Source organism: Equus asinus, chromosome 2 (assembly GCF_041296235.1).
Source record: "Equus asinus isolate D_3611 breed Donkey chromosome 2, EquAss-T2T_v2, whole genome shotgun sequence".
Taxonomy (NCBI): Eukaryota; Metazoa; Chordata; class Mammalia; order Perissodactyla; family Equidae; genus Equus; species Equus asinus.
The window spans coordinates 75,522,546-75,656,894 of record NC_091791.1 but is presented as its reverse complement, the minus strand read 5'-3'; the positions used below and the strand labels follow the sequence as shown (position 1 = coordinate 75,656,894).

The 134,349-nt window shown below is 67.9% G+C and overlaps 33 non-coding genes across 33 annotated transcripts; all 33 read right to left on the bottom strand.

The window, feature by feature from the left end:
- Positions 1-2,095: 2,095 nt before the first annotated feature.
- LOC139044609 (5S ribosomal RNA) lies at positions 2,096-2,214 on the bottom strand. The gene has a single exon (XR_011501676.1). It is a non-coding gene; the product is annotated as a 5S ribosomal RNA (ribosomal RNA).
- Positions 2,215-6,139: 3,925 nt separating this feature from the next.
- On the bottom strand, positions 6,140-6,258 carry LOC139044608 (5S ribosomal RNA). The gene has a single exon (XR_011501675.1). It is a non-coding gene; the product is annotated as a 5S ribosomal RNA (ribosomal RNA).
- A 3,914-nt stretch (positions 6,259-10,172) lies between these two features.
- Positions 10,173-10,291, bottom strand: LOC139044607 (5S ribosomal RNA). Its single transcript, XR_011501674.1, has one exon. It is a non-coding gene; the product is annotated as a 5S ribosomal RNA (ribosomal RNA).
- Positions 10,292-14,218: 3,927 nt separating this feature from the next.
- On the bottom strand, positions 14,219-14,337 carry LOC139044606 (5S ribosomal RNA). The gene has a single exon (XR_011501673.1). It is a non-coding gene; the product is annotated as a 5S ribosomal RNA (ribosomal RNA).
- Positions 14,338-18,262: 3,925 nt separating this feature from the next.
- Positions 18,263-18,381, bottom strand: LOC139044605 (5S ribosomal RNA). The gene has a single exon (XR_011501672.1). It is a non-coding gene; the product is annotated as a 5S ribosomal RNA (ribosomal RNA).
- Positions 18,382-22,294: 3,913 nt separating this feature from the next.
- LOC139044639 (5S ribosomal RNA) lies at positions 22,295-22,413 on the bottom strand. The gene has a single exon (XR_011501707.1). It is a non-coding gene; the product is annotated as a 5S ribosomal RNA (ribosomal RNA).
- Positions 22,414-26,340: 3,927 nt separating this feature from the next.
- Positions 26,341-26,459, bottom strand: LOC139044604 (5S ribosomal RNA). The gene has a single exon (XR_011501671.1). It is a non-coding gene; the product is annotated as a 5S ribosomal RNA (ribosomal RNA).
- Positions 26,460-30,375: 3,916 nt separating this feature from the next.
- Positions 30,376-30,494, bottom strand: LOC139044603 (5S ribosomal RNA). Its single transcript, XR_011501670.1, has one exon. It is a non-coding gene; the product is annotated as a 5S ribosomal RNA (ribosomal RNA).
- Positions 30,495-34,421: 3,927 nt separating this feature from the next.
- LOC139044601 (5S ribosomal RNA) lies at positions 34,422-34,540 on the bottom strand. The gene has a single exon (XR_011501668.1). It is a non-coding gene; the product is annotated as a 5S ribosomal RNA (ribosomal RNA).
- A 3,926-nt stretch (positions 34,541-38,466) lies between these two features.
- On the bottom strand, positions 38,467-38,585 carry LOC139044600 (5S ribosomal RNA). The gene has a single exon (XR_011501667.1). It is a non-coding gene; the product is annotated as a 5S ribosomal RNA (ribosomal RNA).
- A 3,922-nt stretch (positions 38,586-42,507) lies between these two features.
- On the bottom strand, positions 42,508-42,626 carry LOC139044599 (5S ribosomal RNA). Its single transcript, XR_011501666.1, has one exon. It is a non-coding gene; the product is annotated as a 5S ribosomal RNA (ribosomal RNA).
- A 3,927-nt stretch (positions 42,627-46,553) lies between these two features.
- On the bottom strand, positions 46,554-46,672 carry LOC139044598 (5S ribosomal RNA). Its single transcript, XR_011501665.1, has one exon. It is a non-coding gene; the product is annotated as a 5S ribosomal RNA (ribosomal RNA).
- A 3,916-nt stretch (positions 46,673-50,588) lies between these two features.
- LOC139044597 (5S ribosomal RNA) lies at positions 50,589-50,707 on the bottom strand. The gene has a single exon (XR_011501664.1). It is a non-coding gene; the product is annotated as a 5S ribosomal RNA (ribosomal RNA).
- Positions 50,708-54,633: 3,926 nt separating this feature from the next.
- On the bottom strand, positions 54,634-54,752 carry LOC139044733 (5S ribosomal RNA). The gene has a single exon (XR_011501805.1). It is a non-coding gene; the product is annotated as a 5S ribosomal RNA (ribosomal RNA).
- Positions 54,753-58,672: 3,920 nt separating this feature from the next.
- On the bottom strand, positions 58,673-58,791 carry LOC139044732 (5S ribosomal RNA). Its single transcript, XR_011501804.1, has one exon. It is a non-coding gene; the product is annotated as a 5S ribosomal RNA (ribosomal RNA).
- Positions 58,792-62,719: 3,928 nt separating this feature from the next.
- Positions 62,720-62,838, bottom strand: LOC139044731 (5S ribosomal RNA). The gene has a single exon (XR_011501803.1). It is a non-coding gene; the product is annotated as a 5S ribosomal RNA (ribosomal RNA).
- Positions 62,839-66,761: 3,923 nt separating this feature from the next.
- On the bottom strand, positions 66,762-66,880 carry LOC139044730 (5S ribosomal RNA). Its single transcript, XR_011501802.1, has one exon. It is a non-coding gene; the product is annotated as a 5S ribosomal RNA (ribosomal RNA).
- A 3,925-nt stretch (positions 66,881-70,805) lies between these two features.
- On the bottom strand, positions 70,806-70,924 carry LOC139044729 (5S ribosomal RNA). Its single transcript, XR_011501801.1, has one exon. It is a non-coding gene; the product is annotated as a 5S ribosomal RNA (ribosomal RNA).
- A 3,915-nt stretch (positions 70,925-74,839) lies between these two features.
- Positions 74,840-74,958, bottom strand: LOC139044727 (5S ribosomal RNA). The gene has a single exon (XR_011501799.1). It is a non-coding gene; the product is annotated as a 5S ribosomal RNA (ribosomal RNA).
- A 3,925-nt stretch (positions 74,959-78,883) lies between these two features.
- On the bottom strand, positions 78,884-79,002 carry LOC139044726 (5S ribosomal RNA). The gene has a single exon (XR_011501798.1). It is a non-coding gene; the product is annotated as a 5S ribosomal RNA (ribosomal RNA).
- A 3,919-nt stretch (positions 79,003-82,921) lies between these two features.
- Positions 82,922-83,040, bottom strand: LOC139044725 (5S ribosomal RNA). Its single transcript, XR_011501797.1, has one exon. It is a non-coding gene; the product is annotated as a 5S ribosomal RNA (ribosomal RNA).
- A 3,924-nt stretch (positions 83,041-86,964) lies between these two features.
- On the bottom strand, positions 86,965-87,083 carry LOC139044724 (5S ribosomal RNA). Its single transcript, XR_011501796.1, has one exon. It is a non-coding gene; the product is annotated as a 5S ribosomal RNA (ribosomal RNA).
- Positions 87,084-91,007: 3,924 nt separating this feature from the next.
- On the bottom strand, positions 91,008-91,126 carry LOC139044723 (5S ribosomal RNA). Its single transcript, XR_011501795.1, has one exon. It is a non-coding gene; the product is annotated as a 5S ribosomal RNA (ribosomal RNA).
- Positions 91,127-95,052: 3,926 nt separating this feature from the next.
- Positions 95,053-95,171, bottom strand: LOC139044722 (5S ribosomal RNA). The gene has a single exon (XR_011501794.1). It is a non-coding gene; the product is annotated as a 5S ribosomal RNA (ribosomal RNA).
- A 3,922-nt stretch (positions 95,172-99,093) lies between these two features.
- On the bottom strand, positions 99,094-99,212 carry LOC139044721 (5S ribosomal RNA). The gene has a single exon (XR_011501793.1). It is a non-coding gene; the product is annotated as a 5S ribosomal RNA (ribosomal RNA).
- Positions 99,213-103,139: 3,927 nt separating this feature from the next.
- LOC139044720 (5S ribosomal RNA) lies at positions 103,140-103,258 on the bottom strand. The gene has a single exon (XR_011501792.1). It is a non-coding gene; the product is annotated as a 5S ribosomal RNA (ribosomal RNA).
- Positions 103,259-107,183: 3,925 nt separating this feature from the next.
- LOC139044719 (5S ribosomal RNA) lies at positions 107,184-107,302 on the bottom strand. Its single transcript, XR_011501791.1, has one exon. It is a non-coding gene; the product is annotated as a 5S ribosomal RNA (ribosomal RNA).
- Positions 107,303-111,225: 3,923 nt separating this feature from the next.
- Positions 111,226-111,344, bottom strand: LOC139044718 (5S ribosomal RNA). Its single transcript, XR_011501790.1, has one exon. It is a non-coding gene; the product is annotated as a 5S ribosomal RNA (ribosomal RNA).
- Positions 111,345-115,269: 3,925 nt separating this feature from the next.
- On the bottom strand, positions 115,270-115,388 carry LOC139044716 (5S ribosomal RNA). The gene has a single exon (XR_011501788.1). It is a non-coding gene; the product is annotated as a 5S ribosomal RNA (ribosomal RNA).
- A 3,923-nt stretch (positions 115,389-119,311) lies between these two features.
- LOC139044715 (5S ribosomal RNA) lies at positions 119,312-119,430 on the bottom strand. The gene has a single exon (XR_011501787.1). It is a non-coding gene; the product is annotated as a 5S ribosomal RNA (ribosomal RNA).
- A 3,925-nt stretch (positions 119,431-123,355) lies between these two features.
- On the bottom strand, positions 123,356-123,474 carry LOC139044714 (5S ribosomal RNA). The gene has a single exon (XR_011501786.1). It is a non-coding gene; the product is annotated as a 5S ribosomal RNA (ribosomal RNA).
- A 3,923-nt stretch (positions 123,475-127,397) lies between these two features.
- Positions 127,398-127,516, bottom strand: LOC139044713 (5S ribosomal RNA). Its single transcript, XR_011501785.1, has one exon. It is a non-coding gene; the product is annotated as a 5S ribosomal RNA (ribosomal RNA).
- A 3,923-nt stretch (positions 127,517-131,439) lies between these two features.
- Positions 131,440-131,558, bottom strand: LOC139044712 (5S ribosomal RNA). Its single transcript, XR_011501784.1, has one exon. It is a non-coding gene; the product is annotated as a 5S ribosomal RNA (ribosomal RNA).
- Between the last annotated feature and the right edge of the window lie 2,791 nt (positions 131,559-134,349).

Genomic DNA, 134,349 nt, shown 5'->3' with positions numbered 1-134,349 from the left:
CTGAAGAAAATTACTAACACAAATAAATGAAGTGAATCTCATGTTAATGAACGGGAAGATTTAACATTGTTACAATTCCAGTACTGCCCAAAACACTGTGCAGATTCAATACAATTCCTATAAAAGTTTAAATGCTGTTTTTGAAGAAATTGAAAGTCCATCCTAAAATTTATTTGGAACGGCAATAGACCTTGAACAGCCAAATAATCTTGAAGAAGACAAAGATGGAAGTATCATACTTCCTGATTTTAAAACTTAGTACAAAGCTACAGCAATTAAAACAGTGTGGTATTGAAAAAAGACAGATATATAAACCAATGGAATAAAATAGAGAGCAGAGAAGTAAACTGTGACATACATGGTCAGATGATCAACAAGGGTGCCAAGACAACTCAATGGATAAAGTAGTTTTTTCAACAAATGGTGCTGGGGAAACTGGATATCTACACACAAAAGAATGAAGTTGGACACCTACCATACCCCACATACAAAAATACACTCAGAGTGGACAAAAGACCAAAACTCAAGATCAAGACTATAAACCTCTTTTAAGAAGACAGGGGAAAATCTTCATGGCATGGAGTTTGAAAATGATTTCTTGAATATGACACCAAAAACAGAAGCAAAAACGAGAAAATATAAATGAGACTTCATCAAATTTAAAAACTTTTATGCATCAAAAGTACAGTCAACACAGTGAAAAGACAAGCCATGGAATAGGAGAAAATATTAACAAACCATATGTATGATAAGGGATTAACATCCAGATTATATGAAGAACTCCAACAACATGACAACAAAACAATTAAAAACACAATTCAAAATTATGCAAGACTTTAATATAAATTTCTACGAAGAAGATATACAGAGCCAAAAACATGCTCAACAAACACATCAACAGGAAATTGCATATCAAAACCAAAATGAAACATCACCTCACACAAGATACAATGTCTATTATAAAAACAACATAAAATAACAGTGTTAGAGAGGATCTGGGAAAATCAGAACTCCTTTGCATTGCAAATGAAAATGCAAAATATTGCAGGCACTGTGGAAAACACTATGGTGATTGCACAAAAAATGAAACAGAATTATCACACGACCCTGGGCATTCATCCCCCAAAACATGAAAGCACCAACTAGATAAGGTAGCTTAGAGCAACGGTCACAGTAGAATTAGTCACAATAGCCAAATGGGGAAAACAAACAAGATGATATCATACAGAAATATGTATGAACGAAAGGTAGTATAAATTTACAACGGAATATTATTCGGGCTTAAAAGGGAATGACAAGCAAAAGATAAAAGGAAGAGCTGAGACAGAATTGGATCCCAGGCAGGAGGGCTTGAACTTAGACACTTGGGGAAGGGGACGTCTTTAAGGCAAGACAACACAAAAGGACCCGTACCAACTCCGGTGCGGAAACGAGGGTTTCTCGCGAACGACGGTATCAAGGACAGCCAGGTGCCGACTTGGAGAAGCTGACACACGGCGCAGGCATCAGAAAATCCAGAAGCCGTCCCGCTTGGGATGGATGGCCAGGCCCGGAAGGCTCCTGTCGAGCCCAGTGGGCCCCGTCCTTCTGTAGGTGCTGTTTGGAGAAGCCTGACCCGGGGTCTTTCCTAGATGGGCTCTGGAAGACGGATGGGCTGCCGGCAGCTTGCCGAAGCTGTCCGGGCCTCCGCAGCCCGGAGCGGGATCCGTTCCATCGCACACCACGACTCGACCAACTGCTTGGGGGCCGCGCCGGCCGAGTGGACCGCTAGGGTCTCTCAGGAGCCTGGCGGGTGGGAAGAGGCCGCCGAGGACAGAGGGAGCCCGCCGGACGAGGGCGGCGTCGGGGGCACGGCCACGCGGGGCCGGCCCCGGTTGGCCCTGGGTTCCCGTGGGGCCGCGAGGTGGAAGGGCTGGGCGGCGGCCGCGGCCGCGGGGCACTCGCGCGGCTGGACAGCGGTGGGGGCGTGGCGGGGCGATGGGGCGACCGGTGAGGAGGGAGGAGGGGCGGGAGGAGCATGGAGGGAGCGGCGCTGGGGGCGGGGGGCGGGGGGGGGGGGGGGGGCCAAAAGGAGAGGGAGGCGGCGGGAGGCAAAAGCCTACAGCACCCGGTATTCCCAGGCGGTCTCCCATCCAAGTACTAACCAGGCCCGACCCTGCTTAGCTTCCGAGATCAGACGAGATCGGGCGCGTTCAGGGTGGTATGGCCGTAGACGCTGGTGGCTGCCGCCGGCGCCCCTAAGAAGCCTCGCGCGCGCGCGCGCGCGCGCTGTCGCCTGGTCCCTGTGACGCGCCGTCGCCTGGCCCCTGTGACGCGCGCGCCCGAGCCCCTGTGACGCGCACCGGACGCCCGCGTCCCCTGCGCCCCGCGCTCCGCCGCCTGCCGCCTGCCTGCCACTGCCTCCCGCCACCGCCGCCGCCGCCGCCGCCGCGGCCAGCCAAACCCTGCCCTGCCCTGCCCTGCCCTGCCCTGCCCTGCCCTGCCGCCCGCCCAGGGCGCGGGAGGCCTCGGGCACCCCGGGGACTGTGGGCGGGCGGGGCGCAAGTCTAGGCGCTCTCCCAAGCCGGCCCCGGACGCTCCAGGCCTCCTGTCCGCCCGCATCCCGGCGACGGGTCGCAGGACATCCGGCTGCTCTGCTCGGGGCCAGGTGGCCCGGGGCGTCGGGCGCGTCGGCGCGTCGGCGCGTCGGCGCGTCGGGGCCCCGGGCCCGCGAGGCCCCTCCGGCCCGAGGCGCCTCCCAACGAACCCGGGCCCAACAACCCCCGGCGGCCGCCGCTCCGGCCCGGCCCCAACTTGCCCAAATCCAGCTGGAGCCACCGGCGCGACCAGAGGGCATCACCGGAAACCCCTCCGGGGCGGGCGGCGGGGCGCGGGGAGACCAGGGCGGGCCACCCTTCCCCGCCCCGCCCCGCGCCCCGCCCACGGGACCCGGACCGCGCCCTCAACCCCAGGCCCCGCGGCCACCCTGGACAGCTCCTGACTGACCGACCTGAGAGACACAGAGACAGAGACAGAGACAGAGAGATTGAGAGGATCCGAGACACGGACCCAGACAGACACCCACCGGGACAGACACACAGACGCTCACGCTGACGCAGAGAGGCCCTGCCCAAGAGGCAGCTTCCCCACAGGAGGGCGGTGGTGCTTGAGCTGGGCCCGGGCAAGGAGGCGGGGGCCCTGGGGCTGGCGATCACCCCTGGGGCCCTGGGACGTGCAGACAGGGTCTCAGGAGTGCAGCGCTCCTGGGATCCCTGTCCCGCGACCCGGACGCCCAGGAGCCACGGACTGGCAGCCGGGCTCGGGCTCGCTCTCGCTCTCGCTCTCGCTCTCGCTCTCGCTCTCGCTCTGTGTGTGTGCGTTTTTGTGTGCGCCTGCGTGTCTGTGTCTGTTTGTGTGTTTCTTTCCTTCTCTCTTCGCCTCTTCGTTCTGGCTCTTTTCCTCTTTCTGCGGGGCGCCCCCGGACTTCCTGAGTTGACAGAACGACCAGCCAGAAAAGTCAGGACACGGAGAACTTCGCCCGAGAAACCAACGCAATCTACCAGACGTACAGAACCCCCTCCCCGACGACCACAGCGTCCACAGTCTGCTCGAGTGCAGGTAGGGACATTACCCAGGGTCTCCCACAGGTTAGGTCACCCGTTGAGTCTCCTTAGTTTTACCAAGATGGCTAGCGCGCCGAGGATGGACGGATGAGCGCAACGGTGTGATTACGGGGAGGGAAACGCACGTCCGAACACCCGTTGGTGCCTCCCGACGTCACCGGTATCCCCGTCCCGAGACCTCTGGGCTTCAGGGTTCCGGGCCGCAGCCCTCTCCCGTCGTCCACCCGGGATCCAGTGCGCACGATGTCTGCACTGCCCAGCTCAAGAGTTTGGGCCCTGTGGGCGTTCTTGGATCCCGTTGGAAAGGGGACCTCGGGACGCGAGGGAGAGGAAAGGGGCGGGGGTGGGGGGTGGGGGGGGCGGGCTGGGGGAAAGAGAGCGACGACGCCATCAACGCATGTCTGACCAGGACCTGGGCTGTGCCAGGCTCTCCATTTCCGACGGCACCGCGTCCCGTCGTCGGGGACGCCGCCTCTCGTCGGGACGTGTTGGCCTGCCGTCGGTCCTCCCGTCCCAGGCACGAGGCGGCGAACTCCCCCAAAGGCAGAGATTTTGGCACCTGCGTCCTCGGCTGCTGGGTCCGGCCCCAAGCAGGCACGCGGCCCGCAGGTGCCGGGCGAATGTCGGCGGAAAGCACTATGCTCACAGGGAAGGACGGCAGACGATGAGCGCGCACCAACCAGTGCCGCGCTCCGTGCTGAGCGGTGTGCTCCGTGCTCCCGCTTCCGTGCTCGCAACAACGCCACCGACGAGGCACTAACGGGACCCCCTTTCCAACCAGATGAGGCAACTGCCGCTCAGGGAGGGCGAGTCCCTCGCAGGAACGGCGGCCCTTGCTGCCGAGCCTTCGTTTGAGACCAAGCCTCCGGGCCCGCACTCTGGGAAACTTACGGAGACACAGCCCCAGTTCTCCCAGCAGAACACGCTCACCGGAGGTCAGATTGGGGGAGCCGTCGGAACCAGAACCACCCAGGGCGCTACCCTGCAGGGAGCGACGCGCGGCCCGCCCCGCCCCGCCGCCGCCCCGCCACCCCGCCATCCCGGGCAAGCAGGAAGCAGGCCACAGGTGCCCTGGGTCTGCTCTGGCAGGGAAAGTGGGGCCCACGGGAAAAGGGAAACACGAGGATATTCGCTCCCAGGATGATTGCTGAACGGTGAGAGGATGGAGGTTGAGGTCCTCTCTTCCTGCTGTGCCCGCATGTCCCAGCTTCTCCACAGCGAGCAACTATTGCTTTCTGTCCGCGGTGGGGAAGAGACGGCTTACCTTGATGAATTCCCCCCTTGAAAATGTAAAAGTCCGTGCGATCTGAGGCAAGTCTCCCCTCTCCTCCTCCCTGTCATCCCGGCTCTCCTCCCCTGGAGCAAACTCCCCTCCCGCTTTCCCGGATCCCCTTTCCGCGATAGTCTGCGCGGACACAGGCAGGGGAAGAGCAGACTTTCAAAGCTGCCCGAGCCGCACGAAATGAAAGCTGAAGCCAAGGAGCCAGGAAGGGCTGGCCGCTGAGGACGGAAATGTCCTCTCGGGGGACTCGTCCACTCCCTCTGGCAGACAGAGGCCAGGAGGGGGGCAGGACAGAGTGAGGCACCTGAGTGAGGGGACACCAAAACCCTGGGCGAGCGCAGCCAGATTCCTAATCCTTCCATCCAGTCTGTTCAGAATCAAAACGGATGCGAGGGATCCACGAGGAGCCAGACACCGACCTTTCAAACGAAGGCAGGACCCCCCGCCCCCACCCCCCAAAAGACAAAAGCGAAGACGGAGACGGAGTTGGATCCCAGCCGGGGAGCGGGGGGAGGCGCTTGAAACTTAGACACTTGGGGAAGGGGACGTCTTTAAGGCAAGACAACACAAAAGGACCCGTACCAACTCCGGTGCGGAAACGAGGGTTTCTCGCGAACGACGGTATCAAGGACAGCCAGGTGCCGACTTGGAGAAGCTGACACACGGCGCAGGCATCAGAAAATCCAGAAGCCGTCCCGCTTGGGATGGATGGCCAGGCCCGGAAGGCTCCTGTCGAGCCCAGTGGGCCCCGTCCTTCTGTAGGTGCTGTTTGGAGAAGCCTGACCCGGGGTCTTTCCTAGATGGGCTCTGGAAGACGGATGGGCTGCCGGCAGCTTGCCGAAGCTGTCCGGGCCTCCGCAGCCCGGAGCGGGATCCGTTCCATCGCACACCACGACTCGACCAACTGCTTGGGGGCCGCGCCGGCCGAGTGGACCGCTAGGGTCTCTCAGGAGCCTGGCGGGTGGGAAGAGGCCGCCGAGGACAGAGGGAGCCCGCCGGACGAGGGCGGCGTCGGGGGCACGGCCACGCGGGGCCGGCCCCGGTTGGCCCTGGGTTCCCGTGGGGCCGCGAGGTGGAAGGGCTGGGCGGCGGCCGCGGCCGCGGGGCACTCGCGCGGCTGGACAGCGGTGGGGGCGTGGCGGGGCGATGGGGCGACCGGTGAGGAGGGAGGAGGGGCGGGAGGAGCATGGAGGGAGCGGCGCTGGGGGCGGGGGGGGGGGGGGGGCAAAAGGAGAGGGAGGCGGCGGGAGGCAAAAGCCTACAGCACCCGGTATTCCCAGGCGGTCTCCCATCCAAGTACTAACCAGGCCCGACCCTGCTTAGCTTCCGAGATCAGACGAGATCGGGCGCGTTCAGGGTGGTATGGCCGTAGACGCTGGTGGCTGCCGCCGGCGCCCCTAAGAAGCCTCGCGCGCGCGCGCGCGCGCGCTGTCGCCTGGTCCCTGTGACGCGCCGTCGCCTGGCCCCTGTGACGCGCGCGCCCGAGCCCCTGTGACGCGCACCGGACGCCCGCGTCCCCTGCGCCCCGCGCTCCGCCGCCTGCCGCCTGCCTGCCACTGCCTCCCGCCACCGCCGCCGCCGCCGCCGCCGCGGCCAGCCAAACCCTGCCCTGCCCTGCCCTGCCCTGCCCTGCCGCCCGCCCAGGGCGCGGGAGGCCTCGGGCACCCCGGGGACTGTGGGCGGGCGGGGCGCAAGTCTAGGCGCTCTCCCAAGCCGGCCCCGGACGCTCCAGGCCTCCTGTCCGCCCGCATCCCGGCGACGGGTCGCAGGACATCCGGCTGCTCTGCTCGGGGCCAGGTGGCCCGGGGCGTCGGGCGCGTCGGCGCGTCGGCGCGTCGGCGCGTCGGGGCCCCGGGCCCGCGAGGCCCCTCCGGCCCGAGGCGCCTCCCAACGAACCCGGGCCCAACAACCCCCGGCGGCCGCCGCTCCGGCCCGGCCCCAACTTGCCCAAATCCAGCTGGAGCCACCGGCGCGACCAGAGGGCATCACCGGAAACCCCTCCGGGGCGGGCGGCGGGGCGCGGGGAGACCAGGGCGGGCCACCCTTCCCCGCCCCGCCCCGCGCCCCGCCCACGGGACCCGGACCGCGCCCTCAACCCCAGGCCCCGCGGCCACCCTGGACAGCTCCTGACTGACCGACCTGAGAGACACAGAGACAGAGACAGAGACAGAGAGATTGAGAGGATCCGAGACACGGACCCAGACAGACACCCACCGGGACAGACACACAGACGCTCACGCTGACGCAGAGAGGCCCTGCCCAAGAGGCAGCTTCCCCACAGGAGGGCGGTGGTGCTTGAGCTGGGCCCGGGCAAGGAGGCGGGGGCCCTGGGGCTGGCGATCACCCCTGGGGCCCTGGGACGTGCAGACAGGGTCTCAGGAGTGCAGCGCTCCTGGGATCCCTGTCCCGCGACCCGGACGCCCAGGAGCCACGGACTGGCAGCCGGGCTCGGGCTCGCTCTCGCTCTCGCTCTCGCTCTCGCTCTCGCTCTCGCTCTGTGTGTGTGCGTTTTTGTGTGCGCCTGCGTGTCTGTGTCTGTTTGTGTGTTTCTTTCCTTCTCTCTTCGCCTCTTCGTTCTGGCTCTTTTCCTCTTTCTGCGGGGCGCCCCCGGACTTCCTGAGTTGACAGAACGACCAGCCAGAAAAGTCAGGACACGGAGAACTTCGCCCGAGAAACCAACGCAATCTACCAGACGTACAGAACCCCCTCCCCGACGACCACAGCGTCCACAGTCTGCTCGAGTGCAGGTAGGGACATTACCCAGGGTCTCCCACAGGTTAGGTCACCCGTTGAGTCTCCTTAGTTTTACCAAGATGGCTAGCGCGCCGAGGATGGACGGATGAGCGCAACGGTGTGATTACGGGGAGGGAAACGCACGTCCGAACACCCGTTGGTGCCTCCCGACGTCACCGGTATCCCCGTCCCGAGACCTCTGGGCTTCAGGGTTCTGGGCCGCAGCCCTCTCCCGTCGTCCACCCGGGATCCAGTGCGCACGATGTCTGCACTGCCCAGCTCAAGAGTTTGGGCCCTGTGGGCGTTCTTGGATCCCGTTGGAAAGGGGACCTCGGGACGCGAGGGAGAGGAAAGGGGCGGGGGTGGGGGGTGGGGGGGGCGGGCTGGGGGAAAGAGAGCGACGACGCCATCAACGCATGTCTGACCAGGACCTGGGCTGTGCCAGGCTCTCCATTTCCGACGGCACCGCGTCCCGTCGTCGGGGACGCCGCCTCTCGTCGGGACGTGTTGGCCTGCCGTCGGTCCTCCCGTCCCAGGCACGAGGCGGCGAACTCCCCCAAAGGCAGAGATTTTGGCACCTGCGTCCTCGGCTGCTGGGTCCGGCCCCAAGCAGGCACGCGGCCCGCAGGTGCCGGGCGAATGTCGGCGGAAAGCACTATGCTCACAGGGAAGGACGGCAGACGATGAGCGCGCACCAACCAGTGCCGCGCTCCGTGCTGAGCGGTGTGCTCCGTGCTCCCGCTTCCGTGCTCGCAACAACGCCACCGACGAGGCACTAACGGGACCCCCTTTCCAACCAGATGAGGCAACTGCCGCTCAGGGAGGGCGAGTCCCTCGCAGGAACGGCGGCCCTTGCTGCCGAGCCTTCGTTTGAGACCAAGCCTCCGGGCCCGCACTCTGGGAAACTTACGGAGACACAGCCCCAGTTCTCCCAGCAGAACACGCTCACCGGAGGTCAGATTGGGGGAGCCGTCGGAACCAGAACCACCCAGGGCGCTACCCTGCAGGGAGCGACGCGCGGCCCGCCCCGCCCCGCCGCCGCCCCGCCACCCCGCCATCCCGGGCAAGCAGGAAGCAGGCCACAGGTGCCCTGGGTCTGCTCTGGCAGGGAAAGTGGGGCCCACGGGAAAAGGGAAACACGAGGATATTCGCTCCCAGGATGATTGCTGAACGGTGAGAGGATGGAGGTTGAGGTCCTCTCTTCCTGCTGTGCCCGCATGTCCCAGCTTCTCCACAGCGAGCAACTATTGCTTTCTGTCCGCGGTGGGGAAGAGACGGCTTACCTTGATGAATTCCCCCCTTGAAAATGTAAAAGTCCGTGCGATCTGAGGCAAGTCTCCCCTCTCCTCCTCCCTGTCATCCCGGCTCTCCTCCCCTGGAGCAAACTCCCCTCCCGCTTTCCCGGATCCCCTTTCCGCGATAGTCTGCGCGGACACAGGCAGGGGAAGAGCAGACTTTCAAAGCTGCCCGAGCCGCACGAAATGAAAGCTGAAGCCAAGGAGCCAGGAAGGGCTGGCCGCTGAGGACGGAAATGTCCTCTCGGGGGACTCGTCCACTCCCTCTGGCAGACAGAGGCCAGGAGGGGGGCAGGACAGAGTGAGGCACCTGAGTGAGGGGACACCAAAACCCTGGGCGAGCGCAGCCAGATTCCTAATCCTTCCATCCAGTCTGTTCAGAATCAAAACGGATGCGAGGGATCCACGAGGAGCCAGACACCGACCTTTCAAACGAAGGCAGGACCCCCCGCCCCCACCCCCCAAAAGACAAAAGCGAAGACGGAGACGGAGTTGGATCCCAGCCGGGGAGCGGGGGGAGGCGCTTGAAACTTAGACACTTGGGGAAGGGGACGTCTTTAAGGCAAGACAACACAAAAGGACCCGTACCAACTCCGGTGCGGAAACGAGGGTTTCTCGCGAACGACGGTATCAAGGACAGCCAGGTGCCGACTTGGAGAAGCTGACACACGGCGCAGGCATCAGAAAATCCAGAAGCCGTCCCGCTTGGGATGGATGGCCAGGCCCGGAAGGCTCCTGTCGAGCCCAGTGGGCCCCGTCCTTCTGTAGGTGCTGTTTGGAGAAGCCTGACCCGGGGTCTTTCCTAGATGGGCTCTGGAAGACGGATGGGCTGCCGGCAGCTTGCCGAAGCTGTCCGGGCCTCCGCAGCCCGGAGCGGGATCCGTTCCATCGCACACCACGACTCGACCAACTGCTTGGGGGCCGCGCCGGCCGAGTGGACCGCTAGGGTCTCTCAGGAGCCTGGCGGGTGGGAAGAGGCCGCCGAGGACAGAGGGAGCCCGCCGGACGAGGGCGGCGTCGGGGGCACGGCCACGCGGGGCCGGCCCCGGTTGGCCCTGGGTTCCCGTGGGGCCGCGAGGTGGAAGGGCTGGGCGGCGGCCGCGGCCGCGGGGCACTCGCGCGGCTGGACAGCGGTGGGGGCGTGGCGGGGCGATGGGGCGACCGGTGAGGAGGGAGGAGGGGCGGGGGGAGCATGGAGGGAGCGGCGCTGGGGGCGGGGGGGGGGGGGGGCAAAAGGAGAGGGAGGCGGCGGGAGGCAAAAGCCTACAGCACCCGGTATTCCCAGGCGGTCTCCCATCCAAGTACTAACCAGGCCCGACCCTGCTTAGCTTCCGAGATCAGACGAGATCGGGCGCGTTCAGGGTGGTATGGCCGTAGACGCTGGTGGCTGCCGCCGGCGCCCCTAAGAAGCCTCGCGCGCGCGCGCGCGCGCGCTGTCGCCTGGTCCCTGTGACGCGCCGTCGCCTGGCCCCTGTGACGCGCGCGCCCGAGCCCCTGTGACGCGCACCGGACGCCCGCGTCCCCTGCGCCCCGCGCTCCGCCGCCTGCCGCCTGCCTGCCACTGCCTCCCGCCACCGCCGCCGCCGCCGCCGCCGCGGCCAGCCAAACCCTGCCCTGCCCTGCCCTGCCCTGCCCTGCCCTGCCCTGCCGCCCGCCCAGGGCGCGGGAGGCCTCGGGCACCCCGGGGACTGTGGGCGGGCGGGGCGCAAGTCTAGGCGCTCTCCCAAGCCGGCCCCGGACGCTCCAGGCCTCCTGTCCGCCCGCATCCCGGCGACGGGTCGCAGGACATCCGGCTGCTCTGCTCGGGGCCAGGTGGCCCGGGGCGTCGGGCGCGTCGGCGCGTCGGCGCGTCGGCGCGTCGGGGCCCCGGGCCCGCGAGGCCCCTCCGGCCCGAGGCGCCTCCCAACGAACCCGGGCCCAACAACCCCCGGCGGCCGCCGCTCCGGCCCGGCCCCAACTTGCCCAAATCCAGCTGGAGCCACCGGCGCGACCAGAGGGCATCACCGGAAACCCCTCCGGGGCGGGCGGCGGGGCGCGGGGAGACCAGGGCGGGCCACCCTTCCCCGCCCCGCCCCGCGCCCCGCCCACGGGACCCGGACCGCGCCCTCAACCCCAGGCCCCGCGGCCACCCTGGACAGCTCCTGACTGACCGACCTGAGAGACACAGAGACAGAGACAGAGACAGAGAGATTGAGAGGATCCGAGACACGGACCCAGACAGACACCCACCGGGACAGACACACAGACGCTCACGCTGACGCAGAGAGGCCCTGCCCAAGAGGCAGCTTCCCCACAGGAGGGCGGTGGTGCTTGAGCTGGGCCCGGGCAAGGAGGCGGGGGCCCTGGGGCTGGCGATCACCCCTGGGGCCCTGGGACGTGCAGACAGGGTCTCAGGAGTGCAGCGCTCCTGGGATCCCTGTCCCGCGACCCGGACGCCCAGGAGCCACGGACTGGCAGCCGGGCTCGGGCTCGCTCTCGCTCTCGCTCTCGCTCTCGCTCTCGCTCTCGCTCTGTGTGTGTGCGTTTTTGTGTGCGCCTGCGTGTCTGTGTCTGTTTGTGTGTTTCTTTCCTTCTCTCTTCGCCTCTTCGTTCTGGCTCTTTTCCTCTTTCTGCGGGGCGCCCCCGGACTTCCTGAGTTGACAGAACGACCAGCCAGAAAAGTCAGGACACGGAGAACTTCGCCCGAGAAACCAACGCAATCTACCAGACGTACAGAACCCCCTCCCCGACGACCACAGCGTCCACAGTCTGCTCGAGTGCAGGTAGGGACATTACCCAGGGTCTCCCACAGGTTAGGTCACCCGTTGAGTCTCCTTAGTTTTACCAAGATGGCTAGCGCGCCGAGGATGGACGGATGAGCGCAACGGTGTGATTACGGGGAGGGAAACGCACGTCCGAACACCCGTTGGTGCCTCCCGACGTCACCGGTATCCCCGTCCCGAGACCTCTGGGCTTCAGGGTTCTGGGCCGCAGCCCTCTCCCGTCGTCCACCCGGGATCCAGTGCGCACGATGTCTGCACTGCCCAGCTCAAGAGTTTGGGCCCTGTGGGCGTTCTTGGATCCCGTTGGAAAGGGGACCTCGGGACGCGAGGGAGAGGAAAGGGGCGGGGGTGGGGGGTGGGGGGGGCGGGCTGGGGGAAAGAGAGCGACGACGCCATCAACGCATGTCTGACCAGGACCTGGGCTGTGCCAGGCTCTCCATTTCCGACGGCACCGCGTCCCGTCGTCGGGGACGCCGCCTCTCGTCGGGACGTGTTGGCCTGCCGTCGGTCCTCCCGTCCCAGGCACGAGGCGGCGAACTCCCCCAAAGGCAGAGATTTTGGCACCTGCGTCCTCGGCTGCTGGGTCCGGCCCCAAGCAGGCACGCGGCCCGCAGGTGCCGGGCGAATGTCGGCGGAAAGCACTATGCTCACAGGGAAGGACGGCAGACGATGAGCGCGCACCAACCAGTGCCGCGCTCCGTGCTGAGCGGTGTGCTCCGTGCTCCCGCTTCCGTGCTCGCAACAACGCCACCGACGAGGCACTAACGGGACCCCCTTTCCAACCAGATGAGGCAACTGCCGCTCAGGGAGGGCGAGTCCCTCGCAGGAACGGCGGCCCTTGCTGCCGAGCCTTCGTTTGAGACCAAGCCTCCGGGCCCGCACTCTGGGAAACTTACGGAGACACAGCCCCAGTTCTCCCAGCAGAACACGCTCACCGGAGGTCAGATTGGGGGAGCCGTCGGAACCAGAACCACCCAGGGCGCTACCCTGCAGGGAGCGACGCGCGGCCCGCCCCGCCCCGCCGCCGCCCCGCCACCCCGCCATCCCGGGCAAGCAGGAAGCAGGCCACAGGTGCCCTGGGTCTGCTCTGGCAGGGAAAGTGGGGCCCACGGGAAAAGGGAAACACGAGGATATTCGCTCCCAGGATGATTGCTGAACGGTGAGAGGATGGAGGTTGAGGTCCTCTCTTCCTGCTGTGCCCGCATGTCCCAGCTTCTCCACAGCGAGCAACTATTGCTTTCTGTCCGCGGTGGGGAAGAGACGGCTTACCTTGATGAATTCCCCCCTTGAAAATGTAAAAGTCCGTGCGATCTGAGGCAAGTCTCCCCTCTCCTCCTCCCTGTCATCCCGGCTCTCCTCCCCTGGAGCAAACTCCCCTCCCGCTTTCCCGGATCCCCTTTCCGCGATAGTCTGCGCGGACACAGGCAGGGGAAGAGCAGACTTTCAAAGCTGCCCGAGCCGCACGAAATGAAAGCTGAAGCCAAGGAGCCAGGAAGGGCTGGCCGCTGAGGACGGAAATGTCCTCTCGGGGGACTCGTCCACTCCCTCTGGCAGACAGAGGCCAGGAGGGGGGCAGGACAGAGTGAGGCACCTGAGTGAGGGGACACCAAAACCCTGGGCGAGCGCAGCCAGATTCCTAATCCTTCCATCCAGTCTGTTCAGAATCAAAACGGATGCGAGGGATCCACGAGGAGCCAGACACCGACCTTTCAAACGAAGGCAGGACCCCCCGCCCCCACCCCCCAAAAGACAAAAGCGAAGACGGAGACGGAGTTGGATCCCAGCCGGGGAGCGGGGGGAGGCGCTTGAAACTTAGACACTTGGGGAAGGGGACGTCTTTAAGGCAAGACAACACAAAAGGACCCGTACCAACTCCGGTGCGGAAACGAGGGTTTCTCGCGAACGACGGTATCAAGGACAGCCAGGTGCCGACTTGGAGAAGCTGACACACGGCGCAGGCATCAGAAAATCCAGAAGCCGTCCCGCTTGGGATGGATGGCCAGGCCCGGAAGGCTCCTGTCGAGCCCAGTGGGCCCCGTCCTTCTGTAGGTGCTGTTTGGAGAAGCCTGACCCGGGGTCTTTCCTAGATGGGCTCTGGAAGACGGATGGGCTGCCGGCAGCTTGCCGAAGCTGTCCGGGCCTCCGCAGCCCGGAGCGGGATCCGTTCCATCGCACACCACGACTCGACCAACTGCTTGGGGGCCGCGCCGGCCGAGTGGACCGCTAGGGTCTCTCAGGAGCCTGGCGGGTGGGAAGAGGCCGCCGAGGACAGAGGGAGCCCGCCGGACGAGGGCGGCGTCGGGGGCACGGCCACGCGGGGCCGGCCCCGGTTGGCCCTGGGTTCCCGTGGGGCCGCGAGGTGGAAGGGCTGGGCGGCGGCCGCGGCCGCGGGGCACTCGCGCGGCTGGACAGCGGTGGGGGCGTGGCGGGGCGATGGGGCGACCGGTGAGGAGGGAGGAGGGGCGGGAGGAGCATGGAGGGAGCGGCGCTGGGGGCGGGGGGGGGGGGGGGGGGCAAAAGGAGAGGGAGGCGGCGGGAGGCAAAAGCCTACAGCACCCGGTATTCCCAGGCGGTCTCCCATCCAAGTACTAACCAGGCCCGACCCTGCTTAGCTTCCGAGATCAGACGAGATCGGGCGCGTTCAGGGTGGTATGGCCGTAGACGCTGGTGGCTGCCGCCGGCGCCCCTAAGAAGCCTCGCGCGCGCGCGCGCGCGCGCTGTCGCCTGGTCCCTGTGACGCGCCGTCGCCTGGCCCCTGTGACGCGCGCGCCCGAGCCCCTGTGACGCGCACCGGACGCCCGCGTCCCCTGCGCCCCGCGCTCCGCCGCCTGCCGCCTGCCTGCCACTGCCTCCCGCCACCGCCGCCGCCGCCGCCGCCGCGGCCAGCCAAACCCTGCCCTGCCCTGCCCTGCCCTGCCCTGCCCTGCCCTGCCGCCCGCCCAGGGCGCGGGAGGCCTCGGGCACCCCGGGGACTGTGGGCGGGCGGGGCGCAAGTCTAGGCGCTCTCCCAAGCCGGCCCCGGACGCTCCAGGCCTCCTGTCCGCCCGCATCCCGGCGACGGGTCGCAGGACATCCGGCTGCTCTGCTCGGGGCCAGGTGGCCCGGGGCGTCGGGCGCGTCGGCGCGTCGGCGCGTCGGCGCGTCGGGGCCCCGGGCCCGCGAGGCCCCTCCGGCCCGAGGCGCCTCCCAACGAACCCGGGCCCAACAACCCCCGGCGGCCGCCGCTCCGGCCCGGCCCCAACTTGCCCAAATCCAGCTGGAGCCACCGGCGCGACCAGAGGGCATCACCGGAAACCCCTCCGGGGCGGGCGGCGGGGCGCGGGGAGACCAGGGCGGGCCACCCTTCCCCGCCCCGCCCCGCGCCCCGCCCACGGGACCCGGACCGCGCCCTCAACCCCAGGCCCCGCGGCCACCCTGGACAGCTCCTGACTGACCGACCTGAGAGACACAGAGACAGAGACAGAGACAGAGAGATTGAGAGGATCCGAGACACGGACCCAGACAGACACCCACCGGGACAGACACACAGACGCTCACGCTGACGCAGAGAGGCCCTGCCCAAGAGGCAGCTTCCCCACAGGAGGGCGGTGGTGCTTGAGCTGGGCCCGGGCAAGGAGGCGGGGGCCCTGGGGCTGGCGATCACCCCTGGGGCCCTGGGACGTGCAGACAGGGTCTCAGGAGTGCAGCGCTCCTGGGATCCCTGTCCCGCGACCCGGACGCCCAGGAGCCACGGACTGGCAGCCGGGCTCGGGCTCGCTCTCGCTCTCGCTCTCGCTCTCGCTCTCGCTCTCGCTCTGTGTGTGTGCGTTTTTGTGTGCGCCTGCGTGTCTGTGTCTGTTTGTGTGTTTCTTTCCTTCTCTCTTCGCCTCTTCGTTCTGGCTCTTTTCCTCTTTCTGCGGGGCGCCCCCGGACTTCCTGAGTTGACAGAACGACCAGCCAGAAAAGTCAGGACACGGAGAACTTCGCCCGAGAAACCAACGCAATCTACCAGACGTACAGAACCCCCTCCCCGACGACCACAGCGTCCACAGTCTGCTCGAGTGCAGGTAGGGACATTACCCAGGGTCTCCCACAGGTTAGGTCACCCGTTGAGTCTCCTTAGTTTTACCAAGATGGCTAGCGCGCCGAGGATGGACGGATGAGCGCAACGGTGTGATTACGGGGAGGGAAACGCACGTCCGAACACCCGTTGGTGCCTCCCGACGTCACCGGTATCCCCGTCCCGAGACCTCTGGGCTTCAGGGTTCCGGGCCGCAGCCCTCTCCCGTCGTCCACCCGGGATCCAGTGCGCACGATGTCTGCACTGCCCAGCTCAAGAGTTTGGGCCCTGTGGGCGTTCTTGGATCCCGTTGGAAAGGGGACCTCGGGACGCGAGGGAGAGGAAAGGGGCGGGGGTGGGGGGTGGGGGGGGCGGGCTGGGGGAAAGAGAGCGACGACGCCATCAACGCATGTCTGACCAGGACCTGGGCTGTGCCAGGCTCTCCATTTCCGACGGCACCGCGTCCCGTCGTCGGGGACGCCGCCTCTCGTCGGGACGTGTTGGCCTGCCGTCGGTCCTCCCGTCCCAGGCACGAGGCGGCGAACTCCCCCAAAGGCAGAGATTTTGGCACCTGCGTCCTCGGCTGCTGGGTCCGGCCCCAAGCAGGCACGCGGCCCGCAGGTGCCGGGCGAATGTCGGCGGAAAGCACTATGCTCACAGGGAAGGACGGCAGACGATGAGCGCGCACCAACCAGTGCCGCGCTCCGTGCTGAGCGGTGTGCTCCGTGCTCCCGCTTCCGTGCTCGCAACAACGCCACCGACGAGGCACTAACGGGACCCCCTTTCCAACCAGATGAGGCAACTGCCGCTCAGGGAGGGCGAGTCCCTCGCAGGAACGGCGGCCCTTGCTGCCGAGCCTTCGTTTGAGACCAAGCCTCCGGGCCCGCACTCTGGGAAACTTACGGAGACACAGCCCCAGTTCTCCCAGCAGAACACGCTCACCGGAGGTCAGATTGGGGGAGCCGTCGGAACCAGAACCACCCAGGGCGCTACCCTGCAGGGAGCGACGCGCGGCCCGCCCCGCCCCGCCGCCGCCCCGCCACCCCGCCATCCCGGGCAAGCAGGAAGCAGGCCACAGGTGCCCTGGGTCTGCTCTGGCAGGGAAAGTGGGGCCCACGGGAAAAGGGAAACACGAGGATATTCGCTCCCAGGATGATTGCTGAACGGTGAGAGGATGGAGGTTGAGGTCCTCTCTTCCTGCTGTGCCCGCATGTCCCAGCTTCTCCACAGCGAGCAACTATTGCTTTCTGTCCGCGGTGGGGAAGAGACGGCTTACCTTGATGAATTCCCCCCTTGAAAATGTAAAAGTCCGTGCGATCTGAGGCAAGTCTCCCCTCTCCTCCTCCCTGTCATCCCGGCTCTCCTCCCCTGGAGCAAACTCCCCTCCCGCTTTCCCGGATCCCCTTTCCGCGATAGTCTGCGCGGACACAGGCAGGGGAAGAGCAGACTTTCAAAGCTGCCCGAGCCGCACGAAATGAAAGCTGAAGCCAAGGAGCCAGGAAGGGCTGGCCGCTGAGGACGGAAATGTCCTCTCGGGGGACTCGTCCACTCCCTCTGGCAGACAGAGGCCAGGAGGGGGGCAGGACAGAGTGAGGCACCTGAGTGAGGGGACACCAAAACCCTGGGCGAGCGCAGCCAGATTCCTAATCCTTCCATCCAGTCTGTTCAGAATCAAAACGGATGCGAGGGATCCACGAGGAGCCAGACACCGACCTTTCAAACGAAGGCAGGACCCCCCGCCCCCACCCCCCAAAAGACAAAAGCGAAGACGGAGACGGAGTTGGATCCCAGCCGGGGAGCGGGGGGAGGCGCTTGAAACTTAGACACTTGGGGAAGGGGACGTCTTTAAGGCAAGACAACACAAAAGGACCCGTACCAACTCCGGTGCGGAAACGAGGGTTTCTCGCGAACGACGGTATCAAGGACAGCCAGGTGCCGACTTGGAGAAGCTGACACACGGCGCAGGCATCAGAAAATCCAGAAGCCGTCCCGCTTGGGATGGATGGCCAGGCCCGGAAGGCTCCTGTCGAGCCCAGTGGGCCCCGTCCTTCTGTAGGTGCTGTTTGGAGAAGCCTGACCCGGGGTCTTTCCTAGATGGGCTCTGGAAGACGGATGGGCTGCCGGCAGCTTGCCGAAGCTGTCCGGGCCTCCGCAGCCCGGAGCGGGATCCGTTCCATCGCACACCACGACTCGACCAACTGCTTGGGGGCCGCGCCGGCCGAGTGGACCGCTAGGGTCTCTCAGGAGCCTGGCGGGTGGGAAGAGGCCGCCGAGGACAGAGGGAGCCCGCCGGACGAGGGCGGCGTCGGGGGCACGGCCACGCGGGGCCGGCCCCGGTTGGCCCTGGGTTCCCGTGGGGCCGCGAGGTGGAAGGGCTGGGCGGCGGCCGCGGCCGCGGGGCACTCGCGCGGCTGGACAGCGGTGGGGGCGTGGCGGGGCGATGGGGCGACCGGTGAGGAGGGAGGAGGGGCGGGAGGAGCATGGAGGGAGCGGCGCTGGGGGCGGGGGGGGGGGGGGGGCAAAAGGAGAGGGAGGCGGCGGGAGGCAAAAGCCTACAGCACCCGGTATTCCCAGGCGGTCTCCCATCCAAGTACTAACCAGGCCCGACCCTGCTTAGCTTCCGAGATCAGACGAGATCGGGCGCGTTCAGGGTGGTATGGCCGTAGACGCTGGTGGCTGCCGCCGGCGCCCCTAAGAAGCCTCGCGCGCGCGCGCGCGCGCGCTGTCGCCTGGTCCCTGTGACGCGCCGTCGCCTGGCCCCTGTGACGCGCGCGCCCGAGCCCCTGTGACGCGCACCGGACGCCCGCGTCCCCTGCGCCCCGCGCTCCGCCGCCTGCCGCCTGCCTGCCACTGCCTCCCGCCACCGCCGCCGCCGCCGCCGCCGCGGCCAGCCAAACCCTGCCCTGCCCTGCCCTGCCCTGCCCTGCCGCCCGCCCAGGGCGCGGGAGGCCTCGGGCACCCCGGGGACTGTGGGCGGGCGGGGCGCAAGTCTAGGCGCTCTCCCAAGCCGGCCCCGGACGCTCCAGGCCTCCTGTCCGCCCGCATCCCGGCGACGGGTCGCAGGACATCCGGCTGCTCTGCTCGGGGCCAGGTGGCCCGGGGCGTCGGGCGCGTCGGCGCGTCGGCGCGTCGGCGCGTCGGGGCCCCGGGCCCGCGAGGCCCCTCCGGCCCGAGGCGCCTCCCAACGAACCCGGGCCCAACAACCCCCGGCGGCCGCCGCTCCGGCCCGGCCCCAACTTGCCCAAATCCAGCTGGAGCCACCGGCGCGACCAGAGGGCATCACCGGAAACCCCTCCGGGGCGGGCGGCGGGGCGCGGGGAGACCAGGGCGGGCCACCCTTCCCCGCCCCGCCCCGCGCCCCGCCCACGGGACCCGGACCGCGCCCTCAACCCCAGGCCCCGCGGCCACCCTGGACAGCTCCTGACTGACCGACCTGAGAGACACAGAGACAGAGACAGAGACAGAGAGATTGAGAGGATCCGAGACACGGACCCAGACAGACACCCACCGGGACAGACACACAGACGCTCACGCTGACGCAGAGAGGCCCTGCCCAAGAGGCAGCTTCCCCACAGGAGGGCGGTGGTGCTTGAGCTGGGCCCGGGCAAGGAGGCGGGGGCCCTGGGGCTGGCGATCACCCCTGGGGCCCTGGGACGTGCAGACAGGGTCTCAGGAGTGCAGCGCTCCTGGGATCCCTGTCCCGCGACCCGGACGCCCAGGAGCCACGGACTGGCAGCCGGGCTCGGGCTCGCTCTCGCTCTCGCTCTCGCTCTCGCTCTCGCTCTCGCTCTGTGTGTGTGCGTTTTTGTGTGCGCCTGCGTGTCTGTGTCTGTTTGTGTGTTTCTTTCCTTCTCTCTTCGCCTCTTCGTTCTGGCTCTTTTCCTCTTTCTGCGGGGCGCCCCCGGACTTCCTGAGTTGACAGAACGACCAGCCAGAAAAGTCAGGACACGGAGAACTTCGCCCGAGAAACCAACGCAATCTACCAGACGTACAGAACCCCCTCCCCGACGACCACAGCGTCCACAGTCTGCTCGAGTGCAGGTAGGGACATTACCCAGGGTCTCCCACAGGTTAGGTCACCCGTTGAGTCTCCTTAGTTTTACCAAGATGGCTAGCGCGCCGAGGATGGACGGATGAGCGCAACGGTGTGATTACGGGGAGGGAAACGCACGTCCGAACACCCGTTGGTGCCTCCCGACGTCACCGGTATCCCCGTCCCGAGACCTCTGGGCTTCAGGGTTCTGGGCCGCAGCCCTCTCCCGTCGTCCACCCGGGATCCAGTGCGCACGATGTCTGCACTGCCCAGCTCAAGAGTTTGGGCCCTGTGGGCGTTCTTGGATCCCGTTGGAAAGGGGACCTCGGGACGCGAGGGAGAGGAAAGGGGCGGGGGTGGGGGGTGGGGGGGGTGGGCTGGGGGAAAGAGAGCGACGACGCCATCAACGCATGTCTGACCAGGACCTGGGCTGTGCCAGGCTCTCCATTTCCGACGGCACCGCGTCCCGTCGTCGGGGACGCCGCCTCTCGTCGGGACGTGTTGGCCTGCCGTCGGTCCTCCCGTCCCAGGCACGAGGCGGCGAACTCCCCCAAAGGCAGAGATTTTGGCACCTGCGTCCTCGGCTGCTGGGTCCGGCCCCAAGCAGGCACGCGGCCCGCAGGTGCCGGGCGAATGTCGGCGGAAAGCACTATGCTCACAGGGAAGGACGGCAGACGATGAGCGCGCACCAACCAGTGCCGCGCTCCGTGCTGAGCGGTGTGCTCCGTGCTCCCGCTTCCGTGCTCGCAACAACGCCACCGACGAGGCACTAACGGGACCCCCTTTCCAACCAGATGAGGCAACTGCCGCTCAGGGAGGGCGAGTCCCTCGCAGGAACGGCGGCCCTTGCTGCCGAGCCTTCGTTTGAGACCAAGCCTCCGGGCCCGCACTCTGGGAAACTTACGGAGACACAGCCCCAGTTCTCCCAGCAGAACACGCTCACCGGAGGTCAGATTGGGGGAGCCGTCGGAACCAGAACCACCCAGGGCGCTACCCTGCAGGGAGCGACGCGCGGCCCGCCCCGCCCCGCCGCCGCCCCGCCACCCCGCCATCCCGGGCAAGCAGGAAGCAGGCCACAGGTGCCCTGGGTCTGCTCTGGCAGGGAAAGTGGGGCCCACGGGAAAAGGGAAACACGAGGATATTCGCTCCCAGGATGATTGCTGAACGGTGAGAGGATGGAGGTTGAGGTCCTCTCTTCCTGCTGTGCCCGCATGTCCCAGCTTCTCCACAGCGAGCAACTATTGCTTTCTGTCCGCGGTGGGGAAGAGACGGCTTACCTTGATGAATTCCCCCCTTGAAAATGTAAAAGTCCGTGCGATCTGAGGCAAGTCTCCCCTCTCCTCCTCCCTGTCATCCCGGCTCTCCTCCCCTGGAGCAAACTCCCCTCCCGCTTTCCCGGATCCCCTTTCCGCGATAGTCTGCGCGGACACAGGCAGGGGAAGAGCAGACTTTCAAAGCTGCCCGAGCCGCACGAAATGAAAGCTGAAGCCAAGGAGCCAGGAAGGGCTGGCCGCTGAGGACGGAAATGTCCTCTCGGGGGACTCGTCCACTCCCTCTGGCAGACAGAGGCCAGGAGGGGGGCAGGACAGAGTGAGGCACCTGAGTGAGGGGACACCAAAACCCTGGGCGAGCGCAGCCAGATTCCTAATCCTTCCATCCAGTCTGTTCAGAATCAAAACGGATGCGAGGGATCCACGAGGAGCCAGACACCGACCTTTCAAACGAAGGCAGGACCCCCCGCCCCCACCCCCCAAAAGACAAAAGCGAAGACGGAGACGGAGTTGGATCCCAGCCGGGGAGCGGGGGGAGGCGCTTGAAACTTAGACACTTGGGGAAGGGGACGTCTTTAAGGCAAGACAACACAAAAGGACCCGTACCAACTCCGGTGCGGAAACGAGGGTTTCTCGCGAACGACGGTATCAAGGACAGCCAGGTGCCGACTTGGAGAAGCTGACACACGGCGCAGGCATCAGAAAATCCAGAAGCCGTCCCGCTTGGGATGGATGGCCAGGCCCGGAAGGCTCCTGTCGAGCCCAGTGGGCCCCGTCCTTCTGTAGGTGCTGTTTGGAGAAGCCTGACCCGGGGTCTTTCCTAGATGGGCTCTGGAAGACGGATGGGCTGCCGGCAGCTTGCCGAAGCTGTCCGGGCCTCCGCAGCCCGGAGCGGGATCCGTTCCATCGCACACCACGACTCGACCAACTGCTTGGGGGCCGCGCCGGCCGAGTGGACCGCTAGGGTCTCTCAGGAGCCTGGCGGGTGGGAAGAGGCCGCCGAGGACAGAGGGAGCCCGCCGGACGAGGGCGGCGTCGGGGGCACGGCCACGCGGGGCCGGCCCCGGTTGGCCCTGGGTTCCCGTGGGGCCGCGAGGTGGAAGGGCTGGGCGGCGGCCGCGGCCGCGGGGCACTCGCGCGGCTGGACAGCGGTGGGGGCGTGGCGGGGCGATGGGGCGACCGGTGAGGAGGGAGGAGGGGCGGGAGGAGCATGGAGGGAGCGGCGCTGGGGGCGGGGGGGGGGGGGGCAAAAGGAGAGGGAGGCGGCGGGAGGCAAAAGCCTACAGCACCCGGTATTCCCAGGCGGTCTCCCATCCAAGCACTAACCAGGCCCGACCCTGCTTAGCTTCCGAGATCAGACGAGATCGGGCGCGTTCAGGGTGGTATGGCCGTAGACGCTGGTGGCTGCCGCCGGCGCCCCTAAGAAGCCTCGCGCGCGCGCGCGCGCGCGCTGTCGCCTGGTCCCTGTGACGCGCCGTCGCCTGGCCCCTGTGACGCGCGCGCCCGAGCCCCTGTGACGCGCACCGGACGCCCGCGTCCCCTGCGCCCCGCGCTCCGCCGCCTGCCGCCTGCCTGCCACTGCCTCCCGCCACCGCCGCCGCCGCCGCCGCCGCGGCCAGCCAAACCCTGCCCTGCCCTGCCCTGCCCTGCCCTGCCCTGCCCTGCCGCCCGCCCAGGGCGCGGGAGGCCTCGGGCACCCCGGGGACTGTGGGCGGGCGGGGCGCAAGTCTAGGCGCTCTCCCAAGCCGGCCCCGGACGCTCCAGGCCTCCTGTCCGCCCGCATCCCGGCGACGGGTCGCAGGACATCCGGCTGCTCTGCTCGGGGCCAGGTGGCCCGGGGCGTCGGGCGCGTCGGCGCGTCGGCGCGTCGGCGCGTCGGGGCCCCGGGCCCGCGAGGCCCCTCCGGCCCGAGGCGCCTCCCAACGAACCCGGGCCCAACAACCCCCGGCGGCCGCCGCTCCGGCCCGGCCCCAACTTGCCCAAATCCAGCTGGAGCCACCGGCGCGACCAGAGGGCATCACCGGAAACCCCTCCGGGGCGGGCGGCGGGGCGCGGGGAGACCAGGGCGGGCCACCCTTCCCCGCCCCGCCCCGCGCCCCGCCCACGGGACCCGGACCGCGCCCTCAACCCCAGGCCCCGCGGCCACCCTGGACAGCTCCTGACTGACCGACCTGAGAGACACAGAGACAGAGACAGAGACAGAGAGATTGAGAGGATCCGAGACACGGACCCAGACAGACACCCACCGGGACAGACACACAGACGCTCACGCTGACGCAGAGAGGCCCTGCCCAAGAGGCAGCTTCCCCACAGGAGGGCGGTGGTGCTTGAGCTGGGCCCGGGCAAGGAGGCGGGGGCCCTGGGGCTGGCGATCACCCCTGGGGCCCTGGGACGTGCAGACAGGGTCTCAGGAGTGCAGCGCTCCTGGGATCCCTGTCCCGCGACCCGGACGCCCAGGAGCCACGGACTGGCAGCCGGGCTCGGGCTCGCTCTCGCTCTCGCTCTCGCTCTCGCTCTCGCTCTCGCTCTGTGTGTGTGCGTTTTTGTGTGCGCCTGCGTGTCTGTGTCTGTTTGTGTGTTTCTTTCCTTCTCTCTTCGCCTCTTCGTTCTGGCTCTTTTCCTCTTTCTGCGGGGCGCCCCCGGACTTCCTGAGTTGACAGAACGACCAGCCAGAAAAGTCAGGACACGGAGAACTTCGCCCGAGAAACCAACGCAATCTACCAGACGTACAGAACCCCCTCCCCGACGACCACAGCGTCCACAGTCTGCTCGAGTGCAGGTAGGGACATTACCCAGGGTCTCCCACAGGTTAGGTCACCCGTTGAGTCTCCTTAGTTTTACCAAGATGGCTAGCGCGCCGAGGATGGACGGATGAGCGCAACGGTGTGATTACGGGGAGGGAAACGCACGTCCGAACACCCGTTGGTGCCTCCCGACGTCACCGGTATCCCCGTCCCGAGACCTCTGGGCTTCAGGGTTCCGGGCCGCAGCCCTCTCCCGTCGTCCACCCGGGATCCAGTGCGCACGATGTCTGCACTGCCCAGCTCAAGAGTTTGGGCCCTGTGGGCGTTCTTGGATCCCGTTGGAAAGGGGACCTCGGGACGCGAGGGAGAGGAAAGGGGCGGGGGTGGGGGGTGGGGGGGGCGGGCTGGGGGAAAGAGAGCGACGACGCCATCAACGCATGTCTGACCAGGACCTGGGCTGTGCCAGGCTCTCCATTTCCGACGGCACCGCGTCCCGTCGTCGGGGACGCCGCCTCTCGTCGGGACGTGTTGGCCTGCCGTCGGTCCTCCCGTCCCAGGCACGAGGCGGCGAACTCCCCCAAAGGCAGAGATTTTGGCACCTGCGTCCTCGGCTGCTGGGTCCGGCCCCAAGCAGGCACGCGGCCCGCAGGTGCCGGGCGAATGTCGGCGGAAAGCACTATGCTCACAGGGAAGGACGGCAGACGATGAGCGCGCACCAACCAGTGCCGCGCTCCGTGCTGAGCGGTGTGCTCCGTGCTCCCGCTTCCGTGCTCGCAACAACGCCACCGACGAGGCACTAACGGGACCCCCTTTCCAACCAGATGAGGCAACTGCCGCTCAGGGAGGGCGAGTCCCTCGCAGGAACGGCGGCCCTTGCTGCCGAGCCTTCGTTTGAGACCAAGCCTCCGGGCCCGCACTCTGGGAAACTTACGGAGACACAGCCCCAGTTCTCCCAGCAGAACACGCTCACCGGAGGTCAGATTGGGGGAGCCGTCGGAACCAGAACCACCCAGGGCGCTACCCTGCAGGGAGCGACGCGCGGCCCGCCCCGCCCCGCCGCCGCCCCGCCACCCCGCCATCCCGGGCAAGCAGGAAGCAGGCCACAGGTGCCCTGGGTCTGCTCTGGCAGGGAAAGTGGGGCCCACGGGAAAAGGGAAACACGAGGATATTCGCTCCCAGGATGATTGCTGAACGGTGAGAGGATGGAGGTTGAGGTCCTCTCTTCCTGCTGTGCCCGCATGTCCCAGCTTCTCCACAGCGAGCAACTATTGCTTTCTGTCCGCGGTGGGGAAGAGACGGCTTACCTTGATGAATTCCCCCCTTGAAAATGTAAAAGTCCGTGCGATCTGAGGCAAGTCTCCCCTCTCCTCCTCCCTGTCATCCCGGCTCTCCTCCCCTGGAGCAAACTCCCCTCCCGCTTTCCCGGATCCCCTTTCCGCGATAGTCTGCGCGGACACAGGCAGGGGAAGAGCAGACTTTCAAAGCTGCCCGAGCCGCACGAAATGAAAGCTGAAGCCAAGGAGCCAGGAAGGGCTGGCCGCTGAGGACGGAAATGTCCTCTCGGGGGACTCGTCCACTCCCTCTGGCAGACAGAGGCCAGGAGGGGGGCAGGACAGAGTGAGGCACCTGAGTGAGGGGACACCAAAACCCTGGGCGAGCGCAGCCAGATTCCTAATCCTTCCATCCAGTCTGTTCAGAATCAAAACGGATGCGAGGGATCCACGAGGAGCCAGACACCGACCTTTCAAACGAAGGCAGGACCCCCCGCCCCCACCCCCCAAAAGACAAAAGCGAAGACGGAGACGGAGTTGGATCCCAGCCGGGGAGCGGGGGGAGGCGCTTGAAACTTAGACACTTGGGGAAGGGGACGTCTTTAAGGCAAGACAACACAAAAGGACCCGTACCAACTCCGGTGCGGAAACGAGGGTTTCTCGCGAACGACGGTATCAAGGACAGCCAGGTGCCGACTTGGAGAAGCTGACACACGGCGCAGGCATCAGAAAATCCAGAAGCCGTCCCGCTTGGGATGGATGGCCAGGCCCGGAAGGCTCCTGTCGAGCCCAGTGGGCCCCGTCCTTCTGTAGGTGCTGTTTGGAGAAGCCTGACCCGGGGTCTTTCCTAGATGGGCTCTGGAAGACGGATGGGCTGCCGGCAGCTTGCCGAAGCTGTCCGGGCCTCCGCAGCCCGGAGCGGGATCCGTTCCATCGCACACCACGACTCGACCAACTGCTTGGGGGCCGCGCCGGCCGAGTGGACCGCTAGGGTCTCTCAGGAGCCTGGCGGGTGGGAAGAGGCCGCCGAGGACAGAGGGAGCCCGCCGGACGAGGGCGGCGTCGGGGGCACGGCCACGCGGGGCCGGCCCCGGTTGGCCCTGGGTTCCCGTGGGGCCGCGAGGTGGAAGGGCTGGGCGGCGGCCGCGGCCGCGGGGCACTCGCGCGGCTGGACAGCGGTGGGGGCGTGGCGGGGCGATGGGGCGACCGGTGAGGAGGGAGGAGGGGCGGGAGGAGCATGGAGGGAGCGGCGCTGGGGGCGGGGGGGGGGGGGGGGGGCAAAAGGAGAGGGAGGCGGCGGGAGGCAAAAGCCTACAGCACCCGGTATTCCCAGGCGGTCTCCCATCCAAGTACTAACCAGGCCCGACCCTGCTTAGCTTCCGAGATCAGACGAGATCGGGCGCGTTCAGGGTGGTATGGCCGTAGACGCTGGTGGCTGCCGCCGGCGCCCCTAAGAAGCCTCGCGCGCGCGCGCGCGCGCGCTGTCGCCTGGTCCCTGTGACGCGCCGTCGCCTGGCCCCTGTGACGCGCGCGCCCGAGCCCCTGTGACGCGCACCGGACGCCCGCGTCCCCTGCGCCCCGCGCTCCGCCGCCTGCCGCCTGCCTGCCACTGCCTCCCGCCACCGCCGCCGCCGCCGCCGCCGCGGCCAGCCAAACCCTGCCCTGCCCTGCCCTGCCCTGCCCTGCCGCCCGCCCAGGGCGCGGGAGGCCTCGGGCACCCCGGGGACTGTGGGCGGGCGGGGCGCAAGTCTAGGCGCTCTCCCAAGCCGGCCCCGGACGCTCCAGGCCTCCTGTCCGCCCGCATCCCGGCGACGGGTCGCAGGACATCCGGCTGCTCTGCTCGGGGCCAGGTGGCCCGGGGCGTCGGGCGCGTCGGCGCGTCGGCGCGTCGGCGCGTCGGGGCCCCGGGCCCGCGAGGCCCCTCCGGCCCGAGGCGCCTCCCAACGAACCCGGGCCCAACAACCCCCGGCGGCCGCCGCTCCGGCCCGGCCCCAACTTGCCCAAATCCAGCTGGAGCCACCGGCGCGACCAGAGGGCATCACCGGAAACCCCTCCGGGGCGGGCGGCGGGGCGCGGGGAGACCAGGGCGGGCCACCCTTCCCCGCCCCGCCCCGCGCCCCGCCCACGGGACCCGGACCGCGCCCTCAACCCCAGGCCCCGCGGCCACCCTGGACAGCTCCTGACTGACCGACCTGAGAGACACAGAGACAGAGACAGAGACAGAGAGATTGAGAGGATCCGAGACACGGACCCAGACAGACACCCACCGGGACAGACACACAGACGCTCACGCTGACGCAGAGAGGCCCTGCCCAAGAGGCAGCTTCCCCACAGGAGGGCGGTGGTGCTTGAGCTGGGCCCGGGCAAGGAGGCGGGGGCCCTGGGGCTGGCGATCACCCCTGGGGCCCTGGGACGTGCAGACAGGGTCTCAGGAGTGCAGCGCTCCTGGGATCCCTGTCCCGCGACCCGGACGCCCAGGAGCCACGGACTGGCAGCCGGGCTCGGGCTCGCTCTCGCTCTCGCTCTCGCTCTCGCTCTCGCTCTCGCTCTGTGTGTGTGCGTTTTTGTGTGCGCCTGCGTGTCTGTGTCTGTTTGTGTGTTTCTTTCCTTCTCTCTTCGCCTCTTCGTTCTGGCTCTTTTCCTCTTTCTGCGGGGCGCCCCCGGACTTCCTGAGTTGACAGAACGACCAGCCAGAAAAGTCAGGACACGGAGAACTTCGCCCGAGAAACCAACGCAATCTACCAGACGTACAGAACCCCCTCCCCGACGACCACAGCGTCCACAGTCTGCTCGAGTGCAGGTAGGGACATTACCCAGGGTCTCCCACAGGTTAGGTCACCCGTTGAGTCTCCTTAGTTTTACCAAGATGGCTAGCGCGCCGAGGATGGACGGATGAGCGCAACGGTGTGATTACGGGGAGGGAAACGCACGTCCGAACACCCGTTGGTGCCTCCCGACGTCACCGGTATCCCCGTCCCGAGACCTCTGGGCTTCAGGGTTCTGGGCCGCAGCCCTCTCCCGTCGTCCACCCGGGATCCAGTGCGCACGATGTCTGCACTGCCCAGCTCAAGAGTTTGGGCCCTGTGGGCGTTCTTGGATCCCGTTGGAAAGGGGACCTCGGGACGCGAGGGAGAGGAAAGGGGCGGGGGTGGGGGGTGGGGGGGGCGGGCTGGGGGAAAGAGAGCGACGACGCCATCAACGCATGTCTGACCAGGACCTGGGCTGTGCCAGGCTCTCCATTTCCGACGGCACCGCGTCCCGTCGTCGGGGACGCCGCCTCTCGTCGGGACGTGTTGGCCTGCCGTCGGTCCTCCCGTCCCAGGCACGAGGCGGCGAACTCCCCCAAAGGCAGAGATTTTGGCACCTGCGTCCTCGGCTGCTGGGTCCGGCCCCAAGCAGGCACGCGGCCCGCAGGTGCCGGGCGAATGTCGGCGGAAAGCACTATGCTCACAGGGAAGGACGGCAGACGATGAGCGCGCACCAACCAGTGCCGCGCTCCGTGCTGAGCGGTGTGCTCCGTGCTCCCGCTTCCGTGCTCGCAACAACGCCACCGACGAGGCACTAACGGGACCCCCTTTCCAACCAGATGAGGCAACTGCCGCTCAGGGAGGGCGAGTCCCTCGCAGGAACGGCGGCCCTTGCTGCCGAGCCTTCGTTTGAGACCAAGCCTCCGGGCCCGCACTCTGGGAAACTTACGGAGACACAGCCCCAGTTCTCCCAGCAGAACACGCTCACCGGAGGTCAGATTGGGGGAGCCGTCGGAACCAGAACCACCCAGGGCGCTACCCTGCAGGGAGCGACGCGCGGCCCGCCCCGCCCCGCCGCCGCCCCGCCACCCCGCCATCCCGGGCAAGCAGGAAGCAGGCCACAGGTGCCCTGGGTCTGCTCTGGCAGGGAAAGTGGGGCCCACGGGAAAAGGGAAACACGAGGATATTCGCTCCCAGGATGATTGCTGAACGGTGAGAGGATGGAGGTTGAGGTCCTCTCTTCCTGCTGTGCCCGCATGTCCCAGCTTCTCCACAGCGAGCAACTATTGCTTTCTGTCCGCGGTGGGGAAGAGACGGCTTACCTTGATGAATTCCCCCCTTGAAAATGTAAAAGTCCGTGCGATCTGAGGCAAGTCTCCCCTCTCCTCCTCCCTGTCATCCCGGCTCTCCTCCCCTGGAGCAAACTCCCCTCCCGCTTTCCCGGATCCCCTTTCCGCGATAGTCTGCGCGGACACAGGCAGGGGAAGAGCAGACTTTCAAAGCTGCCCGAGCCGCACGAAATGAAAGCTGAAGCCAAGGAGCCAGGAAGGGCTGGCCGCTGAGGACGGAAATGTCCTCTCGGGGGACTCGTCCACTCCCTCTGGCAGACAGAGGCCAGGAGGGGGGCAGGACAGAGTGAGGCACCTGAGTGAGGGGACACCAAAACCCTGGGCGAGCGCAGCCAGATTCCTAATCCTTCCATCCAGTCTGTTCAGAATCAAAACGGATGCGAGGGATCCACGAGGAGCCAGACACCGACCTTTCAAACGAAGGCAGGACCCCCCGCCCCCACCCCCCAAAAGACAAAAGCGAAGACGGAGACGGAGTTGGATCCCAGCCGGGGAGCGGGGGGAGGCGCTTGAAACTTAGACACTTGGGGAAGGGGACGTCTTTAAGGCAAGACAACACAAAAGGACCCGTACCAACTCCGGTGCGGAAACGAGGGTTTCTCGCGAACGACGGTATCAAGGACAGCCAGGTGCCGACTTGGAGAAGCTGACACACGGCGCAGGCATCAGAAAATCCAGAAGCCGTCCCGCTTGGGATGGATGGCCAGGCCCGGAAGGCTCCTGTCGAGCCCAGTGGGCCCCGTCCTTCTGTAGGTGCTGTTTGGAGAAGCCTGACCCGGGGTCTTTCCTAGATGGGCTCTGGAAGACGGATGGGCTGCCGGCAGCTTGCCGAAGCTGTCCGGGCCTCCGCAGCCCGGAGCGGGATCCGTTCCATCGCACACCACGACTCGACCAACTGCTTGGGGGCCGCGCCGGCCGAGTGGACCGCTAGGGTCTCTCAGGAGCCTGGCGGGTGGGAAGAGGCCGCCGAGGACAGAGGGAGCCCGCCGGACGAGGGCGGCGTCGGGGGCACGGCCACGCGGGGCCGGCCCCGGTTGGCCCTGGGTTCCCGTGGGGCCGCGAGGTGGAAGGGCTGGGCGGCGGCCGCGGCCGCGGGGCACTCGCGCGGCTGGACAGCGGTGGGGGCGTGGCGGGGCGATGGGGCGACCGGTGAGGAGGGAGGAGGGGCGGGAGGAGCATGGAGGGAGCGGCGCTGGGGGCGGGGGGGGGGGGGGGGGCAAAAGGAGAGGGAGGCGGCGGGAGGCAAAAGCCTACAGCACCCGGTATTCCCAGGCGGTCTCCCATCCAAGTACTAACCAGGCCCGACCCTGCTTAGCTTCCGAGATCAGACGAGATCGGGCGCGTTCAGGGTGGTATGGCCGTAGACGCTGGTGGCTGCCGCCGGCGCCCCTAAGAAGCCTCGCGCGCGCGCGCGCGCGCGCTGTCGCCTGGTCCCTGTGACGCGCCGTCGCCTGGCCCCTGTGACGCGCGCGCCCGAGCCCCTGTGACGCGCACCGGACGCCCGCGTCCCCTGCGCCCCGCGCTCCGCCGCCTGCCGCCTGCCTGCCACTGCCTCCCGCCACCGCCGCCGCCGCCGCCGCCGCGGCCAGCCAAACCCTGCCCTGCCCTGCCCTGCCCTGCCCTGCCCTGCCCTGCCGCCCGCCCAGGGCGCGGGAGGCCTCGGGCACCCCGGGGACTGTGGGCGGGCGGGGCGCAAGTCTAGGCGCTCTCCCAAGCCGGCCCCGGACGCTCCAGGCCTCCTGTCCGCCCGCATCCCGGCGACGGGTCGCAGGACATCCGGCTGCTCTGCTCGGGGCCAGGTGGCCCGGGGCGTCGGGCGCGTCGGCGCGTCGGCGCGTCGGCGCGTCGGGGCCCCGGGCCCGCGAGGCCCCTCCGGCCCGAGGCGCCTCCCAACGAACCCGGGCCCAACAACCCCCGGCGGCCGCCGCTCCGGCCCGGCCCCAACTTGCCCAAATCCAGCTGGAGCCACCGGCGCGACCAGAGGGCATCACCGGAAACCCCTCCGGGGCGGGCGGCGGGGCGCGGGGAGACCAGGGCGGGCCACCCTTCCCCGCCCCGCCCCGCGCCCCGCCCACGGGACCCGGACCGCGCCCTCAACCCCAGGCCCCGCGGCCACCCTGGACAGCTCCTGACTGACCGACCTGAGAGACACAGAGACAGAGACAGAGACAGAGAGATTGAGAGGATCCGAGACACGGACCCAGACAGACACCCACCGGGACAGACACACAGACGCTCACGCTGACGCAGAGAGGCCCTGCCCAAGAGGCAGCTTCCCCACAGGAGGGCGGTGGTGCTTGAGCTGGGCCCGGGCAAGGAGGCGGGGGCCCTGGGGCTGGCGATCACCCCTGGGGCCCTGGGACGTGCAGACAGGGTCTCAGGAGTGCAGCGCTCCTGGGATCCCTGTCCCGCGACCCGGACGCCCAGGAGCCACGGACTGGCAGCCGGGCTCGGGCTCGCTCTCGCTCTCGCTCTCGCTCTCGCTCTCGCTCTCGCTCTGTGTGTGTGCGTTTTTGTGTGCGCCTGCGTGTCTGTGTCTGTTTGTGTGTTTCTTTCCTTCTCTCTTCGCCTCTTCGTTCTGGCTCTTTTCCTCTTTCTGCGGGGCGCCCCCGGACTTCCTGAGTTGACAGAACGACCAGCCAGAAAAGTCAGGACACGGAGAACTTCGCCCGAGAAACCAACGCAATCTACCAGACGTACAGAACCCCCTCCCCGACGACCACAGCGTCCACAGTCTGCTCGAGTGCAGGTAGGGACATTACCCAGGGTCTCCCACAGGTTAGGTCACCCGTTGAGTCTCCTTAGTTTTACCAAGATGGCTAGCGCGCCGAGGATGGACGGATGAGCGCAACGGTGTGATTACGGGGAGGGAAACGCACGTCCGAACACCCGTTGGTGCCTCCCGACGTCACCGGTATCCCCGTCCCGAGACCTCTGGGCTTCAGGGTTCTGGGCCGCAGCCCTCTCCCGTCGTCCACCCGGGATCCAGTGCGCACGATGTCTGCACTGCCCAGCTCAAGAGTTTGGGCCCTGTGGGCGTTCTTGGATCCCGTTGGAAAGGGGACCTCGGGACGCGAGGGAGAGGAAAGGGGCGGGGGTGGGGGGGTGGGGGGGGCGGGCTGGGGGAAAGAGAGCGACGACGCCATCAACGCATGTCTGACCAGGACCTGGGCTGTGCCAGGCTCTCCATTTCCGACGGCACCGCGTCCCGTCGTCGGGGACGCCGCCTCTCGTCGGGACGTGTTGGCCTGCCGTCGGTCCTCCCGTCCCAGGCACGAGGCGGCGAACTCCCCCAAAGGCAGAGATTTTGGCACCTGCGTCCTCGGCTGCTGGGTCCGGCCCCAAGCAGGCACGCGGCCCGCAGGTGCCGGGCGAATGTCGGCGGAAAGCACTATGCTCACAGGGAAGGACGGCAGACGATGAGCGCGCACCAACCAGTGCCGCGCTCCGTGCTGAGCGGTGTGCTCCGTGCTCCCGCTTCCGTGCTCGCAACAACGCCACCGACGAGGCACTAACGGGACCCCCTTTCCAACCAGATGAGGCAACTGCCGCTCAGGGAGGGCGAGTCCCTCGCAGGAACGGCGGCCCTTGCTGCCGAGCCTTCGTTTGAGACCAAGCCTCCGGGCCCGCACTCTGGGAAACTTACGGAGACACAGCCCCAGTTCTCCCAGCAGAACACGCTCACCGGAGGTCAGATTGGGGGAGCCGTCGGAACCAGAACCACCCAGGGCGCTACCCTGCAGGGAGCGACGCGCGGCCCGCCCCGCCCCGCCGCCGCCCCGCCACCCCGCCATCCCGGGCAAGCAGGAAGCAGGCCACAGGTGCCCTGGGTCTGCTCTGGCAGGGAAAGTGGGGCCCACGGGAAAAGGGAAACACGAGGATATTCGCTCCCAGGATGATTGCTGAACGGTGAGAGGATGGAGGTTGAGGTCCTCTCTTCCTGCTGTGCCCGCATGTCCCAGCTTCTCCACAGCGAGCAACTATTGCTTTCTGTCCGCGGTGGGGAAGAGACGGCTTACCTTGATGAATTCCCCCCTTGAAAATGTAAAAGTCCGTGCGATCTGAGGCAAGTCTCCCCTCTCCTCCTCCCTGTCATCCCGGCTCTCCTCCCCTGGAGCAAACTCCCCTCCCGCTTTCCCGGATCCCCTTTCCGCGATAGTCTGCGCGGACACAGGCAGGGGAAGAGCAGACTTTCAAAGCTGCCCGAGCCGCACGAAATGAAAGCTGAAGCCAAGGAGCCAGGAAGGGCTGGCCGCTGAGGACGGAAATGTCCTCTCGGGGGACTCGTCCACTCCCTCTGGCAGACAGAGGCCAGGAGGGGGGCAGGACAGAGTGAGGCACCTGAGTGAGGGGACACCAAAACCCTGGGCGAGCGCAGCCAGATTCCTAATCCTTCCATCCAGTCTGTTCAGAATCAAAACGGATGCGAGGGATCCACGAGGAGCCAGACACCGACCTTTCAAACGAAGGCAGGACCCCCCGCCCCCACCCCCCAAAAGACAAAAGCGAAGACGGAGACGGAGTTGGATCCCAGCCGGGGAGCGGGGGGAGGCGCTTGAAACTTAGACACTTGGGGAAGGGGACGTCTTTAAGGCAAGACAACACAAAAGGACCCGTACCAACTCCGGTGCGGAAACGAGGGTTTCTCGCGAACGACGGTATCAAGGACAGCCAGGTGCCGACTTGGAGAAGCTGACACACGGCGCAGGCATCAGAAAATCCAGAAGCCGTCCCGCTTGGGATGGATGGCCAGGCCCGGAAGGCTCCTGTCGAGCCCAGTGGGCCCCGTCCTTCTGTAGGTGCTGTTTGGAGAAGCCTGACCCGGGGTCTTTCCTAGATGGGCTCTGGAAGACGGATGGGCTGCCGGCAGCTTGCCGAAGCTGTCCGGGCCTCCGCAGCCCGGAGCGGGATCCGTTCCATCGCACACCACGACTCGACCAACTGCTTGGGGGCCGCGCCGGCCGAGTGGACCGCTAGGGTCTCTCAGGAGCCTGGCGGGTGGGAAGAGGCCGCCGAGGACAGAGGGAGCCCGCCGGACGAGGGCGGCGTCGGGGGCACGGCCACGCGGGGCCGGCCCCGGTTGGCCCTGGGTTCCCGTGGGGCCGCGAGGTGGAAGGGCTGGGCGGCGGCCGCGGCCGCGGGGCACTCGCGCGGCTGGACAGCGGTGGGGGCGTGGCGGGGCGATGGGGCGACCGGTGAGGAGGGAGGAGGGGCGGGAGGAGCATGGAGGGAGCGGCGCTGGGGGCGGGGGGGGGGGGGGGGGCAAAAGGAGAGGGAGGCGGCGGGAGGCAAAAGCCTACAGCACCCGGTATTCCCAGGCGGTCTCCCATCCAAGTACTAACCAGGCCCGACCCTGCTTAGCTTCCGAGATCAGACGAGATCGGGCGCGTTCAGGGTGGTATGGCCGTAGACGCTGGTGGCTGCCGCCGGCGCCCCTAAGAAGCCTCGCGCGCGCGCGCGCGCGCGCTGTCGCCTGGTCCCTGTGACGCGCCGTCGCCTGGCCCCTGTGACGCGCGCGCCCGAGCCCCTGTGACGCGCACCGGACGCCCGCGTCCCCTGCGCCCCGCGCTCCGCCGCCTGCCGCCTGCCTGCCACTGCCTCCCGCCACCGCCGCCGCCGCCGCCGCCGCGGCCAGCCAAACCCTGCCCTGCCCTGCCCTGCCCTGCCCTGCCCTGCCCTGCCGCCCGCCCAGGGCGCGGGAGGCCTCGGGCACCCCGGGGACTGTGGGCGGGCGGGGCGCAAGTCTAGGCGCTCTCCCAAGCCGGCCCCGGACGCTCCAGGCCTCCTGTCCGCCCGCATCCCGGCGACGGGTCGCAGGACATCCGGCTGCTCTGCTCGGGGCCAGGTGGCCCGGGGCGTCGGGCGCGTCGGCGCGTCGGCGCGTCGGCGCGTCGGGGCCCCGGGCCCGCGAGGCCCCTCCGGCCCGAGGCGCCTCCCAACGAACCCGGGCCCAACAACCCCCGGCGGCCGCCGCTCCGGCCCGGCCCCAACTTGCCCAAATCCAGCTGGAGCCACCGGCGCGACCAGAGGGCATCACCGGAAACCCCTCCGGGGCGGGCGGCGGGGCGCGGGGAGACCAGGGCGGGCCACCCTTCCCCGCCCCGCCCCGCGCCCCGCCCACGGGACCCGGACCGCGCCCTCAACCCCAGGCCCCGCGGCCACCCTGGACAGCTCCTGACTGACCGACCTGAGAGACACAGAGACAGAGACAGAGACAGAGAGATTGAGAGGATCCGAGACACGGACCCAGACAGACACCCACCGGGACAGACACACAGACGCTCACGCTGACGCAGAGAGGCCCTGCCCAAGAGGCAGCTTCCCCACAGGAGGGCGGTGGTGCTTGAGCTGGGCCCGGGCAAGGAGGCGGGGGCCCTGGGGCTGGCGATCACCCCTGGGGCCCTGGGACGTGCAGACAGGGTCTCAGGAGTGCAGCGCTCCTGGGATCCCTGTCCCGCGACCCGGACGCCCAGGAGCCACGGACTGGCAGCCGGGCTCGGGCTCGCTCTCGCTCTCGCTCTCGCTCTCGCTCTCGCTCTCGCTCTGTGTGTGTGCGTTTTTGTGTGCGCCTGCGTGTCTGTGTCTGTTTGTGTGTTTCTTTCCTTCTCTCTTCGCCTCTTCGTTCTGGCTCTTTTCCTCTTTCTGCGGGGCGCCCCCGGACTTCCTGAGTTGACAGAACGACCAGCCAGAAAAGTCAGGACACGGAGAACTTCGCCCGAGAAACCAACGCAATCTACCAGACGTACAGAACCCCCTCCCCGACGACCACAGCGTCCACAGTCTGCTCGAGTGCAGGTAGGGACATTACCCAGGGTCTCCCACAGGTTAGGTCACCCGTTGAGTCTCCTTAGTTTTACCAAGATGGCTAGCGCGCCGAGGATGGACGGATGAGCGCAACGGTGTGATTACGGGGAGGGAAACGCACGTCCGAACACCCGTTGGTGCCTCCCGACGTCACCGGTATCCCCGTCCCGAGACCTCTGGGCTTCAGGGTTCTGGGCCGCAGCCCTCTCCCGTCGTCCACCCGGGATCCAGTGCGCACGATGTCTGCACTGCCCAGCTCAAGAGTTTGGGCCCTGTGGGCGTTCTTGGATCCCGTTGGAAAGGGGACCTCGGGACGCGAGGGAGAGGAAAGGGGCGGGGGTGGGGGGTGGGGGGGGCGGGCTGGGGGAAAGAGAGCGACGACGCCATCAACGCATGTCTGACCAGGACCTGGGCTGTGCCAGGCTCTCCATTTCCGACGGCACCGCGTCCCGTCGTCGGGGACGCCGCCTCTCGTCGGGACGTGTTGGCCTGCCGTCGGTCCTCCCGTCCCAGGCACGAGGCGGCGAACTCCCCCAAAGGCAGAGATTTTGGCACCTGCGTCCTCGGCTGCTGGGTCCGGCCCCAAGCAGGCACGCGGCCCGCAGGTGCCGGGCGAATGTCGGCGGAAAGCACTATGCTCACAGGGAAGGACGGCAGACGATGAGCGCGCACCAACCAGTGCCGCGCTCCGTGCTGAGCGGTGTGCTCCGTGCTCCCGCTTCCGTGCTCGCAACAACGCCACCGACGAGGCACTAACGGGACCCCCTTTCCAACCAGATGAGGCAACTGCCGCTCAGGGAGGGCGAGTCCCTCGCAGGAACGGCGGCCCTTGCTGCCGAGCCTTCGTTTGAGACCAAGCCTCCGGGCCCGCACTCTGGGAAACTTACGGAGACACAGCCCCAGTTCTCCCAGCAGAACACGCTCACCGGAGGTCAGATTGGGGGAGCCGTCGGAACCAGAACCACCCAGGGCGCTACCCTGCAGGGAGCGACGCGCGGCCCGCCCCGCCCCGCCGCCGCCCCGCCACCCCGCCATCCCGGGCAAGCAGGAAGCAGGCCACAGGTGCCCTGGGTCTGCTCTGGCAGGGAAAGTGGGGCCCACGGGAAAAGGGAAACACGAGGATATTCGCTCCCAGGATGATTGCTGAACGGTGAGAGGATGGAGGTTGAGGTCCTCTCTTCCTGCTGTGCCCGCATGTCCCAGCTTCTCCACAGCGAGCAACTATTGCTTTCTGTCCGCGGTGGGGAAGAGACGGCTTACCTTGATGAATTCCCCCCTTGAAAATGTAAAAGTCCGTGCGATCTGAGGCAAGTCTCCCCTCTCCTCCTCCCTGTCATCCCGGCTCTCCTCCCCTGGAGCAAACTCCCCTCCCGCTTTCCCGGATCCCCTTTCCGCGATAGTCTGCGCGGACACAGGCAGGGGAAGAGCAGACTTTCAAAGCTGCCCGAGCCGCACGAAATGAAAGCTGAAGCCAAGGAGCCAGGAAGGGCTGGCCGCTGAGGACGGAAATGTCCTCTCGGGGGACTCGTCCACTCCCTCTGGCAGACAGAGGCCAGGAGGGGGGCAGGACAGAGTGAGGCACCTGAGTGAGGGGACACCAAAACCCTGGGCGAGCGCAGCCAGATTCCTAATCCTTCCATCCAGTCTGTTCAGAATCAAAACGGATGCGAGGGATCCACGAGGAGCCAGACACCGACCTTTCAAACGAAGGCAGGACCCCCCGCCCCCACCCCCCAAAAGACAAAAGCGAAGACGGAGACGGAGTTGGATCCCAGCCGGGGAGCGGGGGGAGGCGCTTGAAACTTAGACACTTGGGGAAGGGGACGTCTTTAAGGCAAGACAACACAAAAGGACCCGTACCAACTCCGGTGCGGAAACGAGGGTTTCTCGCGAACGACGGTATCAAGGACAGCCAGGTGCCGACTTGGAGAAGCTGACACACGGCGCAGGCATCAGAAAATCCAGAAGCCGTCCCGCTTGGGATGGATGGCCAGGCCCGGAAGGCTCCTGTCGAGCCCAGTGGGCCCCGTCCTTCTGTAGGTGCTGTTTGGAGAAGCCTGACCCGGGGTCTTTCCTAGATGGGCTCTGGAAGACGGATGGGCTGCCGGCAGCTTGCCGAAGCTGTCCGGGCCTCCGCAGCCCGGAGCGGGATCCGTTCCATCGCACACCACGACTCGACCAACTGCTTGGGGGCCGCGCCGGCCGAGTGGACCGCTAGGGTCTCTCAGGAGCCTGGCGGGTGGGAAGAGGCCGCCGAGGACAGAGGGAGCCCGCCGGACGAGGGCGGCGTCGGGGGCACGGCCACGCGGGGCCGGCCCCGGTTGGCCCTGGGTTCCCGTGGGGCCGCGAGGTGGAAGGGCTGGGCGGCGGCCGCGGCCGCGGGGCACTCGCGCGGCTGGACAGCGGTGGGGGCGTGGCGGGGCGATGGGGCGACCGGTGAGGAGGGAGGAGGGGCGGGAGGAGCATGGAGGGAGCGGCGCTGGGGGCGGGGGGGGGGGGGGGGGCAAAAGGAGAGGGAGGCGGCGGGAGGCAAAAGCCTACAGCACCCGGTATTCCCAGGCGGTCTCCCATCCAAGTACTAACCAGGCCCGACCCTGCTTAGCTTCCGAGATCAGACGAGATCGGGCGCGTTCAGGGTGGTATGGCCGTAGACGCTGGTGGCTGCCGCCGGCGCCCCTAAGAAGCCTCGCGCGCGCGCGCGCGCGCGCTGTCGCCTGGTCCCTGTGACGCGCCGTCGCCTGGCCCCTGTGACGCGCGCGCCCGAGCCCCTGTGACGCGCACCGGACGCCCGCGTCCCCTGCGCCCCGCGCTCCGCCGCCTGCCGCCTGCCTGCCACTGCCTCCCGCCACCGCCGCCGCCGCCGCCGCCGCGGCCAGCCAAACCCTGCCCTGCCCTGCCCTGCCCTGCCCTGCCCTGCCCTGCCGCCCGCCCAGGGCGCGGGAGGCCTCGGGCACCCCGGGGACTGTGGGCGGGCGGGGCGCAAGTCTAGGCGCTCTCCCAAGCCGGCCCCGGACGCTCCAGGCCTCCTGTCCGCCCGCATCCCGGCGACGGGTCGCAGGACATCCGGCTGCTCTGCTCGGGGCCAGGTGGCCCGGGGCGTCGGGCGCGTCGGCGCGTCGGCGCGTCGGCGCGTCGGGGCCCCGGGCCCGCGAGGCCCCTCCGGCCCGAGGCGCCTCCCAACGAACCCGGGCCCAACAACCCCCGGCGGCCGCCGCTCCGGCCCGGCCCCAACTTGCCCAAATCCAGCTGGAGCCACCGGCGCGACCAGAGGGCATCACCGGAAACCCCTCCGGGGCGGGCGGCGGGGCGCGGGGAGACCAGGGCGGGCCACCCTTCCCCGCCCCGCCCCGCGCCCCGCCCACGGGACCCGGACCGCGCCCTCAACCCCAGGCCCCGCGGCCACCCTGGACAGCTCCTGACTGACCGACCTGAGAGACACAGAGACAGAGACAGAGACAGAGAGATTGAGAGGATCCGAGACACGGACCCAGACAGACACCCACCGGGACAGACACACAGACGCTCACGCTGACGCAGAGAGGCCCTGCCCAAGAGGCAGCTTCCCCACAGGAGGGCGGTGGTGCTTGAGCTGGGCCCGGGCAAGGAGGCGGGGGCCCTGGGGCTGGCGATCACCCCTGGGGCCCTGGGACGTGCAGACAGGGTCTCAGGAGTGCAGCGCTCCTGGGATCCCTGTCCCGCGACCCGGACGCCCAGGAGCCACGGACTGGCAGCCGGGCTCGGGCTCGCTCTCGCTCTCGCTCTCGCTCTCGCTCTCGCTCTCGCTCTGTGTGTGTGCGTTTTTGTGTGCGCCTGCGTGTCTGTGTCTGTTTGTGTGTTTCTTTCCTTCTCTCTTCGCCTCTTCGTTCTGGCTCTTTTCCTCTTTCTGCGGGGCGCCCCCGGACTTCCTGAGTTGACAGAACGACCAGCCAGAAAAGTCAGGACACGGAGAACTTCGCCCGAGAAACCAACGCAATCTACCAGACGTACAGAACCCCCTCCCCGACGACCACAGCGTCCACAGTCTGCTCGAGTGCAGGTAGGGACATTACCCAGGGTCTCCCACAGGTTAGGTCACCCGTTGAGTCTCCTTAGTTTTACCAAGATGGCTAGCGCGCCGAGGATGGACGGATGAGCGCAACGGTGTGATTACGGGGAGGGAAACGCACGTCCGAACACCCGTTGGTGCCTCCCGACGTCACCGGTATCCCCGTCCCGAGACCTCTGGGCTTCAGGGTTCTGGGCCGCAGCCCTCTCCCGTCGTCCACCCGGGATCCAGTGCGCACGATGTCTGCACTGCCCAGCTCAAGAGTTTGGGCCCTGTGGGCGTTCTTGGATCCCGTTGGAAAGGGGACCTCGGGACGCGAGGGAGAGGAAAGGGGCGGGGGTGGGGGGTGGGGGGGGCGGGCTGGGGGAAAGAGAGCGACGACGCCATCAACGCATGTCTGACCAGGACCTGGGCTGTGCCAGGCTCTCCATTTCCGACGGCACCGCGTCCCGTCGTCGGGGACGCCGCCTCTCGTCGGGACGTGTTGGCCTGCCGTCGGTCCTCCCGTCCCAGGCACGAGGCGGCGAACTCCCCCAAAGGCAGAGATTTTGGCACCTGCGTCCTCGGCTGCTGGGTCCGGCCCCAAGCAGGCACGCGGCCCGCAGGTGCCGGGCGAATGTCGGCGGAAAGCACTATGCTCACAGGGAAGGACGGCAGACGATGAGCGCGCACCAACCAGTGCCGCGCTCCGTGCTGAGCGGTGTGCTCCGTGCTCCCGCTTCCGTGCTCGCAACAACGCCACCGACGAGGCACTAACGGGACCCCCTTTCCAACCAGATGAGGCAACTGCCGCTCAGGGAGGGCGAGTCCCTCGCAGGAACGGCGGCCCTTGCTGCCGAGCCTTCGTTTGAGACCAAGCCTCCGGGCCCGCACTCTGGGAAACTTACGGAGACACAGCCCCAGTTCTCCCAGCAGAACACGCTCACCGGAGGTCAGATTGGGGGAGCCGTCGGAACCAGAACCACCCAGGGCGCTACCCTGCAGGGAGCGACGCGCGGCCCGCCCCGCCCCGCCGCCGCCCCGCCACCCCGCCATCCCGGGCAAGCAGGAAGCAGGCCACAGGTGCCCTGGGTCTGCTCTGGCAGGGAAAGTGGGGCCCACGGGAAAAGGGAAACACGAGGATATTCGCTCCCAGGATGATTGCTGAACGGTGAGAGGATGGAGGTTGAGGTCCTCTCTTCCTGCTGTGCCCGCATGTCCCAGCTTCTCCACAGCGAGCAACTATTGCTTTCTGTCCGCGGTGGGGAAGAGACGGCTTACCTTGATGAATTCCCCCCTTGAAAATGTAAAAGTCCGTGCGATCTGAGGCAAGTCTCCCCTCTCCTCCTCCCTGTCATCCCGGCTCTCCTCCCCTGGAGCAAACTCCCCTCCCGCTTTCCCGGATCCCCTTTCCGCGATAGTCTGCGCGGACACAGGCAGGGGAAGAGCAGACTTTCAAAGCTGCCCGAGCCGCACGAAATGAAAGCTGAAGCCAAGGAGCCAGGAAGGGCTGGCCGCTGAGGACGGAAATGTCCTCTCGGGGGACTCGTCCACTCCCTCTGGCAGACAGAGGCCAGGAGGGGGGCAGGACAGAGTGAGGCACCTGAGTGAGGGGACACCAAAACCCTGGGCGAGCGCAGCCAGATTCCTAATCCTTCCATCCAGTCTGTTCAGAATCAAAACGGATGCGAGGGATCCACGAGGAGCCAGACACCGACCTTTCAAACGAAGGCAGGACCCCCCGCCCCCACCCCCCAAAAGACAAAAGCGAAGACGGAGACGGAGTTGGATCCCAGCCGGGGAGCGGGGGGAGGCGCTTGAAACTTAGACACTTGGGGAAGGGGACGTCTTTAAGGCAAGACAACACAAAAGGACCCGTACCAACTCCGGTGCGGAAACGAGGGTTTCTCGCGAACGACGGTATCAAGGACAGCCAGGTGCCGACTTGGAGAAGCTGACACACGGCGCAGGCATCAGAAAATCCAGAAGCCGTCCCGCTTGGGATGGATGGCCAGGCCCGGAAGGCTCCTGTCGAGCCCAGTGGGCCCCGTCCTTCTGTAGGTGCTGTTTGGAGAAGCCTGACCCGGGGTCTTTCCTAGATGGGCTCTGGAAGACGGATGGGCTGCCGGCAGCTTGCCGAAGCTGTCCGGGCCTCCGCAGCCCGGAGCGGGATCCGTTCCATCGCACACCACGACTCGACCAACTGCTTGGGGGCCGCGCCGGCCGAGTGGACCGCTAGGGTCTCTCAGGAGCCTGGCGGGTGGGAAGAGGCCGCCGAGGACAGAGGGAGCCCGCCGGACGAGGGCGGCGTCGGGGGCACGGCCACGCGGGGCCGGCCCCGGTTGGCCCTGGGTTCCCGTGGGGCCGCGAGGTGGAAGGGCTGGGCGGCGGCCGCGGCCGCGGGGCACTCGCGCGGCTGGACAGCGGTGGGGGCGTGGCGGGGCGATGGGGCGACCGGTGAGGAGGGAGGAGGGGCGGGAGGAGCATGGAGGGAGCGGCGCTGGGGGCGGGGGGGGGGGGGCAAAAGGAGAGGGAGGCGGCGGGAGGCAAAAGCCTACAGCACCCGGTATTCCCAGGCGGTCTCCCATCCAAGTACTAACCAGGCCCGACCCTGCTTAGCTTCCGAGATCAGACGAGATCGGGCGCGTTCAGGGTGGTATGGCCGTAGACGCTGGTGGCTGCCGCCGGCGCCCCTAAGAAGCCTCGCGCGCGCGCGCGCGCGCGCTGTCGCCTGGTCCCTGTGACGCGCCGTCGCCTGGCCCCTGTGACGCGCGCGCCCGAGCCCCTGTGACGCGCACCGGACGCCCGCGTCCCCTGCGCCCCGCGCTCCGCCGCCTGCCGCCTGCCTGCCACTGCCTCCCGCCACCGCCGCCGCCGCCGCCGCCGCGGCCAGCCAAACCCTGCCCTGCCCTGCCCTGCCCTGCCCTGCCCTGCCCTGCCGCCCGCCCAGGGCGCGGGAGGCCTCGGGCACCCCGGGGACTGTGGGCGGGCGGGGCGCAAGTCTAGGCGCTCTCCCAAGCCGGCCCCGGACGCTCCAGGCCTCCTGTCCGCCCGCATCCCGGCGACGGGTCGCAGGACATCCGGCTGCTCTGCTCGGGGCCAGGTGGCCCGGGGCGTCGGGCGCGTCGGCGCGTCGGCGCGTCGGCGCGTCGGGGCCCCGGGCCCGCGAGGCCCCTCCGGCCCGAGGCGCCTCCCAACGAACCCGGGCCCAACAACCCCCGGCGGCCGCCGCTCCGGCCCGGCCCCAACTTGCCCAAATCCAGCTGGAGCCACCGGCGCGACCAGAGGGCATCACCGGAAACCCCTCCGGGGCGGGCGGCGGGGCGCGGGGAGACCAGGGCGGGCCACCCTTCCCCGCCCCGCCCCGCGCCCCGCCCACGGGACCCGGACCGCGCCCTCAACCCCAGGCCCCGCGGCCACCCTGGACAGCTCCTGACTGACCGACCTGAGAGACACAGAGACAGAGACAGAGACAGAGAGATTGAGAGGATCCGAGACACGGACCCAGACAGACACCCACCGGGACAGACACACAGACGCTCACGCTGACGCAGAGAGGCCCTGCCCAAGAGGCAGCTTCCCCACAGGAGGGCGGTGGTGCTTGAGCTGGGCCCGGGCAAGGAGGCGGGGGCCCTGGGGCTGGCGATCACCCCTGGGGCCCTGGGACGTGCAGACAGGGTCTCAGGAGTGCAGCGCTCCTGGGATCCCTGTCCCGCGACCCGGACGCCCAGGAGCCACGGACTGGCAGCCGGGCTCGGGCTCGCTCTCGCTCTCGCTCTCGCTCTCGCTCTCGCTCTCGCTCTGTGTGTGTGCGTTTTTGTGTGCGCCTGCGTGTCTGTGTCTGTTTGTGTGTTTCTTTCCTTCTCTCTTCGCCTCTTCGTTCTGGCTCTTTTCCTCTTTCTGCGGGGCGCCCCCGGACTTCCTGAGTTGACAGAACGACCAGCCAGAAAAGTCAGGACACGGAGAACTTCGCCCGAGAAACCAACGCAATCTACCAGACGTACAGAACCCCCTCCCCGACGACCACAGCGTCCACAGTCTGCTCGAGTGCAGGTAGGGACATTACCCAGGGTCTCCCACAGGTTAGGTCACCCGTTGAGTCTCCTTAGTTTTACCAAGATGGCTAGCGCGCCGAGGATGGACGGATGAGCGCAACGGTGTGATTACGGGGAGGGAAACGCACGTCCGAACACCCGTTGGTGCCTCCCGACGTCACCGGTATCCCCGTCCCGAGACCTCTGGGCTTCAGGGTTCCGGGCCGCAGCCCTCTCCCGTCGTCCACCCGGGATCCAGTGCGCACGATGTCTGCACTGCCCAGCTCAAGAGTTTGGGCCCTGTGGGCGTTCTTGGATCCCGTTGGAAAGGGGACCTCGGGACGCGAGGGAGAGGAAAGGGGCGGGGGTGGGGGGGTGGGGGGGGCGGGCTGGGGGAAAGAGAGCGACGACGCCATCAACGCATGTCTGACCAGGACCTGGGCTGTGCCAGGCTCTCCATTTCCGACGGCACCGCGTCCCGTCGTCGGGGACGCCGCCTCTCGTCGGGACGTGTTGGCCTGCCGTCGGTCCTCCCGTCCCAGGCACGAGGCGGCGAACTCCCCCAAAGGCAGAGATTTTGGCACCTGCGTCCTCGGCTGCTGGGTCCGGCCCCAAGCAGGCACGCGGCCCGCAGGTGCCGGGCGAATGTCGGCGGAAAGCACTATGCTCACAGGGAAGGACGGCAGACGATGAGCGCGCACCAACCAGTGCCGCGCTCCGTGCTGAGCGGTGTGCTCCGTGCTCCCGCTTCCGTGCTCGCAACAACGCCACCGACGAGGCACTAACGGGACCCCCTTTCCAACCAGATGAGGCAACTGCCGCTCAGGGAGGGCGAGTCCCTCGCAGGAACGGCGGCCCTTGCTGCCGAGCCTTCGTTTGAGACCAAGCCTCCGGGCCCGCACTCTGGGAAACTTACGGAGACACAGCCCCAGTTCTCCCAGCAGAACACGCTCACCGGAGGTCAGATTGGGGGAGCCGTCGGAACCAGAACCACCCAGGGCGCTACCCTGCAGGGAGCGACGCGCGGCCCGCCCCGCCCCGCCGCCGCCCCGCCACCCCGCCATCCCGGGCAAGCAGGAAGCAGGCCACAGGTGCCCTGGGTCTGCTCTGGCAGGGAAAGTGGGGCCCACGGGAAAAGGGAAACACGAGGATATTCGCTCCCAGGATGATTGCTGAACGGTGAGAGGATGGAGGTTGAGGTCCTCTCTTCCTGCTGTGCCCGCATGTCCCAGCTTCTCCACAGCGAGCAACTATTGCTTTCTGTCCGCGGTGGGGAAGAGACGGCTTACCTTGATGAATTCCCCCCTTGAAAATGTAAAAGTCCGTGCGATCTGAGGCAAGTCTCCCCTCTCCTCCTCCCTGTCATCCCGGCTCTCCTCCCCTGGAGCAAACTCCCCTCCCGCTTTCCCGGATCCCCTTTCCGCGATAGTCTGCGCGGACACAGGCAGGGGAAGAGCAGACTTTCAAAGCTGCCCGAGCCGCACGAAATGAAAGCTGAAGCCAAGGAGCCAGGAAGGGCTGGCCGCTGAGGACGGAAATGTCCTCTCGGGGGACTCGTCCACTCCCTCTGGCAGACAGAGGCCAGGAGGGGGGCAGGACAGAGTGAGGCACCTGAGTGAGGGGACACCAAAACCCTGGGCGAGCGCAGCCAGATTCCTAATCCTTCCATCCAGTCTGTTCAGAATCAAAACGGATGCGAGGGATCCACGAGGAGCCAGACACCGACCTTTCAAACGAAGGCAGGACCCCCCGCCCCCACCCCCCAAAAGACAAAAGCGAAGACGGAGACGGAGTTGGATCCCAGCCGGGGAGCGGGGGGAGGCGCTTGAAACTTAGACACTTGGGGAAGGGGACGTCTTTAAGGCAAGACAACACAAAAGGACCCGTACCAACTCCGGTGCGGAAACGAGGGTTTCTCGCGAACGACGGTATCAAGGACAGCCAGGTGCCGACTTGGAGAAGCTGACACACGGCGCAGGCATCAGAAAATCCAGAAGCCGTCCCGCTTGGGATGGATGGCCAGGCCCGGAAGGCTCCTGTCGAGCCCAGTGGGCCCCGTCCTTCTGTAGGTGCTGTTTGGAGAAGCCTGACCCGGGGTCTTTCCTAGATGGGCTCTGGAAGACGGATGGGCTGCCGGCAGCTTGCCGAAGCTGTCCGGGCCTCCGCAGCCCGGAGCGGGATCCGTTCCATCGCACACCACGACTCGACCAACTGCTTGGGGGCCGCGCCGGCCGAGTGGACCGCTAGGGTCTCTCAGGAGCCTGGCGGGTGGGAAGAGGCCGCCGAGGACAGAGGGAGCCCGCCGGACGAGGGCGGCGTCGGGGGCACGGCCACGCGGGGCCGGCCCCGGTTGGCCCTGGGTTCCCGTGGGGCCGCGAGGTGGAAGGGCTGGGCGGCGGCCGCGGCCGCGGGGCACTCGCGCGGCTGGACAGCGGTGGGGGCGTGGCGGGGCGATGGGGCGACCGGTGAGGAGGGAGGAGGGGCGGGAGGAGCATGGAGGGAGCGGCGCTGGGGGCGGGGGGGGGGGGGGGGGCAAAAGGAGAGGGAGGCGGCGGGAGGCAAAAGCCTACAGCACCCGGTATTCCCAGGCGGTCTCCCATCCAAGTACTAACCAGGCCCGACCCTGCTTAGCTTCCGAGATCAGACGAGATCGGGCGCGTTCAGGGTGGTATGGCCGTAGACGCTGGTGGCTGCCGCCGGCGCCCCTAAGAAGCCTCGCGCGCGCGCGCGCGCGCGCTGTCGCCTGGTCCCTGTGACGCGCCGTCGCCTGGCCCCTGTGACGCGCGCGCCCGAGCCCCTGTGACGCGCACCGGACGCCCGCGTCCCCTGCGCCCCGCGCTCCGCCGCCTGCCGCCTGCCTGCCACTGCCTCCCGCCACCGCCGCCGCCGCCGCCGCCGCGGCCAGCCAAACCCTGCCCTGCCCTGCCCTGCCCTGCCCTGCCGCCCGCCCAGGGCGCGGGAGGCCTCGGGCACCCCGGGGACTGTGGGCGGGCGGGGCGCAAGTCTAGGCGCTCTCCCAAGCCGGCCCCGGACGCTCCAGGCCTCCTGTCCGCCCGCATCCCGGCGACGGGTCGCAGGACATCCGGCTGCTCTGCTCGGGGCCAGGTGGCCCGGGGCGTCGGGCGCGTCGGCGCGTCGGCGCGTCGGCGCGTCGGGGCCCCGGGCCCGCGAGGCCCCTCCGGCCCGAGGCGCCTCCCAACGAACCCGGGCCCAACAACCCCCGGCGGCCGCCGCTCCGGCCCGGCCCCAACTTGCCCAAATCCAGCTGGAGCCACCGGCGCGACCAGAGGGCATCACCGGAAACCCCTCCGGGGCGGGCGGCGGGGCGCGGGGAGACCAGGGCGGGCCACCCTTCCCCGCCCCGCCCCGCGCCCCGCCCACGGGACCCGGACCGCGCCCTCAACCCCAGGCCCCGCGGCCACCCTGGACAGCTCCTGACTGACCGACCTGAGAGACACAGAGACAGAGACAGAGACAGAGAGATTGAGAGGATCCGAGACACGGACCCAGACAGACACCCACCGGGACAGACACACAGACGCTCACGCTGACGCAGAGAGGCCCTGCCCAAGAGGCAGCTTCCCCACAGGAGGGCGGTGGTGCTTGAGCTGGGCCCGGGCAAGGAGGCGGGGGCCCTGGGGCTGGCGATCACCCCTGGGGCCCTGGGACGTGCAGACAGGGTCTCAGGAGTGCAGCGCTCCTGGGATCCCTGTCCCGCGACCCGGACGCCCAGGAGCCACGGACTGGCAGCCGGGCTCGGGCTCGCTCTCGCTCTCGCTCTCGCTCTCGCTCTCGCTCTCGCTCTGTGTGTGTGCGTTTTTGTGTGCGCCTGCGTGTCTGTGTCTGTTTGTGTGTTTCTTTCCTTCTCTCTTCGCCTCTTCGTTCTGGCTCTTTTCCTCTTTCTGCGGGGCGCCCCCGGACTTCCTGAGTTGACAGAACGACCAGCCAGAAAAGTCAGGACACGGAGAACTTCGCCCGAGAAACCAACGCAATCTACCAGACGTACAGAACCCCCTCCCCGACGACCACAGCGTCCACAGTCTGCTCGAGTGCAGGTAGGGACATTACCCAGGGTCTCCCACAGGTTAGGTCACCCGTTGAGTCTCCTTAGTTTTACCAAGATGGCTAGCGCGCCGAGGATGGACGGATGAGCGCAACGGTGTGATTACGGGGAGGGAAACGCACGTCCGAACACCCGTTGGTGCCTCCCGACGTCACCGGTATCCCCGTCCCGAGACCTCTGGGCTTCAGGGTTCTGGGCCGCAGCCCTCTCCCGTCGTCCACCCGGGATCCAGTGCGCACGATGTCTGCACTGCCCAGCTCAAGAGTTTGGGCCCTGTGGGCGTTCTTGGATCCCGTTGGAAAGGGGACCTCGGGACGCGAGGGAGAGGAAAGGGGCGGGGGTGGGGGGTGGGGGGGGCGGGCTGGGGGAAAGAGAGCGACGACGCCATCAACGCATGTCTGACCAGGACCTGGGCTGTGCCAGGCTCTCCATTTCCGACGGCACCGCGTCCCGTCGTCGGGGACGCCGCCTCTCGTCGGGACGTGTTGGCCTGCCGTCGGTCCTCCCGTCCCAGGCACGAGGCGGCGAACTCCCCCAAAGGCAGAGATTTTGGCACCTGCGTCCTCGGCTGCTGGGTCCGGCCCCAAGCAGGCACGCGGCCCGCAGGTGCCGGGCGAATGTCGGCGGAAAGCACTATGCTCACAGGGAAGGACGGCAGACGATGAGCGCGCACCAACCAGTGCCGCGCTCCGTGCTGAGCGGTGTGCTCCGTGCTCCCGCTTCCGTGCTCGCAACAACGCCACCGACGAGGCACTAACGGGACCCCCTTTCCAACCAGATGAGGCAACTGCCGCTCAGGGAGGGCGAGTCCCTCGCAGGAACGGCGGCCCTTGCTGCCGAGCCTTCGTTTGAGACCAAGCCTCCGGGCCCGCACTCTGGGAAACTTACGGAGACACAGCCCCAGTTCTCCCAGCAGAACACGCTCACCGGAGGTCAGATTGGGGGAGCCGTCGGAACCAGAACCACCCAGGGCGCTACCCTGCAGGGAGCGACGCGCGGCCCGCCCCGCCCCGCCGCCGCCCCGCCACCCCGCCATCCCGGGCAAGCAGGAAGCAGGCCACAGGTGCCCTGGGTCTGCTCTGGCAGGGAAAGTGGGGCCCACGGGAAAAGGGAAACACGAGGATATTCGCTCCCAGGATGATTGCTGAACGGTGAGAGGATGGAGGTTGAGGTCCTCTCTTCCTGCTGTGCCCGCATGTCCCAGCTTCTCCACAGCGAGCAACTATTGCTTTCTGTCCGCGGTGGGGAAGAGACGGCTTACCTTGATGAATTCCCCCCTTGAAAATGTAAAAGTCCGTGCGATCTGAGGCAAGTCTCCCCTCTCCTCCTCCCTGTCATCCCGGCTCTCCTCCCCTGGAGCAAACTCCCCTCCCGCTTTCCCGGATCCCCTTTCCGCGATAGTCTGCGCGGACACAGGCAGGGGAAGAGCAGACTTTCAAAGCTGCCCGAGCCGCACGAAATGAAAGCTGAAGCCAAGGAGCCAGGAAGGGCTGGCCGCTGAGGACGGAAATGTCCTCTCGGGGGACTCGTCCACTCCCTCTGGCAGACAGAGGCCAGGAGGGGGGCAGGACAGAGTGAGGCACCTGAGTGAGGGGACACCAAAACCCTGGGCGAGCGCAGCCAGATTCCTAATCCTTCCATCCAGTCTGTTCAGAATCAAAACGGATGCGAGGGATCCACGAGGAGCCAGACACCGACCTTTCAAACGAAGGCAGGACCCCCCGCCCCCACCCCCCAAAAGACAAAAGCGAAGACGGAGACGGAGTTGGATCCCAGCCGGGGAGCGGGGGGAGGCGCTTGAAACTTAGACACTTGGGGAAGGGGACGTCTTTAAGGCAAGACAACACAAAAGGACCCGTACCAACTCCGGTGCGGAAACGAGGGTTTCTCGCGAACGACGGTATCAAGGACAGCCAGGTGCCGACTTGGAGAAGCTGACACACGGCGCAGGCATCAGAAAATCCAGAAGCCGTCCCGCTTGGGATGGATGGCCAGGCCCGGAAGGCTCCTGTCGAGCCCAGTGGGCCCCGTCCTTCTGTAGGTGCTGTTTGGAGAAGCCTGACCCGGGGTCTTTCCTAGATGGGCTCTGGAAGACGGATGGGCTGCCGGCAGCTTGCCGAAGCTGTCCGGGCCTCCGCAGCCCGGAGCGGGATCCGTTCCATCGCACACCACGACTCGACCAACTGCTTGGGGGCCGCGCCGGCCGAGTGGACCGCTAGGGTCTCTCAGGAGCCTGGCGGGTGGGAAGAGGCCGCCGAGGACAGAGGGAGCCCGCCGGACGAGGGCGGCGTCGGGGGCACGGCCACGCGGGGCCGGCCCCGGTTGGCCCTGGGTTCCCGTGGGGCCGCGAGGTGGAAGGGCTGGGCGGCGGCCGCGGCCGCGGGGCACTCGCGCGGCTGGACAGCGGTGGGGGCGTGGCGGGGCGATGGGGCGACCGGTGAGGAGGGAGGAGGGGCGGGAGGAGCATGGAGGGAGCGGCGCTGGGGGGGGGGGGGGGGGGGGGGGCAAAAGGAGAGGGAGGCGGCGGGAGGCAAAAGCCTACAGCACCCGGTATTCCCAGGCGGTCTCCCATCCAAGTACTAACCAGGCCCGACCCTGCTTAGCTTCCGAGATCAGACGAGATCGGGCGCGTTCAGGGTGGTATGGCCGTAGACGCTGGTGGCTGCCGCCGGCGCCCCTAAGAAGCCTCGCGCGCGCGCGCGCGCGCGCTGTCGCCTGGTCCCTGTGACGCGCCGTCGCCTGGCCCCTGTGACGCGCGCGCCCGAGCCCCTGTGACGCGCACCGGACGCCCGCGTCCCCTGCGCCCCGCGCTCCGCCGCCTGCCGCCTGCCTGCCACTGCCTCCCGCCACCGCCGCCGCCGCCGCCGCCGCGGCCAGCCAAACCCTGCCCTGCCCTGCCCTGCCCTGCCCTGCCCTGCCCTGCCGCCCGCCCAGGGCGCGGGAGGCCTCGGGCACCCCGGGGACTGTGGGCGGGCGGGGCGCAAGTCTAGGCGCTCTCCCAAGCCGGCCCCGGACGCTCCAGGCCTCCTGTCCGCCCGCATCCCGGCGACGGGTCGCAGGACATCCGGCTGCTCTGCTCGGGGCCAGGTGGCCCGGGGCGTCGGGCGCGTCGGCGCGTCGGCGCGTCGGCGCGTCGGGGCCCCGGGCCCGCGAGGCCCCTCCGGCCCGAGGCGCCTCCCAACGAACCCGGGCCCAACAACCCCCGGCGGCCGCCGCTCCGGCCCGGCCCCAACTTGCCCAAATCCAGCTGGAGCCACCGGCGCGACCAGAGGGCATCACCGGAAACCCCTCCGGGGCGGGCGGCGGGGCGCGGGGAGACCAGGGCGGGCCACCCTTCCCCGCCCCGCCCCGCGCCCCGCCCACGGGACCCGGACCGCGCCCTCAACCCCAGGCCCCGCGGCCACCCTGGACAGCTCCTGACTGACCGACCTGAGAGACACAGAGACAGAGACAGAGACAGAGAGATTGAGAGGATCCGAGACACGGACCCAGACAGACACCCACCGGGACAGACACACAGACGCTCACGCTGACGCAGAGAGGCCCTGCCCAAGAGGCAGCTTCCCCACAGGAGGGCGGTGGTGCTTGAGCTGGGCCCGGGCAAGGAGGCGGGGGCCCTGGGGCTGGCGATCACCCCTGGGGCCCTGGGACGTGCAGACAGGGTCTCAGGAGTGCAGCGCTCCTGGGATCCCTGTCCCGCGACCCGGACGCCCAGGAGCCACGGACTGGCAGCCGGGCTCGGGCTCGCTCTCGCTCTCGCTCTCGCTCTCGCTCTCGCTCTCGCTCTGTGTGTGTGCGTTTTTGTGTGCGCCTGCGTGTCTGTGTCTGTTTGTGTGTTTCTTTCCTTCTCTCTTCGCCTCTTCGTTCTGGCTCTTTTCCTCTTTCTGCGGGGCGCCCCCGGACTTCCTGAGTTGACAGAACGACCAGCCAGAAAAGTCAGGACACGGAGAACTTCGCCCGAGAAACCAACGCAATCTACCAGACGTACAGAACCCCCTCCCCGACGACCACAGCGTCCACAGTCTGCTCGAGTGCAGGTAGGGACATTACCCAGGGTCTCCCACAGGTTAGGTCACCCGTTGAGTCTCCTTAGTTTTACCAAGATGGCTAGCGCGCCGAGGATGGACGGATGAGCGCAACGGTGTGATTACGGGGAGGGAAACGCACGTCCGAACACCCGTTGGTGCCTCCCGACGTCACCGGTATCCCCGTCCCGAGACCTCTGGGCTTCAGGGTTCTGGGCCGCAGCCCTCTCCCGTCGTCCACCCGGGATCCAGTGCGCACGATGTCTGCACTGCCCAGCTCAAGAGTTTGGGCCCTGTGGGCGTTCTTGGATCCCGTTGGAAAGGGGACCTCGGGACGCGAGGGAGAGGAAAGGGGCGGGGGTGGGGGGTGGGGGGGGCGGGCTGGGGGAAAGAGAGCGACGACGCCATCAACGCATGTCTGACCAGGACCTGGGCTGTGCCAGGCTCTCCATTTCCGACGGCACCGCGTCCCGTCGTCGGGGACGCCGCCTCTCGTCGGGACGTGTTGGCCTGCCGTCGGTCCTCCCGTCCCAGGCACGAGGCGGCGAACTCCCCCAAAGGCAGAGATTTTGGCACCTGCGTCCTCGGCTGCTGGGTCCGGCCCCAAGCAGGCACGCGGCCCGCAGGTGCCGGGCGAATGTCGGCGGAAAGCACTATGCTCACAGGGAAGGACGGCAGACGATGAGCGCGCACCAACCAGTGCCGCGCTCCGTGCTGAGCGGTGTGCTCCGTGCTCCCGCTTCCGTGCTCGCAACAACGCCACCGACGAGGCACTAACGGGACCCCCTTTCCAACCAGATGAGGCAACTGCCGCTCAGGGAGGGCGAGTCCCTCGCAGGAACGGCGGCCCTTGCTGCCGAGCCTTCGTTTGAGACCAAGCCTCCGGGCCCGCACTCTGGGAAACTTACGGAGACACAGCCCCAGTTCTCCCAGCAGAACACGCTCACCGGAGGTCAGATTGGGGGAGCCGTCGGAACCAGAACCACCCAGGGCGCTACCCTGCAGGGAGCGACGCGCGGCCCGCCCCGCCCCGCCGCCGCCCCGCCACCCCGCCATCCCGGGCAAGCAGGAAGCAGGCCACAGGTGCCCTGGGTCTGCTCTGGCAGGGAAAGTGGGGCCCACGGGAAAAGGGAAACACGAGGATATTCGCTCCCAGGATGATTGCTGAACGGTGAGAGGATGGAGGTTGAGGTCCTCTCTTCCTGCTGTGCCCGCATGTCCCAGCTTCTCCACAGCGAGCAACTATTGCTTTCTGTCCGCGGTGGGGAAGAGACGGCTTACCTTGATGAATTCCCCCCTTGAAAATGTAAAAGTCCGTGCGATCTGAGGCAAGTCTCCCCTCTCCTCCTCCCTGTCATCCCGGCTCTCCTCCCCTGGAGCAAACTCCCCTCCCGCTTTCCCGGATCCCCTTTCCGCGATAGTCTGCGCGGACACAGGCAGGGGAAGAGCAGACTTTCAAAGCTGCCCGAGCCGCACGAAATGAAAGCTGAAGCCAAGGAGCCAGGAAGGGCTGGCCGCTGAGGACGGAAATGTCCTCTCGGGGGACTCGTCCACTCCCTCTGGCAGACAGAGGCCAGGAGGGGGGCAGGACAGAGTGAGGCACCTGAGTGAGGGGACACCAAAACCCTGGGCGAGCGCAGCCAGATTCCTAATCCTTCCATCCAGTCTGTTCAGAATCAAAACGGATGCGAGGGATCCACGAGGAGCCAGACACCGACCTTTCAAACGAAGGCAGGACCCCCCGCCCCCACCCCCCAAAAGACAAAAGCGAAGACGGAGACGGAGTTGGATCCCAGCCGGGGAGCGGGGGGAGGCGCTTGAAACTTAGACACTTGGGGAAGGGGACGTCTTTAAGGCAAGACAACACAAAAGGACCCGTACCAACTCCGGTGCGGAAACGAGGGTTTCTCGCGAACGACGGTATCAAGGACAGCCAGGTGCCGACTTGGAGAAGCTGACACACGGCGCAGGCATCAGAAAATCCAGAAGCCGTCCCGCTTGGGATGGATGGCCAGGCCCGGAAGGCTCCTGTCGAGCCCAGTGGGCCCCGTCCTTCTGTAGGTGCTGTTTGGAGAAGCCTGACCCGGGGTCTTTCCTAGATGGGCTCTGGAAGACGGATGGGCTGCCGGCAGCTTGCCGAAGCTGTCCGGGCCTCCACAGCCCGGAGCGGGATCCGTTCCATCGCACACCACGACTCGACCAACTGCTTGGGGGCCGCGCCGGCCGAGTGGACCGCTAGGGTCTCTCAGGAGCCTGGCGGGTGGGAAGAGGCCGCCGAGGACAGAGGGAGCCCGCCGGACGAGGGCGGCGTCGGGGGCACGGCCACGCGGGGCCGGCCCCGGTTGGCCCTGGGTTCCCGTGGGGCCGCGAGGTGGAAGGGCTGGGCGGCGGCCGCGGCCGCGGGGCACTCGCGCGGCTGGACAGCGGTGGGGGCGTGGCGGGGCGATGGGGCGACCGGTGAGGAGGGAGGAGGGGCGGGAGGAGCATGGAGGGAGCGGCGCTGGGGGCGGGGGGGGGGGGGGGGGCAAAAGGAGAGGGAGGCGGCGGGAGGCAAAAGCCTACAGCACCCGGTATTCCCAGGCGGTCTCCCATCCAAGTACTAACCAGGCCCGACCCTGCTTAGCTTCCGAGATCAGACGAGATCGGGCGCGTTCAGGGTGGTATGGCCGTAGACGCTGGTGGCTGCCGCCGGCGCCCCTAAGAAGCCTCGCGCGCGCGCGCGCGCGCGCTGTCGCCTGGTCCCTGTGACGCGCCGTCGCCTGGCCCCTGTGACGCGCGCGCCCGAGCCCCTGTGACGCGCACCGGACGCCCGCGTCCCCTGCGCCCCGCGCTCCGCCGCCTGCCGCCTGCCTGCCACTGCCTCCCGCCACCGCCGCCGCCGCCGCCGCCGCGGCCAGCCAAACCCTGCCCTGCCCTGCCCTGCCCTGCCCTGCCCTGCCCTGCCGCCCGCCCAGGGCGCGGGAGGCCTCGGGCACCCCGGGGACTGTGGGCGGGCGGGGCGCAAGTCTAGGCGCTCTCCCAAGCCGGCCCCGGACGCTCCAGGCCTCCTGTCCGCCCGCATCCCGGCGACGGGTCGCAGGACATCCGGCTGCTCTGCTCGGGGCCAGGTGGCCCGGGGCGTCGGGCGCGTCGGCGCGTCGGCGCGTCGGCGCGTCGGGGCCCCGGGCCCGCGAGGCCCCTCCGGCCCGAGGCGCCTCCCAACGAACCCGGGCCCAACAACCCCCGGCGGCCGCCGCTCCGGCCCGGCCCCAACTTGCCCAAATCCAGCTGGAGCCACCGGCGCGACCAGAGGGCATCACCGGAAACCCCTCCGGGGCGGGCGGCGGGGCGCGGGGAGACCAGGGCGGGCCACCCTTCCCCGCCCCGCCCCGCGCCCCGCCCACGGGACCCGGACCGCGCCCTCAACCCCAGGCCCCGCGGCCACCCTGGACAGCTCCTGACTGACCGACCTGAGAGACACAGAGACAGAGACAGAGACAGAGAGATTGAGAGGATCCGAGACACGGACCCAGACAGACACCCACCGGGACAGACACACAGACGCTCACGCTGACGCAGAGAGGCCCTGCCCAAGAGGCAGCTTCCCCACAGGAGGGCGGTGGTGCTTGAGCTGGGCCCGGGCAAGGAGGCGGGGGCCCTGGGGCTGGCGATCACCCCTGGGGCCCTGGGACGTGCAGACAGGGTCTCAGGAGTGCAGCGCTCCTGGGATCCCTGTCCCGCGACCCGGACGCCCAGGAGCCACGGACTGGCAGCCGGGCTCGGGCTCGCTCTCGCTCTCGCTCTCGCTCTCGCTCTCGCTCTGTGTGTGTGCGTTTTTGTGTGCGCCTGCGTGTCTGTGTCTGTTTGTGTGTTTCTTTCCTTCTCTCTTCGCCTCTTCGTTCTGGCTCTTTTCCTCTTTCTGCGGGGCGCCCCCGGACTTCCTGAGTTGACAGAACGACCAGCCAGAAAAGTCAGGACACGGAGAACTTCGCCCGAGAAACCAACGCAATCTACCAGACGTACAGAACCCCCTCCCCGACGACCACAGCGTCCACAGTCTGCTCGAGTGCAGGTAGGGACATTACCCAGGGTCTCCCACAGGTTAGGTCACCCGTTGAGTCTCCTTAGTTTTACCAAGATGGCTAGCGCGCCGAGGATGGACGGATGAGCGCAACGGTGTGATTACGGGGAGGGAAACGCACGTCCGAACACCCGTTGGTGCCTCCCGACGTCACCGGTATCCCCGTCCCGAGACCTCTGGGCTTCAGGGTTCTGGGCCGCAGCCCTCTCCCGTCGTCCACCCGGGATCCAGTGCGCACGATGTCTGCACTGCCCAGCTCAAGAGTTTGGGCCCTGTGGGCGTTCTTGGATCCCGTTGGAAAGGGGACCTCGGGACGCGAGGGAGAGGAAAGGGGCGGGGGTGGGGGGTGGGGGGGGCGGGCTGGGGGAAAGAGAGCGACGACGCCATCAACGCATGTCTGACCAGGACCTGGGCTGTGCCAGGCTCTCCATTTCCGACGGCACCGCGTCCCGTCGTCGGGGACGCCGCCTCTCGTCGGGACGTGTTGGCCTGCCGTCGGTCCTCCCGTCCCAGGCACGAGGCGGCGAACTCCCCCAATGGCAGAGATTTTGGCACCTGCGTCCTCGGCTGCTGGGTCCGGCCCCAAGCAGGCACGCGGCCCGCAGGTGCCGGGCGAATGTCGGCGGAAAGCACTATGCTCACAGGGAAGGACGGCAGACGATGAGCGCGCACCAACCAGTGCCGCGCTCCGTGCTGAGCGGTGTGCTCCGTGCTCCCGCTTCCGTGCTCGCAACAACGCCACCGACGAGGCACTAACGGGACCCCCTTTCCAACCAGATGAGGCAACTGCCGCTCAGGGAGGGCGAGTCCCTCGCAGGAACGGCGGCCCTTGCTGCCGAGCCTTCGTTTGAGACCAAGCCTCCGGGCCCGCACTCTGGGAAACTTACGGAGACACAGCCCCAGTTCTCCCAGCAGAACACGCTCACCGGAGGTCAGATTGGGGGAGCCGTCGGAACCAGAACCACCCAGGGCGCTACCCTGCAGGGAGCGACGCGCGGCCCGCCCCGCCCCGCCGCCGCCCCGCCACCCCGCCATCCCGGGCAAGCAGGAAGCAGGCCACAGGTGCCCTGGGTCTGCTCTGGCAGGGAAAGTGGGGCCCACGGGAAAAGGGAAACACGAGGATATTCGCTCCCAGGATGATTGCTGAACGGTGAGAGGATGGAGGTTGAGGTCCTCTCTTCCTGCTGTGCCCGCATGTCCCAGCTTCTCCACAGCGAGCAACTATTGCTTTCTGTCCGCGGTGGGGAAGAGACGGCTTACCTTGATGAATTCCCCCCTTGAAAATGTAAAAGTCCGTGCGATCTGAGGCAAGTCTCCCCTCTCCTCCTCCCTGTCATCCCGGCTCTCCTCCCCTGGAGCAAACTCCCCTCCCGCTTTCCCGGATCCCCTTTCCGCGATAGTCTGCGCGGACACAGGCAGGGGAAGAGCAGACTTTCAAAGCTGCCCGAGCCGCACGAAATGAAAGCTGAAGCCAAGGAGCCAGGAAGGGCTGGCCGCTGAGGACGGAAATGTCCTCTCGGGGGACTCGTCCACTCCCTCTGGCAGACAGAGGCCAGGAGGGGGGCAGGACAGAGTGAGGCACCTGAGTGAGGGGACACCAAAACCCTGGGCGAGCGCAGCCAGATTCCTAATCCTTCCATCCAGTCTGTTCAGAATCAAAACGGATGCGAGGGATCCACGAGGAGCCAGACACCGACCTTTCAAACGAAGGCAGGACCCCCCGCCCCCACCCCCCAAAAGACAAAAGCGAAGACGGAGACGGAGTTGGATCCCAGCCGGGGAGCGGGGGGAGGCGCTTGAAACTTAGACACTTGGGGAAGGGGACGTCTTTAAGGCAAGACAACACAAAAGGACCCGTACCAACTCCGGTGCGGAAACGAGGGTTTCTCGCGAACGACGGTATCAAGGACAGCCAGGTGCCGACTTGGAGAAGCTGACACACGGCGCAGGCATCAGAAAATCCAGAAGCCGTCCCGCTTGGGATGGATGGCCAGGCCCGGAAGGCTCCTGTCGAGCCCAGTGGGCCCCGTCCTTCTGTAGGTGCTGTTTGGAGAAGCCTGACCCGGGGTCTTTCCTAGATGGGCTCTGGAAGACGGATGGGCTGCCGGCAGCTTGCCGAAGCTGTCCGGGCCTCCACAGCCCGGAGCGGGATCCGTTCCATCGCACACCACGACTCGACCAACTGCTTGGGGGCCGCGCCGGCCGAGTGGACCGCTAGGGTCTCTCAGGAGCCTGGCGGGTGGGAAGAGGCCGCCGAGGACAGAGGGAGCCCGCCGGACGAGGGCGGCGTCGGGGGCACGGCCACGCGGGGCCGGCCCCGGTTGGCCCTGGGTTCCCGTGGGGCCGCGAGGTGGAAGGGCTGGGCGGCGGCCGCGGCCGCGGGGCACTCGCGCGGCTGGACAGCGGTGGGGGCGTGGCGGGGCGATGGGGCGACCGGTGAGGAGGGAGGAGGGGCGGGAGGAGCATGGAGGGAGCGGCGCTGGGGGCGGGGGGGGGGGGGGGGGCAAAAGGAGAGGGAGGCGGCGGGAGGCAAAAGCCTACAGCACCCGGTATTCCCAGGCGGTCTCCCATCCAAGTACTAACCAGGCCCGACCCTGCTTAGCTTCCGAGATCAGACGAGATCGGGCGCGTTCAGGGTGGTATGGCCGTAGACGCTGGTGGCTGCCGACGGCGCCCCTAAGAAGCCTCGCGCGCGCGCGCGCGCGCGCGCGCTGTCGCCTGGTCCCTGTGACGCGCCGTCGCCTGGCCCCTGTGACGCGCGCGCCCGAGCCCCTGTGACGCGCACCGGACGCCCGCGTCCCCTGCGCCCCGCGCTCCGCCGCCTGCCGCCTGCCTGCCACTGCCTCCCGCCACCGCCGCCGCCGCCGCCGCCGCGGCCAGCCAAACCCTGCCCTGCCCTGCCCTGCCCTGCCCTGCCCTGCCCTGCCGCCCGCCCAGGGCGCGGGAGGCCTCGGGCACCCCGGGGACTGTGGGCGGGCGGGGCGCAAGTCTAGGCGCTCTCCCAAGCCGGCCCCGGACGCTCCAGGCCTCCTGTCCGCCCGCATCCCGGCGACGGGTCGCAGGACATCCGGCTGCTCTGCTCGGGGCCAGGTGGCCCGGGGCGTCGGGCGCGTCGGCGCGTCGGCGCGTCGGCGCGTCGGGGCCCCGGGCCCGCGAGGCCCCTCCGGCCCGAGGCGCCTCCCAACGAACCCGGGCCCAACAACCCCCGGCGGCCGCCGCTCCGGCCCGGCCCCAACTTGCCCAAATCCAGCTGGAGCCACCGGCGCGACCAGAGGGCATCACCGGAAACCCCTCCGGGGCGGGCGGCGGGGCGCGGGGAGACCAGGGCGGGCCACCCTTCCCCGCCCCGCCCCGCGCCCCGCCCACGGGACCCGGACCGCGCCCTCAACCCCAGGCCCCGCGGCCACCCTGGACAGCTCCTGACTGACCGACCTGAGAGACACAGAGACAGAGACAGAGACAGAGAGATTGAGAGGATCCGAGACACGGACCCAGACAGACACCCACCGGGACAGACACACAGACGCTCACGCTGACGCAGAGAGGCCCTGCCCAAGAGGCAGCTTCCCCACAGGAGGGCGGTGGTGCTTGAGCTGGGCCCGGGCAAGGAGGCGGGGGCCCTGGGGCTGGCGATCACCCCTGGGGCCCTGGGACGTGCAGACAGGGTCTCAGGAGTGCAGCGCTCCTGGGATCCCTGTCCCGCGACCCGGACGCCCAGGAGCCACGGACTGGCAGCCGGGCTCGGGCTCGCTCTCGCTCTCGCTCTCGCTCTCGCTCTCGCTCTCGCTCTGTGTGTGTGCGTTTTTGTGTGCGCCTGCGTGTCTGTGTCTGTTTGTGTGTTTCTTTCCTTCTCTCTTCGCCTCTTCGTTCTGGCTCTTTTCCTCTTTCTGCGGGGCGCCCCCGGACTTCCTGAGTTGACAGAACGACCAGCCAGAAAAGTCAGGACACGGAGAACTTCGCCCGAGAAACCAACGCAATCTACCAGACGTACAGAACCCCCTCCCCGACGACCACAGCGTCCACAGTCTGCTCGAGTGCAGGTAGGGACATTACCCAGGGTCTCCCACAGGTTAGGTCACCCGTTGAGTCTCCTTAGTTTTACCAAGATGGCTAGCGCGCCGAGGATGGACGGATGAGCGCAACGGTGTGATTACGGGGAGGGAAACGCACGTCCGAACACCCGTTGGTGCCTCCCGACGTCACCGGTATCCCCGTCCCGAGACCTCTGGGCTTCAGGGTTCTGGGCCGCAGCCCTCTCCCGTCGTCCACCCGGGATCCAGTGCGCACGATGTCTGCACTGCCCAGCTCAAGAGTTTGGGCCCTGTGGGCGTTCTTGGATCCCGTTGGAAAGGGGACCTCGGGACGCGAGGGAGAGGAAAGGGGCGGGGGTGGGGGGTGGGGGGGGCGGGCTGGGGGAAAGAGAGCGACGACGCCATCAACGCATGTCTGACCAGGACCTGGGCTGTGCCAGGCTCTCCATTTCCGACGGCACCGCGTCCCGTCGTCGGGGACGCCGCCTCTCGTCGGGACGTGTTGGCCTGCCGTCGGTCCTCCCGTCCCAGGCACGAGGCGGCGAACTCCCCCAAAGGCAGAGATTTTGGCACCTGCGTCCTCGGCTGCTGGGTCCGGCCCCAAGCAGGCACGCGGCCCGCAGGTGCCGGGCGAATGTCGGCGGAAAGCACTATGCTCACAGGGAAGGACGGCAGACGATGAGCGCGCACCAACCAGTGCCGCGCTCCGTGCTGAGCGGTGTGCTCCGTGCTCCCGCTTCCGTGCTCGCAACAACGCCACCGACGAGGCACTAACGGGACCCCCTTTCCAACCAGATGAGGCAACTGCCGCTCAGGGAGGGCGAGTCCCTCGCAGGAACGGCGGCCCTTGCTGCCGAGCCTTCGTTTGAGACCAAGCCTCCGGGCCCGCACTCTGGGAAACTTACGGAGACACAGCCCCAGTTCTCCCAGCAGAACACGCTCACCGGAGGTCAGATTGGGGGAGCCGTCGGAACCAGAACCACCCAGGGCGCTACCCTGCAGGGAGCGACGCGCGGCCCGCCCCGCCCCGCCGCCGCCCCGCCACCCCGCCATCCCGGGCAAGCAGGAAGCAGGCCACAGGTGCCCTGGGTCTGCTCTGGCAGGGAAAGTGGGGCCCACGGGAAAAGGGAAACACGAGGATATTCGCTCCCAGGATGATTGCTGAACGGTGAGAGGATGGAGGTTGAGGTCCTCTCTTCCTGCTGTGCCCGCATGTCCCAGCTTCTCCACAGCGAGCAACTATTGCTTTCTGTCCGCGGTGGGGAAGAGACGGCTTACCTTGATGAATTCCCCCCTTGAAAATGTAAAAGTCCGTGCGATCTGAGGCAAGTCTCCCCTCTCCTCCTCCCTGTCATCCCGGCTCTCCTCCCCTGGAGCAAACTCCCCTCCCGCTTTCCCGGATCCCCTTTCCGCGATAGTCTGCGCGGACACAGGCAGGGGAAGAGCAGACTTTCAAAGCTGCCCGAGCCGCACGAAATGAAAGCTGAAGCCAAGGAGCCAGGAAGGGCTGGCCGCTGAGGACGGAAATGTCCTCTCGGGGGACTCGTCCACTCCCTCTGGCAGACAGAGGCCAGGAGGGGGGCAGGACAGAGTGAGGCACCTGAGTGAGGGGACACCAAAACCCTGGGCGAGCGCAGCCAGATTCCTAATCCTTCCATCCAGTCTGTTCAGAATCAAAACGGATGCGAGGGATCCACGAGGAGCCAGACACCGACCTTTCAAACGAAGGCAGGACCCCCCGCCCCCACCCCCCAAAAGACAAAAGCGAAGACGGAGACGGAGTTGGATCCCAGCCGGGGAGCGGGGGGAGGCGCTTGAAACTTAGACACTTGGGGAAGGGGACGTCTTTAAGGCAAGACAACACAAAAGGACCCGTACCAACTCCGGTGCGGAAACGAGGGTTTCTCGCGAACGACGGTATCAAGGACAGCCAGGTGCCGACTTGGAGAAGCTGACACACGGCGCAGGCATCAGAAAATCCAGAAGCCGTCCCGCTTGGGATGGATGGCCAGGCCCGGAAGGCTCCTGTCGAGCCCAGTGGGCCCCGTCCTTCTGTAGGTGCTGTTTGGAGAAGCCTGACCCGGGGTCTTTCCTAGATGGGCTCTGGAAGACGGATGGGCTGCCGGCAGCTTGCCGAAGCTGTCCGGGCCTCCGCAGCCCGGAGCGGGATCCGTTCCATCGCACACCACGACTCGACCAACTGCTTGGGGGCCGCGCCGGCCGAGTGGACCGCTAGGGTCTCTCAGGAGCCTGGCGGGTGGGAAGAGGCCGCCGAGGACAGAGGGAGCCCGCCGGACGAGGGCGGCGTCGGGGGCACGGCCACGCGGGGCCGGCCCCGGTTGGCCCTGGGTTCCCGTGGGGCCGCGAGGTGGAAGGGCTGGGCGGCGGCCGCGGCCGCGGGGCACTCGCGCGGCTGGACAGCGGTGGGGGCGTGGCGGGGCGATGGGGCGACCGGTGAGGAGGGAGGAGGGGCGGGAGGAGCATGGAGGGAGCGGCGCTGGGGGCGGGGGGGGGGGGGGGCAAAAGGAGAGGGAGGCGGCGGGAGGCAAAAGCCTACAGCACCCGGTATTCCCAGGCGGTCTCCCATCCAAGTACTAACCAGGCCCGACCCTGCTTAGCTTCCGAGATCAGACGAGATCGGGCGCGTTCAGGGTGGTATGGCCGTAGACGCTGGTGGCTGCCGCCGGCGCCCCTAAGAAGCCTCGCGCGCGCGCGCGCGCGCGCTGTCGCCTGGTCCCTGTGACGCGCCGTCGCCTGGCCCCTGTGACGCGCGCGCCCGAGCCCCTGTGACGCGCACCGGACGCCCGCGTCCCCTGCGCCCCGCGCTCCGCCGCCTGCCGCCTGCCTGCCACTGCCTCCCGCCACCGCCGCCGCCGCCGCCGCCGCGGCCAGCCAAACCCTGCCCTGCCCTGCCCTGCCCTGCCCTGCCCTGCCCTGCCGCCCGCCCAGGGCGCGGGAGGCCTCGGGCACCCCGGGGACTGTGGGCGGGCGGGGCGCAAGTCTAGGCGCTCTCCCAAGCCGGCCCCGGACGCTCCAGGCCTCCTGTCCGCCCGCATCCCGGCGACGGGTCGCAGGACATCCGGCTGCTCTGCTCGGGGCCAGGTGGCCCGGGGCGTCGGGCGCGTCGGCGCGTCGGCGCGTCGGCGCGTCGGGGCCCCGGGCCCGCGAGGCCCCTCCGGCCCGAGGCGCCTCCCAACGAACCCGGGCCCAACAACCCCCGGCGGCCGCCGCTCCGGCCCGGCCCCAACTTGCCCAAATCCAGCTGGAGCCACCGGCGCGACCAGAGGGCATCACCGGAAACCCCTCCGGGGCGGGCGGCGGGGCGCGGGGAGACCAGGGCGGGCCACCCTTCCCCGCCCCGCCCCGCGCCCCGCCCACGGGACCCGGACCGCGCCCTCAACCCCAGGCCCCGCGGCCACCCTGGACAGCTCCTGACTGACCGACCTGAGAGACACAGAGACAGAGACAGAGACAGAGAGATTGAGAGGATCCGAGACACGGACCCAGACAGACACCCACCGGGACAGACACACAGACGCTCACGCTGACGCAGAGAGGCCCTGCCCAAGAGGCAGCTTCCCCACAGGAGGGCGGTGGTGCTTGAGCTGGGCCCGGGCAAGGAGGCGGGGGCCCTGGGGCTGGCGATCACCCCTGGGGCCCTGGGACGTGCAGACAGGGTCTCAGGAGTGCAGCGCTCCTGGGATCCCTGTCCCGCGACCCGGACGCCCAGGAGCCACGGACTGGCAGCCGGGCTCGGGCTCGCTCTCGCTCTCGCTCTCGCTCTCGCTCTCGCTCTCGCTCTGTGTGTGTGCGTTTTTGTGTGCGCCTGCGTGTCTGTGTCTGTTTGTGTGTTTCTTTCCTTCTCTCTTCGCCTCTTCGTTCTGGCTCTTTTCCTCTTTCTGCGGGGCGCCCCCGGACTTCCTGAGTTGACAGAACGACCAGCCAGAAAAGTCAGGACACGGAGAACTTCGCCCGAGAAACCAACGCAATCTACCAGACGTACAGAACCCCCTCCCCGACGACCACAGCGTCCACAGTCTGCTCGAGTGCAGGTAGGGACATTACCCAGGGTCTCCCACAGGTTAGGTCACCCGTTGAGTCTCCTTAGTTTTACCAAGATGGCTAGCGCGCCGAGGATGGACGGATGAGCGCAACGGTGTGATTACGGGGAGGGAAACGCACGTCCGAACACCCGTTGGTGCCTCCCGACGTCACCGGTATCCCCGTCCCGAGACCTCTGGGCTTCAGGGTTCTGGGCCGCAGCCCTCTCCCGTCGTCCACCCGGGATCCAGTGCGCACGATGTCTGCACTGCCCAGCTCAAGAGTTTGGGCCCTGTGGGCGTTCTTGGATCCCGTTGGAAAGGGGACCTCGGGACGCGAGGGAGAGGAAAGGGGCGGGGGTGGGGGGGTGGGGGGGGCGGGCTGGGGGAAAGAGAGCGACGACGCCATCAACGCATGTCTGACCAGGACCTGGGCTGTGCCAGGCTCTCCATTTCCGACGGCACCGCGTCCCGTCGTCGGGGACGCCGCCTCTCGTCGGGACGTGTTGGCCTGCCGTCGGTCCTCCCGTCCCAGGCACGAGGCGGCGAACTCCCCCAAAGGCAGAGATTTTGGCACCTGCGTCCTCGGCTGCTGGGTCCGGCCCCAAGCAGGCACGCGGCCCGCAGGTGCCGGGCGAATGTCGGCGGAAAGCACTATGCTCACAGGGAAGGACGGCAGACGATGAGCGCGCACCAACCAGTGCCGCGCTCCGTGCTGAGCGGTGTGCTCCGTGCTCCCGCTTCCGTGCTCGCAACAACGCCACCGACGAGGCACTAACGGGACCCCCTTTCCAACCAGATGAGGCAACTGCCGCTCAGGGAGGGCGAGTCCCTCGCAGGAACGGCGGCCCTTGCTGCCGAGCCTTCGTTTGAGACCAAGCCTCCGGGCCCGCACTCTGGGAAACTTACGGAGACACAGCCCCAGTTCTCCCAGCAGAACACGCTCACCGGAGGTCAGATTGGGGGAGCCGTCGGAACCAGAACCACCCAGGGCGCTACCCTGCAGGGAGCGACGCGCGGCCCGCCCCGCCCCGCCGCCGCCCCGCCACCCCGCCATCCCGGGCAAGCAGGAAGCAGGCCACAGGTGCCCTGGGTCTGCTCTGGCAGGGAAAGTGGGGCCCACGGGAAAAGGGAAACACGAGGATATTCGCTCCCAGGATGATTGCTGAACGGTGAGAGGATGGAGGTTGAGGTCCTCTCTTCCTGCTGTGCCCGCATGTCCCAGCTTCTCCACAGCGAGCAACTATTGCTTTCTGTCCGCGGTGGGGAAGAGACGGCTTACCTTGATGAATTCCCCCCTTGAAAATGTAAAAGTCCGTGCGATCTGAGGCAAGTCTCCCCTCTCCTCCTCCCTGTCATCCCGGCTCTCCTCCCCTGGAGCAAACTCCCCTCCCGCTTTCCCGGATCCCCTTTCCGCGATAGTCTGCGCGGACACAGGCAGGGGAAGAGCAGACTTTCAAAGCTGCCCGAGCCGCACGAAATGAAAGCTGAAGCCAAGGAGCCAGGAAGGGCTGGCCGCTGAGGACGGAAATGTCCTCTCGGGGGACTCGTCCACTCCCTCTGGCAGACAGAGGCCAGGAGGGGGGCAGGACAGAGTGAGGCACCTGAGTGAGGGGACACCAAAACCCTGGGCGAGCGCAGCCAGATTCCTAATCCTTCCATCCAGTCTGTTCAGAATCAAAACGGATGCGAGGGATCCACGAGGAGCCAGACACCGACCTTTCAAACGAAGGCAGGACCCCCCGCCCCCACCCCCCAAAAGACAAAAGCGAAGACGGAGACGGAGTTGGATCCCAGCCGGGGAGCGGGGGGAGGCGCTTGAAACTTAGACACTTGGGGAAGGGGACGTCTTTAAGGCAAGACAACACAAAAGGACCCGTACCAACTCCGGTGCGGAAACGAGGGTTTCTCGCGAACGACGGTATCAAGGACAGCCAGGTGCCGACTTGGAGAAGCTGACACACGGCGCAGGCATCAGAAAATCCAGAAGCCGTCCCGCTTGGGATGGATGGCCAGGCCCGGAAGGCTCCTGTCGAGCCCAGTGGGCCCCGTCCTTCTGTAGGTGCTGTTTGGAGAAGCCTGACCCGGGGTCTTTCCTAGATGGGCTCTGGAAGACGGATGGGCTGCCGGCAGCTTGCCGAAGCTGTCCGGGCCTCCGCAGCCCGGAGCGGGATCCGTTCCATCGCACACCACGACTCGACCAACTGCTTGGGGGCCGCGCCGGCCGAGTGGACCGCTAGGGTCTCTCAGGAGCCTGGCGGGTGGGAAGAGGCCGCCGAGGACAGAGGGAGCCCGCCGGACGAGGGCGGCGTCGGGGGCACGGCCACGCGGGGCCGGCCCCGGTTGGCCCTGGGTTCCCGTGGGGCCGCGAGGTGGAAGGGCTGGGCGGCGGCCGCGGCCGCGGGGCACTCGCGCGGCTGGACAGCGGTGGGGGCGTGGCGGGGCGATGGGGCGACCGGTGAGGAGGGAGGAGGGGCGGGAGGAGCATGGAGGGAGCGGCGCTGGGGGCGGGGGGGGGGGGGCAAAAGGAGAGGGAGGCGGCGGGAGGCAAAAGCCTACAGCACCCGGTATTCCCAGGCGGTCTCCCATCCAAGTACTAACCAGGCCCGACCCTGCTTAGCTTCCGAGATCAGACGAGATCGGGCGCGTTCAGGGTGGTATGGCCGTAGACGCTGGTGGCTGCCGCCGGCGCCCCTAAGAAGCCTCGCGCGCGCGCGCGCGCGCGCTGTCGCCTGGTCCCTGTGACGCGCCGTCGCCTGGCCCCTGTGACGCGCGCGCCCGAGCCCCTGTGACGCGCACCGGACGCCCGCGTCCCCTGCGCCCCGCGCTCCGCCGCCTGCCGCCTGCCTGCCACTGCCTCCCGCCACCGCCGCCGCCGCCGCCGCCGCGGCCAGCCAAACCCTGCCCTGCCCTGCCCTGCCCTGCCCTGCCCTGCCCTGCCGCCCGCCCAGGGCGCGGGAGGCCTCGGGCACCCCGGGGACTGTGGGCGGGCGGGGCGCAAGTCTAGGCGCTCTCCCAAGCCGGCCCCGGACGCTCCAGGCCTCCTGTCCGCCCGCATCCCGGCGACGGGTCGCAGGACATCCGGCTGCTCTGCTCGGGGCCAGGTGGCCCGGGGCGTCGGGCGCGTCGGCGCGTCGGCGCGTCGGCGCGTCGGGGCCCCGGGCCCGCGAGGCCCCTCCGGCCCGAGGCGCCTCCCAACGAACCCGGGCCCAACAACCCCCGGCGGCCGCCGCTCCGGCCCGGCCCCAACTTGCCCAAATCCAGCTGGAGCCACCGGCGCGACCAGAGGGCATCACCGGAAACCCCTCCGGGGCGGGCGGCGGGGCGCGGGGAGACCAGGGCGGGCCACCCTTCCCCGCCCCGCCCCGCGCCCCGCCCACGGGACCCGGACCGCGCCCTCAACCCCAGGCCCCGCGGCCACCCTGGACAGCTCCTGACTGACCGACCTGAGAGACACAGAGACAGAGACAGAGACAGAGAGATTGAGAGGATCCGAGACACGGACCCAGACAGACACCCACCGGGACAGACACACAGACGCTCACGCTGACGCAGAGAGGCCCTGCCCAAGAGGCAGCTTCCCCACAGGAGGGCGGTGGTGCTTGAGCTGGGCCCGGGCAAGGAGGCGGGGGCCCTGGGGCTGGCGATCACCCCTGGGGCCCTGGGACGTGCAGACAGGGTCTCAGGAGTGCAGCGCTCCTGGGATCCCTGTCCCGCGACCCGGACGCCCAGGAGCCACGGACTGGCAGCCGGGCTCGGGCTCGCTCTCGCTCTCGCTCTCGCTCTCGCTCTCGCTCTCGCTCTGTGTGTGTGCGTTTTTGTGTGCGCCTGCGTGTCTGTGTCTGTTTGTGTGTTTCTTTCCTTCTCTCTTCGCCTCTTCGTTCTGGCTCTTTTCCTCTTTCTGCGGGGCGCCCCCGGACTTCCTGAGTTGACAGAACGACCAGCCAGAAAAGTCAGGACACGGAGAACTTCGCCCGAGAAACCAACGCAATCTACCAGACGTACAGAACCCCCTCCCCGACGACCACAGCGTCCACAGTCTGCTCGAGTGCAGGTAGGGACATTACCCAGGGTCTCCCACAGGTTAGGTCACCCGTTGAGTCTCCTTAGTTTTACCAAGATGGCTAGCGCGCCGAGGATGGACGGATGAGCGCAACGGTGTGATTACGGGGAGGGAAACGCACGTCCGAACACCCGTTGGTGCCTCCCGACGTCACCGGTATCCCCGTCCCGAGACCTCTGGGCTTCAGGGTTCCGGGCCGCAGCCCTCTCCCGTCGTCCACCCGGGATCCAGTGCGCACGATGTCTGCACTGCCCAGCTCAAGAGTTTGGGCCCTGTGGGCGTTCTTGGATCCCGTTGGAAAGGGGACCTCGGGACGCGAGGGAGAGGAAAGGGGCGGGGGTGGGGGGGTGGGGGGGGCGGGCTGGGGGAAAGAGAGCGACGACGCCATCAACGCATGTCTGACCAGGACCTGGGCTGTGCCAGGCTCTCCATTTCCGACGGCACCGCGTCCCGTCGTCGGGGACGCCGCCTCTCGTCGGGACGTGTTGGCCTGCCGTCGGTCCTCCCGTCCCAGGCACGAGGCGGCGAACTCCCCCAAAGGCAGAGATTTTGGCACCTGCGTCCTCGGCTGCTGGGTCCGGCCCCAAGCAGGCACGCGGCCCGCAGGTGCCGGGCGAATGTCGGCGGAAAGCACTATGCTCACAGGGAAGGACGGCAGACGATGAGCGCGCACCAACCAGTGCCGCGCTCCGTGCTGAGCGGTGTGCTCCGTGCTCCCGCTTCCGTGCTCGCAACAACGCCACCGACGAGGCACTAACGGGACCCCCTTTCCAACCAGATGAGGCAACTGCCGCTCAGGGAGGGCGAGTCCCTCGCAGGAACGGCGGCCCTTGCTGCCGAGCCTTCGTTTGAGACCAAGCCTCCGGGCCCGCACTCTGGGAAACTTACGGAGACACAGCCCCAGTTCTCCCAGCAGAACACGCTCACCGGAGGTCAGATTGGGGGAGCCGTCGGAACCAGAACCACCCAGGGCGCTACCCTGCAGGGAGCGACGCGCGGCCCGCCCCGCCCCGCCGCCGCCCCGCCACCCCGCCATCCCGGGCAAGCAGGAAGCAGGCCACAGGTGCCCTGGGTCTGCTCTGGCAGGGAAAGTGGGGCCCACGGGAAAAGGGAAACACGAGGATATTCGCTCCCAGGATGATTGCTGAACGGTGAGAGGATGGAGGTTGAGGTCCTCTCTTCCTGCTGTGCCCGCATGTCCCAGCTTCTCCACAGCGAGCAACTATTGCTTTCTGTCCGCGGTGGGGAAGAGACGGCTTACCTTGATGAATTCCCCCCTTGAAAATGTAAAAGTCCGTGCGATCTGAGGCAAGTCTCCCCTCTCCTCCTCCCTGTCATCCCGGCTCTCCTCCCCTGGAGCAAACTCCCCTCCCGCTTTCCCGGATCCCCTTTCCGCGATAGTCTGCGCGGACACAGGCAGGGGAAGAGCAGACTTTCAAAGCTGCCCGAGCCGCACGAAATGAAAGCTGAAGCCAAGGAGCCAGGAAGGGCTGGCCGCTGAGGACGGAAATGTCCTCTCGGGGGACTCGTCCACTCCCTCTGGCAGACAGAGGCCAGGAGGGGGGCAGGACAGAGTGAGGCACCTGAGTGAGGGGACACCAAAACCCTGGGCGAGCGCAGCCAGATTCCTAATCCTTCCATCCAGTCTGTTCAGAATCAAAACGGATGCGAGGGATCCACGAGGAGCCAGACACCGACCTTTCAAACGAAGGCAGGACCCCCCGCCCCCACCCCCCAAAAGACAAAAGCGAAGACGGAGACGGAGTTGGATCCCAGCCGGGGAGCGGGGGGAGGCGCTTGAAACTTAGACACTTGGGGAAGGGGACGTCTTTAAGGCAAGACAACACAAAAGGACCCGTACCAACTCCGGTGCGGAAACGAGGGTTTCTCGCGAACGACGGTATCAAGGACAGCCAGGTGCCGACTTGGAGAAGCTGACACACGGCGCAGGCATCAGAAAATCCAGAAGCCGTCCCGCTTGGGATGGATGGCCAGGCCCGGAAGGCTCCTGTCGAGCCCAGTGGGCCCCGTCCTTCTGTAGGTGCTGTTTGGAGAAGCCTGACCCGGGGTCTTTCCTAGATGGGCTCTGGAAGACGGATGGGCTGCCGGCAGCTTGCCGAAGCTGTCCGGGCCTCCGCAGCCCGGAGCGGGATCCGTTCCATCGCACACCACGACTCGACCAACTGCTTGGGGGCCGCGCCGGCCGAGTGGACCGCTAGGGTCTCTCAGGAGCCTGGCGGGTGGGAAGAGGCCGCCGAGGACAGAGGGAGCCCGCCGGACGAGGGCGGCGTCGGGGGCACGGCCACGCGGGGCCGGCCCCGGTTGGCCCTGGGTTCCCGTGGGGCCGCGAGGTGGAAGGGCTGGGCGGCGGCCGCGGCCGCGGGGCACTCGCGCGGCTGGACAGCGGTGGGGGCGTGGCGGGGCGATGGGGCGACCGGTGAGGAGGGAGGAGGGGCGGGAGGAGCATGGAGGGAGCGGCGCTGGGGGCGGGGGGGGGGGGGGGCAAAAGGAGAGGGAGGCGGCGGGAGGCAAAAGCCTACAGCACCCGGTATTCCCAGGCGGTCTCCCATCCAAGTACTAACCAGGCCCGACCCTGCTTAGCTTCCGAGATCAGACGAGATCGGGCGCGTTCAGGGTGGTATGGCCGTAGACGCTGGTGGCTGCCGCCGGCGCCCCTAAGAAGCCTCGCGCGCGCGCGCGCGCGCGCTGTCGCCTGGTCCCTGTGACGCGCCGTCGCCTGGCCCCTGTGACGCGCGCGCCCGAGCCCCTGTGACGCGCACCGGACGCCCGCGTCCCCTGCGCCCCGCGCTCCGCCGCCTGCCGCCTGCCTGCCACTGCCTCCCGCCACCGCCGCCGCCGCCGCCGCCGCGGCCAGCCAAACCCTGCCCTGCCCTGCCCTGCCCTGCCCTGCCGCCCGCCCAGGGCGCGGGAGGCCTCGGGCACCCCGGGGACTGTGGGCGGGCGGGGCGCAAGTCTAGGCGCTCTCCCAAGCCGGCCCCGGACGCTCCAGGCCTCCTGTCCGCCCGCATCCCGGCGACGGGTCGCAGGACATCCGGCTGCTCTGCTCGGGGCCAGGTGGCCCGGGGCGTCGGGCGCGTCGGCGCGTCGGCGCGTCGGCGCGTCGGGGCCCCGGGCCCGCGAGGCCCCTCCGGCCCGAGGCGCCTCCCAACGAACCCGGGCCCAACAACCCCCGGCGGCCGCCGCTCCGGCCCGGCCCCAACTTGCCCAAATCCAGCTGGAGCCACCGGCGCGACCAGAGGGCATCACCGGAAACCCCTCCGGGGCGGGCGGCGGGGCGCGGGGAGACCAGGGCGGGCCACCCTTCCCCGCCCCGCCCCGCGCCCCGCCCACGGGACCCGGACCGCGCCCTCAACCCCAGGCCCCGCGGCCACCCTGGACAGCTCCTGACTGACCGACCTGAGAGACACAGAGACAGAGACAGAGACAGAGAGATTGAGAGGATCCGAGACACGGACCCAGACAGACACCCACCGGGACAGACACACAGACGCTCACGCTGACGCAGAGAGGCCCTGCCCAAGAGGCAGCTTCCCCACAGGAGGGCGGTGGTGCTTGAGCTGGGCCCGGGCAAGGAGGCGGGGGCCCTGGGGCTGGCGATCACCCCTGGGGCCCTGGGACGTGCAGACAGGGTCTCAGGAGTGCAGCGCTCCTGGGATCCCTGTCCCGCGACCCGGACGCCCAGGAGCCACGGACTGGCAGCCGGGCTCGGGCTCGCTCTCGCTCTCGCTCTCGCTCTCGCTCTCGCTCTCGCTCTGTGTGTGTGCGTTTTTGTGTGCGCCTGCGTGTCTGTGTCTGTTTGTGTGTTTCTTTCCTTCTCTCTTCGCCTCTTCGTTCTGGCTCTTTTCCTCTTTCTGCGGGGCGCCCCCGGACTTCCTGAGTTGACAGAACGACCAGCCAGAAAAGTCAGGACACGGAGAACTTCGCCCGAGAAACCAACGCAATCTACCAGACGTACAGAACCCCCTCCCCGACGACCACAGCGTCCACAGTCTGCTCGAGTGCAGGTAGGGACATTACCCAGGGTCTCCCACAGGTTAGGTCACCCGTTGAGTCTCCTTAGTTTTACCAAGATGGCTAGCGCGCCGAGGATGGACGGATGAGCGCAACGGTGTGATTACGGGGAGGGAAACGCACGTCCGAACACCCGTTGGTGCCTCCCGACGTCACCGGTATCCCCGTCCCGAGACCTCTGGGCTTCAGGGTTCTGGGCCGCAGCCCTCTCCCGTCGTCCACCCGGGATCCAGTGCGCACGATGTCTGCACTGCCCAGCTCAAGAGTTTGGGCCCTGTGGGCGTTCTTGGATCCCGTTGGAAAGGGGACCTCGGGACGCGAGGGAGAGGAAAGGGGCGGGGGTGGGGGGTGGGGGGGGCGGGCTGGGGGAAAGAGAGCGACGACGCCATCAACGCATGTCTGACCAGGACCTGGGCTGTGCCAGGCTCTCCATTTCCGACGGCACCGCGTCCCGTCGTCGGGGACGCCGCCTCTCGTCGGGACGTGTTGGCCTGCCGTCGGTCCTCCCGTCCCAGGCACGAGGCGGCGAACTCCCCCAAAGGCAGAGATTTTGGCACCTGCGTCCTCGGCTGCTGGGTCCGGCCCCAAGCAGGCACGCGGCCCGCAGGTGCCGGGCGAATGTCGGCGGAAAGCACTATGCTCACAGGGAAGGACGGCAGACGATGAGCGCGCACCAACCAGTGCCGCGCTCCGTGCTGAGCGGTGTGCTCCGTGCTCCCGCTTCCGTGCTCGCAACAACGCCACCGACGAGGCACTAACGGGACCCCCTTTCCAACCAGATGAGGCAACTGCCGCTCAGGGAGGGCGAGTCCCTCGCAGGAACGGCGGCCCTTGCTGCCGAGCCTTCGTTTGAGACCAAGCCTCCGGGCCCGCACTCTGGGAAACTTACGGAGACACAGCCCCAGTTCTCCCAGCAGAACACGCTCACCGGAGGTCAGATTGGGGGAGCCGTCGGAACCAGAACCACCCAGGGCGCTACCCTGCAGGGAGCGACGCGCGGCCCGCCCCGCCCCGCCGCCGCCCCGCCACCCCGCCATCCCGGGCAAGCAGGAAGCAGGCCACAGGTGCCCTGGGTCTGCTCTGGCAGGGAAAGTGGGGCCCACGGGAAAAGGGAAACACGAGGATATTCGCTCCCAGGATGATTGCTGAACGGTGAGAGGATGGAGGTTGAGGTCCTCTCTTCCTGCTGTGCCCGCATGTCCCAGCTTCTCCACAGCGAGCAACTATTGCTTTCTGTCCGCGGTGGGGAAGAGACGGCTTACCTTGATGAATTCCCCCCTTGAAAATGTAAAAGTCCGTGCGATCTGAGGCAAGTCTCCCCTCTCCTCCTCCCTGTCATCCCGGCTCTCCTCCCCTGGAGCAAACTCCCCTCCCGCTTTCCCGGATCCCCTTTCCGCGATAGTCTGCGCGGACACAGGCAGGGGAAGAGCAGACTTTCAAAGCTGCCCGAGCCGCACGAAATGAAAGCTGAAGCCAAGGAGCCAGGAAGGGCTGGCCGCTGAGGACGGAAATGTCCTCTCGGGGGACTCGTCCACTCCCTCTGGCAGACAGAGGCCAGGAGGGGGGCAGGACAGAGTGAGGCACCTGAGTGAGGGGACACCAAAACCCTGGGCGAGCGCAGCCAGATTCCTAATCCTTCCATCCAGTCTGTTCAGAATCAAAACGGATGCGAGGGATCCACGAGGAGCCAGACACCGACCTTTCAAACGAAGGCAGGACCCCCCGCCCCCACCCCCCAAAAGACAAAAGCGAAGACGGAGACGGAGTTGGATCCCAGCCGGGGAGCGGGGGGAGGCGCTTGAAACTTAGACACTTGGGGAAGGGGACGTCTTTAAGGCAAGACAACACAAAAGGACCCGTACCAACTCCGGTGCGGAAACGAGGGTTTCTCGCGAACGACGGTATCAAGGACAGCCAGGTGCCGACTTGGAGAAGCTGACACACGGCGCAGGCATCAGAAAATCCAGAAGCCGTCCCGCTTGGGATGGATGGCCAGGCCCGGAAGGCTCCTGTCGAGCCCAGTGGGCCCCGTCCTTCTGTAGGTGCTGTTTGGAGAAGCCTGACCCGGGGTCTTTCCTAGATGGGCTCTGGAAGACGGATGGGCTGCCGGCAGCTTGCCGAAGCTGTCCGGGCCTCCGCAGCCCGGAGCGGGATCCGTTCCATCGCACACCACGACTCGACCAACTGCTTGGGGGCCGCGCCGGCCGAGTGGACCGCTAGGGTCTCTCAGGAGCCTGGCGGGTGGGAAGAGGCCGCCGAGGACAGAGGGAGCCCGCCGGACGAGGGCGGCGTCGGGGGCACGGCCACGCGGGGCCGGCCCCGGTTGGCCCTGGGTTCCCGTGGGGCCGCGAGGTGGAAGGGCTGGGCGGCGGCCGCGGCCGCGGGGCACTCGCGCGGCTGGACAGCGGTGGGGGCGTGGCGGGGCGATGGGGCGACCGGTGAGGAGGGAGGAGGGGCGGGAGGAGCATGGAGGGAGCGGCGCTGGGGGCGGGGGGGGGGGGGGGGCAAAAGGAGAGGGAGGCGGCGGGAGGCAAAAGCCTACAGCACCCGGTATTCCCAGGCGGTCTCCCATCCAAGTACTAACCAGGCCCGACCCTGCTTAGCTTCCGAGATCAGACGAGATCGGGCGCGTTCAGGGTGGTATGGCCGTAGACGCTGGTGGCTGCCGCCGGCGCCCCTAAGAAGCCTCGCGCGCGCGCGCGCGCGCGCTGTCGCCTGGTCCCTGTGACGCGCCGTCGCCTGGCCCCTGTGACGCGCGCGCCCGAGCCCCTGTGACGCGCACCGGACGCCCGCGTCCCCTGCGCCCCGCGCTCCGCCGCCTGCCGCCTGCCTGCCACTGCCTCCCGCCACCGCCGCCGCCGCCGCCGCCGCGGCCAGCCAAACCCTGCCCTGCCCTGCCCTGCCCTGCCCTGCCCTGCCCTGCCGCCCGCCCAGGGCGCGGGAGGCCTCGGGCACCCCGGGGACTGTGGGCGGGCGGGGCGCAAGTCTAGGCGCTCTCCCAAGCCGGCCCCGGACGCTCCAGGCCTCCTGTCCGCCCGCATCCCGGCGACGGGTCGCAGGACATCCGGCTGCTCTGCTCGGGGCCAGGTGGCCCGGGGCGTCGGGCGCGTCGGCGCGTCGGCGCGTCGGCGCGTCGGGGCCCCGGGCCCGCGAGGCCCCTCCGGCCCGAGGCGCCTCCCAACGAACCCGGGCCCAACAACCCCCGGCGGCCGCCGCTCCGGCCCGGCCCCAACTTGCCCAAATCCAGCTGGAGCCACCGGCGCGACCAGAGGGCATCACCGGAAACCCCTCCGGGGCGGGCGGCGGGGCGCGGGGAGACCAGGGCGGGCCACCCTTCCCCGCCCCGCCCCGCGCCCCGCCCACGGGACCCGGACCGCGCCCTCAACCCCAGGCCCCGCGGCCACCCTGGACAGCTCCTGACTGACCGACCTGAGAGACACAGAGACAGAGACAGAGACAGAGAGATTGAGAGGATCCGAGACACGGACCCAGACAGACACCCACCGGGACAGACACACAGACGCTCACGCTGACGCAGAGAGGCCCTGCCCAAGAGGCAGCTTCCCCACAGGAGGGCGGTGGTGCTTGAGCTGGGCCCGGGCAAGGAGGCGGGGGCCCTGGGGCTGGCGATCACCCCTGGGGCCCTGGGACGTGCAGACAGGGTCTCAGGAGTGCAGCGCTCCTGGGATCCCTGTCCCGCGACCCGGACGCCCAGGAGCCACGGACTGGCAGCCGGGCTCGGGCTCGCTCTCGCTCTCGCTCTCGCTCTCGCTCTCGCTCTCGCTCTGTGTGTGTGCGTTTTTGTGTGCGCCTGCGTGTCTGTGTCTGTTTGTGTGTTTCTTTCCTTCTCTCTTCGCCTCTTCGTTCTGGCTCTTTTCCTCTTTCTGCGGGGCGCCCCCGGACTTCCTGAGTTGACAGAACGACCAGCCAGAAAAGTCAGGACACGGAGAACTTCGCCCGAGAAACCAACGCAATCTACCAGACGTACAGAACCCCCTCCCCGACGACCACAGCGTCCACAGTCTGCTCGAGTGCAGGTAGGGACATTACCCAGGGTCTCCCACAGGTTAGGTCACCCGTTGAGTCTCCTTAGTTTTACCAAGATGGCTAGCGCGCCGAGGATGGACGGATGAGCGCAACGGTGTGATTACGGGGAGGGAAACGCACGTCCGAACACCCGTTGGTGCCTCCCGACGTCACCGGTATCCCCGTCCCGAGACCTCTGGGCTTCAGGGTTCTGGGCCGCAGCCCTCTCCCGTCGTCCACCCGGGATCCAGTGCGCACGATGTCTGCACTGCCCAGCTCAAGAGTTTGGGCCCTGTGGGCGTTCTTGGATCCCGTTGGAAAGGGGACCTCGGGACGCGAGGGAGAGGAAAGGGGCGGGGGTGGGGGGTGGGGGGGGCGGGCTGGGGGAAAGAGAGCGACGACGCCATCAACGCATGTCTGACCAGGACCTGGGCTGTGCCAGGCTCTCCATTTCCGACGGCACCGCGTCCCGTCGTCGGGGACGCCGCCTCTCGTCGGGACGTGTTGGCCTGCCGTCGGTCCTCCCGTCCCAGGCACGAGGCGGCGAACTCCCCCAAAGGCAGAGATTTTGGCACCTGCGTCCTCGGCTGCTGGGTCCGGCCCCAAGCAGGCACGCGGCCCGCAGGTGCCGGGCGAATGTCGGCGGAAAGCACTATGCTCACAGGGAAGGACGGCAGACGATGAGCGCGCACCAACCAGTGCCGCGCTCCGTGCTGAGCGGTGTGCTCCGTGCTCCCGCTTCCGTGCTCGCAACAACGCCACCGACGAGGCACTAACGGGACCCCCTTTCCAACCAGATGAGGCAACTGCCGCTCAGGGAGGGCGAGTCCCTCGCAGGAACGGCGGCCCTTGCTGCCGAGCCTTCGTTTGAGACCAAGCCTCCGGGCCCGCACTCTGGGAAACTTACGGAGACACAGCCCCAGTTCTCCCAGCAGAACACGCTCACCGGAGGTCAGATTGGGGGAGCCGTCGGAACCAGAACCACCCAGGGCGCTACCCTGCAGGGAGCGACGCGCGGCCCGCCCCGCCCCGCCGCCGCCCCGCCACCCCGCCATCCCGGGCAAGCAGGAAGCAGGCCACAGGTGCCCTGGGTCTGCTCTGGCAGGGAAAGTGGGGCCCACGGGAAAAGGGAAACACGAGGATATTCGCTCCCAGGATGATTGCTGAACGGTGAGAGGATGGAGGTTGAGGTCCTCTCTTCCTGCTGTGCCCGCATGTCCCAGCTTCTCCACAGCGAGCAACTATTGCTTTCTGTCCGCGGTGGGGAAGAGACGGCTTACCTTGATGAATTCCCCCCTTGAAAATGTAAAAGTCCGTGCGATCTGAGGCAAGTCTCCCCTCTCCTCCTCCCTGTCATCCCGGCTCTCCTCCCCTGGAGCAAACTCCCCTCCCGCTTTCCCGGATCCCCTTTCCGCGATAGTCTGCGCGGACACAGGCAGGGGAAGAGCAGACTTTCAAAGCTGCCCGAGCCGCACGAAATGAAAGCTGAAGCCAAGGAGCCAGGAAGGGCTGGCCGCTGAGGACGGAAATGTCCTCTCGGGGGACTCGTCCACTCCCTCTGGCAGACAGAGGCCAGGAGGGGGGCAGGACAGAGTGAGGCACCTGAGTGAGGGGACACCAAAACCCTGGGCGAGCGCAGCCAGATTCCTAATCCTTCCATCCAGTCTGTTCAGAATCAAAACGGATGCGAGGGATCCACGAGGAGCCAGACACCGACCTTTCAAACGAAGGCAGGACCCCCCGCCCCCACCCCCCAAAAGACAAAAGCGAAGACGGAGACGGAGTTGGATCCCAGCCGGGGAGCGGGGGGAGGCGCTTGAAACTTAGACACTTGGGGAAGGGGACGTCTTTAAGGCAAGACAACACAAAAGGACCCGTACCAACTCCGGTGCGGAAACGAGGGTTTCTCGCGAACGACGGTATCAAGGACAGCCAGGTGCCGACTTGGAGAAGCTGACACACGGCGCAGGCATCAGAAAATCCAGAAGCCGTCCCGCTTGGGATGGATGGCCAGGCCCGGAAGGCTCCTGTCGAGCCCAGTGGGCCCCGTCCTTCTGTAGGTGCTGTTTGGAGAAGCCTGACCCGGGGTCTTTCCTAGATGGGCTCTGGAAGACGGATGGGCTGCCGGCAGCTTGCCGAAGCTGTCCGGGCCTCCACAGCCCGGAGCGGGATCCGTTCCATCGCACACCACGACTCGACCAACTGCTTGGGGGCCGCGCCGGCCGAGTGGACCGCTAGGGTCTCTCAGGAGCCTGGCGGGTGGGAAGAGGCCGCCGAGGACAGAGGGAGCCCGCCGGACGAGGGCGGCGTCGGGGGCACGGCCACGCGGGGCCGGCCCCGGTTGGCCCTGGGTTCCCGTGGGGCCGCGAGGTGGAAGGGCTGGGCGGCGGCCGCGGCCGCGGGGCACTCGCGCGGCTGGACAGCGGTGGGGGCGTGGCGGGGCGATGGGGCGACCGGTGAGGAGGGAGGAGGGGCGGGAGGAGCATGGAGGGAGCGGCGCTGGGGGCGGGGGGGGGGGGGGGGCAAAAGGAGAGGGAGGCGGCGGGAGGCAAAAGCCTACAGCACCCGGTATTCCCAGGCGGTCTCCCATCCAAGTACTAACCAGGCCCGACCCTGCTTAGCTTCCGAGATCAGACGAGATCGGGCGCGTTCAGGGTGGTATGGCCGTAGACGCTGGTGGCTGCCGCCGGCGCCCCTAAGAAGCCTCGCGCGCGCGCGCGCGCGCGCTGTCGCCTGGTCCCTGTGACGCGCCGTCGCCTGGCCCCTGTGACGCGCGCGCCCGAGCCCCTGTGACGCGCACCGGACGCCCGCGTCCCCTGCGCCCCGCGCTCCGCCGCCTGCCGCCTGCCTGCCACTGCCTCCCGCCACCGCCGCCGCCGCCGCCGCCGCGGCCAGCCAAACCCTGCCCTGCCCTGCCCTGCCCTGCCCTGCCCTGCCCTGCCGCCCGCCCAGGGCGCGGGAGGCCTCGGGCACCCCGGGGACTGTGGGCGGGCGGGGCGCAAGTCTAGGCGCTCTCCCAAGCCGGCCCCGGACGCTCCAGGCCTCCTGTCCGCCCGCATCCCGGCGACGGGTCGCAGGACATCCGGCTGCTCTGCTCGGGGCCAGGTGGCCCGGGGCGTCGGGCGCGTCGGCGCGTCGGCGCGTCGGCGCGTCGGGGCCCCGGGCCCGCGAGGCCCCTCCGGCCCGAGGCGCCTCCCAACGAACCCGGGCCCAACAACCCCCGGCGGCCGCCGCTCCGGCCCGGCCCCAACTTGCCCAAATCCAGCTGGAGCCACCGGCGCGACCAGAGGGCATCACCGGAAACCCCTCCGGGGCGGGCGGCGGGGCGCGGGGAGACCAGGGCGGGCCACCCTTCCCCGCCCCGCCCCGCGCCCCGCCCACGGGACCCGGACCGCGCCCTCAACCCCAGGCCCCGCGGCCACCCTGGACAGCTCCTGACTGACCGACCTGAGAGACACAGAGACAGAGACAGAGACAGAGAGATTGAGAGGATCCGAGACACGGACCCAGACAGACACCCACCGGGACAGACACACAGACGCTCACGCTGACGCAGAGAGGCCCTGCCCAAGAGGCAGCTTCCCCACAGGAGGGCGGTGGTGCTTGAGCTGGGCCCGGGCAAGGAGGCGGGGGCCCTGGGGCTGGCGATCACCCCTGGGGCCCTGGGACGTGCAGACAGGGTCTCAGGAGTGCAGCGCTCCTGGGATCCCTGTCCCGCGACCCGGACGCCCAGGAGCCACGGACTGGCAGCCGGGCTCGGGCTCGCTCTCGCTCTCGCTCTCGCTCTCGCTCTCGCTCTGTGTGTGTGCGTTTTTGTGTGCGCCTGCGTGTCTGTGTCTGTTTGTGTGTTTCTTTCCTTCTCTCTTCGCCTCTTCGTTCTGGCTCTTTTCCTCTTTCTGCGGGGCGCCCCCGGACTTCCTGAGTTGACAGAACGACCAGCCAGAAAAGTCAGGACACGGAGAACTTCGCCCGAGAAACCAACGCAATCTACCAGACGTACAGAACCCCCTCCCCGACGACCACAGCGTCCACAGTCTGCTCGAGTGCAGGTAGGGACATTACCCAGGGTCTCCCACAGGTTAGGTCACCCGTTGAGTCTCCTTAGTTTTACCAAGATGGCTAGCGCGCCGAGGATGGACGGATGAGCGCAACGGTGTGATTACGGGGAGGGAAACGCACGTCCGAACACCCGTTGGTGCCTCCCGACGTCACCGGTATCCCCGTCCCGAGACCTCTGGGCTTCAGGGTTCTGGGCCGCAGCCCTCTCCCGTCGTCCACCCGGGATCCAGTGCGCACGATGTCTGCACTGCCCAGCTCAAGAGTTTGGGCCCTGTGGGCGTTCTTGGATCCCGTTGGAAAGGGGACCTCGGGACGCGAGGGAGAGGAAAGGGGCGGGGGTGGGGGGTGGGGGGGGCGGGCTGGGGGAAAGAGAGCGACGACGCCATCAACGCATGTCTGACCAGGACCTGGGCTGTGCCAGGCTCTCCATTTCCGACGGCACCGCGTCCCGTCGTCGGGGACGCCGCCTCTCGTCGGGACGTGTTGGCCTGCCGTCGGTCCTCCCGTCCCAGGCACGAGGCGGCGAACTCCCCCAATGGCAGAGATTTTGGCACCTGCGTCCTCGGCTGCTGGGTCCGGCCCCAAGCAGGCACGCGGCCCGCAGGTGCCGGGCGAATGTCGGCGGAAAGCACTATGCTCACAGGGAAGGACGGCAGACGATGAGCGCGCACCAACCAGTGCCGCGCTCCGTGCTGAGCGGTGTGCTCCGTGCTCCCGCTTCCGTGCTCGCAACAACGCCACCGACGAGGCACTAACGGGACCCCCTTTCCAACCAGATGAGGCAACTGCCGCTCAGGGAGGGCGAGTCCCTCGCAGGAACGGCGGCCCTTGCTGCCGAGCCTTCGTTTGAGACCAAGCCTCCGGGCCCGCACTCTGGGAAACTTACGGAGACACAGCCCCAGTTCTCCCAGCAGAACACGCTCACCGGAGGTCAGATTGGGGGAGCCGTCGGAACCAGAACCACCCAGGGCGCTACCCTGCAGGGAGCGACGCGCGGCCCGCCCCGCCCCGCCGCCGCCCCGCCACCCCGCCATCCCGGGCAAGCAGGAAGCAGGCCACAGGTGCCCTGGGTCTGCTCTGGCAGGGAAAGTGGGGCCCACGGGAAAAGGGAAACACGAGGATATTCGCTCCCAGGATGATTGCTGAACGGTGAGAGGATGGAGGTTGAGGTCCTCTCTTCCTGCTGTGCCCGCATGTCCCAGCTTCTCCACAGCGAGCAACTATTGCTTTCTGTCCGCGGTGGGGAAGAGACGGCTTACCTTGATGAATTCCCCCCTTGAAAATGTAAAAGTCCGTGCGATCTGAGGCAAGTCTCCCCTCTCCTCCTCCCTGTCATCCCGGCTCTCCTCCCCTGGAGCAAACTCCCCTCCCGCTTTCCCGGATCCCCTTTCCGCGATAGTCTGCGCGGACACAGGCAGGGGAAGAGCAGACTTTCAAAGCTGCCCGAGCCGCACGAAATGAAAGCTGAAGCCAAGGAGCCAGGAAGGGCTGGCCGCTGAGGACGGAAATGTCCTCTCGGGGGACTCGTCCACTCCCTCTGGCAGACAGAGGCCAGGAGGGGGGCAGGACAGAGTGAGGCACCTGAGTGAGGGGACACCAAAACCCTGGGCGAGCGCAGCCAGATTCCTAATCCTTCCATCCAGTCTGTTCAGAATCAAAACGGATGCGAGGGATCCACGAGGAGCCAGACACCGACCTTTCAAACGAAGGCAGGACCCCCCGCCCCCACCCCCCAAAAGACAAAAGCGAAGACGGAGACGGAGTTGGATCCCAGCCGGGGAGCGGGGGGAGGCGCTTGAAACTTAGACACTTGGGGAAGGGGACGTCTTTAAGGCAAGACAACACAAAAGGACCCGTACCAACTCCGGTGCGGAAACGAGGGTTTCTCGCGAACGACGGTATCAAGGACAGCCAGGTGCCGACTTGGAGAAGCTGACACACGGCGCAGGCATCAGAAAATCCAGAAGCCGTCCCGCTTGGGATGGATGGCCAGGCCCGGAAGGCTCCTGTCGAGCCCAGTGGGCCCCGTCCTTCTGTAGGTGCTGTTTGGAGAAGCCTGACCCGGGGTCTTTCCTAGATGGGCTCTGGAAGACGGATGGGCTGCCGGCAGCTTGCCGAAGCTGTCCGGGCCTCCACAGCCCGGAGCGGGATCCGTTCCATCGCACACCACGACTCGACCAACTGCTTGGGGGCCGCGCCGGCCGAGTGGACCGCTAGGGTCTCTCAGGAGCCTGGCGGGTGGGAAGAGGCCGCCGAGGACAGAGGGAGCCCGCCGGACGAGGGCGGCGTCGGGGGCACGGCCACGCGGGGCCGGCCCCGGTTGGCCCTGGGTTCCCGTGGGGCCGCGAGGTGGAAGGGCTGGGCGGCGGCCGCGGCCGCGGGGCACTCGCGCGGCTGGACAGCGGTGGGGGCGTGGCGGGGCGATGGGGCGACCGGTGAGGAGGGAGGAGGGGCGGGAGGAGCATGGAGGGAGCGGCGCTGGGGGCGGGGGGGGGGGGGGGGCAAAAGGAGAGGGAGGCGGCGGGAGGCAAAAGCCTACAGCACCCGGTATTCCCAGGCGGTCTCCCATCCAAGTACTAACCAGGCCCGACCCTGCTTAGCTTCCGAGATCAGACGAGATCGGGCGCGTTCAGGGTGGTATGGCCGTAGACGCTGGTGGCTGCCGCCGGCGCCCCTAAGAAGCCTCGCGCGCGCGCGCGCGCGCGCTGTCGCCTGGTCCCTGTGACGCGCCGTCGCCTGGCCCCTGTGACGCGCGCGCCCGAGCCCCTGTGACGCGCACCGGACGCCCGCGTCCCCTGCGCCCCGCGCTCCGCCGCCTGCCGCCTGCCTGCCACTGCCTCCCGCCACCGCCGCCGCCGCCGCCGCCGCGGCCAGCCAAACCCTGCCCTGCCCTGCCCTGCCCTGCCCTGCCCTGCCCTGCCGCCCGCCCAGGGCGCGGGAGGCCTCGGGCACCCCGGGGACTGTGGGCGGGCGGGGCGCAAGTCTAGGCGCTCTCCCAAGCCGGCCCCGGACGCTCCAGGCCTCCTGTCCGCCCGCATCCCGGCGACGGGTCGCAGGACATCCGGCTGCTCTGCTCGGGGCCAGGTGGCCCGGGGCGTCGGGCGCGTCGGCGCGTCGGCGCGTCGGCGCGTCGGGGCCCCGGGCCCGCGAGGCCCCTCCGGCCCGAGGCGCCTCCCAACGAACCCGGGCCCAACAACCCCCGGCGGCCGCCGCTCCGGCCCGGCCCCAACTTGCCCAAATCCAGCTGGAGCCACCGGCGCGACCAGAGGGCATCACCGGAAACCCCTCCGGGGCGGGCGGCGGGGCGCGGGGAGACCAGGGCGGGCCACCCTTCCCCGCCCCGCCCCGCGCCCCGCCCACGGGACCCGGACCGCGCCCTCAACCCCAGGCCCCGCGGCCACCCTGGACAGCTCCTGACTGACCGACCTGAGAGACACAGAGACAGAGACAGAGACAGAGAGATTGAGAGGATCCGAGACACGGACCCAGACAGACACCCACCGGGACAGACACACAGACGCTCACGCTGACGCAGAGAGGCCCTGCCCAAGAGGCAGCTTCCCCACAGGAGGGCGGTGGTGCTTGAGCTGGGCCCGGGCAAGGAGGCGGGGGCCCTGGGGCTGGCGATCACCCCTGGGGCCCTGGGACGTGCAGACAGGGTCTCAGGAGTGCAGCGCTCCTGGGATCCCTGTCCCGCGACCCGGACGCCCAGGAGCCACGGACTGGCAGCCGGGCTCGGGCTCGCTCTCGCTCTCGCTCTCGCTCTCGCTCTCGCTCTCGCTCTGTGTGTGTGCGTTTTTGTGTGCGCCTGCGTGTCTGTGTCTGTTTGTGTGTTTCTTTCCTTCTCTCTTCGCCTCTTCGTTCTGGCTCTTTTCCTCTTTCTGCGGGGCGCCCCCGGACTTCCTGAGTTGACAGAACGACCAGCCAGAAAAGTCAGGACACGGAGAACTTCGCCCGAGAAACCAACGCAATCTACCAGACGTACAGAACCCCCTCCCCGACGACCACAGCGTCCACAGTCTGCTCGAGTGCAGGTAGGGACATTACCCAGGGTCTCCCACAGGTTAGGTCACCCGTTGAGTCTCCTTAGTTTTACCAAGATGGCTAGCGCGCCGAGGATGGACGGATGAGCGCAACGGTGTGATTACGGGGAGGGAAACGCACGTCCGAACACCCGTTGGTGCCTCCCGACGTCACCGGTATCCCCGTCCCGAGACCTCTGGGCTTCAGGGTTCTGGGCCGCAGCCCTCTCCCGTCGTCCACCCGGGATCCAGTGCGCACGATGTCTGCACTGCCCAGCTCAAGAGTTTGGGCCCTGTGGGCGTTCTTGGATCCCGTTGGAAAGGGGACCTCGGGACGCGAGGGAGAGGAAAGGGGCGGGGGTGGGGGGTGGGGGGGGCGGGCTGGGGGAAAGAGAGCGACGACGCCATCAACGCATGTCTGACCAGGACCTGGGCTGTGCCAGGCTCTCCATTTCCGACGGCACCGCGTCCCGTCGTCGGGGACGCCGCCTCTCGTCGGGACGTGTTGGCCTGCCGTCGGTCCTCCCGTCCCAGGCACGAGGCGGCGAACTCCCCCAAAGGCAGAGATTTTGGCACCTGCGTCCTCGGCTGCTGGGTCCGGCCCCAAGCAGGCACGCGGCCCGCAGGTGCCGGGCGAATGTCGGCGGAAAGCACTATGCTCACAGGGAAGGACGGCAGACGATGAGCGCGCACCAACCAGTGCCGCGCTCCGTGCTGAGCGGTGTGCTCCGTGCTCCCGCTTCCGTGCTCGCAACAACGCCACCGACGAGGCACTAACGGGACCCCCTTTCCAACCAGATGAGGCAACTGCCGCTCAGGGAGGGCGAGTCCCTCGCAGGAACGGCGGCCCTTGCTGCCGAGCCTTCGTTTGAGACCAAGCCTCCGGGCCCGCACTCTGGGAAACTTACGGAGACACAGCCCCAGTTCTCCCAGCAGAACACGCTCACCGGAGGTCAGATTGGGGGAGCCGTCGGAACCAGAACCACCCAGGGCGCTACCCTGCAGGGAGCGACGCGCGGCCCGCCCCGCCCCGCCGCCGCCCCGCCACCCCGCCATCCCGGGCAAGCAGGAAGCAGGCCACAGGTGCCCTGGGTCTGCTCTGGCAGGGAAAGTGGGGCCCACGGGAAAAGGGAAACACGAGGATATTCGCTCCCAGGATGATTGCTGAACGGTGAGAGGATGGAGGTTGAGGTCCTCTCTTCCTGCTGTGCCCGCATGTCCCAGCTTCTCCACAGCGAGCAACTATTGCTTTCTGTCCGCGGTGGGGAAGAGACGGCTTACCTTGATGAATTCCCCCCTTGAAAATGTAAAAGTCCGTGCGATCTGAGGCAAGTCTCCCCTCTCCTCCTCCCTGTCATCCCGGCTCTCCTCCCCTGGAGCAAACTCCCCTCCCGCTTTCCCGGATCCCCTTTCCGCGATAGTCTGCGCGGACACAGGCAGGGGAAGAGCAGACTTTCAAAGCTGCCCGAGCCGCACGAAATGAAAGCTGAAGCCAAGGAGCCAGGAAGGGCTGGCCGCTGAGGACGGAAATGTCCTCTCGGGGGACTCGTCCACTCCCTCTGGCAGACAGAGGCCAGGAGGGGGGCAGGACAGAGTGAGGCACCTGAGTGAGGGGACACCAAAACCCTGGGCGAGCGCAGCCAGATTCCTAATCCTTCCATCCAGTCTGTTCAGAATCAAAACGGATGCGAGGGATCCACGAGGAGCCAGACACCGACCTTTCAAACGAAGGCAGGACCCCCCGCCCCCACCCCCCAAAAGACAAAAGCGAAGACGGAGACGGAGTTGGATCCCAGCCGGGGAGCGGGGGGAGGCGCTTGAAACTTAGACACTTGGGGAAGGGGACGTCTTTAAGGCAAGACAACACAAAAGGACCCGTACCAACTCCGGTGCGGAAACGAGGGTTTCTCGCGAACGACGGTATCAAGGACAGCCAGGTGCCGACTTGGAGAAGCTGACACACGGCGCAGGCATCAGAAAATCCAGAAGCCGTCCCGCTTGGGATGGATGGCCAGGCCCGGAAGGCTCCTGTCGAGCCCAGTGGGCCCCGTCCTTCTGTAGGTGCTGTTTGGAGAAGCCTGACCCGGGGTCTTTCCTAGATGGGCTCTGGAAGACGGATGGGCTGCCGGCAGCTTGCCGAAGCTGTCCGGGCCTCCGCAGCCCGGAGCGGGATCCGTTCCATCGCACACCACGACTCGACCAACTGCTTGGGGGCCGCGCCGGCCGAGTGGACCGCTAGGGTCTCTCAGGAGCCTGGCGGGTGGGAAGAGGCCGCCGAGGACAGAGGGAGCCCGCCGGACGAGGGCGGCGTCGGGGGCACGGCCACGCGGGGCCGGCCCCGGTTGGCCCTGGGTTCCCGTGGGGCCGCGAGGTGGAAGGGCTGGGCGGCGGCCGCGGCCGCGGGGCACTCGCGCGGCTGGACAGCGGTGGGGGCGTGGCGGGGCGATGGGGCGACCGGTGAGGAGGGAGGAGGGGCGGGAGGAGCATGGAGGGAGCGGCGCTGGGGGCGGGGGGGGGGGGGGGCAAAAGGAGAGGGAGGCGGCGGGAGGCAAAAGCCTACAGCACCCGGTATTCCCAGGCGGTCTCCCATCCAAGTACTAACCAGGCCCGACCCTGCTTAGCTTCCGAGATCAGACGAGATCGGGCGCGTTCAGGGTGGTATGGCCGTAGACGCTGGTGGCTGCCGCCGGCGCCCCTAAGAAGCCTCGCGCGCGCGCGCGCGCGCGCTGTCGCCTGGTCCCTGTGACGCGCCGTCGCCTGGCCCCTGTGACGCGCGCGCCCGAGCCCCTGTGACGCGCACCGGACGCCCGCGTCCCCTGCGCCCCGCGCTCCGCCGCCTGCCGCCTGCCTGCCACTGCCTCCCGCCACCGCCGCCGCCGCCGCCGCCGCGGCCAGCCAAACCCTGCCCTGCCCTGCCCTGCCCTGCCCTGCCCTGCCCTGCCGCCCGCCCAGGGCGCGGGAGGCCTCGGGCACCCCGGGGACTGTGGGCGGGCGGGGCGCAAGTCTAGGCGCTCTCCCAAGCCGGCCCCGGACGCTCCAGGCCTCCTGTCCGCCCGCATCCCGGCGACGGGTCGCAGGACATCCGGCTGCTCTGCTCGGGGCCAGGTGGCCCGGGGCGTCGGGCGCGTCGGCGCGTCGGCGCGTCGGCGCGTCGGGGCCCCGGGCCCGCGAGGCCCCTCCGGCCCGAGGCGCCTCCCAACGAACCCGGGCCCAACAACCCCCGGCGGCCGCCGCTCCGGCCCGGCCCCAACTTGCCCAAATCCAGCTGGAGCCACCGGCGCGACCAGAGGGCATCACCGGAAACCCCTCCGGGGCGGGCGGCGGGGCGCGGGGAGACCAGGGCGGGCCACCCTTCCCCGCCCCGCCCCGCGCCCCGCCCACGGGACCCGGACCGCGCCCTCAACCCCAGGCCCCGCGGCCACCCTGGACAGCTCCTGACTGACCGACCTGAGAGACACAGAGACAGAGACAGAGACAGAGAGATTGAGAGGATCCGAGACACGGACCCAGACAGACACCCACCGGGACAGACACACAGACGCTCACGCTGACGCAGAGAGGCCCTGCCCAAGAGGCAGCTTCCCCACAGGAGGGCGGTGGTGCTTGAGCTGGGCCCGGGCAAGGAGGCGGGGGCCCTGGGGCTGGCGATCACCCCTGGGGCCCTGGGACGTGCAGACAGGGTCTCAGGAGTGCAGCGCTCCTGGGATCCCTGTCCCGCGACCCGGACGCCCAGGAGCCACGGACTGGCAGCCGGGCTCGGGCTCGCTCTCGCTCTCGCTCTCGCTCTCGCTCTCGCTCTCGCTCTGTGTGTGTGCGTTTTTGTGTGCGCCTGCGTGTCTGTGTCTGTTTGTGTGTTTCTTTCCTTCTCTCTTCGCCTCTTCGTTCTGGCTCTTTTCCTCTTTCTGCGGGGCGCCCCCGGACTTCCTGAGTTGACAGAACGACCAGCCAGAAAAGTCAGGACACGGAGAACTTCGCCCGAGAAACCAACGCAATCTACCAGACGTACAGAACCCCCTCCCCGACGACCACAGCGTCCACAGTCTGCTCGAGTGCAGGTAGGGACATTACCCAGGGTCTCCCACAGGTTAGGTCACCCGTTGAGTCTCCTTAGTTTTACCAAGATGGCTAGCGCGCCGAGGATGGACGGATGAGCGCAACGGTGTGATTACGGGGAGGGAAACGCACGTCCGAACACCCGTTGGTGCCTCCCGACGTCACCGGTATCCCCGTCCCGAGACCTCTGGGCTTCAGGGTTCTGGGCCGCAGCCCTCTCCCGTCGTCCACCCGGGATCCAGTGCGCACGATGTCTGCACTGCCCAGCTCAAGAGTTTGGGCCCTGTGGGCGTTCTTGGATCCCGTTGGAAAGGGGACCTCGGGACGCGAGGGAGAGGAAAGGGGCGGGGGTGGGGGGGTGGGGGGGGCGGGCTGGGGGAAAGAGAGCGACGACGCCATCAACGCATGTCTGACCAGGACCTGGGCTGTGCCAGGCTCTCCATTTCCGACGGCACCGCGTCCCGTCGTCGGGGACGCCGCCTCTCGTCGGGACGTGTTGGCCTGCCGTCGGTCCTCCCGTCCCAGGCACGAGGCGGCGAACTCCCCCAAAGGCAGAGATTTTGGCACCTGCGTCCTCGGCTGCTGGGTCCGGCCCCAAGCAGGCACGCGGCCCGCAGGTGCCGGGCGAATGTCGGCGGAAAGCACTATGCTCACAGGGAAGGACGGCAGACGATGAGCGCGCACCAACCAGTGCCGCGCTCCGTGCTGAGCGGTGTGCTCCGTGCTCCCGCTTCCGTGCTCGCAACAACGCCACCGACGAGGCACTAACGGGACCCCCTTTCCAACCAGATGAGGCAACTGCCGCTCAGGGAGGGCGAGTCCCTCGCAGGAACGGCGGCCCTTGCTGCCGAGCCTTCGTTTGAGACCAAGCCTCCGGGCCCGCACTCTGGGAAACTTACGGAGACACAGCCCCAGTTCTCCCAGCAGAACACGCTCACCGGAGGTCAGATTGGGGGAGCCGTCGGAACCAGAACCACCCAGGGCGCTACCCTGCAGGGAGCGACGCGCGGCCCGCCCCGCCCCGCCGCCGCCCCGCCACCCCGCCATCCCGGGCAAGCAGGAAGCAGGCCACAGGTGCCCTGGGTCTGCTCTGGCAGGGAAAGTGGGGCCCACGGGAAAAGGGAAACACGAGGATATTCGCTCCCAGGATGATTGCTGAACGGTGAGAGGATGGAGGTTGAGGTCCTCTCTTCCTGCTGTGCCCGCATGTCCCAGCTTCTCCACAGCGAGCAACTATTGCTTTCTGTCCGCGGTGGGGAAGAGACGGCTTACCTTGATGAATTCCCCCCTTGAAAATGTAAAAGTCCGTGCGATCTGAGGCAAGTCTCCCCTCTCCTCCTCCCTGTCATCCCGGCTCTCCTCCCCTGGAGCAAACTCCCCTCCCGCTTTCCCGGATCCCCTTTCCGCGATAGTCTGCGCGGACACAGGCAGGGGAAGAGCAGACTTTCAAAGCTGCCCGAGCCGCACGAAATGAAAGCTGAAGCCAAGGAGCCAGGAAGGGCTGGCCGCTGAGGACGGAAATGTCCTCTCGGGGGACTCGTCCACTCCCTCTGGCAGACAGAGGCCAGGAGGGGGGCAGGACAGAGTGAGGCACCTGAGTGAGGGGACACCAAAACCCTGGGCGAGCGCAGCCAGATTCCTAATCCTTCCATCCAGTCTGTTCAGAATCAAAACGGATGCGAGGGATCCACGAGGAGCCAGACACCGACCTTTCAAACGAAGGCAGGACCCCCCGCCCCCACCCCCCAAAAGACAAAAGCGAAGACGGAGACGGAGTTGGATCCCAGCCGGGGAGCGGGGGGAGGCGCTTGAAACTTAGACACTTGGGGAAGGGGACGTCTTTAAGGCAAGACAACACAAAAGGACCCGTACCAACTCCGGTGCGGAAACGAGGGTTTCTCGCGAACGACGGTATCAAGGACAGCCAGGTGCCGACTTGGAGAAGCTGACACACGGCGCAGGCATCAGAAAATCCAGAAGCCGTCCCGCTTGGGATGGATGGCCAGGCCCGGAAGGCTCCTGTCGAGCCCAGTGGGCCCCGTCCTTCTGTAGGTGCTGTTTGGAGAAGCCTGACCCGGGGTCTTTCCTAGATGGGCTCTGGAAGACGGATGGGCTGCCGGCAGCTTGCCGAAGCTGTCCGGGCCTCCGCAGCCCGGAGCGGGATCCGTTCCATCGCACACCACGACTCGACCAACTGCTTGGGGGCCGCGCCGGCCGAGTGGACCGCTAGGGTCTCTCAGGAGCCTGGCGGGTGGGAAGAGGCCGCCGAGGACAGAGGGAGCCCGCCGGACGAGGGCGGCGTCGGGGGCACGGCCACGCGGGGCCGGCCCCGGTTGGCCCTGGGTTCCCGTGGGGCCGCGAGGTGGAAGGGCTGGGCGGCGGCCGCGGCCGCGGGGCACTCGCGCGGCTGGACAGCGGTGGGGGCGTGGCGGGGCGATGGGGCGACCGGTGAGGAGGGAGGAGGGGCGGGAGGAGCATGGAGGGAGCGGCGCTGGGGGCGGGGGGGGGGGGGGCAAAAGGAGAGGGAGGCGGCGGGAGGCAAAAGCCTACAGCACCCGGTATTCCCAGGCGGTCTCCCATCCAAGTACTAACCAGGCCCGACCCTGCTTAGCTTCCGAGATCAGACGAGATCGGGCGCGTTCAGGGTGGTATGGCCGTAGACGCTGGTGGCTGCCGCCGGCGCCCCTAAGAAGCCTCGCGCGCGCGCGCGCGCGCGCTGTCGCCTGGTCCCTGTGACGCGCCGTCGCCTGGCCCCTGTGACGCGCGCGCCCGAGCCCCTGTGACGCGCACCGGACGCCCGCGTCCCCTGCGCCCCGCGCTCCGCCGCCTGCCGCCTGCCTGCCACTGCCTCCCGCCACCGCCGCCGCCGCCGCCGCCGCGGCCAGCCAAACCCTGCCCTGCCCTGCCCTGCCCTGCCCTGCCCTGCCCTGCCGCCCGCCCAGGGCGCGGGAGGCCTCGGGCACCCCGGGGACTGTGGGCGGGCGGGGCGCAAGTCTAGGCGCTCTCCCAAGCCGGCCCCGGACGCTCCAGGCCTCCTGTCCGCCCGCATCCCGGCGACGGGTCGCAGGACATCCGGCTGCTCTGCTCGGGGCCAGGTGGCCCGGGGCGTCGGGCGCGTCGGCGCGTCGGCGCGTCGGCGCGTCGGGGCCCCGGGCCCGCGAGGCCCCTCCGGCCCGAGGCGCCTCCCAACGAACCCGGGCCCAACAACCCCCGGCGGCCGCCGCTCCGGCCCGGCCCCAACTTGCCCAAATCCAGCTGGAGCCACCGGCGCGACCAGAGGGCATCACCGGAAACCCCTCCGGGGCGGGCGGCGGGGCGCGGGGAGACCAGGGCGGGCCACCCTTCCCCGCCCCGCCCCGCGCCCCGCCCACGGGACCCGGACCGCGCCCTCAACCCCAGGCCCCGCGGCCACCCTGGACAGCTCCTGACTGACCGACCTGAGAGACACAGAGACAGAGACAGAGACAGAGAGATTGAGAGGATCCGAGACACGGACCCAGACAGACACCCACCGGGACAGACACACAGACGCTCACGCTGACGCAGAGAGGCCCTGCCCAAGAGGCAGCTTCCCCACAGGAGGGCGGTGGTGCTTGAGCTGGGCCCGGGCAAGGAGGCGGGGGCCCTGGGGCTGGCGATCACCCCTGGGGCCCTGGGACGTGCAGACAGGGTCTCAGGAGTGCAGCGCTCCTGGGATCCCTGTCCCGCGACCCGGACGCCCAGGAGCCACGGACTGGCAGCCGGGCTCGGGCTCGCTCTCGCTCTCGCTCTCGCTCTCGCTCTCGCTCTCGCTCTGTGTGTGTGCGTTTTTGTGTGCGCCTGCGTGTCTGTGTCTGTTTGTGTGTTTCTTTCCTTCTCTCTTCGCCTCTTCGTTCTGGCTCTTTTCCTCTTTCTGCGGGGCGCCCCCGGACTTCCTGAGTTGACAGAACGACCAGCCAGAAAAGTCAGGACACGGAGAACTTCGCCCGAGAAACCAACGCAATCTACCAGACGTACAGAACCCCCTCCCCGACGACCACAGCGTCCACAGTCTGCTCGAGTGCAGGTAGGGACATTACCCAGGGTCTCCCACAGGTTAGGTCACCCGTTGAGTCTCCTTAGTTTTACCAAGATGGCTAGCGCGCCGAGGATGGACGGATGAGCGCAACGGTGTGATTACGGGGAGGGAAACGCACGTCCGAACACCCGTTGGTGCCTCCCGACGTCACCGGTATCCCCGTCCCGAGACCTCTGGGCTTCAGGGTTCTGGGCCGCAGCCCTCTCCCGTCGTCCACCCGGGATCCAGTGCGCACGATGTCTGCACTGCCCAGCTCAAGAGTTTGGGCCCTGTGGGCGTTCTTGGATCCCGTTGGAAAGGGGACCTCGGGACGCGAGGGAGAGGAAAGGGGCGGGGGTGGGGGGGTGGGGGGGGCGGGCTGGGGGAAAGAGAGCGACGACGCCATCAACGCATGTCTGACCAGGACCTGGGCTGTGCCAGGCTCTCCATTTCCGACGGCACCGCGTCCCGTCGTCGGGGACGCCGCCTCTCGTCGGGACGTGTTGGCCTGCCGTCGGTCCTCCCGTCCCAGGCACGAGGCGGCGAACTCCCCCAAAGGCAGAGATTTTGGCACCTGCGTCCTCGGCTGCTGGGTCCGGCCCCAAGCAGGCACGCGGCCCGCAGGTGCCGGGCGAATGTCGGCGGAAAGCACTATGCTCACAGGGAAGGACGGCAGACGATGAGCGCGCACCAACCAGTGCCGCGCTCCGTGCTGAGCGGTGTGCTCCGTGCTCCCGCTTCCGTGCTCGCAACAACGCCACCGACGAGGCACTAACGGGACCCCCTTTCCAACCAGATGAGGCAACTGCCGCTCAGGGAGGGCGAGTCCCTCGCAGGAACGGCGGCCCTTGCTGCCGAGCCTTCGTTTGAGACCAAGCCTCCGGGCCCGCACTCTGGGAAACTTACGGAGACACAGCCCCAGTTCTCCCAGCAGAACACGCTCACCGGAGGTCAGATTGGGGGAGCCGTCGGAACCAGAACCACCCAGGGCGCTACCCTGCAGGGAGCGACGCGCGGCCCGCCCCGCCCCGCCGCCGCCCCGCCACCCCGCCATCCCGGGCAAGCAGGAAGCAGGCCACAGGTGCCCTGGGTCTGCTCTGGCAGGGAAAGTGGGGCCCACGGGAAAAGGGAAACACGAGGATATTCGCTTCCAGGATGATTGCTGAACGGTGAGAGGATGGAGGTTGAGGTCCTCTCTTCCTGCTGTGCCCGCATGTCCCAGCTTCTCCACAGCGAGCAACTATTGCTTTCTGTCCGCGGTGGGGAAGAGACGGCTTACCTTGATGAATTCCCCCCTTGAAAATGTAAAAGTCCGTGCGATCTGAGGCAAGTCTCCCCTCTCCTCCTCCCTGTCATCCCGGCTCTCCTCCCCTGGAGCAAACTCCCCTCCCGCTTTCCCGGATCCCCTTTCCGCGATAGTCTGCGCGGACACAGGCAGGGGAAGAGCAGACTTTCAAAGCTGCCCGAGCCGCACGAAATGAAAGCTGAAGCCAAGGAGCCAGGAAGGGCTGGCCGCTGAGGACGGAAATGTCCTCTCGGGGGACTCGTCCACTCCCTCTGGCAGACAGAGGCCAGGAGGGGGGCAGGACAGAGTGAGGCACCTGAGTGAGGGGACACCAAAACCCTGGGCGAGCGCAGCCAGATTCCTAATCCTTCCATCCAGTCTGTTCAGAATCAAAACGGATGCGAGGGATCCACGAGGAGCCAGACACCGACCTTTCAAACGAAGGCAGGACCCCCCGCCCCCACCCCCCAAAAGACAAAAGCGAAGACGGAGACGGAGTTGGATCCCAGCCGGGGAGCGGGGGGAGGCGCTTGAAACTTAGACACTTGGGGAAGGGGACGTCTTTAAGGCAAGACAACACAAAAGGACCCGTACCAACTCCGGTGCGGAAACGAGGGTTTCTCGCGAACGACGGTATCAAGGACAGCCAGGTGCCGACTTGGAGAAGCTGACACACGGCGCAGGCATCAGAAAATCCAGAAGCCGTCCCGCTTGGGATGGATGGCCAGGCCCGGAAGGCTCCTGTCGAGCCCAGTGGGCCCCGTCCTTCTGTAGGTGCTGTTTGGAGAAGCCTGACCCGGGGTCTTTCCTAGATGGGCTCTGGAAGACGGATGGGCTGCCGGCAGCTTGCCGAAGCTGTCCGGGCCTCCGCAGCCCGGAGCGGGATCCGTTCCATCGCACACCACGACTCGACCAACTGCTTGGGGGCCGCGCCGGCCGAGTGGACCGCTAGGGTCTCTCAGGAGCCTGGCGGGTGGGAAGAGGCCGCCGAGGACAGAGGGAGCCCGCCGGACGAGGGCGGCGTCGGGGGCACGGCCACGCGGGGCCGGCCCCGGTTGGCCCTGGGTTCCCGTGGGGCCGCGAGGTGGAAGGGCTGGGCGGCGGCCGCGGCCGCGGGGCACTCGCGCGGCTGGACAGCGGTGGGGGCGTGGCGGGGCGATGGGGCGACCGGTGAGGAGGGAGGAGGGGCGGGAGGAGCATGGAGGGAGCGGCGCTGGGGGCGGGGGGGGGGGGGGGGCAAAAGGAGAGGGAGGCGGCGGGAGGCAAAAGCCTACAGCACCCGGTATTCCCAGGCGGTCTCCCATCCAAGTACTAACCAGGCCCGACCCTGCTTAGCTTCCGAGATCAGACGAGATCGGGCGCGTTCAGGGTGGTATGGCCGTAGACGCTGGTGGCTGCCGCCGGCGCCCCTAAGAAGCCTCGCGCGCGCGCGCGCGCGCGCTGTCGCCTGGTCCCTGTGACGCGCCGTCGCCTGGCCCCTGTGACGCGCGCGCCCGAGCCCCTGTGACGCGCACCGGACGCCCGCGTCCCCTGCGCCCCGCGCTCCGCCGCCTGCCGCCTGCCTGCCACTGCCTCCCGCCACCGCCGCCGCCGCCGCCGCCGCGGCCAGCCAAACCCTGCCCTGCCCTGCCCTGCCCTGCCCTGCCCTGCCCTGCCGCCCGCCCAGGGCGCGGGAGGCCTCGGGCACCCCGGGGACTGTGGGCGGGCGGGGCGCAAGTCTAGGCGCTCTCCCAAGCCGGCCCCGGACGCTCCAGGCCTCCTGTCCGCCCGCATCCCGGCGACGGGTCGCAGGACATCCGGCTGCTCTGCTCGGGGCCAGGTGGCCCGGGGCGTCGGGCGCGTCGGCGCGTCGGCGCGTCGGCGCGTCGGGGCCCCGGGCCCGCGAGGCCCCTCCGGCCCGAGGCGCCTCCCAACGAACCCGGGCCCAACAACCCCCGGCGGCCGCCGCTCCGGCCCGGCCCCAACTTGCCCAAATCCAGCTGGAGCCACCGGCGCGACCAGAGGGCATCACCGGAAACCCCTCCGGGGCGGGCGGCGGGGCGCGGGGAGACCAGGGCGGGCCACCCTTCCCCGCCCCGCCCCGCGCCCCGCCCACGGGACCCGGACCGCGCCCTCAACCCCAGGCCCCGCGGCCACCCTGGACAGCTCCTGACTGACCGACCTGAGAGACACAGAGACAGAGACAGAGACAGAGAGATTGAGAGGATCCGAGACACGGACCCAGACAGACACCCACCGGGACAGACACACAGACGCTCACGCTGACGCAGAGAGGCCCTGCCCAAGAGGCAGCTTCCCCACAGGAGGGCGGTGGTGCTTGAGCTGGGCCCGGGCAAGGAGGCGGGGGCCCTGGGGCTGGCGATCACCCCTGGGGCCCTGGGACGTGCAGACAGGGTCTCAGGAGTGCAGCGCTCCTGGGATCCCTGTCCCGCGACCCGGACGCCCAGGAGCCACGGACTGGCAGCCGGGCTCGGGCTCGCTCTCGCTCTCGCTCTCGCTCTCGCTCTCGCTCTCGCTCTGTGTGTGTGCGTTTTTGTGTGCGCCTGCGTGTCTGTGTCTGTTTGTGTGTTTCTTTCCTTCTCTCTTCGCCTCTTCGTTCTGGCTCTTTTCCTCTTTCTGCGGGGCGCCCCCGGACTTCCTGAGTTGACAGAACGACCAGCCAGAAAAGTCAGGACACGGAGAACTTCGCCCGAGAAACCAACGCAATCTACCAGACGTACAGAACCCCCTCCCCGACGACCACAGCGTCCACAGTCTGCTCGAGTGCAGGTAGGGACATTACCCAGGGTCTCCCACAGGTTAGGTCACCCGTTGAGTCTCCTTAGTTTTACCAAGATGGCTAGCGCGCCGAGGATGGACGGATGAGCGCAACGGTGTGATTACGGGGAGGGAAACGCACGTCCGAACACCCGTTGGTGCCTCCCGACGTCACCGGTATCCCCGTCCCGAGACCTCTGGGCTTCAGGGTTCTGGGCCGCAGCCCTCTCCCGTCGTCCACCCGGGATCCAGTGCGCACGATGTCTGCACTGCCCAGCTCAAGAGTTTGGGCCCTGTGGGCGTTCTTGGATCCCGTTGGAAAGGGGACCTCGGGACGCGAGGGAGAGGAAAGGGGCGGGGGTGGGGGGTGGGGGGGGCGGGCTGGGGGAAAGAGAGCGACGACGCCATCAACGCATGTCTGACCAGGACCTGGGCTGTGCCAGGCTCTCCATTTCCGACGGCACCGCGTCCCGTCGTCGGGGACGCCGCCTCTCGTCGGGACGTGTTGGCCTGCCGTCGGTCCTCCCGTCCCAGGCACGAGGCGGCGAACTCCCCCAAAGGCAGAGATTTTGGCACCTGCGTCCTCGGCTGCTGGGTCCGGCCCCAAGCAGGCACGCGGCCCGCAGGTGCCGGGCGAATGTCGGCGGAAAGCACTATGCTCACAGGGAAGGACGGCAGACGATGAGCGCGCACCAACCAGTGCCGCGCTCCGTGCTGAGCGGTGTGCTCCGTGCTCCCGCTTCCGTGCTCGCAACAACGCCACCGACGAGGCACTAACGGGACCCCCTTTCCAACCAGATGAGGCAATTGCCGCTCAGGGAGGGCGAGTCCCTCGCAGGAACGGCGGCCCTTGCTGCCGAGCCTTCGTTTGAGACCAAGCCTCCGGGCCCGCACTCTGGGAAACTTACGGAGACACAGCCCCAGTTCTCCCAGCAGAACACGCTCACCGGAGGTCAGATTGGGGGAGCCGTCGGAACCAGAACCACCCAGGGCGCTACCCTGCAGGGAGCGACGCGCGGCCCGCCCCGCCCCGCCGCCGCCCCGCCACCCCGCCATCCCGGGCAAGCAGGAAGCAGGCCACAGGTGCCCTGGGTCTGCTCTGGCAGGGAAAGTGGGGCCCACGGGAAAAGGGAAACACGAGGATATTCGCTCCCAGGATGATTGCTGAACGGTGAGAGGATGGAGGTTGAGGTCCTCTCTTCCTGCTGTGCCCGCATGTCCCAGCTTCTCCACAGCGAGCAACTATTGCTTTCTGTCCGCGGTGGGGAAGAGACGGCTTACCTTGATGAATTCCCCCCTTGAAAATGTAAAAGTCCGTGCGATCTGAGGCAAGTCTCCCCTCTCCTCCTCCCTGTCATCCCGGCTCTCCTCCCCTGGAGCAAACTCCCCTCCCGCTTTCCCGGATCCCCTTTCCGCGATAGTCTGCGCGGACACAGGCAGGGGAAGAGCAGACTTTCAAAGCTGCCCGAGCCGCACGAAATGAAAGCTGAAGCCAAGGAGCCAGGAAGGGCTGGCCGCTGAGGACGGAAATGTCCTCTCGGGGGACTCGTCCACTCCCTCTGGCAGACAGAGGCCAGGAGGGGGGCAGGACAGAGTGAGGCACCTGAGTGAGGGGACACCAAAACCCTGGGCGAGCGCAGCCAGATTCCTAATCCTTCCATCCAGTCTGTTCAGAATCAAAACGGATGCGAGGGATCCACGAGGAGCCAGACACCGACCTTTCAAACGAAGGCAGGACCCCCCGCCCCCACCCCCCAAAAGACAAAAGCGAAGACGGAGACGGAGTTGGATCCCAGCCGGGGAGCGGGGGGAGGCGCTTGAAACTTAGACACTTGGGGAAGGGGACGTCTTTAAGGCAAGACAACACAAAAGGACCCGTACCAACTCCGGTGCGGAAACGAGGGTTTCTCGCGAACGACGGTATCAAGGACAGCCAGGTGCCGACTTGGAGAAGCTGACACACGGCGCAGGCATCAGAAAATCCAGAAGCCGTCCCGCTTGGGATGGATGGCCAGGCCCGGAAGGCTCCTGTCGAGCCCAGTGGGCCCCGTCCTTCTGTAGGTGCTGTTTGGAGAAGCCTGACCCGGGGTCTTTCCTAGATGGGCTCTGGAAGACGGATGGGCTGCCGGCAGCTTGCCGAAGCTGTCCGGGCCTCCGCAGCCCGGAGCGGGATCCGTTCCATCGCACACCACGACTCGACCAACTGCTTGGGGGCCGCGCCGGCCGAGTGGACCGCTAGGGTCTCTCAGGAGCCTGGCGGGTGGGAAGAGGCCGCCGAGGACAGAGGGAGCCCGCCGGACGAGGGCGGCGTCGGGGGCACGGCCACGCGGGGCCGGCCCCGGTTGGCCCTGGGTTCCCGTGGGGCCGCGAGGTGGAAGGGCTGGGCGGCGGCCGCGGCCGCGGGGCACTCGCGCGGCTGGACAGCGGTGGGGGCGTGGCGGGGCGATGGGGCGACCGGTGAGGAGGGAGGAGGGGCGGGAGGAGCATGGAGGGAGCGGCGCTGGGGGCGGGGGGGGGGGGGCAAAAGGAGAGGGAGGCGGCGGGAGGCAAAAGCCTACAGCACCCGGTATTCCCAGGCGGTCTCCCATCCAAGTACTAACCAGGCCCGACCCTGCTTAGCTTCCGAGATCAGACGAGATCGGGCGCGTTCAGGGTGGTATGGCCGTAGACGCTGGTGGCTGCCGCCGGCGCCCCTAAGAAGCCTCGCGCGCGCGCGCGCGCGCGCTGTCGCCTGGTCCCTGTGACGCGCCGTCGCCTGGCCCCTGTGACGCGCGCGCCCGAGCCCCTGTGACGCGCACCGGACGCCCGCGTCCCCTGCGCCCCGCGCTCCGCCGCCTGCCGCCTGCCTGCCACTGCCTCCCGCCACCGCCGCCGCCGCCGCCGCCGCGGCCAGCCAAACCCTGCCCTGCCCTGCCCTGCCCTGCCCTGCCCTGCCCTGCCGCCCGCCCAGGGCGCGGGAGGCCTCGGGCACCCCGGGGACTGTGGGCGGGCGGGGCGCAAGTCTAGGCGCTCTCCCAAGCCGGCCCCGGACGCTCCAGGCCTCCTGTCCGCCCGCATCCCGGCGACGGGTCGCAGGACATCCGGCTGCTCTGCTCGGGGCCAGGTGGCCCGGGGCGTCGGGCGCGTCGGCGCGTCGGCGCGTCGGCGCGTCGGGGCCCCGGGCCCGCGAGGCCCCTCCGGCCCGAGGCGCCTCCCAACGAACCCGGGCCCAACAACCCCCGGCGGCCGCCGCTCCGGCCCGGCCCCAACTTGCCCAAATCCAGCTGGAGCCACCGGCGCGACCAGAGGGCATCACCGGAAACCCCTCCGGGGCGGGCGGCGGGGCGCGGGGAGACCAGGGCGGGCCACCCTTCCCCGCCCCGCCCCGCGCCCCGCCCACGGGACCCGGACCGCGCCCTCAACCCCAGGCCCCGCGGCCACCCTGGACAGCTCCTGACTGACCGACCTGAGAGACACAGAGACAGAGACAGAGACAGAGAGATTGAGAGGATCCGAGACACGGACCCAGACAGACACCCACCGGGACAGACACACAGACGCTCACGCTGACGCAGAGAGGCCCTGCCCAAGAGGCAGCTTCCCCACAGGAGGGCGGTGGTGCTTGAGCTGGGCCCGGGCAAGGAGGCGGGGGCCCTGGGGCTGGCGATCACCCCTGGGGCCCTGGGACGTGCAGACAGGGTCTCAGGAGTGCAGCGCTCCTGGGATCCCTGTCCCGCGACCCGGACGCCCAGGAGCCACGGACTGGCAGCCGGGCTCGGGCTCGCTCTCGCTCTCGCTCTCGCTCTCGCTCTCGCTCTCGCTCTGTGTGTGTGCGTTTTTGTGTGCGCCTGCGTGTCTGTGTCTGTTTGTGTGTTTCTTTCCTTCTCTCTTCGCCTCTTCGTTCTGGCTCTTTTCCTCTTTCTGCGGGGCGCCCCCGGACTTCCTGAGTTGACAGAACGACCAGCCAGAAAAGTCAGGACACGGAGAACTTCGCCCGAGAAACCAACGCAATCTACCAGACGTACAGAACCCCCTCCCCGACGACCACAGCGTCCACAGTCTGCTCGAGTGCAGGTAGGGACATTACCCAGGGTCTCCCACAGGTTAGGTCACCCGTTGAGTCTCCTTAGTTTTACCAAGATGGCTAGCGCGCCGAGGATGGACGGATGAGCGCAACGGTGTGATTACGGGGAGGGAAACGCACGTCCGAACACCCGTTGGTGCCTCCCGACGTCACCGGTATCCCCGTCCCGAGACCTCTGGGCTTCAGGGTTCTGGGCCGCAGCCCTCTCCCGTCGTCCACCCGGGATCCAGTGCGCACGATGTCTGCACTGCCCAGCTCAAGAGTTTGGGCCCTGTGGGCGTTCTTGGATCCCGTTGGAAAGGGGACCTCGGGACGCGAGGGAGAGGAAAGGGGCGGGGGTGGGGGGGTGGGGGGGGCGGGCTGGGGGAAAGAGAGCGACGACGCCATCAACGCATGTCTGACCAGGACCTGGGCTGTGCCAGGCTCTCCATTTCCGACGGCACCGCGTCCCGTCGTCGGGGACGCCGCCTCTCGTCGGGACGTGTTGGCCTGCCGTCGGTCCTCCCGTCCCAGGCACGAGGCGGCGAACTCCCCCAAAGGCAGAGATTTTGGCACCTGCGTCCTCGGCTGCTGGGTCCGGCCCCAAGCAGGCACGCGGCCCGCAGGTGCCGGGCGAATGTCGGCGGAAAGCACTATGCTCACAGGGAAGGACGGCAGACGATGAGCGCGCACCAACCAGTGCCGCGCTCCGTGCTGAGCGGTGTGCTCCGTGCTCCCGCTTCCGTGCTCGCAACAACGCCACCGACGAGGCACTAACGGGACCCCCTTTCCAACCAGATGAGGCAACTGCCGCTCAGGGAGGGCGAGTCCCTCGCAGGAACGGCGGCCCTTGCTGCCGAGCCTTCGTTTGAGACCAAGCCTCCGGGCCCGCACTCTGGGAAACTTACGGAGACACAGCCCCAGTTCTCCCAGCAGAACACGCTCACCGGAGGTCAGATTGGGGGAGCCGTCGGAACCAGAACCACCCAGGGCGCTACCCTGCAGGGAGCGACGCGCGGCCCGCCCCGCCCCGCCGCCGCCCCGCCACCCCGCCATCCCGGGCAAGCAGGAAGCAGGCCACAGGTGCCCTGGGTCTGCTCTGGCAGGGAAAGTGGGGCCCACGGGAAAAGGGAAACACGAGGATATTCGCTTCCAGGATGATTGCTGAACGGTGAGAGGATGGAGGTTGAGGTCCTCTCTTCCTGCTGTGCCCGCATGTCCCAGCTTCTCCACAGCGAGCAACTATTGCTTTCTGTCCGCGGTGGGGAAGAGACGGCTTACCTTGATGAATTCCCCCCTTGAAAATGTAAAAGTCCGTGCGATCTGAGGCAAGTCTCCCCTCTCCTCCTCCCTGTCATCCCGGCTCTCCTCCCCTGGAGCAAACTCCCCTCCCGCTTTCCCGGATCCCCTTTCCGCGATAGTCTGCGCGGACACAGGCAGGGGAAGAGCAGACTTTCAAAGCTGCCCGAGCCGCACGAAATGAAAGCTGAAGCCAAGGAGCCAGGAAGGGCTGGCCGCTGAGGACGGAAATGTCCTCTCGGGGGACTCGTCCACTCCCTCTGGCAGACAGAGGCCAGGAGGGGGGCAGGACAGAGTGAGGCACCTGAGTGAGGGGACACCAAAACCCTGGGCGAGCGCAGCCAGATTCCTAATCCTTCCATCCAGTCTGTTCAGAATCAAAACGGATGCGAGGGATCCACGAGGAGCCAGACACCGACCTTTCAAACGAAGGCAGGACCCCCCGCCCCCACCCCCCAAAAGACAAAAGCGAAGACGGAGACGGAGTTGGATCCCAGCCGGGGAGCGGGGGGAGGCGCTTGAAACTTAGACACTTGGGGAAGGGGACGTCTTTAAGGCAAGACAACACAAAAGGACCCGTACCAACTCCGGTGCGGAAACGAGGGTTTCTCGCGAACGACGGTATCAAGGACAGCCAGGTGCCGACTTGGAGAAGCTGACACACGGCGCAGGCATCAGAAAATCCAGAAGCCGTCCCGCTTGGGATGGATGGCCAGGCCCGGAAGGCTCCTGTCGAGCCCAGTGGGCCCCGTCCTTCTGTAGGTGCTGTTTGGAGAAGCCTGACCCGGGGTCTTTCCTAGATGGGCTCTGGAAGACGGATGGGCTGCCGGCAGCTTGCCGAAGCTGTCCGGGCCTCCGCAGCCCGGAGCGGGATCCGTTCCATCGCACACCACGACTCGACCAACTGCTTGGGGGCCGCGCCGGCCGAGTGGACCGCTAGGGTCTCTCAGGAGCCTGGCGGGTGGGAAGAGGCCGCCGAGGACAGAGGGAGCCCGCCGGACGAGGGCGGCGTCGGGGGCACGGCCACGCGGGGCCGGCCCCGGTTGGCCCTGGGTTCCCGTGGGGCCGCGAGGTGGAAGGGCTGGGCGGCGGCCGCGGCCGCGGGGCACTCGCGCGGCTGGACAGCGGTGGGGGCGTGGCGGGGCGATGGGGCGACCGGTGAGGAGGGAGGAGGGGCGGGAGGAGCATGGAGGGAGCGGCGCTGGGGGCGGGGGGGGGGGGGGGGGCAAAAGGAGAGGGAGGCGGCGGGAGGCAAAAGCCTACAGCACCCGGTATTCCCAGGCGGTCTCCCATCCAAGTACTAACCAGGCCCGACCCTGCTTAGCTTCCGAGATCAGACGAGATCGGGCGCGTTCAGGGTGGTATGGCCGTAGACGCTGGTGGCTGCCGCCGGCGCCCCTAAGAAGCCTCGCGCGCGCGCGCGCGCGCGCTGTCGCCTGGTCCCTGTGACGCGCCGTCGCCTGGCCCCTGTGACGCGCGCGCCCGAGCCCCTGTGACGCGCACCGGACGCCCGCGTCCCCTGCGCCCCGCGCTCCGCCGCCTGCCGCCTGCCTGCCACTGCCTCCCGCCACCGCCGCCGCCGCCGCCGCCGCGGCCAGCCAAACCCTGCCCTGCCCTGCCCTGCCCTGCCCTGCCCTGCCCTGCCGCCCGCCCAGGGCGCGGGAGGCCTCGGGCACCCCGGGGACTGTGGGCGGGCGGGGCGCAAGTCTAGGCGCTCTCCCAAGCCGGCCCCGGACGCTCCAGGCCTCCTGTCCGCCCGCATCCCGGCGACGGGTCGCAGGACATCCGGCTGCTCTGCTCGGGGCCAGGTGGCCCGGGGCGTCGGGCGCGTCGGCGCGTCGGCGCGTCGGCGCGTCGGGGCCCCGGGCCCGCGAGGCCCCTCCGGCCCGAGGCGCCTCCCAACGAACCCGGGCCCAACAACCCCCGGCGGCCGCCGCTCCGGCCCGGCCCCAACTTGCCCAAATCCAGCTGGAGCCACCGGCGCGACCAGAGGGCATCACCGGAAACCCCTCCGGGGCGGGCGGCGGGGCGCGGGGAGACCAGGGCGGGCCACCCTTCCCCGCCCCGCCCCGCGCCCCGCCCACGGGACCCGGACCGCGCCCTCAACCCCAGGCCCCGCGGCCACCCTGGACAGCTCCTGACTGACCGACCTGAGAGACACAGAGACAGAGACAGAGACAGAGAGATTGAGAGGATCCGAGACACGGACCCAGACAGACACCCACCGGGACAGACACACAGACGCTCACGCTGACGCAGAGAGGCCCTGCCCAAGAGGCAGCTTCCCCACAGGAGGGCGGTGGTGCTTGAGCTGGGCCCGGGCAAGGAGGCGGGGGCCCTGGGGCTGGCGATCACCCCTGGGGCCCTGGGACGTGCAGACAGGGTCTCAGGAGTGCAGCGCTCCTGGGATCCCTGTCCCGCGACCCGGACGCCCAGGAGCCACGGACTGGCAGCCGGGCTCGGGCTCGCTCTCGCTCTCGCTCTCGCTCTCGCTCTCGCTCTCGCTCTGTGTGTGTGCGTTTTTGTGTGCGCCTGCGTGTCTGTGTCTGTTTGTGTGTTTCTTTCCTTCTCTCTTCGCCTCTTCGTTCTGGCTCTTTTCCTCTTTCTGCGGGGCGCCCCCGGACTTCCTGAGTTGACAGAACGACCAGCCAGAAAAGTCAGGACACGGAGAACTTCGCCCGAGAAACCAACGCAATCTACCAGACGTACAGAACCCCCTCCCCGACGACCACAGCGTCCACAGTCTGCTCGAGTGCAGGTAGGGACATTACCCAGGGTCTCCCACAGGTTAGGTCACCCGTTGAGTCTCCTTAGTTTTACCAAGATGGCTAGCGCGCCGAGGATGGACGGATGAGCGCAACGGTGTGATTACGGGGAGGGAAACGCACGTCCGAACACCCGTTGGTGCCTCCCGACGTCACCGGTATCCCCGTCCCGAGACCTCTGGGCTTCAGGGTTCTGGGCCGCAGCCCTCTCCCGTCGTCCACCCGGGATCCAGTGCGCACGATGTCTGCACTGCCCAGCTCAAGAGTTTGGGCCCTGTGGGCGTTCTTGGATCCCGTTGGAAAGGGGACCTCGGGACGCGAGGGAGAGGAAAGGGGCGGGGGTGGGGGGGTGGGGGGGGCGGGCTGGGGGAAAGAGAGCGACGACGCCATCAACGCATGTCTGACCAGGACCTGGGCTGTGCCAGGCTCTCCATTTCCGACGGCACCGCGTCCCGTCGTCGGGGACGCCGCCTCTCGTCGGGACGTGTTGGCCTGCCGTCGGTCCTCCCGTCCCAGGCACGAGGCGGCGAACTCCCCCAAAGGCAGAGATTTTGGCACCTGCGTCCTCGGCTGCTGGGTCCGGCCCCAAGCAGGCACGCGGCCCGCAGGTGCCGGGCGAATGTCGGCGGAAAGCACTATGCTCACAGGGAAGGACGGCAGACGATGAGCGCGCACCAACCAGTGCCGCGCTCCGTGCTGAGCGGTGTGCTCCGTGCTCCCGCTTCCGTGCTCGCAACAACGCCACCGACGAGGCACTAACGGGACCCCCTTTCCAACCAGATGAGGCAACTGCCGCTCAGGGAGGGCGAGTCCCTCGCAGGAACGGCGGCCCTTGCTGCCGAGCCTTCGTTTGAGACCAAGCCTCCGGGCCCGCACTCTGGGAAACTTACGGAGACACAGCCCCAGTTCTCCCAGCAGAACACGCTCACCGGAGGTCAGATTGGGGGAGCCGTCGGAACCAGAACCACCCAGGGCGCTACCCTGCAGGGAGCGACGCGCGGCCCGCCCCGCCCCGCCGCCGCCCCGCCACCCCGCCATCCCGGGCAAGCAGGAAGCAGGCCACAGGTGCCCTGGGTCTGCTCTGGCAGGGAAAGTGGGGCCCACGGGAAAAGGGAAACACGAGGATATTCGCTTCCAGGATGATTGCTGAACGGTGAGAGGATGGAGGTTGAGGTCCTCTCTTCCTGCTGTGCCCGCATGTCCCAGCTTCTCCACAGCGAGCAACTATTGCTTTCTGTCCGCGGTGGGGAAGAGATGGCTTACCTTGATGAATTCCCCCCTTGAAAATGTAAAAGTCCGTGCGATCTGAGGCAAGTCTCCCCTCTCCTCCTCCCTGTCATCCCGGCTCTCCTCCCCTGGAGCAAACTCCCCTCCCGCTTTCCCGGATCCCCTTTCCGCGATAGTCTGCGCGGACACAGGCAGGGGAAGAGCAGACTTTCAAAGCTGCCCGAGCCGCACGAAATGAAAGCTGAAGCCAAGGAGCCAGGAAGGGCTGGCCGCTGAGGACGGAAATGTCCTCTCGGGGGACTCGTCCACTCCCTCTGGCAGACAGAGGCCAGGAGGGGGGCAGGACAGAGTGAGGCACCTGAGTGAGGGGACACCAAAACCCTGGGCGAGCGCAGCCAGATTCCTAATCCTTCCATCCAGTCTGTTCAGAATCAAAACGGATGCGAGGGATCCACGAGGAGCCAGACACCGACCTTTCAAACGAAGGCAGGACCCCCCGCCCCCACCCCCCAAAAGACAAAAGCGAAGACGGAGACGGAGTTGGATCCCAGCCGGGGAGCGGGGGGAGGCGCTTGAAACTTAGACACTTGGGGAAGGGGACGTCTTTAAGGCAAGACAACACAAAAGGACCCGTACCAACTCCGGTGCGGAAACGAGGGTTTCTCGCGAACGACGGTATCAAGGACAGCCAGGTGCCGACTTGGAGAAGCTGACACACGGCGCAGGCATCAGAAAATCCAGAAGCCGTCCCGCTTGGGATGGATGGCCAGGCCCGGAAGGCTCCTGTCGAGCCCAGTGGGCCCCGTCCTTCTGTAGGTGCTGTTTGGAGAAGCCTGACCCGGGGTCTTTCCTAGATGGGCTCTGGAAGACGGATGGGCTGCCGGCAGCTTGCCGAAGCTGTCCGGGCCTCCGCAGCCCGGAGCGGGATCCGTTCCATCGCACACCACGACTCGACCAACTGCTTGGGGGCCGCGCCGGCCGAGTGGACCGCTAGGGTCTCTCAGGAGCCTGGCGGGTGGGAAGAGGCCGCCGAGGACAGAGGGAGCCCGCCGGACGAGGGCGGCGTCGGGGGCACGGCCACGCGGGGCCGGCCCCGGTTGGCCCTGGGTTCCCGTGGGGCCGCGAGGTGGAAGGGCTGGGCGGCGGCCGCGGCCGCGGGGCACTCGCGCGGCTGGACAGCGGTGGGGGCGTGGCGGGGCGATGGGGCGACCGGTGAGGAGGGAGGAGGGGCGGGAGGAGCATGGAGGGAGCGGCGCTGGGGGCGGGGGGGGGGGGGGGCAAAAGGAGAGGGAGGCGGCGGGAGGCAAAAGCCTACAGCACCCGGTATTCCCAGGCGGTCTCCCATCCAAGTACTAACCAGGCCCGACCCTGCTTAGCTTCCGAGATCAGACGAGATCGGGCGCGTTCAGGGTGGTATGGCCGTAGACGCTGGTGGCTGCCGCCGGCGCCCCTAAGAAGCCTCGCGCGCGCGCGCGCGCGCGCTGTCGCCTGGTCCCTGTGACGCGCCGTCGCCTGGCCCCTGTGACGCGCGCGCCCGAGCCCCTGTGACGCGCACCGGACGCCCGCGTCCCCTGCGCCCCGCGCTCCGCCGCCTGCCGCCTGCCTGCCACTGCCTCCCGCCACCGCCGCCGCCGCCGCCGCCGCGGCCAGCCAAACCCTGCCCTGCCCTGCCCTGCCCTGCCCTGCCCTGCCCTGCCGCCCGCCCAGGGCGCGGGAGGCCTCGGGCACCCCGGGGACTGTGGGCGGGCGGGGCGCAAGTCTAGGCGCTCTCCCAAGCCGGCCCCGGACGCTCCAGGCCTCCTGTCCGCCCGCATCCCGGCGACGGGTCGCAGGACATCCGGCTGCTCTGCTCGGGGCCAGGTGGCCCGGGGCGTCGGGCGCGTCGGCGCGTCGGCGCGTCGGCGCGTCGGGGCCCCGGGCCCGCGAGGCCCCTCCGGCCCGAGGCGCCTCCCAACGAACCCGGGCCCAACAACCCCCGGCGGCCGCCGCTCCGGCCCGGCCCCAACTTGCCCAAATCCAGCTGGAGCCACCGGCGCGACCAGAGGGCATCACCGGAAACCCCTCCGGGGCGGGCGGCGGGGCGCGGGGAGACCAGGGCGGGCCACCCTTCCCCGCCCCGCCCCGCGCCCCGCCCACGGGACCCGGACCGCGCCCTCAACCCCAGGCCCCGCGGCCACCCTGGACAGCTCCTGACTGACCGACCTGAGAGACACAGAGACAGAGACAGAGACAGAGAGATTGAGAGGATCCGAGACACGGACCCAGACAGACACCCACCGGGACAGACACACAGACGCTCACGCTGACGCAGAGAGGCCCTGCCCAAGAGGCAGCTTCCCCACAGGAGGGCGGTGGTGCTTGAGCTGGGCCCGGGCAAGGAGGCGGGGGCCCTGGGGCTGGCGATCACCCCTGGGGCCCTGGGACGTGCAGACAGGGTCTCAGGAGTGCAGCGCTCCTGGGATCCCTGTCCCGCGACCCGGACGCCCAGGAGCCACGGACTGGCAGCCGGGCTCGGGCTCGCTCTCGCTCTCGCTCTCGCTCTCGCTCTCGCTCTCGCTCTGTGTGTGTGCGTTTTTGTGTGCGCCTGCGTGTCTGTGTCTGTTTGTGTGTTTCTTTCCTTCTCTCTTCGCCTCTTCGTTCTGGCTCTTTTCCTCTTTCTGCGGGGCGCCCCCGGACTTCCTGAGTTGACAGAACGACCAGCCAGAAAAGTCAGGACACGGAGAACTTCGCCCGAGAAACCAACGCAATCTACCAGACGTACAGAACCCCCTCCCCGACGACCACAGCGTCCACAGTCTGCTCGAGTGCAGGTAGGGACATTACCCAGGGTCTCCCACAGGTTAGGTCACCCGTTGAGTCTCCTTAGTTTTACCAAGATGGCTAGCGCGCCGAGGATGGACGGATGAGCGCAACGGTGTGATTACGGGGAGGGAAACGCACGTCCGAACACCCGTTGGTGCCTCCCGACGTCACCGGTATCCCCGTCCCGAGACCTCTGGGCTTCAGGGTTCTGGGCCGCAGCCCTCTCCCGTCGTCCACCCGGGATCCAGTGCGCACGATGTCTGCACTGCCCAGCTCAAGAGTTTGGGCCCTGTGGGCGTTCTTGGATCCCGTTGGAAAGGGGACCTCGGGACGCGAGGGAGAGGAAAGGGGCGGGGGTGGGGGGGTGGGGGGGGCGGGCTGGGGGAAAGAGAGCGACGACGCCATCAACGCATGTCTGACCAGGACCTGGGCTGTGCCAGGCTCTCCATTTCCGACGGCACCGCGTCCCGTCGTCGGGGACGCCGCCTCTCGTCGGGACGTGTTGGCCTGCCGTCGGTCCTCCCGTCCCAGGCACGAGGCGGCGAACTCCCCCAAAGGCAGAGATTTTGGCACCTGCGTCCTCGGCTGCTGGGTCCGGCCCCAAGCAGGCACGCGGCCCGCAGGTGCCGGGCGAATGTCGGCGGAAAGCACTATGCTCACAGGGAAGGACGGCAGACGATGAGCGCGCACCAACCAGTGCCGCGCTCCGTGCTGAGCGGTGTGCTCCGTGCTCCCGCTTCCGTGCTCGCAACAACGCCACCGACGAGGCACTAACGGGACCCCCTTTCCAACCAGATGAGGCAACTGCCGCTCAGGGAGGGCGAGTCCCTCGCAGGAACGGCGGCCCTTGCTGCCGAGCCTTCGTTTGAGACCAAGCCTCCGGGCCCGCACTCTGGGAAACTTACGGAGACACAGCCCCAGTTCTCCCAGCAGAACACGCTCACCGGAGGTCAGATTGGGGGAGCCGTCGGAACCAGAACCACCCAGGGCGCTACCCTGCAGGGAGCGACGCGCGGCCCGCCCCGCCCCGCCGCCGCCCCGCCACCCCGCCATCCCGGGCAAGCAGGAAGCAGGCCACAGGTGCCCTGGGTCTGCTCTGGCAGGGAAAGTGGGGCCCACGGGAAAAGGGAAACACGAGGATATTCGCTTCCAGGATGATTGCTGAACGGTGAGAGGATGGAGGTTGAGGTCCTCTCTTCCTGCTGTGCCCGCATGTCCCAGCTTCTCCACAGCGAGCAACTATTGCTTTCTGTCCGCGGTGGGGAAGAGATGGCTTACCTTGATGAATTCCCCCCTTGAAAATGTAAAAGTCCGTGCGATCTGAGGCAAGTCTCCCCTCTCCTCCTCCCTGTCATCCCGGCTCTCCTCCCCTGGAGCAAACTCCCCTCCCGCTTTCCCGGATCCCCTTTCCGCGATAGTCTGCGCGGACACAGGCAGGGGAAGAGCAGACTTTCAAAGCTGCCCGAGCCGCACGAAATGAAAGCTGAAGCCAAGGAGCCAGGAAGGGCTGGCCGCTGAGGACGGAAATGTCCTCTCGGGGGACTCGTCCACTCCCTCTGGCAGACAGAGGCCAGGAGGGGGGCAGGACAGAGTGAGGCACCTGAGTGAGGGGACACCAAAACCCTGGGCGAGCGCAGCCAGATTCCTAATCCTTCCATCCAGTCTGTTCAGAATCAAAACGGATGCGAGGGATCCACGAGGAGCCAGACACCGACCTTTCAAACGAAGGCAGGACCCCCCGCCCCCACCCCCCAAAAGACAAAAGCGAAGACGGAGACGGAGTTGGATCCCAGCCGGGGAGCGGGGGGAGGCGCTTGAAACTTAGACACTTGGGGAAGGGGACGTCTTTAAGGCAAGACAACACAAAAGGACCCGTACCAACTCCGGTGCGGAAACGAGGGTTTCTCGCGAACGACGGTATCAAGGACAGCCAGGTGCCGACTTGGAGAAGCTGACACACGGCGCAGGCATCAGAAAATCCAGAAGCCGTCCCGCTTGGGATGGATGGCCAGGCCCGGAAGGCTCCTGTCGAGCCCAGTGGGCCCCGTCCTTCTGTAGGTGCTGTTTGGAGAAGCCTGACCCGGGGTCTTTCCTAGATGGGCTCTGGAAGACGGATGGGCTGCCGGCAGCTTGCCGAAGCTGTCCGGGCCTCCGCAGCCCGGAGCGGGATCCGTTCCATCGCACACCACGACTCGACCAACTGCTTGGGGGCCGCGCCGGCCGAGTGGACCGCTAGGGTCTCTCAGGAGCCTGGCGGGTGGGAAGAGGCCGCCGAGGACAGAGGGAGCCCGCCGGACGAGGGCGGCGTCGGGGGCACGGCCACGCGGGGCCGGCCCCGGTTGGCCCTGGGTTCCCGTGGGGCCGCGAGGTGGAAGGGCTGGGCGGCGGCCGCGGCCGCGGGGCACTCGCGCGGCTGGACAGCGGTGGGGGCGTGGCGGGGCGATGGGGCGACCGGTGAGGAGGGAGGAGGGGCGGGGGGAGCATGGAGGGAGCGGCGCTGGGGGCGGGGGGGGGGGGGCAAAAGGAGAGGGAGGCGGCGGGAGGCAAAAGCCTACAGCACCCGGTATTCCCAGGCGGTCTCCCATCCAAGTACTAACCAGGCCCGACCCTGCTTAGCTTCCGAGATCAGACGAGATCGGGCGCGTTCAGGGTGGTATGGCCGTAGACGCTGGTGGCTGCCGCCGGCGCCCCTAAGAAGCCTCGCGCGCGCGCGCGCGCGCGCTGTCGCCTGGTCCCTGTGACGCGCCGTCGCCTGGCCCCTGTGACGCGCGCGCCCGAGCCCCTGTGACGCGCACCGGACGCCCGCGTCCCCTGCGCCCCGCGCTCCGCCGCCTGCCGCCTGCCTGCCACTGCCTCCCGCCACCGCCGCCGCCGCCGCCGCCGCGGCCAGCCAAACCCTGCCCTGCCCTGCCCTGCCCTGCCCTGCCCTGCCCTGCCGCCCGCCCAGGGCGCGGGAGGCCTCGGGCACCCCGGGGACTGTGGGCGGGCGGGGCGCAAGTCTAGGCGCTCTCCCAAGCCGGCCCCGGACGCTCCAGGCCTCCTGTCCGCCCGCATCCCGGCGACGGGTCGCAGGACATCCGGCTGCTCTGCTCGGGGCCAGGTGGCCCGGGGCGTCGGGCGCGTCGGCGCGTCGGCGCGTCGGCGCGTCGGGGCCCCGGGCCCGCGAGGCCCCTCCGGCCCGAGGCGCCTCCCAACGAACCCGGGCCCAACAACCCCCGGCGGCCGCCGCTCCGGCCCGGCCCCAACTTGCCCAAATCCAGCTGGAGCCACCGGCGCGACCAGAGGGCATCACCGGAAACCCCTCCGGGGCGGGCGGCGGGGCGCGGGGAGACCAGGGCGGGCCACCCTTCCCCGCCCCGCCCCGCGCCCCGCCCACGGGACCCGGACCGCGCCCTCAACCCCAGGCCCCGCGGCCACCCTGGACAGCTCCTGACTGACCGACCTGAGAGACACAGAGACAGAGACAGAGACAGAGAGATTGAGAGGATCCGAGACACGGACCCAGACAGACACCCACCGGGACAGACACACAGACGCTCACGCTGACGCAGAGAGGCCCTGCCCAAGAGGCAGCTTCCCCACAGGAGGGCGGTGGTGCTTGAGCTGGGCCCGGGCAAGGAGGCGGGGGCCCTGGGGCTGGCGATCACCCCTGGGGCCCTGGGACGTGCAGACAGGGTCTCAGGAGTGCAGCGCTCCTGGGATCCCTGTCCCGCGACCCGGACGCCCAGGAGCCACGGACTGGCAGCCGGGCTCGGGCTCGCTCTCGCTCTCGCTCTCGCTCTCGCTCTCGCTCTCGCTCTGTGTGTGTGCGTTTTTGTGTGCGCCTGCGTGTCTGTGTCTGTTTGTGTGTTTCTTTCCTTCTCTCTTCGCCTCTTCGTTCTGGCTCTTTTCCTCTTTCTGCGGGGCGCCCCCGGACTTCCTGAGTTGACAGAACGACCAGCCAGAAAAGTCAGGACACGGAGAACTTCGCCCGAGAAACCAACGCAATCTACCAGACGTACAGAACCCCCTCCCCGACGACCACAGCGTCCACAGTCTGCTCGAGTGCAGGTAGGGACATTACCCAGGGTCTCCCACAGGTTAGGTCACCCGTTGAGTCTCCTTAGTTTTACCAAGATGGCTAGCGCGCCGAGGATGGACGGATGAGCGCAACGGTGTGATTACGGGGAGGGAAACGCACGTCCGAACACCCGTTGGTGCCTCCCGACGTCACCGGTATCCCCGTCCCGAGACCTCTGGGCTTCAGGGTTCTGGGCCGCAGCCCTCTCCCGTCGTCCACCCGGGATCCAGTGCGCACGATGTCTGCACTGCCCAGCTCAAGAGTTTGGGCCCTGTGGGCGTTCTTGGATCCCGTTGGAAAGGGGACCTCGGGACGCGAGGGAGAGGAAAGGGGCGGGGGTGGGGGGGTGGGGGGGGCGGGCTGGGGGAAAGAGAGCGACGACGCCATCAACGCATGTCTGACCAGGACCTGGGCTGTGCCAGGCTCTCCATTTCCGACGGCACCGCGTCCCGTCGTCGGGGACGCCGCCTCTCGTCGGGACGTGTTGGCCTGCCGTCGGTCCTCCCGTCCCAGGCACGAGGCGGCGAACTCCCCCAAAGGCAGAGATTTTGGCACCTGCGTCCTCGGCTGCTGGGTCCGGCCCCAAGCAGGCACGCGGCCCGCAGGTGCCGGGCGAATGTCGGCGGAAAGCACTATGCTCACAGGGAAGGACGGCAGACGATGAGCGCGCACCAACCAGTGCCGCGCTCCGTGCTGAGCGGTGTGCTCCGTGCTCCCGCTTCCGTGCTCGCAACAACGCCACCGACGAGGCACTAACGGGACCCCCTTTCCAACCAGATGAGGCAACTGCCGCTCAGGGAGGGCGAGTCCCTCGCAGGAACGGCGGCCCTTGCTGCCGAGCCTTCGTTTGAGACCAAGCCTCCGGGCCCGCACTCTGGGAAACTTACGGAGACACAGCCCCAGTTCTCCCAGCAGAACACGCTCACCGGAGGTCAGATTGGGGGAGCCGTCGGAACCAGAACCACCCAGGGCGCTACCCTGCAGGGAGCGACGCGCGGCCCGCCCCGCCCCGCCGCCGCCCCGCCACCCCGCCATCCCGGGCAAGCAGGAAGCAGGCCACAGGTGCCCTGGGTCTGCTCTGGCAGGGAAAGTGGGGCCCACGGGAAAAGGGAAACACGAGGATATTCGCTCCCAGGATGATTGCTGAACGGTGAGAGGATGGAGGTTGAGGTCCTCTCTTCCTGCTGTGCCCGCATGTCCCAGCTTCTCCACAGCGAGCAACTATTGCTTTCTGTCCGCGGTGGGGAAGAGACGGCTTACCTTGATGAATTCCCCCCTTGAAAATGTAAAAGTCCGTGCGATCTGAGGCAAGTCTCCCCTCTCCTCCTCCCTGTCATCCCGGCTCTCCTCCCCTGGAGCAAACTCCCCTCCCGCTTTCCCGGATCCCCTTTCCGCGATAGTCTGCGCGGACACAGGCAGGGGAAGAGCAGACTTTCAAAGCTGCCCGAGCCGCACGAAATGAAAGCTGAAGCCAAGGAGCCAGGAAGGGCTGGCCGCTGAGGACGGAAATGTCCTCTCGGGGGACTCGTCCACTCCCTCTGGCAGACAGAGGCCAGGAGGGGGGCAGGACAGAGTGAGGCACCTGAGTGAGGGGACACCAAAACCCTGGGCGAGCGCAGCCAGATTCCTAATCCTTCCATCCAGTCTGTTCAGAATCAAAACGGATGCGAGGGATCCACGAGGAGCCAGACACCGACCTTTCAAACGAAGGCAGGACCCCCCGCCCCCACCCCCCAAAAGACAAAAGCGAAGACGGAGACGGAGTTGGATCCCAGCCGGGGAGCGGGGGGAGGCGCTTGAAACTTAGACACTTGGGGAAGGGGACGTCTTTAAGGCAAGACAACACAAAAGGACCCGTACCAACTCCGGTGCGGAAACGAGGGTTTCTCGCGAACGACGGTATCAAGGACAGCCAGGTGCCGACTTGGAGAAGCTGACACACGGCGCAGGCATCAGAAAATCCAGAAGCCGTCCCGCTTGGGATGGATGGCCAGGCCCGGAAGGCTCCTGTCGAGCCCAGTGGGCCCCGTCCTTCTGTAGGTGCTGTTTGGAGAAGCCTGACCCGGGGTCTTTCCTAGATGGGCTCTGGAAGACGGATGGGCTGCCGGCAGCTTGCCGAAGCTGTCCGGGCCTCCGCAGCCCGGAGCGGGATCCGTTCCATCGCACACCACGACTCGACCAACTGCTTGGGGGCCGCGCCGGCCGAGTGGACCGCTAGGGTCTCTCAGGAGCCTGGCGGGTGGGAAGAGGCCGCCGAGGACAGAGGGAGCCCGCCGGACGAGGGCGGCGTCGGGGGCACGGCCACGCGGGGCCGGCCCCGGTTGGCCCTGGGTTCCCGTGGGGCCGCGAGGTGGAAGGGCTGGGCGGCGGCCGCGGCCGCGGGGCACTCGCGCGGCTGGACAGCGGTGGGGGCGTGGCGGGGCGATGGGGCGACCGGTGAGGAGGGAGGAGGGGCGGGAGGAGCATGGAGGGAGCGGCGCTGGGGGCGGGGGGGGGGGGGGGCAAAAGGAGAGGGAGGCGGCGGGAGGCAAAAGCCTACAGCACCCGGTATTCCCAGGCGGTCTCCCATCCAAGTACTAACCAGGCCCGACCCTGCTTAGCTTCCGAGATCAGACGAGATCGGGCGCGTTCAGGGTGGTATGGCCGTAGACGCTGGTGGCTGCCGCCGGCGCCCCTAAGAAGCCTCGCGCGCGCGCGCGCGCGCGCTGTCGCCTGGTCCCTGTGACGCGCCGTCGCCTGGCCCCTGTGACGCGCGCGCCCGAGCCCCTGTGACGCGCACCGGACGCCCGCGTCCCCTGCGCCCCGCGCTCCGCCGCCTGCCGCCTGCCTGCCACTGCCTCCCGCCACCGCCGCCGCCGCCGCCGCCGCGGCCAGCCAAACCCTGCCCTGCCCTGCCCTGCCCTGCCCTGCCCTGCCCTGCCGCCCGCCCAGGGCGCGGGAGGCCTCGGGCACCCCGGGGACTGTGGGCGGGCGGGGCGCAAGTCTAGGCGCTCTCCCAAGCCGGCCCCGGACGCTCCAGGCCTCCTGTCCGCCCGCATCCCGGCGACGGGTCGCAGGACATCCGGCTGCTCTGCTCGGGGCCAGGTGGCCCGGGGCGTCGGGCGCGTCGGCGCGTCGGCGCGTCGGCGCGTCGGGGCCCCGGGCCCGCGAGGCCCCTCCGGCCCGAGGCGCCTCCCAACGAACCCGGGCCCAACAACCCCCGGCGGCCGCCGCTCCGGCCCGGCCCCAACTTGCCCAAATCCAGCTGGAGCCACCGGCGCGACCAGAGGGCATCACCGGAAACCCCTCCGGGGCGGGCGGCGGGGCGCGGGGAGACCAGGGCGGGCCACCCTTCCCCGCCCCGCCCCGCGCCCCGCCCACGGGACCCGGACCGCGCCCTCAACCCCAGGCCCCGCGGCCACCCTGGACAGCTCCTGACTGACCGACCTGAGAGACACAGAGACAGAGACAGAGACAGAGAGATTGAGAGGATCCGAGACACGGACCCAGACAGACACCCACCGGGACAGACACACAGACGCTCACGCTGACGCAGAGAGGCCCTGCCCAAGAGGCAGCTTCCCCACAGGAGGGCGGTGGTGCTTGAGCTGGGCCCGGGCAAGGAGGCGGGGGCCCTGGGGCTGGCGATCACCCCTGGGGCCCTGGGACGTGCAGACAGGGTCTCAGGAGTGCAGCGCTCCTGGGATCCCTGTCCCGCGACCCGGACGCCCAGGAGCCACGGACTGGCAGCCGGGCTCGGGCTCGCTCTCGCTCTCGCTCTCGCTCTCGCTCTCGCTCTCGCTCTGTGTGTGTGCGTTTTTGTGTGCGCCTGCGTGTCTGTGTCTGTTTGTGTGTTTCTTTCCTTCTCTCTTCGCCTCTTCGTTCTGGCTCTTTTCCTCTTTCTGCGGGGCGCCCCCGGACTTCCTGAGTTGACAGAACGACCAGCCAGAAAAGTCAGGACACGGAGAACTTCGCCCGAGAAACCAACGCAATCTACCAGACGTACAGAACCCCCTCCCCGACGACCACAGCGTCCACAGTCTGCTCGAGTGCAGGTAGGGACATTACCCAGGGTCTCCCACAGGTTAGGTCACCCGTTGAGTCTCCTTAGTTTTACCAAGATGGCTAGCGCGCCGAGGATGGACGGATGAGCGCAACGGTGTGATTACGGGGAGGGAAACGCACGTCCGAACACCCGTTGGTGCCTCCCGACGTCACCGGTATCCCCGTCCCGAGACCTCTGGGCTTCAGGGTTCTGGGCCGCAGCCCTCTCCCGTCGTCCACCCGGGATCCAGTGCGCACGATGTCTGCACTGCCCAGCTCAAGAGTTTGGGCCCTGTGGGCGTTCTTGGATCCCGTTGGAAAGGGGACCTCGGGACGCGAGGGAGAGGAAAGGGGCGGGGGTGGGGGGGTGGGGGGGGCGGGCTGGGGGAAAGAGAGCGACGACGCCATCAACGCATGTCTGACCAGGACCTGGGCTGTGCCAGGCTCTCCATTTCCGACGGCACCGCGTCCCGTCGTCGGGGACGCCGCCTCTCGTCGGGACGTGTTGGCCTGCCGTCGGTCCTCCCGTCCCAGGCACGAGGCGGCGAACTCCCCCAAAGGCAGAGATTTTGGCACCTGCGTCCTCGGCTGCTGGGTCCGGCCCCAAGCAGGCACGCGGCCCGCAGGTGCCGGGCGAATGTCGGCGGAAAGCACTATGCTCACAGGGAAGGACGGCAGACGATGAGCGCGCACCAACCAGTGCCGCGCTCCGTGCTGAGCGGTGTGCTCCGTGCTCCCGCTTCCGTGCTCGCAACAACGCCACCGACGAGGCACTAACGGGACCCCCTTTCCAACCAGATGAGGCAACTGCCGCTCAGGGAGGGCGAGTCCCTCGCAGGAACGGCGGCCCTTGCTGCCGAGCCTTCGTTTGAGACCAAGCCTCCGGGCCCGCACTCTGGGAAACTTACGGAGACACAGCCCCAGTTCTCCCAGCAGAACACGCTCACCGGAGGTCAGATTGGGGGAGCCGTCGGAACCAGAACCACCCAGGGCGCTACCCTGCAGGGAGCGACGCGCGGCCCGCCCCGCCCCGCCGCCGCCCCGCCACCCCGCCATCCCGGGCAAGCAGGAAGCAGGCCACAGGTGCCCTGGGTCTGCTCTGGCAGGGAAAGTGGGGCCCACGGGAAAAGGGAAACACGAGGATATTCGCTCCCAGGATGATTGCTGAACGGTGAGAGGATGGAGGTTGAGGTCCTCTCTTCCTGCTGTGCCCGCATGTCCCAGCTTCTCCACAGCGAGCAACTATTGCTTTCTGTCCGCGGTGGGGAAGAGACGGCTTACCTTGATGAATTCCCCCCTTGAAAATGTAAAAGTCCGTGCGATCTGAGGCAAGTCTCCCCTCTCCTCCTCCCTGTCATCCCGGCTCTCCTCCCCTGGAGCAAACTCCCCTCCCGCTTTCCCGGATCCCCTTTCCGCGATAGTCTGCGCGGACACAGGCAGGGGAAGAGCAGACTTTCAAAGCTGCCCGAGCCGCACGAAATGAAAGCTGAAGCCAAGGAGCCAGGAAGGGCTGGCCGCTGAGGACGGAAATGTCCTCTCGGGGGACTCGTCCACTCCCTCTGGCAGACAGAGGCCAGGAGGGGGGCAGGACAGAGTGAGGCACCTGAGTGAGGGGACACCAAAACCCTGGGCGAGCGCAGCCAGATTCCTAATCCTTCCATCCAGTCTGTTCAGAATCAAAACGGATGCGAGGGATCCACGAGGAGCCAGACACCGACCTTTCAAACGAAGGCAGGACCCCCCGCCCCCACCCCCCAAAAGACAAAAGCGAAGACGGAGACGGAGTTGGATCCCAGCCGGGGAGCGGGGGGAGGCGCTTGAAACTTAGACACTTGGGGAAGGGGACGTCTTTAAGGCAAGACAACACAAAAGGACCCGTACCAACTCCGGTGCGGAAACGAGGGTTTCTCGCGAACGACGGTATCAAGGACAGCCAGGTGCCGACTTGGAGAAGCTGACACACGGCGCAGGCATCAGAAAATCCAGAAGCCGTCCCGCTTGGGATGGATGGCCAGGCCCGGAAGGCTCCTGTCGAGCCCAGTGGGCCCCGTCCTTCTGTAGGTGCTGTTTGGAGAAGCCTGACCCGGGGTCTTTCCTAGATGGGCTCTGGAAGACGGATGGGCTGCCGGCAGCTTGCCGAAGCTGTCCGGGCCTCCGCAGCCCGGAGCGGGATCCGTTCCATCGCACACCACGACTCGACCAACTGCTTGGGGGCCGCGCCGGCCGAGTGGACCGCTAGGGTCTCTCAGGAGCCTGGCGGGTGGGAAGAGGCCGCCGAGGACAGAGGGAGCCCGCCGGACGAGGGCGGCGTCGGGGGCACGGCCACGCGGGGCCGGCCCCGGTTGGCCCTGGGTTCCCGTGGGGCCGCGAGGTGGAAGGGCTGGGCGGCGGCCGCGGCCGCGGGGCACTCGCGCGGCTGGACAGCGGTGGGGGCGTGGCGGGGCGATGGGGCGACCGGTGAGGAGGGAGGAGGGGCGGGAGGAGCATGGAGGGAGCGGCGCTGGGGGCGGGGGGGGGGGGGCAAAAGGAGAGGGAGGCGGCGGGAGGCAAAAGCCTACAGCACCCGGTATTCCCAGGCGGTCTCCCATCCAAGTACTAACCAGGCCCGACCCTGCTTAGCTTCCGAGATCAGACGAGATCGGGCGCGTTCAGGGTGGTATGGCCGTAGACGCTGGTGGCTGCCGCCGGCGCCCCTAAGAAGCCTCGCGCGCGCGCGCGCGCGCGCTGTCGCCTGGTCCCTGTGACGCGCCGTCGCCTGGCCCCTGTGACGCGCGCGCCCGAGCCCCTGTGACGCGCACCGGACGCCCGCGTCCCCTGCGCCCCGCGCTCCGCCGCCTGCCGCCTGCCTGCCACTGCCTCCCGCCACCGCCGCCGCCGCCGCCGCCGCGGCCAGCCAAACCCTGCCCTGCCCTGCCCTGCCCTGCCCTGCCCTGCCCTGCCGCCCGCCCAGGGCGCGGGAGGCCTCGGGCACCCCGGGGACTGTGGGCGGGCGGGGCGCAAGTCTAGGCGCTCTCCCAAGCCGGCCCCGGACGCTCCAGGCCTCCTGTCCGCCCGCATCCCGGCGACGGGTCGCAGGACATCCGGCTGCTCTGCTCGGGGCCAGGTGGCCCGGGGCGTCGGGCGCGTCGGCGCGTCGGCGCGTCGGCGCGTCGGGGCCCCGGGCCCGCGAGGCCCCTCCGGCCCGAGGCGCCTCCCAACGAACCCGGGCCCAACAACCCCCGGCGGCCGCCGCTCCGGCCCGGCCCCAACTTGCCCAAATCCAGCTGGAGCCACCGGCGCGACCAGAGGGCATCACCGGAAACCCCTCCGGGGCGGGCGGCGGGGCGCGGGGAGACCAGGGCGGGCCACCCTTCCCCGCCCCGCCCCGCGCCCCGCCCACGGGACCCGGACCGCGCCCTCAACCCCAGGCCCCGCGGCCACCCTGGACAGCTCCTGACTGACCGACCTGAGAGACACAGAGACAGAGACAGAGACAGAGAGATTGAGAGGATCCGAGACACGGACCCAGACAGACACCCACCGGGACAGACACACAGACGCTCACGCTGACGCAGAGAGGCCCTGCCCAAGAGGCAGCTTCCCCACAGGAGGGCGGTGGTGCTTGAGCTGGGCCCGGGCAAGGAGGCGGGGGCCCTGGGGCTGGCGATCACCCCTGGGGCCCTGGGACGTGCAGACAGGGTCTCAGGAGTGCAGCGCTCCTGGGATCCCTGTCCCGCGACCCGGACGCCCAGGAGCCACGGACTGGCAGCCGGGCTCGGGCTCGCTCTCGCTCTCGCTCTCGCTCTCGCTCTCGCTCTCGCTCTGTGTGTGTGCGTTTTTGTGTGCGCCTGCGTGTCTGTGTCTGTTTGTGTGTTTCTTTCCTTCTCTCTTCGCCTCTTCGTTCTGGCTCTTTTCCTCTTTCTGCGGGGCGCCCCCGGACTTCCTGAGTTGACAGAACGACCAGCCAGAAAAGTCAGGACACGGAGAACTTCGCCCGAGAAACCAACGCAATCTACCAGACGTACAGAACCCCCTCCCCGACGACCACAGCGTCCACAGTCTGCTCGAGTGCAGGTAGGGACATTACCCAGGGTCTCCCACAGGTTAGGTCACCCGTTGAGTCTCCTTAGTTTTACCAAGATGGCTAGCGCGCCGAGGATGGACGGATGAGCGCAACGGTGTGATTACGGGGAGGGAAACGCACGTCCGAACACCCGTTGGTGCCTCCCGACGTCACCGGTATCCCCGTCCCGAGACCTCTGGGCTTCAGGGTTCTGGGCCGCAGCCCTCTCCCGTCGTCCACCCGGGATCCAGTGCGCACGATGTCTGCACTGCCCAGCTCAAGAGTTTGGGCCCTGTGGGCGTTCTTGGATCCCGTTGGAAAGGGGACCTCGGGACGCGAGGGAGAGGAAAGGGGCGGGGGTGGGGGGGTGGGGGGGGCGGGCTGGGGGAAAGAGAGCGACGACGCCATCAACGCATGTCTGACCAGGACCTGGGCTGTGCCAGGCTCTCCATTTCCGACGGCACCGCGTCCCGTCGTCGGGGACGCCGCCTCTCGTCGGGACGTGTTGGCCTGCCGTCGGTCCTCCCGTCCCAGGCACGAGGCGGCGAACTCCCCCAAAGGCAGAGATTTTGGCACCTGCGTCCTCGGCTGCTGGGTCCGGCCCCAAGCAGGCACGCGGCCCGCAGGTGCCGGGCGAATGTCGGCGGAAAGCACTATGCTCACAGGGAAGGACGGCAGACGATGAGCGCGCACCAACCAGTGCCGCGCTCCGTGCTGAGCGGTGTGCTCCGTGCTCCCGCTTCCGTGCTCGCAACAACGCCACCGACGAGGCACTAACGGGACCCCCTTTCCAACCAGATGAGGCAACTGCCGCTCAGGGAGGGCGAGTCCCTCGCAGGAACGGCGGCCCTTGCTGCCGAGCCTTCGTTTGAGACCAAGCCTCCGGGCCCGCACTCTGGGAAACTTACGGAGACACAGCCCCAGTTCTCCCAGCAGAACACGCTCACCGGAGGTCAGATTGGGGGAGCCGTCGGAACCAGAACCACCCAGGGCGCTACCCTGCAGGGAGCGACGCGCGGCCCGCCCCGCCCCGCCGCCGCCCCGCCACCCCGCCATCCCGGGCAAGCAGGAAGCAGGCCACAGGTGCCCTGGGTCTGCTCTGGCAGGGAAAGTGGGGCCCACGGGAAAAGGGAAACACGAGGATATTCGCTTCCAGGATGATTGCTGAACGGTGAGAGGATGGAGGTTGAGGTCCTCTCTTCCTGCTGTGCCCGCATGTCCCAGCTTCTCCACAGCGAGCAACTATTGCTTTCTGTCCGCGGTGGGGAAGAGACGGCTTACCTTGATGAATTCCCCCCTTGAAAATGTAAAAGTCCGTGCGATCTGAGGCAAGTCTCCCCTCTCCTCCTCCCTGTCATCCCGGCTCTCCTCCCCTGGAGCAAACTCCCCTCCCGCTTTCCCGGATCCCCTTTCCGCGATAGTCTGCGCGGACACAGGCAGGGGAAGAGCAGACTTTCAAAGCTGCCCGAGCCGCACGAAATGAAAGCTGAAGCCAAGGAGCCAGGAAGGGCTGGCCGCTGAGGACGGAAATGTCCTCTCGGGGGACTCGTCCACTCCCTCTGGCAGACAGAGGCCAGGAGGGGGGCAGGACAGAGTGAGGCACCTGAGTGAGGGGACACCAAAACCCTGGGCGAGCGCAGCCAGATTCCTAATCCTTCCATCCAGTCTGTTCAGAATCAAAACGGATGCGAGGGATCCACGAGGAGCCAGACACCGACCTTTCAAACGAAGGCAGGACCCCCCGCCCCCACCCCCCAAAAGACAAAAGCGAAGACGGAGACGGAGTTGGATCCCAGCCGGGGAGCGGGGGGAGGCGCTTGAAACTTAGACACTTGGGGAAGGGGACGTCTTTAAGGCAAGACAACACAAAAGGACCCGTACCAACTCCGGTGCGGAAACGAGGGTTTCTCGCGAACGACGGTATCAAGGACAGCCAGGTGCCGACTTGGAGAAGCTGACACACGGCGCAGGCATCAGAAAATCCAGAAGCCGTCCCGCTTGGGATGGATGGCCAGGCCCGGAAGGCTCCTGTCGAGCCCAGTGGGCCCCGTCCTTCTGTAGGTGCTGTTTGGAGAAGCCTGACCCGGGGTCTTTCCTAGATGGGCTCTGGAAGACGGATGGGCTGCCGGCAGCTTGCCGAAGCTGTCCGGGCCTCCGCAGCCCGGAGCGGGATCCGTTCCATCGCACACCACGACTCGACCAACTGCTTGGGGGCCGCGCCGGCCGAGTGGACCGCTAGGGTCTCTCAGGAGCCTGGCGGGTGGGAAGAGGCCGCCGAGGACAGAGGGAGCCCGCCGGACGAGGGCGGCGTCGGGGGCACGGCCACGCGGGGCCGGCCCCGGTTGGCCCTGGGTTCCCGTGGGGCCGCGAGGTGGAAGGGCTGGGCGGCGGCCGCGGCCGCGGGGCACTCGCGCGGCTGGACAGCGGTGGGGGCGTGGCGGGGCGATGGGGCGACCGGTGAGGAGGGAGGAGGGGCGGGAGGAGCATGGAGGGAGCGGCGCTGGGGGCGGGGGGGGGGGGGGGCAAAAGGAGAGGGAGGCGGCGGGAGGCAAAAGCCTACAGCACCCGGTATTCCCAGGCGGTCTCCCATCCAAGTACTAACCAGGCCCGACCCTGCTTAGCTTCCGAGATCAGACGAGATCGGGCGCGTTCAGGGTGGTATGGCCGTAGACGCTGGTGGCTGCCGCCGGCGCCCCTAAGAAGCCTCGCGCGCGCGCGCGCGCGCGCTGTCGCCTGGTCCCTGTGACGCGCCGTCGCCTGGCCCCTGTGACGCGCGCGCCCGAGCCCCTGTGACGCGCACCGGACGCCCGCGTCCCCTGCGCCCCGCGCTCCGCCGCCTGCCGCCTGCCTGCCACTGCCTCCCGCCACCGCCGCCGCCGCCGCCGCCGCGGCCAGCCAAACCCTGCCCTGCCCTGCCCTGCCCTGCCCTGCCCTGCCCTGCCGCCCGCCCAGGGCGCGGGAGGCCTCGGGCACCCCGGGGACTGTGGGCGGGCGGGGCGCAAGTCTAGGCGCTCTCCCAAGCCGGCCCCGGACGCTCCAGGCCTCCTGTCCGCCCGCATCCCGGCGACGGGTCGCAGGACATCCGGCTGCTCTGCTCGGGGCCAGGTGGCCCGGGGCGTCGGGCGCGTCGGCGCGTCGGCGCGTCGGCGCGTCGGGGCCCCGGGCCCGCGAGGCCCCTCCGGCCCGAGGCGCCTCCCAACGAACCCGGGCCCAACAACCCCCGGCGGCCGCCGCTCCGGCCCGGCCCCAACTTGCCCAAATCCAGCTGGAGCCACCGGCGCGACCAGAGGGCATCACCGGAAACCCCTCCGGGGCGGGCGGCGGGGCGCGGGGAGACCAGGGCGGGCCACCCTTCCCCGCCCCGCCCCGCGCCCCGCCCACGGGACCCGGACCGCGCCCTCAACCCCAGGCCCCGCGGCCACCCTGGACAGCTCCTGACTGACCGACCTGAGAGACACAGAGACAGAGACAGAGACAGAGAGATTGAGAGGATCCGAGACACGGACCCAGACAGACACCCACCGGGACAGACACACAGACGCTCACGCTGACGCAGAGAGGCCCTGCCCAAGAGGCAGCTTCCCCACAGGAGGGCGGTGGTGCTTGAGCTGGGCCCGGGCAAGGAGGCGGGGGCCCTGGGGCTGGCGATCACCCCTGGGGCCCTGGGACGTGCAGACAGGGTCTCAGGAGTGCAGCGCTCCTGGGATCCCTGTCCCGCGACCCGGACGCCCAGGAGCCACGGACTGGCAGCCGGGCTCGGGCTCGCTCTCGCTCTCGCTCTCGCTCTCGCTCTCGCTCTCGCTCTGTGTGTGTGCGTTTTTGTGTGCGCCTGCGTGTCTGTGTCTGTTTGTGTGTTTCTTTCCTTCTCTCTTCGCCTCTTCGTTCTGGCTCTTTTCCTCTTTCTGCGGGGCGCCCCCGGACTTCCTGAGTTGACAGAACGACCAGCCAGAAAAGTCAGGACACGGAGAACTTCGCCCGAGAAACCAACGCAATCTACCAGACGTACAGAACCCCCTCCCCGACGACCACAGCGTCCACAGTCTGCTCGAGTGCAGGTAGGGACATTACCCAGGGTCTCCCACAGGTTAGGTCACCCGTTGAGTCTCCTTAGTTTTACCAAGATGGCTAGCGCGCCGAGGATGGACGGATGAGCGCAACGGTGTGATTACGGGGAGGGAAACGCACGTCCGAACACCCGTTGGTGCCTCCCGACGTCACCGGTATCCCCGTCCCGAGACCTCTGGGCTTCAGGGTTCTGGGCCGCAGCCCTCTCCCGTCGTCCACCCGGGATCCAGTGCGCACGATGTCTGCACTGCCCAGCTCAAGAGTTTGGGCCCTGTGGGCGTTCTTGGATCCCGTTGGAAAGGGGACCTCGGGACGCGAGGGAGAGGAAAGGGGCGGGGGTGGGGGGGTGGGGGGGGCGGGCTGGGGGAAAGAGAGCGACGACGCCATCAACGCATGTCTGACCAGGACCTGGGCTGTGCCAGGCTCTCCATTTCCGACGGCACCGCGTCCCGTCGTCGGGGACGCCGCCTCTCGTCGGGACGTGTTGGCCTGCCGTCGGTCCTCCCGTCCCAGGCACGAGGCGGCGAACTCCCCCAAAGGCAGAGATTTTGGCACCTGCGTCCTCGGCTGCTGGGTCCGGCCCCAAGCAGGCACGCGGCCCGCAGGTGCCGGGCGAATGTCGGCGGAAAGCACTATGCTCACAGGGAAGGACGGCAGACGATGAGCGCGCACCAACCAGTGCCGCGCTCCGTGCTGAGCGGTGTGCTCCGTGCTCCCGCTTCCGTGCTCGCAACAACGCCACCGACGAGGCACTAACGGGACCCCCTTTCCAACCAGATGAGGCAACTGCCGCTCAGGGAGGGCGAGTCCCTCGCAGGAACGGCGGCCCTTGCTGCCGAGCCTTCGTTTGAGACCAAGCCTCCGGGCCCGCACTCTGGGAAACTTACGGAGACACAGCCCCAGTTCTCCCAGCAGAACACGCTCACCGGAGGTCAGATTGGGGGAGCCGTCGGAACCAGAACCACCCAGGGCGCTACCCTGCAGGGAGCGACGCGCGGCCCGCCCCGCCCCGCCGCCGCCCCGCCACCCCGCCATCCCGGGCAAGCAGGAAGCAGGCCACAGGTGCCCTGGGTCTGCTCTGGCAGGGAAAGTGGGGCCCACGGGAAAAGGGAAACACGAGGATATTCGCTCCCAGGATGATTGCTGAACGGTGAGAGGATGGAGGTTGAGGTCCTCTCTTCCTGCTGTGCCCGCATGTCCCAGCTTCTCCACAGCGAGCAACTATTGCTTTCTGTCCGCGGTGGGGAAGAGACGGCTTACCTTGATGAATTCCCCCCTTGAAAATGTAAAAGTCCGTGCGATCTGAGGCAAGTCTCCCCTCTCCTCCTCCCTGTCATCCCGGCTCTCCTCCCCTGGAGCAAACTCCCCTCCCGCTTTCCCGGATCCCCTTTCCGCGATAGTCTGCGCGGACACAGGCAGGGGAAGAGCAGACTTTCAAAGCTGCCCGAGCCGCACGAAATGAAAGCTGAAGCCAAGGAGCCAGGAAGGGCTGGCCGCTGAGGACGGAAATGTCCTCTCGGGGGACTCGTCCACTCCCTCTGGCAGACAGAGGCCAGGAGGGGGGCAGGACAGAGTGAGGCACCTGAGTGAGGGGACACCAAAACCCTGGGCGAGCGCAGCCAGATTCCTAATCCTTCCATCCAGTCTGTTCAGAATCAAAACGGATGCGAGGGATCCACGAGGAGCCAGACACCGACCTTTCAAACGAAGGCAGGACCCCCCGCCCCCACCCCCCAAAAGACAAAAGCGAAGACGGAGACGGAGTTGGATCCCAGCCGGGGAGCGGGGGGAGGCGCTTGAAACTTAGACACTTGGGGAAGGGGACGTCTTTAAGGCAAGACAACACAAAAGGACCCGTACCAACTCCGGTGCGGAAACGAGGGTTTCTCGCGAACGACGGTATCAAGGACAGCCAGGTGCCGACTTGGAGAAGCTGACACACGGCGCAGGCATCAGAAAATCCAGAAGCCGTCCCGCTTGGGATGGATGGCCAGGCCCGGAAGGCTCCTGTCGAGCCCAGTGGGCCCCGTCCTTCTGTAGGTGCTGTTTGGAGAAGCCTGACCCGGGGTCTTTCCTAGATGGGCTCTGGAAGACGGATGGGCTGCCGGCAGCTTGCCGAAGCTGTCCGGGCCTCCGCAGCCCGGAGCGGGATCCGTTCCATCGCACACCACGACTCGACCAACTGCTTGGGGGCCGCGCCGGCCGAGTGGACCGCTAGGGTCTCTCAGGAGCCTGGCGGGTGGGAAGAGGCCGCCGAGGACAGAGGGAGCCCGCCGGACGAGGGCGGCGTCGGGGGCACGGCCACGCGGGGCCGGCCCCGGTTGGCCCTGGGTTCCCGTGGGGCCGCGAGGTGGAAGGGCTGGGCGGCGGCCGCGGCCGCGGGGCACTCGCGCGGCTGGACAGCGGTGGGGGCGTGGCGGGGCGATGGGGCGACCGGTGAGGAGGGAGGAGGGGCGGGAGGAGCATGGAGGGAGCGGCGCTGGGGGCGGGGGGGGGGGGGCAAAAGGAGAGGGAGGCGGCGGGAGGCAAAAGCCTACAGCACCCGGTATTCCCAGGCGGTCTCCCATCCAAGTACTAACCAGGCCCGACCCTGCTTAGCTTCCGAGATCAGACGAGATCGGGCGCGTTCAGGGTGGTATGGCCGTAGACGCTGGTGGCTGCCGCCGGCGCCCCTAAGAAGCCTCGCGCGCGCGCGCGCGCGCGCTGTCGCCTGGTCCCTGTGACGCGCCGTCGCCTGGCCCCTGTGACGCGCGCGCCCGAGCCCCTGTGACGCGCACCGGACGCCCGCGTCCCCTGCGCCCCGCGCTCCGCCGCCTGCCGCCTGCCTGCCACTGCCTCCCGCCACCGCCGCCGCCGCCGCCGCCGCGGCCAGCCAAACCCTGCCCTGCCCTGCCCTGCCCTGCCCTGCCCTGCCCTGCCGCCCGCCCAGGGCGCGGGAGGCCTCGGGCACCCCGGGGACTGTGGGCGGGCGGGGCGCAAGTCTAGGCGCTCTCCCAAGCCGGCCCCGGACGCTCCAGGCCTCCTGTCCGCCCGCATCCCGGCGACGGGTCGCAGGACATCCGGCTGCTCTGCTCGGGGCCAGGTGGCCCGGGGCGTCGGGCGCGTCGGCGCGTCGGCGCGTCGGCGCGTCGGGGCCCCGGGCCCGCGAGGCCCCTCCGGCCCGAGGCGCCTCCCAACGAACCCGGGCCCAACAACCCCCGGCGGCCGCCGCTCCGGCCCGGCCCCAACTTGCCCAAATCCAGCTGGAGCCACCGGCGCGACCAGAGGGCATCACCGGAAACCCCTCCGGGGCGGGCGGCGGGGCGCGGGGAGACCAGGGCGGGCCACCCTTCCCCGCCCCGCCCCGCGCCCCGCCCACGGGACCCGGACCGCGCCCTCAACCCCAGGCCCCGCGGCCACCCTGGACAGCTCCTGACTGACCGACCTGAGAGACACAGAGACAGAGACAGAGACAGAGAGATTGAGAGGATCCGAGACACGGACCCAGACAGACACCCACCGGGACAGACACACAGACGCTCACGCTGACGCAGAGAGGCCCTGCCCAAGAGGCAGCTTCCCCACAGGAGGGCGGTGGTGCTTGAGCTGGGCCCGGGCAAGGAGGCGGGGGCCCTGGGGCTGGCGATCACCCCTGGGGCCCTGGGACGTGCAGACAGGGTCTCAGGAGTGCAGCGCTCCTGGGATCCCTGTCCCGCGACCCGGACGCCCAGGAGCCACGGACTGGCAGCCGGGCTCGGGCTCGCTCTCGCTCTCGCTCTCGCTCTCGCTCTCGCTCTCGCTCTGTGTGTGTGCGTTTTTGTGTGCGCCTGCGTGTCTGTGTCTGTTTGTGTGTTTCTTTCCTTCTCTCTTCGCCTCTTCGTTCTGGCTCTTTTCCTCTTTCTGCGGGGCGCCCCCGGACTTCCTGAGTTGACAGAACGACCAGCCAGAAAAGTCAGGACACGGAGAACTTCGCCCGAGAAACCAACGCAATCTACCAGACGTACAGAACCCCCTCCCCGACGACCACAGCGTCCACAGTCTGCTCGAGTGCAGGTAGGGACATTACCCAGGGTCTCCCACAGGTTAGGTCACCCGTTGAGTCTCCTTAGTTTTACCAAGATGGCTAGCGCGCCGAGGATGGACGGATGAGCGCAACGGTGTGATTACGGGGAGGGAAACGCACGTCCGAACACCCGTTGGTGCCTCCCGACGTCACCGGTATCCCCGTCCCGAGACCTCTGGGCTTCAGGGTTCTGGGCCGCAGCCCTCTCCCGTCGTCCACCCGGGATCCAGTGCGCACGATGTCTGCACTGCCCAGCTCAAGAGTTTGGGCCCTGTGGGCGTTCTTGGATCCCGTTGGAAAGGGGACCTCGGGACGCGAGGGAGAGGAAAGGGGCGGGGGTGGGGGGGTGGGGGGGGCGGGCTGGGGGAAAGAGAGCGACGACGCCATCAACGCATGTCTGACCAGGACCTGGGCTGTGCCAGGCTCTCCATTTCCGACGGCACCGCGTCCCGTCGTCGGGGACGCCGCCTCTCGTCGGGACGTGTTGGCCTGCCGTCGGTCCTCCCGTCCCAGGCACGAGGCGGCGAACTCCCCCAAAGGCAGAGATTTTGGCACCTGCGTCCTCGGCTGCTGGGTCCGGCCCCAAGCAGGCACGCGGCCCGCAGGTGCCGGGCGAATGTCGGCGGAAAGCACTATGCTCACAGGGAAGGACGGCAGACGATGAGCGCGCACCAACCAGTGCCGCGCTCCGTGCTGAGCGGTGTGCTCCGTGCTCCCGCTTCCGTGCTCGCAACAACGCCACCGACGAGGCACTAACGGGACCCCCTTTCCAACCAGATGAGGCAACTGCCGCTCAGGGAGGGCGAGTCCCTCGCAGGAACGGCGGCCCTTGCTGCCGAGCCTTCGTTTGAGACCAAGCCTCCGGGCCCGCACTCTGGGAAACTTACGGAGACACAGCCCCAGTTCTCCCAGCAGAACACGCTCACCGGAGGTCAGATTGGGGGAGCCGTCGGAACCAGAACCACCCAGGGCGCTACCCTGCAGGGAGCGACGCGCGGCCCGCCCCGCCCCGCCGCCGCCCCGCCACCCCGCCATCCCGGGCAAGCAGGAAGCAGGCCACAGGTGCCCTGGGTCTGCTCTGGCAGGGAAAGTGGGGCCCACGGGAAAAGGGAAACACGAGGATATTCGCTCCCAGGATGATTGCTGAACGGTGAGAGGATGGAGGTTGAGGTCCTCTCTTCCTGCTGTGCCCGCATGTCCCAGCTTCTCCACAGCGAGCAACTATTGCTTTCTGTCCGCGGTGGGGAAGAGACGGCTTACCTTGATGAATTCCCCCCTTGAAAATGTAAAAGTCCGTGCGATCTGAGGCAAGTCTCCCCTCTCCTCCTCCCTGTCATCCCGGCTCTCCTCCCCTGGAGCAAACTCCCCTCCCGCTTTCCCGGATCCCCTTTCCGCGATAGTCTGCGCGGACACAGGCAGGGGAAGAGCAGACTTTCAAAGCTGCCCGAGCCGCACGAAATGAAAGCTGAAGCCAAGGAGCCAGGAAGGGCTGGCCGCTGAGGACGGAAATGTCCTCTCGGGGGACTCGTCCACTCCCTCTGGCAGACAGAGGCCAGGAGGGGGGCAGGACAGAGTGAGGCACCTGAGTGAGGGGACACCAAAACCCTGGGCGAGCGCAGCCAGATTCCTAATCCTTCCATCCAGTCTGTTCAGAATCAAAACGGATGCGAGGGATCCACGAGGAGCCAGACACCGACCTTTCAAACGAAGGCAGGACCCCCCGCCCCCACCCCCCAAAAGACAAAAGCGAAGACGGAGACGGAGTTGGATCCCAGCCGGGGAGCGGGGGGAGGCGCTTGAAACTTAGACACTTGGGGAAGGGGACGTCTTTAAGGCAAGACAACACAAAAGGACCCGTACCAACTCCGGTGCGGAAACGAGGGTTTCTCGCGAACGACGGTATCAAGGACAGCCAGGTGCCGACTTGGAGAAGCTGACACACGGCGCAGGCATCAGAAAATCCAGAAGCCGTCCCGCTTGGGATGGATGGCCAGGCCCGGAAGGCTCCTGTCGAGCCCAGTGGGCCCCGTCCTTCTGTAGGTGCTGTTTGGAGAAGCCTGATCCGGGGTCTTTCCTAGATGGGCTCTGGAAGACGGATGGGCTGCCGGCAGCTTGCCGAAGCTGTCCGGGCCTCCGCAGCCCGGAGCGGGATCCGTTCCATCGCACACCACGACTCGACCAACTGCTTGGGGGCCGCGCCGGCCGAGTGGACCGCTAGGGTCTCTCAGGAGCCTGGCGGGTGGGAAGAGGCCGCCGAGGACAGAGGGAGCCCGCCGGACGAGGGCGGCGTCGGGGGCACGGCCACGCGGGGCCGGCCCCGGTTGGCCCTGGGTTCCCGTGGGGCCGCGAGGTGGAAGGGCTGGGCGGCGGCCGCGGCCGCGGGGCACTCGCGCGGCTGGACAGCGGTGGGGGCGTGGCGGGGCGATGGGGCGACCGGTGAGGAGGGAGGAGGGGCGGGGGGAGCATGGAGGGAGCGGCGCTGGGGGCGGGGGGGGGGGGGCAAAAGGAGAGGGAGGCGGCGGGAGGCAAAAGCCTACAGCACCCGGTATTCCCAGGCGGTCTCCCATCCAAGTACTAACCAGGCCCGACCCTGCTTAGCTTCCGAGATCAGACGAGATCGGGCGCGTTCAGGGTGGTATGGCCGTAGACGCTGGTGGCTGCCGCCGGCGCCCCTAAGAAGCCTCGCGCGCGCGCGCGCGCGCGCTGTCGCCTGGTCCCTGTGACGCGCCGTCGCCTGGCCCCTGTGACGCGCGCGCCCGAGCCCCTGTGACGCGCACCGGACGCCCGCGTCCCCTGCGCCCCGCGCTCCGCCGCCTGCCGCCTGCCTGCCACTGCCTCCCGCCACCGCCGCCGCCGCCGCCGCCGCGGCCAGCCAAACCCTGCCCTGCCCTGCCCTGCCCTGCCCTGCCCTGCCCTGCCGCCCGCCCAGGGCGCGGGAGGCCTCGGGCACCCCGGGGACTGTGGGCGGGCGGGGCGCAAGTCTAGGCGCTCTCCCAAGCCGGCCCCGGACGCTCCAGGCCTCCTGTCCGCCCGCATCCCGGCGACGGGTCGCAGGACATCCGGCTGCTCTGCTCGGGGCCAGGTGGCCCGGGGCGTCGGGCGCGTCGGCGCGTCGGCGCGTCGGCGCGTCGGGGCCCCGGGCCCGCGAGGCCCCTCCGGCCCGAGGCGCCTCCCAACGAACCCGGGCCCAACAACCCCCGGCGGCCGCCGCTCCGGCCCGGCCCCAACTTGCCCAAATCCAGCTGGAGCCACCGGCGCGACCAGAGGGCATCACCGGAAACCCCTCCGGGGCGGGCGGCGGGGCGCGGGGAGACCAGGGCGGGCCACCCTTCCCCGCCCCGCCCCGCGCCCCGCCCACGGGACCCGGACCGCGCCCTCAACCCCAGGCCCCGCGGCCACCCTGGACAGCTCCTGACTGACCGACCTGAGAGACACAGAGACAGAGACAGAGACAGAGAGATTGAGAGGATCCGAGACACGGACCCAGACAGACACCCACCGGGACAGACACACAGACGCTCACGCTGACGCAGAGAGGCCCTGCCCAAGAGGCAGCTTCCCCACAGGAGGGCGGTGGTGCTTGAGCTGGGCCCGGGCAAGGAGGCGGGGGCCCTGGGGCTGGCGATCACCCCTGGGGCCCTGGGACGTGCAGACAGGGTCTCAGGAGTGCAGCGCTCCTGGGATCCCTGTCCCGCGACCCGGACGCCCAGGAGCCACGGACTGGCAGCCGGGCTCGGGCTCGCTCTCGCTCTCGCTCTCGCTCTCGCTCTCGCTCTCGCTCTGTGTGTGTGCGTTTTTGTGTGCGCCTGCGTGTCTGTGTCTGTTTGTGTGTTTCTTTCCTTCTCTCTTCGCCTCTTCGTTCTGGCTCTTTTCCTCTTTCTGCGGGGCGCCCCCGGACTTCCTGAGTTGACAGAACGACCAGCCAGAAAAGTCAGGACACGGAGAACTTCGCCCGAGAAACCAACGCAATCTACCAGACGTACAGAACCCCCTCCCCGACGACCACAGCGTCCACAGTCTGCTCGAGTGCAGGTAGGGACATTACCCAGGGTCTCCCACAGGTTAGGTCACCCGTTGAGTCTCCTTAGTTTTACCAAGATGGCTAGCGCGCCGAGGATGGACGGATGAGCGCAACGGTGTGATTACGGGGAGGGAAACGCACGTCCGAACACCCGTTGGTGCCTCCCGACGTCACCGGTATCCCCGTCCCGAGACCTCTGGGCTTCAGGGTTCTGGGCCGCAGCCCTCTCCCGTCGTCCACCCGGGATCCAGTGCGCACGATGTCTGCACTGCCCAGCTCAAGAGTTTGGGCCCTGTGGGCGTTCTTGGATCCCGTTGGAAAGGGGACCTCGGGACGCGAGGGAGAGGAAAGGGGCGGGGGTGGGGGGGTGGGGGGGGCGGGCTGGGGGAAAGAGAGCGACGACGCCATCAACGCATGTCTGACCAGGACCTGGGCTGTGCCAGGCTCTCCATTTCCGACGGCACCGCGTCCCGTCGTCGGGGACGCCGCCTCTCGTCGGGACGTGTTGGCCTGCCGTCGGTCCTCCCGTCCCAGGCACGAGGCGGCGAACTCCCCCAAAGGCAGAGATTTTGGCACCTGCGTCCTCGGCTGCTGGGTCCGGCCCCAAGCAGGCACGCGGCCCGCAGGTGCCGGGCGAATGTCGGCGGAAAGCACTATGCTCACAGGGAAGGACGGCAGACGATGAGCGCGCACCAACCAGTGCCGCGCTCCGTGCTGAGCGGTGTGCTCCGTGCTCCCGCTTCCGTGCTCGCAACAACGCCACCGACGAGGCACTAACGGGACCCCCTTTCCAACCAGATGAGGCAACTGCCGCTCAGGGAGGGCGAGTCCCTCGCAGGAACGGCGGCCCTTGCTGCCGAGCCTTCGTTTGAGACCAAGCCTCCGGGCCCGCACTCTGGGAAACTTACGGAGACACAGCCCCAGTTCTCCCAGCAGAACACGCTCACCGGAGGTCAGATTGGGGGAGCCGTCGGAACCAGAACCACCCAGGGCGCTACCCTGCAGGGAGCGACGCGCGGCCCGCCCCGCCCCGCCGCCGCCCCGCCACCCCGCCATCCCGGGCAAGCAGGAAGCAGGCCACAGGTGCCCTGGGTCTGCTCTGGCAGGGAAAGTGGGGCCCACGGGAAAAGGGAAACACGAGGATATTCGCTCCCAGGATGATTGCTGAACGGTGAGAGGATGGAGGTTGAGGTCCTCTCTTCCTGCTGTGCCCGCATGTCCCAGCTTCTCCACAGCGAGCAACTATTGCTTTCTGTCCGCGGTGGGGAAGAGACGGCTTACCTTGATGAATTCCCCCCTTGAAAATGTAAAAGTCCGTGCGATCTGAGGCAAGTCTCCCCTCTCCTCCTCCCTGTCATCCCGGCTCTCCTCCCCTGGAGCAAACTCCCCTCCCGCTTTCCCGGATCCCCTTTCCGCGAT